This window comes from Vigna radiata, chromosome 8, assembly GCF_000741045.1.
Source record: "Vigna radiata var. radiata cultivar VC1973A chromosome 8, Vradiata_ver6, whole genome shotgun sequence".
NCBI classification, from domain to species: domain Eukaryota; kingdom Viridiplantae; phylum Streptophyta; class Magnoliopsida; order Fabales; family Fabaceae; genus Vigna; species Vigna radiata.
The window spans coordinates 30,782,884-30,923,453 of NC_028358.1; the positions used below are offsets into that span (position 1 = coordinate 30,782,884).

General features: G+C 32.2%; 17 protein-coding genes across 39 annotated transcripts; 7 read left to right on the forward strand and 10 right to left on the reverse strand.

Moving 5' to 3' along the window:
- Nucleotides 1-6,887: 6,887 nt before the first annotated feature.
- LOC106769874 lies at nt 6,888-12,553 on the reverse strand. The gene is made up of 3 exons (XM_014655661.2): nt 12,350-12,553; nt 12,078-12,226; nt 6,888-7,187 (listed from the first exon to the last, which is right to left on the reverse strand). Exons 1-3 carry the CDS (start codon nt 12,474-12,476, stop codon nt 7,110-7,112), a joined length of 354 nt encoding a protein of 117 aa, XP_014511147.1. The 5' UTR covers nt 12,477-12,553; the 3' UTR covers nt 6,888-7,109.
- A 2,369-nt stretch (nt 12,554-14,922) lies between these two features.
- LOC106771579 lies at nt 14,923-15,393 on the reverse strand. Its single transcript, XM_014657571.1, has one exon. It carries the CDS (start codon nt 15,338-15,340, stop codon nt 15,128-15,130), a length of 213 nt encoding a protein of 70 aa, XP_014513057.1. The 5' UTR covers nt 15,341-15,393; the 3' UTR covers nt 14,923-15,127.
- A 3,933-nt stretch (nt 15,394-19,326) lies between these two features.
- Nucleotides 19,327-24,172, forward strand: LOC106770823 (rhodanese-like domain-containing protein 6). Its single transcript, XM_014656638.2, has 8 exons — nt 19,327-19,609; nt 19,694-19,964; nt 20,087-20,267; nt 20,939-21,020; nt 21,328-21,410; nt 22,236-22,368; nt 22,912-23,065; nt 23,276-24,172. The coding sequence occupies exons 1-8, from the start codon at nt 19,448-19,450 to the stop codon at nt 24,025-24,027; spliced, it is 1,818 nt and encodes a 605-aa protein (XP_014512124.1). The 5' UTR covers nt 19,327-19,447; the 3' UTR covers nt 24,028-24,172.
- A 681-nt stretch (nt 24,173-24,853) lies between these two features.
- LOC106770929 (intermediate cleaving peptidase 55, mitochondrial) lies at nt 24,854-37,201 on the forward strand. Of its 2 annotated transcripts, none has more exons than XM_014656782.2 (14): nt 24,854-24,980; nt 25,368-25,457; nt 25,682-25,945; nt 26,428-26,520; nt 26,748-26,954; nt 27,093-27,196; nt 27,368-27,434; nt 27,507-27,614; nt 29,879-29,971; nt 31,445-31,535; nt 31,661-31,731; nt 33,604-33,659; nt 34,665-34,725; nt 36,505-37,201. In XM_014656782.2, the coding sequence occupies exons 1-14, from the start codon at nt 24,933-24,935 to the stop codon at nt 36,601-36,603; spliced, it is 1,452 nt and encodes a 483-aa protein (XP_014512268.1). In that variant the 5' UTR covers nt 24,854-24,932; the 3' UTR covers nt 36,604-37,201. The 2 variants fall into 2 exon arrangements, with proteins under 2 accessions (XP_014512268.1, XP_014512269.1); XM_014656783.2 differs by having other exon boundaries at nt 24,857-24,980; nt 25,380-25,457; nt 36,505-37,200.
- A 5,659-nt stretch (nt 37,202-42,860) lies between these two features.
- LOC106771214 lies at nt 42,861-43,687 on the forward strand. Its single transcript, XM_014657152.2, has one exon. The coding sequence runs from the start codon at nt 42,968-42,970 to the stop codon at nt 43,490-43,492; it is 525 nt and encodes a 174-aa protein (XP_014512638.1). The 5' UTR covers nt 42,861-42,967; the 3' UTR covers nt 43,493-43,687.
- A 1,562-nt stretch (nt 43,688-45,249) lies between these two features.
- Nucleotides 45,250-63,690, reverse strand: LOC106769609 (alkaline/neutral invertase A, mitochondrial). Of its 16 annotated transcripts, none has more exons than XM_022785096.1 (9): nt 62,754-63,687; nt 61,493-61,652; nt 61,119-61,330; nt 60,330-60,823; nt 60,064-60,112; nt 59,349-59,669; nt 51,010-51,450; nt 50,444-50,884; nt 45,250-45,476 (listed from the first exon to the last, which is right to left on the reverse strand). In XM_022785096.1, the coding sequence occupies exons 1-9, from the start codon at nt 63,447-63,449 to the stop codon at nt 45,462-45,464; spliced, it is 2,829 nt and encodes a 942-aa protein (XP_022640817.1). In that variant the 5' UTR covers nt 63,450-63,687; the 3' UTR covers nt 45,250-45,461. The 16 variants fall into 16 exon arrangements, 9 of the variants coding, with proteins under 9 accessions (XP_022640817.1, XP_022640818.1, XP_022640819.1 ...); XM_022785097.1 differs by lacking the exon at nt 45,250-45,476 and having other exon boundaries at nt 50,750-50,884; nt 51,010-51,100; nt 51,184-51,450; nt 62,754-63,689; XR_002669169.1 differs by lacking the exons at nt 45,250-45,476; nt 50,444-50,884 and adding exons at nt 53,797-54,054; nt 54,334-54,464 and having other exon boundaries at nt 51,010-51,110; nt 59,362-59,669; nt 62,754-63,690.
- A 7,806-nt stretch (nt 63,691-71,496) lies between these two features.
- Nucleotides 71,497-74,018, forward strand: LOC106770768 (60S ribosomal protein L5-2). Its single transcript, XM_014656564.2, has 9 exons — nt 71,497-71,610; nt 72,105-72,174; nt 72,263-72,354; nt 72,532-72,658; nt 72,738-72,817; nt 72,892-73,008; nt 73,085-73,219; nt 73,323-73,492; nt 73,697-74,018. Exons 1-9 carry the CDS (start codon nt 71,608-71,610, stop codon nt 73,803-73,805), a joined length of 903 nt encoding a protein of 300 aa, XP_014512050.1. The 5' UTR covers nt 71,497-71,607; the 3' UTR covers nt 73,806-74,018.
- A 3,883-nt stretch (nt 74,019-77,901) lies between these two features.
- On the reverse strand, nt 77,902-80,528 carry LOC106771216 (AP-3 complex subunit mu). Of its 3 annotated transcripts, XM_014657154.2 has the most exons (8): nt 80,330-80,527; nt 80,125-80,224; nt 79,936-80,046; nt 79,759-79,848; nt 79,411-79,658; nt 78,962-79,171; nt 78,569-78,776; nt 77,902-78,267 (listed from the first exon to the last, which is right to left on the reverse strand). In XM_014657154.2, the coding sequence occupies exons 1-8, from the start codon at nt 80,362-80,364 to the stop codon at nt 78,022-78,024; spliced, it is 1,248 nt and encodes a 415-aa protein (XP_014512640.1). In that variant the 5' UTR covers nt 80,365-80,527; the 3' UTR covers nt 77,902-78,021. The 3 variants fall into 3 exon arrangements, with proteins under 3 accessions (XP_014512640.1, XP_022640825.1, XP_022640826.1); XM_022785104.1 differs by lacking the exon at nt 78,962-79,171 and having other exon boundaries at nt 80,330-80,528; XM_022785105.1 differs by lacking the exon at nt 80,330-80,527 and having other exon boundaries at nt 79,936-80,003.
- A 737-nt stretch (nt 80,529-81,265) lies between these two features.
- LOC106772017 (Golgi apparatus membrane protein-like protein ECHIDNA) lies at nt 81,266-85,492 on the reverse strand. Its single transcript, XM_014658123.2, has 6 exons — nt 85,301-85,492; nt 84,961-85,017; nt 84,666-84,869; nt 84,456-84,515; nt 83,298-83,424; nt 81,266-81,587 (listed from the first exon to the last, which is right to left on the reverse strand). The coding sequence occupies exons 1-6, from the start codon at nt 85,313-85,315 to the stop codon at nt 81,499-81,501; spliced, it is 552 nt and encodes a 183-aa protein (XP_014513609.1). The 5' UTR covers nt 85,316-85,492; the 3' UTR covers nt 81,266-81,498.
- Nucleotides 85,493-88,645: 3,153 nt separating this feature from the next.
- On the forward strand, nt 88,646-90,189 carry LOC106772016 (galactinol synthase 2). Its single transcript, XM_014658121.2, has 4 exons — nt 88,646-89,071; nt 89,167-89,487; nt 89,577-89,711; nt 89,798-90,189. The coding sequence occupies exons 1-4, from the start codon at nt 88,739-88,741 to the stop codon at nt 89,978-89,980; spliced, it is 972 nt and encodes a 323-aa protein (XP_014513607.1). The 5' UTR covers nt 88,646-88,738; the 3' UTR covers nt 89,981-90,189.
- Nucleotides 90,190-90,544: 355 nt separating this feature from the next.
- On the forward strand, nt 90,545-93,148 carry LOC106772015 (ABC transporter I family member 20). Its single transcript, XM_014658120.2, has 7 exons — nt 90,545-91,005; nt 91,113-91,246; nt 91,464-91,583; nt 92,018-92,113; nt 92,198-92,350; nt 92,436-92,513; nt 92,758-93,148. The coding sequence occupies exons 1-7, from the start codon at nt 90,825-90,827 to the stop codon at nt 92,971-92,973; spliced, it is 978 nt and encodes a 325-aa protein (XP_014513606.1). The 5' UTR covers nt 90,545-90,824; the 3' UTR covers nt 92,974-93,148.
- Nucleotides 93,149-94,196: 1,048 nt separating this feature from the next.
- On the reverse strand, nt 94,197-97,605 carry LOC106772227 (ADP-ribosylation factor). 2 transcript variants are annotated; one of them, XM_014658476.2, is made up of 7 exons: nt 97,449-97,605; nt 96,735-96,892; nt 96,483-96,553; nt 95,281-95,400; nt 94,720-94,838; nt 94,530-94,611; nt 94,197-94,447 (listed from the first exon to the last, which is right to left on the reverse strand). In XM_014658476.2, exons 2-7 carry the CDS (start codon nt 96,880-96,882, stop codon nt 94,442-94,444), a joined length of 546 nt encoding a protein of 181 aa, XP_014513962.1. In that variant the 5' UTR covers nt 96,883-96,892; nt 97,449-97,605; the 3' UTR covers nt 94,197-94,441. The 2 variants fall into 2 exon arrangements, with proteins under 2 accessions (XP_014513962.1, XP_022640827.1); XM_022785106.1 differs by lacking the exon at nt 97,449-97,605 and adding an exon at nt 97,273-97,403.
- An 828-nt stretch (nt 97,606-98,433) lies between these two features.
- Nucleotides 98,434-100,402, reverse strand: LOC106770513 (WAT1-related protein At1g09380-like). Its single transcript, XM_014656318.2, has 7 exons — nt 100,191-100,402; nt 100,034-100,096; nt 99,742-99,858; nt 99,400-99,652; nt 99,131-99,289; nt 98,892-99,043; nt 98,434-98,796 (listed from the first exon to the last, which is right to left on the reverse strand). The coding sequence occupies exons 1-7, from the start codon at nt 100,364-100,366 to the stop codon at nt 98,577-98,579; spliced, it is 1,140 nt and encodes a 379-aa protein (XP_014511804.1). The 5' UTR covers nt 100,367-100,402; the 3' UTR covers nt 98,434-98,576.
- Nucleotides 100,403-104,546: 4,144 nt separating this feature from the next.
- On the reverse strand, nt 104,547-104,882 carry LOC111242287 (protein NIM1-INTERACTING 3-like). The gene has a single exon (XM_022784812.1). It carries the CDS (start codon nt 104,880-104,882, stop codon nt 104,547-104,549), a length of 336 nt encoding a protein of 111 aa, XP_022640533.1.
- An 8,190-nt stretch (nt 104,883-113,072) lies between these two features.
- LOC106772614 (pyrrolidone-carboxylate peptidase) lies at nt 113,073-116,469 on the forward strand. Of its 3 annotated transcripts, none has more exons than XM_014659131.2 (5): nt 113,073-113,223; nt 113,906-114,238; nt 115,230-115,334; nt 115,443-115,490; nt 115,869-116,469. In XM_014659131.2, exons 2-5 carry the CDS (start codon nt 113,963-113,965, stop codon nt 116,106-116,108), a joined length of 669 nt encoding a protein of 222 aa, XP_014514617.1. In that variant the 5' UTR covers nt 113,073-113,223; nt 113,906-113,962; the 3' UTR covers nt 116,109-116,469. The 3 variants fall into 3 exon arrangements, with proteins under 3 accessions (XP_014514617.1, XP_014514618.1, XP_022640829.1); XM_014659132.2 differs by lacking the exon at nt 113,073-113,223 and adding an exon at nt 113,375-113,669; XM_022785108.1 differs by lacking the exon at nt 113,073-113,223 and adding an exon at nt 113,375-113,664.
- A 10,701-nt stretch (nt 116,470-127,170) lies between these two features.
- On the reverse strand, nt 127,171-128,005 carry LOC106771502 (zinc finger CCCH domain-containing protein 3). The gene is made up of 3 exons (XM_014657495.2): nt 127,771-128,005; nt 127,615-127,699; nt 127,171-127,461 (listed from the first exon to the last, which is right to left on the reverse strand). Exons 1-3 carry the CDS (start codon nt 127,951-127,953, stop codon nt 127,364-127,366), a joined length of 366 nt encoding a protein of 121 aa, XP_014512981.1. The 5' UTR covers nt 127,954-128,005; the 3' UTR covers nt 127,171-127,363.
- Nucleotides 128,006-129,171: 1,166 nt separating this feature from the next.
- Nucleotides 129,172-133,363, reverse strand: LOC106772110 (shaggy-related protein kinase alpha). Of its 2 annotated transcripts, none has more exons than XM_014658284.2 (13): nt 133,243-133,363; nt 132,503-132,671; nt 132,304-132,396; nt 131,597-131,656; nt 131,219-131,491; nt 131,070-131,144; nt 130,854-130,910; nt 130,588-130,728; nt 130,460-130,510; nt 130,191-130,286; nt 129,988-130,071; nt 129,695-129,797; nt 129,172-129,585 (listed from the first exon to the last, which is right to left on the reverse strand). In XM_014658284.2, exons 2-13 carry the CDS (start codon nt 132,617-132,619, stop codon nt 129,503-129,505), a joined length of 1,233 nt encoding a protein of 410 aa, XP_014513770.1. In that variant the 5' UTR covers nt 132,620-132,671; nt 133,243-133,363; the 3' UTR covers nt 129,172-129,502. The 2 variants fall into 2 exon arrangements, with proteins under 2 accessions (XP_014513770.1, XP_014513769.1); XM_014658283.2 differs by lacking the exon at nt 133,243-133,363 and adding an exon at nt 132,982-133,236.
- Nucleotides 133,364-140,570: the final 7,207 nt, after the last annotated feature.

The following is a 140,570-nucleotide window of genomic DNA, read 5'->3' on the forward strand; positions in this document are numbered from 1 at the left end:
TTGCTGGCTATCTTAATGATAACTTTTCCCACCGACCTCCTAATGATGTGATTTATTTTTTATTAGAAACTAGACTCAAAAGGAATTATTAATATCGCGCTTCAGTTTATAATTAATACACAAACCACATAAATAAATAAACATTGGATATAATATTCATTACATATAAATCGTATGTAATTTAAATAAGAATTTGTATACATATATCATTGTTCTTATAAATTTGTACATATTACAATATAATATGTATACATATATACATATATCATTGTTGCTCTAAATACATATAAAATTTTTGCATATTTTTATTCAATCCTACAACAACCCATATAGAGCTAGCACTTCCAATATTCTAATGTTCTCGATGTTACATAGTTCTTTCTAATTTCACGCAGCTCCTCCTGAAACAAAATATATTTTACTTTAGATATAATTAACAACATCGTGAAATATTGCTAACAATGAAATTCATACTTACATTCGTATACTTTGGCATGCTCTTGCCGTTGGATTTGTCCTCTCCATCCCAAATTTTCATAACTTGATGACTCCATAATCATATCTTAAATAATATAACCAAAACATATATCACTTATCACAACAAAGAATAATGAAATAACCAAATATTTAAATCAAATGATTAAAACAACTTACATGTTCGGTTGGGATGGAATATTTGATTGTTGAACAGACAAAGGACCAATACTCCCTTCGGGTCTATCGTACAACATGCAAAAGAATTTGGCCATATTTTCACCCTACCAAAGAAGTTCATTAACCAGTTAAAAAAACATCATCACATCAAATAAACAAAATTATTCAAAAACATACAATGTGCTATCATACCACAAATTTGTCAATCTTTTTCCTATCTCTAACACTCTTGCACAAATTCATAATGTAAATCACTTCATTAACATAGCCTATAAAATTGCAAAATTATAAATTACAAAACTTCATGGGACTAATCATGCATCTTTTATATATTGAACGAAATAGATATAATTACAGTGTCCTGTTCTATAATTGTCCAATTAAAAAGTTAATACATTAATCAGTCCTTTTTTATTCTAAGAACTAATGCAAAAACAAAATTAGATCCCAAATCAAATTCACCTTTTATATATAAATGTACACTATTTTGATGATAATATCAAAATAATTATACTCACTTTTTTAGAAGTTGCAATGTTGGGTATAAATCTCGTAAAATCTTCACAACGTCTGAGTAGTGTACCACTCTTTCAACTAGTAAATATCTTCCATTAGCTGAAGCATTCTCATATGCTAGAATATAGGCAATTGCAACATCTCTCGCGTCCACCCATCTAAAACAATCATTTTTAAATGTTTCCGCACCCGTATCAAGGAGATGAAACCGTTTTTTCAATTGTCTAAGAATAGTACAGCAAAATAGCATAACATAGTTTGAGTTGAAAAATCATAAAATATCATTAACCCTCCTTCTCTTGTTCCATTTTAGTTGCTCTTTCATTATTTTATATTTCCTTTTCATTTTAATTGATTCATACAAGGTTTGAGTTCAAAAAAACTACATTGTGTAATCAAACTGCAGCCAAATAAAATAATAGAAATTTTAGAGCACAATGTAAACAGTAATTACCATTAACTAAATTTAAAACCATAGTGGCACTAGTGTTAAGCTCCGGTTGCAAGAGAGGTCCAATAACCAATGTCGGGTTCATTGAAACCATGTCAATATTGTTTTCTTTTACAAATTTCCAGGCAGCATCTTTGGCCAAAGTCTTTGAAAGGACATACCATAACTAAAACATAAATAGGAAATAGCAAAAAAGTGAGAAGAACAAGGTAACATAATATGCATGACAAATTATAACACTTTGTTGATATTTGAATGAATGTAAGTATTACAGTGCAGTACTTTTTGTGTAATGCATATAAAATAACAACTATTATATGAACATAATGAGACAAGCAGATTAAATTGTTTAGTAGTGTAGCTACACATGACAATAAGTCAAAAATGAGTGCATAATATCAAAATTACAACAAACCTAATTAATCATATGAAGCAAAATCTAGTCTGCAAATGGGATGAAGCTAAATAATTGTTGGTGTTTACTTGTATGCTTTATTTGAGAAACTTACTACTTTCCCTACAAGATTTTTGAGTTGTCGCTATCCACCTCTATTTTATATTTTAAACCATTGGCTATAACATCAAACTTAATAGGTAAAACATTAGCCATATTGTGAAAAGCTTTTTTGTGCTATTAGATGCTTTGGAAAGCAAAGAATAGAAGACATTACTGGAGAATACGTTACTCTTTCAACACTTCTACTTACCAAAAAAACCAAAACAAACACACATGACAACGGCGCAACAAACCCACACACAAGAGCTTTCACCAAAGCCAAAAACCGAGAGAGCGTAATGCTTTCACCAAACCCACAGACACAGAGACACCACTGCCTTTACCACTTCACAAATGAGCAACACAATGAAAGAGAAAGAGCAATGAGTCACAACACACAAATGAACGTCAGAGAAAGAGAGCGATGGCTTTAACACTTCGAAAGATAACAATGCTTTTACCTCGAGAGAGACACCGCTATGGCTTCAACGGAGAATGAGTGAGACAATGAAAGAGGGACCATCGTCAAGCAAGAGAGACCTTCACTGGAGAACTGTCAAGCGAGAGGGAGCACCGTCAACCGAGAGAGACACCTTCACCGGAGAATGATGGAGACAACGAAAGAGACAACACCCTAAACCCCATAAAACAGAGCACCAGACTATTGAAGCCAGAACCACTCCCACAAATGAAAATAAACCGCCAAATGAAATTTTGGTTTTTTGCTTTCCAAATTTGTCCTTGCCTCAAACTTTCTTCTCATTTTTTTTTTAATTAAAATGTCCCAATCACATTTTGACACCTGATTAGTGTCAAAATGGTGTCAAATTTCGGTGTTGAAATATCATTTTACAATTATATTAGACCACAATCAGTTATAATCAAAGACTTACGAAATTTATAAACATAAAAATAAGATAAAAAGATAAATAATTACATTTACTATATAAAGACTTGATTGTAATAATCGATTAAAAACCGACTTAAACGTTAGAACACCTTTAATACCTACAGTTCGAACTTAGACGGTAAAGAAAAGACAACAAACCCAAAAAATAAAAAATAAAGTTTAATTGTGAAAATATGTTTCTTAGTCCTACATACGAAAACACAACTATTAAAACAATTTATTATTTTTTAATCAAAATCCTTAAAATGTATTTCCCTGGCTGCTTATTATAATCACTCTTAACATTATATTTTCACGAGACTAGCGCAGATCTTTAAATTATATTTTAAGACGTTAAAATTTTCTTTTATAAATGTGTATAAATTTGAGGAGGTCAAATATTTAAAATTGAAAAAAAAAATTAATTTTGTTTGCGTAAAAGAAATTTGAGATGACCGAGTCAGACAATTAAACAAGTCAGAACAAAATATTATTATTATGTAGCAAAATATCATACTTCTATTAAAGAAAGTAGTGAAACATACTTTTTATTAAAAAATTAATTTTATAAAATGACATTTATACCTCTAAATTTGTCTTATTATCAATGGATGTGATATCTCAAATCGTTCTTATACTGGAATGAAATACTGTTTAGTTTTCACAAATTTTATATTTTAAAATTGTTATTTTAAAGATACCAAGGTTAAGTTTTGTAAAAATAAAATAGTCATTTTATTATTTATTCTTATTCTTATTTTTATTTTTAGAAAACAAACAATGAAAAAGAAAAGACTTCTCATTCCACTTCATCTTTCTCTGTTTAACCTGCTACCACAAATCGAAAGATAAGGTTAATGAAATTCCTTAAACAAGTCACATATTAAATTCCAATTTTTTTGGAATTTCTGTCTCTTCTGAGAATACTATTTAATTTTTATTTTTTATATGAGGGTGTCACTTTCTTTGAGAAATTGAGATGAAACTGTAATTGAATGTATATCTGGATCCATGTGCTACCAAATGACATCTCATAGTTGGATCAAAAGAAAGAACTTGCATTTTCCGAAATCCAGAAGCCAACAAAAATATAATAATTATATTACTTATTTTATTTTTATTCTTTTTATTTTTTTTATTTTTTTATTTCTGCCTTCGGTCTTATCGAAATCAAAGCAAATGGCCAAAAGAGAAAAGAAAAAACAACAATGACCCTTTCAATTCAACGCCCTAATAATTGAACCCATGTATGTGTCAGCTACTTTCTTCAGTTAACAAAGCACCAAATTCCATTTATTATAATTCTAAAAAGTGTACATAATTTCATAAAATATAAATATTTAAATATCTATATAAAATATCGGTTTAATCATTCAGTAATTTTTTTTTTAAATCTCAATTTTGTCCTATTTTTTTTTTAACTTACAATTGAGTTTTAACTTACAATTGAATTTTTATTGTGTAAATGTTGCAACAACTACGTCTTGTTGTTAAATTAGACTTAACAGTGTTATAATTAGGTAAGATAATGTTAGTTTTAATGACATTATATACCTAATCAACTAATGGGAGGAGTCATCTCATCAGATTTTGTCAACCTAATTATAACGTCGTTAAGTTCAATTTAACTGTAGGAATGTATTATTGCAATTTCCATGAAATAAAGACCTAATGAAGAAGTCAAAAAAAAAAAACAAAAACAAATTGAAAATTTTATCGAAAAAAGAAATTTCTTGAATGATTAAACCTAAAATATCTAATATATTTAACAATATAAAACTAAAAATTAGAAAAAAAAATCACATATTTTAAAAATATAAAACCACTCTAAAAGAATAAAAATAATATGATTTTATTGAGAAATTATTTTTAAGAAAATAAGTAATTTTTACATATTTGTTTTTTAATATCACTTCAAGAAAACAATTATAAATAAAAAAAAAATGTGTGTATATAAATTAATGTTATTTTTTATTTTATCTAATATAAAAGTTTGTTTATATTTTAACAGTCAGTTTAGATAGTAATAAGTAGTAGTTAAGGCGAAAGTTTGATTAGATAAAAATGATTAGATAGGAAGAAGAGTAAGAGAAGAATGGAAGTGAGAAACGACAACATGAGAATTACTTTTGAGTTGTCAGAGTCCAACAAAACAAAGAGTGGTCACATTGGATTGGGCCCAAAGCCCACTATCCGACAAAATGTGTGTCAAACAAACCACCTTCACCTATTTTCATTCAATGAACATCGTGCGCAGATGCCGTAACGCAAACTATTTATTTAATATAAATATATTTTATTTATTTACATTATTTTTCATATTTACATGATTGGGTTGCTTAGTTTTGGGACTCCAATATTTTAATAATTTTTTTCAACAACATTTTAATAATAAATTACGTGTCATTATTTTATTATTCTGTATATTTAAAACGGATCAATTACAAATTATAACATAGACTGTTATCAAAAAGTTACAAAAAAAACAATTGTTAAAAGAAAGTTTTCCTTAGTTTTGGTGGGTTGTGTGGTGGTTGAGGAAAAAGGCAAAAGAAAAAATATAGGGAAAGAAACAAAGGAGAAAGGGTTGTGGTACAAATACAACAACTACTATTTTGGGGAGTGGGCCCAAAGTGTCCCTTACCACACGTGGCCTCCCCTTCATGTTTAGGGTCCCCTCCCACACTCTTCTCCATCTATCATTAATACTTTTCGCAACAATTTTAGGATAAGATTTCCGAAACTCTTTATTAAACGTCAGTATGTATAGAAAAATGACAAAATTCAACCGAAAGATTTATACTCATGAAATGTATCAAATAAAATCTACCATTCCTCCTATATATCGTATATATTTACTTTTCTATCTCTTTGTGTAAAAATAAGTTCATTTTAAAGAGAATTGTCCCTAAAGTTACTAATTAAACATTTGTATGTGCCAGGTTTGTTTAACTTGAATATATTATAGTTATAACATAACAGACCGAATGAAGAAAACAAAGGAGCAAATAATAGAAAAACAGAAACACTCTCAATTGAGTTCAAAAGCCCAAACATTAAATAATGGATCAATGTATGTTAGAGCCCAAACATATGATATGACATCAATGATTACCATAAATTAGACAAAGAGTAAATAATTTATTTATTATTTGCGACCCATTCACTTTTTTTTTGTAATAAAATAAAAAAACATCACGCAATTTGATAGTTAATTGATTTTAAAAAACATTTGTAAAAACTTAAATGATAAAATAATAAAAGGAAATGTGTTGATAAAGGATAAAATTCATTAAAAAAAATAATGTACAATAAAAGAAAAATGTACAATATAGGTAACAAGTATTATTATATTTTATTTTTTGTACATTAAAAAATTACCATCTTATTGTAAAAACTTTTATTTCATTAATTTTGATTAAATTTAGTTAATTAAAATAATTAAATCCATATTAATCTTTAGAAATTAGTAATTATAACATATTTATTTAATATTAATATGCACTTAAGCTTATTATTTTATTTTAAAAATATATATTCAATTATCTCGACAATTAACATAGTTCAAATAAAATTAATAGAATTAAAATTTATCTAAGATGATTGTATATTTTTTTTCTCTAAAAACAAAGTATATTTATACTTGTACTAAATTGAATATCCTGATTAAAAATTCCTACTTTTATCAAGATCAACATAGTATTGAATCAATTGCTGACCAATTAATGTCAGACCGCAAAAGATTGCGATAGCATCTTTGGGTTTAGCCGCGGCTAGCTGAACTGAACTATATGAAAGCATGGCAAACTTCTAAGCCATCAATATTCTTTTGGCTAAAAACAAGAGGTGTATCACATAATATGCAATGATGTCACCGAGGATACGAAATAACAAACAACAACTGTAAATTAAGACAAGTCCATTGTACATAACTGGTGTAAATACCAAAATCTGTTCGCAAGAGATAAATGGGGTGAAAAGATCTGTGGTCTCTAAAGAAAGTGACATGATCTTTTCATGTAAAGTCGAGCATTTTCATTCTGCTGCTGCTAAACATTTGGAATATGACCTAACAAACTGTAACTGCTTACTACTTAGAACAATCAAGCTTTGATGGACTCAACACGTGGCCTCCATAATCCCAGCCTGTACTTGTGTGTGTATTTCAATATTAACTTTCTCTGAAAAGCAAAAACTAGTCGTTAGGAAGAGTTTGCAAGTTAACTGAAAAATGTCTTGTGGACAGATCAATTCATTGTATCTTAAAATCCATCTAGGTACGAAAAAAACCCAATTCTAACATAAGGTGAGGCCATTTCAATCCCAATCAGCAAGTTATGGGATGGAACCACTGACGTTGCAAAAGATGGATACGGTGACATCATGGACAGCTCTTACACAAGCCTTAGAATCTCAATTTGGCTCTTCACTCTTACACGATCTGACAATTTTTTACAACCAAGAGTAGCAAAGTTTTTGAAACTTTCGATTGAGAAGGCTCCAAGCTTTAAAGTGATGGTGGGTAACGGCAATTATATGCAAGCTGAAGGCCTGATTCAGCAACTAACAGTGCAGGCTCAGGGCAACAGTTTCACACTTCCAGTGTTTTTATTGCCAATAGGAGCTGGTCCTATAGTAGGGGCAAGTTGGCTAAAAGGTCAATTGGCTCTCACTTGACGGATTATGACTCATTACATATTAAGTTTTTACATGAAGGAAAATTCACCACATTGCACGGTGAATGTGATAATGGTCCTCAATTGCATAAGATAAGAAGAATGCTGAATAAAGAAGCTATTGCTGAAATTTATAGTATGCAGGTTGTTCGGGCAGATACTCAGTTTTTCCATCGTTGGACTTACCGGATGATATGGAACCAGAATTGGTCATTCGGTTACACACATATAGCCCGGTTTTCTCTAATACCTCTGGACTACCTCCTCGCAGATCTCATGAGCATTCAATTCCTTAGCTAGAAGGATCCAATCCAGTTAAACTAAAACCATACTGATATCCTCATAGTCAAAAAAAAGAAATTGAAAAATTGGTGGAGCATGCTTCCTGATGGTTTGATTCAGCCAATCACGAGTCCATTTTCTTCTCCAATTATTTTGATCAAGAAAGATGGGTCTTGGAGGATATGTAAGGACTATAGAGCCCTAAATGCCATTACAATTAAAGATAGTTTTCCTATTCTTATGGTGGATGAATTAATTGATGAATTGCATGGAACTTGCTATTTCTCAAAGATCAATTTACGATCTGGATATCACCAAATATTGTTAAATCCAGATGAAAGACACAAAACAGTCTTTAGAACTCACCATGGACTGTATGAATGGCTGGTGATGCCATTTAGTTTATCTAATGCGCTTGAAACCTTTCAGTGTTAATGAATCCGATTTTCAGTGGGTGTTTGAGGAGATTTTTATTGTTTTTTTCTTTATGACATATTAGTGTATAGCACTAATTGGAGGGATCATTTGCATCATTTGGAAATAGTGCTGAAAATTCTGAAACAGAATCAGCTCTTTGCTAAATTTTCCAAATGCATCTTTCGAGTTCAACATATTGGCTATCTTGGACATACATTGTCGGGTGCAAGAATAACCATGGATAATGAGAAACTAGAAGCTGTTATCAACTGGATTAAACCAATAACAGTCAAACAGTTAAGGGCATTTTTAGGCCTCACAGGCTTCTATAGACATTTTGTGAAGGGATATGCTCAGATTGCTGCACCACTCACTGACTTCTATAGATTCCAGTGGACTGCATTTGCGGACAAGGATTTTCAAGAATTAAAGTTAGCTCTTACCAGGTGTTTTGTTTTAGCCATTCCTAATTTTGCAGAACCATTTGTCTTAGAAATTAATGCTTCAGGTTCGGTAATTGGTGTGGTGCCAGAATAAACATCCTATTGTTTACTTTTCAAAAATGTTATCACCAAGGATGCAAAAGCAATCTGCTTATGTAAGAGAATTCTATTCCATCACAGAATCATTGTCCAAATTTAGGCATTATTTGTTGGGTCGCTGGTTCATTATTAAGACTGATAAAAGAAGTTTAAAGGAGCTTCTTGAGTAATGGCTTCAAACTCCAGAGCAGCAATAATGGCTCCCAAAGTCTTTGGGGTATGATTTTAGAATTGACTACTCTCCAGGCAAAGAAAATGTGCTAGCGGATGCTTTGTCCAGGAGTCTTCATATGACTTGGTTAGAACTAGTAAACAATTGGCTCCAAGCAATAGCGTTGGCAACGAAGAAGGATGAGAAATTGATGGAAATCTATAATGACTGTCTGAACAATGCAAGGAAAAGTGGAGAGTATTCATTACAGCAGAAGGTGCTTATATGGAAATGAAGGATTATGTTGCCCAGGGAGGACACTAATCAAATTGATTATCAGTGAATTTCAACACTCTAAAATTGGTGGTCATGCTGGTATTCACCAAACCATTGCTAGAATTAGTCCCCAATTTTTTTGGCACAAAATGCAGGAAGATATAAGAAGATTTGTCCAGGAATGTGCTATTTGCCAACAGGACAAAGTAACTCAGTCCTTGCCAGCGGGATTACTTCAACTATTCCCCATTCCCAATCTGATATGGGAGGATAATGCTATGGATTTCATCATCTCACGGCCTTTATCTCGTGGATACTCTAATATTATGGTGGTAGTTGATTGAGTATCAAAATTTGCTCATTTTATACCATTAAAGTGTGGATTCAATGGCAAAATTTTATTCAGAACATTGTTAAACTATATGGATTTCCAAAAGCTATTGTATCAAATCAGGATCAAGGCAAGAATTTGACAAAGACTTCAGCCTACCATCTACAATCCGATAACCAAACAGAGAATTTAAACAAAACCTTGGAAATGTATTTAAGATGTTTTGTATTTGATCATCCAAAAGATTGGCTAAACATGCTACCATGGACTCAGTATTAGTACAACTCTTCCTTCCATAACAGCATCGCCACGTCTCCTTATCAAGCATTTTGTGGGAAATTACCTCCATCTATATTCCACTATGAACTTAGTGATATGGATATACCTGATCTTAGAGAGCGCTTGAAAGCTAGAGATGCACTTTTAACTAAGTTGAAGACCAAATTACAACAATCTCAAAATTATATGAAATTGCAGGCTCATAAGAAAAGAAAGGATGTTCAATTGAATGTGGGGGATTTGGTATTGGTTAAATTACAACCATATAGACAACATTCGGTGGTCTTACAAAAAAATCAAAAATTGAGTTTGAGGTATTTTGGCCCATTTAAGATTTTCGAGAAGATTGCAAGTGTAGCAAAAATGCATGTAGTGTTCCTTATATCATTGTTGAATGAGTTCAAGGGTGATCCTACTCAACAATATTTCCCTCTACCACTGACAACTAATGAGTTTGGTCCAGTAATGTGCCCATAAAATATTATGGATACACGGGTCACCAACAGAGAAGGTAAAAAAATTTCGGAAGTCTTGGTACAATGGGATTCATTGTTAGACGGCGTTCCAAACGACGTGACTATGTGATGGAGAATTAGCATTGTGTGGTATGGGACTTTCTCTGTCTGATTTTCTCTGAAACATTCTTCCTCTCAGAATTCAGCTTTTCTGCTTGACCTCTTTTCTTACCTCGTCATATTCTGTTTAACAATTGTAAGAATGGGATGCTTGATGAGCTCACGTTCTCTTCGAGTTTAACGGATATAATTCTATGCATTGAGTTGTTTAACAGATATAATTCTGATTGCGTGTTAAATAAATTTTGGAACCGCTATTATTATGTTTTCATATTACTGTTACATTGTTTGATTCTGTAATTTTGAGTTTAATCCATTACATACATCAAACACCTCAGTGAACATAGAAAGATGCAGAAAATTGAATCACTCAACAATGTGTACATGTGACCCTTTTCAACTAGCATGTCAGAGCCAATCCAAGTGACAGAGTAGAAGGAAAAATCATACAAAAGGTAGTAGACATTGAGAGGAGAATAAATTGTCAAGGACAGGAAATCAGCAGGTTCAGAAGTCATACGGATTTTTCAAATCTGAAATTTATGTCAAATACCAGTTCTCTTAAAAGCATAAACCGTTGAATGACGGCTCAGCCTTTATTAATGTCTAACAAATTATGTTGTAGAACAAGGTGCACTATGTGCCCTATATAGATTCTAAAAAGCCCTTTGATAATCCTACAATCAAGGCCCTCAATTTGATAAATTTCACTAAACCATAGTTATTCGTCCTCATTTTAATGGACCATTTAATACAAGGGAGAGAACTGAAAGGAAAATGACATCTCCTGATATTGGAGGGGAGGAATGTTCAGCTCCTCATTTTCCCTTCCCTCAATTTCCCTCCAACCAAACAAAATGAAGAGTTACAATGCCAGTCATAAATTCAAATATTCAAACACAAATTTGCTTACAGAGTTAATGAAGAAACCAAGACACAATTCAACACAGATTGAACTAATAAAGCAAACAAGCCAATCCAGTGGCTTCATCAGGAGTTACTAAACACAAATCAAGCTGATGACACAGAACCCAAAAATCTTGAACTTGAGAAATTGAATTCCGTGTTACTAATTAGTTGTCTTACTAGATTGGTTGTAACTTGAGTACGTGTAAATAGTTGATGTGATCAATTAGTTCTTCAGTTAACTGCATTTATCTCTGTGTGTAGCTCAGCCTGTATTAGTTTGAGTTTAAATCTCACTTGTCAGTATTCACCAATCTCCCTTCATTGTTTCTATTACCAGTTTACGTAATGCGCACAAGGACTGACCTTGTTTGACATATGCACCTGCAACAGTGGCTAATCTCATTCTCCCTCTACACGTCTTCATCCAAATTCTACTTTTGGAGAATTGCCAATTTCATTACGACTAATAGGGAAACGAAAATACCCCAAATTTTATACAGAGTAGGCAGAAAAAAAAAAACACACTCTATTTACGAATTTGGCAAGAGTAATGAATTAATTTCACATATTAAGCCAAAGAAGCAGAAAGCAATCGTGAACGACCCCAAAGTGTTAGGAATAAGGAATACATACATGTTTGCAAGGAATACCGAGCTTCTTGAGCTTGAGGGTGCGAGTGACAAGAAGCTTCTGGAAATCTCCGATTTCGGATTCGAGCTTGGGAACGTGGGACTCAACCCCTTTCCCAATTCCGTTTAAAAACTCTAGTATTCCAACCTTCGCTGTATTCGTCAAAAATTAAAAAAAAAAAAAAAACATTAATAACTCGCTTACACATTAGGGCGTGCTTTTTTGTTTGTTGCTTAGTGATCAATGCAGCAAAAACGAAGATAGAGAGAGATTACCAACGTAGGGGGACGATTTAGAGAAGAATCTAGAAGAAGAACAAGGCATAGAGTGTGGAAGTGTTGAACTCAAATTAACACCTCCTTTGGTGATGATTCTCTGTATCTGCAACCATGCCATTCCCATTTTTCTCTTCAATGTTTCGCCAGACACTTCAGGTTCATACAGGGCTTCGGCTTCGGCTTCGGCTTTGGAGTTTCGGACTATGTTTATAGTCAACGACGTCGTTTAAGCAAGTGCATCAACGTTTACTGTGTCTTACTATACCGGCCCAAACATGGGGTTAGGCCCCCTTTTTCCTTTTCGGTCCTTTTCTTTATACAGCTCCGTAATTTCTAAACGCACCGCATAACTTATAAAATATGTTTTCCTTGGTGTTGACAATGTTTGTATCAAGGTCGTCAAGACAAAAATGAGTGTCATGTTTTTAATTTAACAAAAGTATAAATTTAATAATTTTTAATTTATTTTTCCACTCATAAATATATATATATGGGAATCGATTCCATCTCATCTAAATAGATTCTTAACCCTTAAAAATAATGTATCATAATCAAGGTGATTTTAATGAGGGTAATAAAGTAAAATTTTATATTTTACCTTTAAATCACCTCATTTCAAATAAGATAGGAAAAATAATGTATCTCACAAATCTGTTTCTTTTCTCGTCCTCAAATCATTGAAAGCAAACACGAATTAGTACTCTCAGTTATTGTGAAGAGTAAATCCACCCATTACAACACAGCATAACAGAGTTTCACATCCTTTTCAACATGTTTTATTTTTTTATCTTTTGGTTATAAATTTATTTGTCCATGTTTTTGTAATTGCATGGATTGATTGTCTTAATTTCTTAATTTATGATTTTTTTTTAGAAATATCACAATCTTTAATAAAAAAAATTAAATATTACATTATTTATAAAAATAGGAAAAAAGTTTAGTAAATTATTTTTAAAATATAATGTTTCTAATAATTTTTTTATATAGTATACAGTAGGGACTGGATAGCGCCGCAACACCGCGCGGCCTGCCGACATACCGGCGGACCGGTCACAGACTAATCTACCATTACATGACCGGAAGCTAGGAGCTAGGACTCACAGAGGGTTGCCACCTCTACGGCAACGGCGGCGGATGGACGATTGTGGCAGCCAAAAGACTGGTATATCATCACATGACCAGAAGCTAGGAGCTAGGGCTCACAGAGGGTTGCCACCTCCACAACGGCAATAGTGGACGAACGGTCACGGCATATCATGACGGTCCAGAGCAGCGTCCCACGAGTCATGGCATCGGACGATTGTTAGCATTGACCGGTCGTGTCCGCATGACTATTGGAGTCACTACAATGCCACAAACCAAGATGTCGGGAAAGAGATAACGGATTTTGGCCGTCCGGTAAAATCTGTGATGGATGTTAGAGAACAAGGCAATTAGAGCATGACAAAACATAATTAGAAGGATTGGGCCATAGATTGGGCCGTGATTAAGGATTAGGTAATACAAGTCAAAGGTGACAGGTAGTGGGTTACATTGAATCACATTTATTTCACTTCCCTCTATCTCTACCTTTTCATCTTATTGTTAATACTGACTTGAGCGTCGGAGTGCCGTTAACACGTACCCGGTCGGACCTAACTGAAGTAAACACCCATCAAAAAAGAACTTAAGAAAAGTAGGAGACCGGACGATTTACAGAGGAAAAATGTGAGGAAGACTTGGAGATACTCCAACATATAGTATATTTATTCGTACTATTTATTTAAATAATATTATTTATAATTCACAGTAAAAACTTGATCGAAAACCAATTTTTGTCACGTCACTAGAAAAAGTAAATCTGAATTATAGTTAAAGATCGAATTTTTACTTAATTCTCAATTTAAAAAAAATATGATTTTCTTTTCATACTATTATTTTTTATCAAATTTGTTTAAACCAGTAAATAATTAATATTGTTTAAATAATTAATATACCTTTTAATATGAATGAAATTATTAATTTATTTATCTATGATTTTTCTTATTATTTTAATAAATGATATTGTAATATCTACTTTAAATTTCAATTTAAATATTTAGAAACATCTTTTCTAATATGTATGTATACATAAATATAAATATATATTTACAATATTAACTCATATAATTAATCTAAATTCTAATTTTCAATTTTCAATTTTTATTATTATATAATTTTATCATTATTAAACAGTTTATACTATAATAAAATGTAGTTACCAAATTTTGTCTAAATATCTCCATTACGAGACTTTCAAATAGGTTTAGAATTTATAATATATATATATAAGTAGAAAAAAAAAATAAAAAGGAATATAAGTAGAAAAAATACTTTATTATACAGCTTTCCTTGCAAAAAAGTATAAACCAGAAATAAAAAGTCTGGTCTAATTATAGTATAAAGTCACATTTTCTTACACTTTATTATTAAATGAATAAGAACATACATATTTTTTTATTATTTATTTAAAAAATATATATATTTTTAAACACCACAAAACACAACATTGTTTTCTCAGTCAAGAAAGAAAAATGGGAAGATTCAGAGGATGAGCACAAATTAAACACCATTGATTTTCTCCTTTACTATTATAAACATAGCTCAGGAAGTCTGAGAACAGTACACACAACAGTAGCCAAAATTTCAACCTAGTTCAGTAGCCACTACAAAAATTTCTAAAAACCATAAATTCGCTGCTACGGCTAATTGAAAATGGTAAAGAAAGATCGAAGTCTAACGGATTGAGAGTTGAGATCAAATAGTGCAGCCATAGAACAAGAAAAAGAAACAGAGCATTGAAACGAGAGCCACCGATTCAAACGCAGTCACCACTCTCCACACCACCTCGTCCACAATTGACACGCTCATCATCCCCGACCACCTCAGCAACCTCAACGGCGACCACCGAGGAGTTATGTACGATGCCAATGTTCCTGGCCAGGACGACACCGTTGAGAGCTCCCACATCGTCTGACCAAATGTCGAATACCTCTCACCTTCTTGTGAAAAGGGTTGTGAAGGAGAACGGGTATTTATTGATTCCAAATATTAATCATGGTTAAAAGTTACTATAAATTTTGAAGATGAATTTCAGAGATTCACACTGTTCATTCTGAAAATGGATTAGTCAAGTAATTTTCATGAGTGGGAGTGGGACCTACAACTGTATGGGTTTCGGCATAAATTGCGGTTCGACAAATTGTGAGACAGTAACATTGTAACAAACTCCCAACAAAGTTTGCATCAAACCAAAATTAACAACACCTAATAAGACAAAATAATTGCAGTCTTCAAGCGGGAGAATTTTGAATTTAAACAATTTTGTTTTTGAATCCCGCCGCTATACTTTGTAGCTCCTTTTAAAAAGTATAGTTAATTGGATGATGAAAAACACAAACTACAGTATATGTAATAAGAAAAAAAAGGTTGAAAATATATAAAAAAATATTTCTACCTAATATTGGACTTAAAGTTACAATTGAATTCCCAACCTACATTATATATTAGGAAAAAATTAAATATTTCATATATAATACATGAATTATAATCATATATTTCTTAATTTTTTCTTTACCAAAAAAAATATTGTAAAAAAATTAAGTTTTATGTGATAAGAAAAATCCATCATGTTCTTTTCTAGTAAAATAAAAGTGTAATCATTCACATAGTCTATGTTTTTTTCTCAAATAGGTTTCTCATTTTTTTTGTCTTAACTGTGTTCCTATTTTTGAAAAATTTAAACAATTAGATCCTTATTGTTAGTTGTGTATTAACACAATTAAAGAGGTGTCATGTGTCAGCTTGGAATTTTTAAAATTTTTAAAATATTTTTATTTTTAAATTGCCACTTGTCAAACTGACATTGTGTCATGTGGTAATGACAGTATGATGTGGTACTAAAGGTGTCACGTGTTACTGTCAGGCCACATGTCATTACATTTGCCTTAATTTTGTTTTAGTAAAATAAAGGTGTAATCATTTAGATAGTCCCTGTTTTTTGTGAACTTTCTCAAATAGGTTCCGCACTTTCTTTTTGTCTCAATTGTGTCCTATTTTTGAAAAGAGGTGTCACCTCAAAATCTTCTTAATCTAGGAGGATTAAAAGTTGGGTAAAGTCTTTAAAATTAGTTAATTTGGAGTAAATCGCGTAATTCTGCATATTTTGGTTATGCAGATTATGCAGACTCGCTGAGCAAATGGATTCGTTCAGCGAATTGTTGTAGAGATAGGTCATTTGTTTGATGATTTTCGCTCAGCGAATGGTTGAGGTCTTTGAGCACTGTCAGTTTTATTCACTCAACGAATAGTCCAGGTTTTATTTTACTCTTTTCTTATGTGTTCTTGTTTGATTTGAATGATGTAGTCATTTATCTTGGATTATGTATGATACATGACGATGATGATTTGAAATAATGTGCGAGGTATGGATTTCAAGTACCATGTGATAAAGGAATTCCAAGCAGGAATATCCTAAGTTGGGTTTGTGGTGTTATGTATTGATGTAGGGGCTCCTGGATTGGGGAATGATCCTGACACTCTTAATAACCCCAACTCACGTAGAGATGGGTGATTATGTTGTGGAGAATAGCAAGAGGTCCTAGTCTATGGTCACTGGTTAGAGCCATAGATGTTTGACGGATTAACCTTGATGCATGATATTATTGGTGGTGGTTGAGGATATGATTATGGTTATTATTTTTGAGCTAGGTTGCTCCACCAAACACGGGTGCAGGTTCCCCATGAGTCTGATATCAATGCAATCTATCCGGATAGAGGTCAAGGGGTTTCAATTGGTGTGAAAAATTGTTATGTTGTTTGATTTATAACATGCATGTTTATTGATATTGTTTTAAATTAATATGTAAAATCTTTTGATACTTTAACTTACCCTTGCTTTTTTGTGGTATGTCTTTGTTTGTTGTTTCTCTTTTGCGATGATCACCTTAATGGTGTGAGCTTAGGGTTACAACTTTTCAGTTGACTCAGCGGGAGGTTGGGAGTGAAGCTTGCAGTGTGGATTGTACTTTTCAGTTCACAAATTTGTAGTTCTTGTCATATCATTATCTATGTAACGTTTATTTTAGTAGTTTTATACTACTAAATTGGGATGTTACAAGATGTAGATTATATATATATATATATATATATATATATATATATATATATATATATATATATATAAATATATGTATATGTATATGTATATGGATAATGATACTTTGATACTCAGTTTTGATAAACTTTTGACACTGAACACGTGTCGTTCTCTTATTGGTCCATGTGGTAAATGTTTAAAAAGATTGAAAATGAGGTGGAATTGAAGGACTGCAGGGATTTCAAGTAGCAAGCTTAATTTTGCGATTTCAGAAACAAAATATCAGTTAGGGTTGAAGAAAACCCTAGAGAGAAGAACACCCAGTAAAAATGCGTTGCAGAGAGCATAAACATCCTTTGACATAGTTTTATTCATTCTGCGAACTGGCGTCGTTTAGCGGAGCATATTATGATACTATTCCACTGTTTGGATGCAACGACCACCCAAAGCGTTGCCTTTCCGCCATTTTGCTGTTGTTGGACTGTTCCTTTGAAAAATCGTTTGTTGTTGATCAATGGATTTGAGTTGTTTTATGTCAAAACTTTATAAAAAATTAGTGTCAATGTATAATTAAATAAGGAAACAAAAATAGTCACTTATTAAAAAATAATTTTTTCTTTTTTTAATATAAATAAATCTTAAATATCTCTTCCAACATCATCTCATCTACTTTTCTTTAATAAAGTAATAGTTAATTTTATTTAACTTTTCCGACTTCAATAAATAGTCACTGAATATTTGACCTCTCAAGACACTTAGGGTGTGTTTAGTTGGGGGTGATGGGGGGAGAGTGATTGAGTGGATTTAAGGGGATTTGAGGGTGATTTTTTTTGTGTTTAGTTGAGTGGATTTCAAGGTAATTGAGAGTGAGTTTGGGGGTGAATTTTGTGAGAATTAGTGTAGGATTTGATTGATGTGACAGTTTAAAAAAATTTGTTTAATTGGTAAAATTTGAAGATTACCAAAATGTCCATAGGTGTTAAAGTAATATAAAATGATATTTGTTAATGTTATATTTAATTGTAAAAATGTTTATTAAGAGTTAAAAATTTAGAATAATTATTAAATATAATTTTAAAAATATTTAAATAACAAATTATAAAACATTCGTATATTTATTACAAATTTCCAAACAATAATTATAAACAAACAAATTATAAAATATTCTTAAAACATTGTTATATTCACAAACAAACAATAATTATAAAACAAATTATAAAACATTCTTTAAAACACGCGTATCCGGATACTGCATTTTGTGAATAAGAAAAAGTGTATCCAGATACAAGTGTATGGTAACCGGATACAAAACTTGGTGCTTTTTCATGGCTTGGTGTAACCGAATACAATTTGATTCTTCTTCGTCTTCTTCGTCACCACGAGCTCGCAGCCGACCATCTCCTTTCTTCGTCTTCCACGGTTCTTCATCTACCACACTGCAAATATGCAATAACCATATAGAATCAACAAAACAAATCTTCACTATTCCATGGCATGCCTGAATCAAGCACAGAACGTCAGGGATCTCAACTGTTGAAGGTTCGTGAATACACAGTAAAAACTGGTGCAAGTGGTGAGGGCAACCAAGAAATATTTAAAATGAAACAAGGGCATTTTAGACAAAGCCTGAATCATACCTCCAAATCTTTGCACATATGCGGATAAATGAACAGTGTGTTAATCTCGCAATTAACCGCAAATCATCGCTCGCCATTCAACAAAAGTGAACGCGTTTTCTTTAAAATCAATCGCTCGATAACTAGCTTGAACAGTGTGTCACCCTGAAGTGAACACACCCTAAGGGTGTAAGTTAGTCCGGTATAAAAAAAAAATTAATAAATTTATATTTTCACATAAGACATTTAAAAAAAAAAAAACAAAAGGATCTGGGGCAAACGGAGGAGCCAAGTACGCCGTTAAATTTCGCAACCCTGCACCCGCTGTGACAGAACCGGCGAGCATAAACCCTAAACCCTATCATGTCCGAAGACAAAGACAGGGAGCAGTACGGAGTGCTCCTTTATTACAATTACGCTGAAATTCCAGACCTCAATCACCTCCTCACCTTCTACAATTCCAACTGCTCCTCCCTCAACCTACGAGGTCGTGTTCGCCTTTCAACCCATGGTGTCAATGTCACTGTTAGTAATCATATATGCTATTCCTTTTTTTTTTTTCATTTCATCTTTCAATTCCTATCGCTACTCATTTCTTTTCTCGCACAGGTTGGTGGCAATTTGTCCTCTCTTGAGTCCCACATCGAAGCGCTCAAAGCCTACAACTCCTTGTTTCACCGTACTGATTTTAAGCTCGCCACTTGTCATCACCCACTTAACGACAAAGTTGCCCGGGAGTGTGGCTTCACTTCTCTCTCTATTCGGATTGTGGACGAACTTGTTACTCTTAGTTCTCATCCACTGTTAAAAGCGCCTGATATCTCCAATGCTGGAATGCATCTATCTGCACTTGACTTCCATTCTTCCCTTCACAATGCCTGTAAGTTTCTATAACTTCACACCATTCATTTATGCAGTTCCCCCCACCCCCGTTATGTATGGGGAATTGGTATTGGAACTTGAGTCTTGTATCATCATTTTGTGTAATCCATTGTTTTGTAGACAAGGAGAGTCCAGAAAATGGCCTTGTTTTACTTGATGCAAGGAATCTGTATGAAACAAGGATTGGGAAGTTTCACGTGCCAAATGTTGAGACTTTGGATCCACAAGTTAGGCAGTACAGTGATTTGTCCTCGTGGATAGATGATAATGGTGACCGGTTGAAAGGAAAAAATATTTTCATGTAAGTTTTCTTTTATGACATTTTGGGGGTGATTTAAATTATGAAGTATATGATAGATTATGAAGCTCCGGCTCAGGTAGACAGGGACACAAGGACAGACTGATGTCCAAAATGTATGACACGGTGATATTGCCGATATATATAATCAACACGACAAAAGTCTCTATTGAAAACTAATAGTTTATATTTTATACTATATAGGCAAATTGCTATAGTTTTCCTATAATAACAGCTCTCAATAGAATTCCTAAACAGGAAACATATATCTTAATAGTTTAAATAACTAGTTAAGTCTTAAGGACGCAAGCCTACAAAAGTGAGTCCTGCATTATTTCTAATATAATTTGTTTTCCTTTAATTTAATTTTTTACCTTTCCTTATGATAGTAGTGTCTAGTAAGTGCTTAGTCAAGATTGGTTCACTTTCTTTACTTGAAGCCATGTAAAGGTTTTCGAGCTGAAAAAAGTATTTTTTTAATGTGATATGGTTCAAGAGTTCCAGACATGTAACAAGTTTGTATGCAAAAAGTGTCATACACGGTGCTATTCTACAGAGGTGTTGGTGCTGCCTATCTGATCAGTCATTTGGGGGTGGTGTTTTCCATGTTGCGATCGTTTTGTGCTCGAGTAACTAGTAATTACTTATCATGTGGCTCCACTGATTGGTTGCAGGTATTGTACTGGCGGAATTCGGTGTGAGATGGCATCAGCATATATTAAGTCCAAAGGTGCCGGTTTTGAGAATGTGTTTCAGGTAAAAACCTGAATTTTCCTTTTTTGTACTCACTCTTTTTGAAAATAAAAGAAGAAATCTCGATAGTTATGCAATGGAAATGTATAATGTTAACAAGGTGTTCATATCGGCACAACTTATTGCCTTATAAAAGAGCCTATGTAGTCATAAGGTCCCTGGTATTAGTGTGTGTGATGGAATACCTACTTTGGGGCGTGGAAATATTGCGGTTGAGGAGTACCCTTTTATAAGAAGTTGCTGCAAACATGATCAAAAATAGCCTTAAGGCTGATTAACAATATTTCTTATGATTGTGTATTAACTGCAGTTATTTGGTGGCATACAACGGTATTTGGAGCAATTCCCAGATGGTGGTTTTTTCAAAGGAAAGAATTTTGTTTTTGACCACCGGTATGCCCCTTTTCAAAGGAATGAATTTGCATCGGTATCTTGTAATCTTGTAGTGATTGGGGTAGATATTTTGTTTTTGGAGTGATAAAGGCAAAGACCTGCAAATGTAATTTAAGCATTTGTGTGTGTGTTCCTTGATTTTAATTTTCCCATGTTTTAACTAGGAGTTACTTGGTGATTTTGCCCCCTCATTTCTCAGAAATTTGATTTTAAAGTTTTTGTTTTCTCTCTTCCTCACACTCTCTCAATGCTACCATTCTTATTTTTATCAGGTCACCATTAATCCCCCCTATCTTCATTCCTCTCATTTTCCAGTGTATTTAATCTGTGCTTATCTTAAATTTGATGGAATGACTTAATCTATTAATTTGTTTTTCTAGAAGTGCTATTTCCACTTTTGTGTATGGAATGGAGGGCAAGCTTTAGTATGCGCAATATGACTTTCATAATTACATGTATATTCTTTCCGAATTACGGCGTATGCTTTTAAATCTCAGTTTAAAGAACCTGGACAAGCTATCATGGTTTAATGCGTTCACTGCTCAGGTGTATTGTTCACATAGCTTGCTGCACATGCTGATAATCTAATTTAATATCTTTGCCTTTTAACTTTTGGGGTGGGGGTGGTTCACTTTTTCTTGTCTTCTGATGATAACATTTGTGGCTTCTAATGCATTATTGGTTTCGTTTATTACATATATTCATTCATTGAAAGTCAGCAAGTGTCTAGTAAAGAGTGGGGGTAATATTGAAAGCTGGTCAAAATCATAGGGGTAGTTTTGCAACAGTGCGTGAAACGAATCTTATTTTATTCATTGACTGTAGGATATCAGTTGGAAGTTCAGATGCTAATATTATTGGTACCTGCCTCATGTGTCAATGTTCGTTTGATGATTACACTTCTCGCTGCCGGTGTACTTATTGCAGAATGCTTGTTTTGGTGTGCCGTAGTTGCGAGGTATGATCTGATAATTTGTATTATTTATGCCTACATTATTTTGTTTGCAGTTTTGTGAATTTAACCATCTTGAAGGAGTTAGGGAGGAGAGGAGAAAAAGTAAAAGAAAAGAAAAGGAAGTATTTAATATCTCCTGATATTATATACTGAATCTAGCATTAGAGTTGCTTTTGGGCTGGTTTACTTGTAACTGGTTCTGGGTAATACAGATACTGTGACTTGATGTTGGTCAAGAGTTTAATTTTGTTACTGGTAAAAAGTTGGATATTTCCCAAATTAGGTTCAAGTTTTAATTGATTTTGTATTGCCCCAGCCCGGCTATTGCTGTGGTCATTGGGCCTCAAAATTCATCTTCCAGCGTGCTTGCACTTGAATAACATTTATGTGTCCTATATCTTGGATTAACTACTTTTCTTAATTGGTACTCCAGAAAATTTATTCCTTCTCCACCATCTTTAATTTCTCGAGTCTAATATTTTTTCTATTTCATTGCTGGGTTCTTCATTTTTCTTTCTTGCTTCTGATATCGTTGTGTTCCACCAGAGTGAATCTACCGTGTATGTTTGTGAGCTATGTCAGAAACAGGGCAAGCCCGAGTCAGCACAGTTAATTGAAATTGGAGAATCAAAAACATCATCGTCAGATGCCGAGTTCAACAACTTTTCTTCAGATTTGCCTCGAGTGCCCAGGGGAGACGGTAAGGTCTGTGATCCATATTGCTCGACAAATCTTTACGTTCACATGTGTTCCATAAAGTTTGTAGTTAACCGGTGTTTAATTTTACAATTGTCACTATAATGACTACTGAAAAAATTAAGTTTTTTTATTTGAAACTCTGGCAATTTAAATGCCCTTTGTAATTTACTATAAGCGTGCAATTCCTAACATCCTAATGATTAATGTTCAGATCCAAGGACCTCAAGAAAACTGAGAATCTTGTGCTTGCATGGGTTTCGGCAGAATGCATCCAGTTTCAAAGGCAGAACAGCATCATTAGCCAAGAAACTAAAGAAAATCACTGAATTTGTCTTTGTTGATGCTCCCCATGAATTGCCATTCATTTACCAAACCCCCATGTTTGAGTCAAATGAAAATTGTGCATCATCATCATTGCCATCTAGTCCTCCACCACCATTGGAGAATTGCAAGAAGAAGTTTGCATGGTTTGTGGCACCCAACTTTGATGGAAGCAGTGGTGTTGACTGGAAGGTAGCAGATGGCCCATTTGATCCACTTCAATACCAGCAGCAAACTGTTGGATATGATATTTCATTATCACACTTGAAGAATGTCTTTTCCCAGGAAGGACCATTTGATGGAATCTTGGGATTTTCACAGGGAGCAGCAATGGCTGCCTTAATCTCTGCACTACAAGAAGAGCTGAAAGGTGAAATGGACTTCAAATTTGTAGTCTTGTGCTCTGGCTTTGCTCTCCGGATGAAAGCCATGGAGCGTGGTCCTATCAAGTGTCCTTCTCTTCATATATTTGGTAATGAACATGGTAAAGACAGACAGATAGCTAACCAAACAAGCAAGGAACTTGCTTCTCTATATGAGGGTGATTGTTCTGCGATAGTTGAGCATGATAATGGTCATATAATTCCTACCCGGTCCCCTTACATTGATGAGATCAAGAATTTTCTTAATCGCTTTCTGTAGGAGATCAAACAAAAGTGATCTCAAGTTTTTGATACCATTCAAATCTACGTCGTTGTGATATCTTGTCTTTCTATGTACGGCCACAAAATTTGTACTATTCTCTATTATTATGCTATTGCCTCAATGGAACTAGCAAAATTGGACACGTCTTTTCGTTATATTTCGTGATTTATGTGAAAAGAAAATGTTAGGCCATCTCGAAAACATGCATTGGCAATGGTTTTTCATCAATGAAAATAAGAGGAAGTTTTGTTGATTTTTTCAATAATGATCTTAACATATTTCATTTGAAGTATTTAGTATTTACATTTTGGTAGGTTTCTGCGTATAGGCCAGAGCTGTGAATGAATTCCACTATGATGGATGAGCACAATACTTTATGTGCACTGAGTGTTGCTTCAATTAGAGTTGAAGCTTTAATTTTGTAATTCGAATTCACCTATTGTAAGTATGTTCATTGGACAAATCATTGAAACCATTTTTAGTTTTCATAATGCTTTTGGTCACCTATTATTTTCTTTGAAGAAACTATAATCAAAATTTTAAATAACAATGAACTCACTAATACCAAATCGTTTATTGGTGTTGTTTTTGTATCGAATAAATATAAATATTTATATTAATTTCCCAGCATATATTTTTTAATTATAAAAGACTGTATAAATGTTATTCAAAAGAGAGGGCATTCCAACGTTTTACAGCACAAATAATTTAGAGGGAAAATAAATTGAACATAATAATAATAATGATAATAATAATAATAATAATATATATATAATATAATAATAACAATAGTAAAACGATTGGGCGAGACAAATGAAGTGACTGTACTAACTTGTGAGGATTAACTCACTCTAAAACCCTTTAAACCTCTGCACTGTAGTGTATTGTTGAACACAAAGAAGATGCAGCGCGTCGTAAGAAAACTAACCAGCATAATTTCACACAGACAAGTATGTCTTCTTTCATAGCTTTCTGCAACCTCGTACTTCGTATTCATAGCATCCCAAACTGCTTGTCTGCTTAGTATGTTTTAATAAATGATTTTCTGATGCTACTGTGGTTTCGAACATGGGAATTTTGTTTTGTTTCTTCAAATTCTGTTACCCATTTTATCAAATGCTTGTAACTCTTGCTTTTCTGTTGGTCAATTCAATCTTCTCGCTCGGCAAATACTTTGACAATTCATACTCTCGGCCTTTAACCGGTTCTTCTCACCAGAAGCTATGCATGATTGATGATCTCATTTTTCTATTTTCTTTATTCTTATTTGTATGGGCAAATCTAGGGATTGTTCAAATAATTCATTTTGGTTATTCTGACTACTTGGCATTTGCAAGTTTCGCTCGCAGGTTGTAGGTTTTCGTTCCTATTGCACTGGCGGGGTTGTGTTTGATGTTGGACAGCCAACCTCCGCATCTCATCCCCAGGTTTATTGTATTTCCAGTTGTGTTTTTTAAAAGTTCAATAACAGAAGTAAAAAATATTGTGAAATGTAACCATAAATGTTCAGTGTCTATTGTGTGTTTGCCACATGCAAGCCAACTATTTTGAAGTAGGGCTTCCTTGCTGGGCACTATCGTGTAAAGCATTTAGCTAAAATGCTTGTTTGTTAAGACTACTTAGCATTTTTTTATGTTATGTTACATTGTAGCTACTAAAAGATGGGGAGCTCACACCGGGCATATCTACTGAGGAATACATCCTAAGAAGGAAAAAGTTGTTGGAACTTCTCCCAGAGAAGAGTTTGGCAATCATCGCTGCTGCCCCAGTAAAGATGATGACAGATGTTGTGCCTTATACATTTCGACAAGATGCTGATTACTTGTATATCACAGGCTGCCAACAGCCTGGTGGTGTGGCCATTTTGGGACACGACTTTGGTTTATGCATGTTCATGCCAGAAGCTAAGCCTTATGTGTGTCTGACATTATATCTTTCTGAAAATTGAACAATGTTTTGCAATAGGCATATGCCAGTGTAAAAAAAGATGTAATTAATTGACATAAATTTGTTATGGGTTTAATCTTCATGCTTTTTCAATGTAATGATTTTTACACAGTTAACCAATTAGAAATCTGTGACTTGTAAAGTAGTTATTACAAAGTTCAACTATTTTATCTTATAACAATCTGTGATTAGATGACTGTGTAAATTTCTTTTACACTGTCAGTTTATTTAAATTTAATTCAGTTATTTACTTACGTATAAAAGTATTCTTTTATATAAACATCTTATTATCAATATAAATCTATGATTTCAATTGTTTTTTCATGTTAGATTAACCATATGTTAATTTGGTCATTATGTGTGTGATTTTTGTTCTGACTTCTATGGAGTTTAGTTATAGAGAATTACGTAATCTCAAGTGAACGTTTTAAAAACTTAAAATGTGTGTAGGATGTTATTTGGCAAGGGCAGATAGCAGGAGTTGATGCAGCAGTAGATACATTCAAGGCTGATAAGGCATATCCAATGAGAAAATTACATGAGGTGAATTACTGGTATCAACTATCAAAAGCTTTTACTTCCATAGAAATTATATAGTAAACAATTTTTCCTTACGACTGAAATATTTCCATTGGTAAGCTTGCTGGAAGCTTGAAACCAATGTTATGACATCTTTCCATTCTAAAAAGTGCATTGTCATCTTCTGGGTTAAACTGTTACAACTGTTATTTATAATGATTTTTATTTAACATTTTATACTACTGATTCAGATCCTTCCCGATATGATAAAGGGATCATCAAAAGTGTTCCACAATGTCCAGACTGCAACTCCAGCATATATGGAAATGGAAGCATTAAAAAAACTAGCTTACTGTAACAATGTAATGGATCTAGCTGTTTACACCCATCAACTGCGATGGATAAAGTCACCAGCAGAGCTTAAGCTGATGAAGGAATCTGCATCCATTGCTTGTCAGGTACTTTCATCTCTAGTGCTATGGTAACTATTTGTTAACTAAATATTCCAAACTCCTATTGAGGCTGTTGCATGCACATTTGGTAATACCATTAGTAGGTCCTACATGTAGAATGATATCCATGTGATCTTTGAACAGGCTCTTTTGTTGACAATGCTACATTCAAAGACATACCCTTTTGAAGGTACCCTTGCAGCAAAGGTTGAATATGAATGCAAAATTAGAGGTGCCCAGCGGATGGGGTGAGGAGTTTTTTTATGTCTGAATACTTCATCTATTGCTGTTGATAATGTAAGAAGCTTCCACAAAAAAAATAAAAGTAAAGAAGTTCATTAATAGAAAAGAAAGTCAAGTTTAAGGATCATTTCATCCATAACTAATGATATAACCTTTTTTTTCTTTCTCTGTATCAGATTCAATCCTGTGGTTGGTGGTGGACCTAATGGAAGCATTATACATTATTCTAGGAATGATCAGAGAGTAAATTCATTTAATAAATGCCATCTCCTAGTAACTTTAGTTTCGTGTTTCTAATCTTTACTTGTTTGGCAGATTAAACAAGGGGATCTTGTTTTGATGGATATTGGATGTGAGTTACATGGTTATGCCAGTGATCTTACCAGGACATGGCCACCTTGTGGTAGCTTTTCTTCTGCCCAGGTTAGCATGATTGATGTCCGTTTAGCAATTCAATCTACTAATTGCAGGAGAGCTTAATAAGGAAGAGTTTATTAAGCTTATGTCTACACCACTTTCTTATTTTTCCTCTCATTTGATATCCAATTAATTGATCAATTAATAGCAATCTAGGACAATCAGACTTCATGTTCTCAACTTCCTGTTGCATACTTTATTACATGATGGCTGTATACTTAAGGTATTCTTGTTTGTAGACATATAACTCTTCTCATACACAATGCACTTGTTCTGGATCAAGTTTCTATGATGTTAAAATAACTTCCCTTTTGTTTCTTGTAATGAGCTTTTTTGGCCACATCTTGTGCTTGCTAAGTTTTCTACACTAGGCTGAGACTCTGCAACATTAAACTTCACCACATGAAATATTATGGCTTTTTTACTTCAAGAAAATGTTTTCTATTTCAATTTAAATCATTAAAATTGCTACTTTGTTTTGAACTTCATGTTTGTTTTCTGTATTCAAAGGTTTGTAAAGGAAATAAGGAAAATAATTTTGTTTGTTGTGAAAGATCTGTAAAGGAAACATTCGTTTTCACTGTTTCCTATACAAACCTTTAAAATGGAAAATATAACAAAAATAATATCATACGTAATCAAAAGTTAAAACAAAAAACGTTTTCTCAAACCAACATGACTTATTTTTCTTGCAATTTTGTGGAGGGAAGGGAGTTATTTATGAGATCGCCTTCTCAACAAATAATGGTAAGTGTAGGTGGTTATGATATTTGAATTTGCTTAAGCCTATAGTTATACTCTATACTTCCAGATTAAGGGAAGAAGCATTGCAGATTATAGTTACGCAAATGGCCTCATGGTGAAGGGTAAATACTTTAAAAGCACATAAAGTTGACCGCTAGTTGTTGGTGCTCCATGACATGAAACATAAGATGAGATATTGATCAGTTATTATAGCCACAATTGACGTTTTTGTACATAGAAATATAGTTAGTTGGTGAGAGGTACTTTGAATAATTTATTTATATCTGGTCATTCAATTAGGGATAGATTTGCCCTCTCCTCTTCCTTTTCTTCAAGGGATCTAATGGGCCTAAACCGTTGGGGACATAATTATGTAATACAAGTCGGATCTTTCTTTGCTTTTGGTATACTATGACATAAAAATGTTTGAAGCTTAGTTTTTTGTTGGAAATAACGGTTTATTTAGATAAAATATGTTTAGGATTTAAATATTGTTTCGAATAAAATATGTTTAGAATCTTCAAATTTAATATATTGTTTCTTTATTTAAGAGATACTGATTGTTATAAATAGATGAGCTGAGAATGTAATTGGTGGGATTGTTATAAAAAAAAAATTATTTTCTTGTTCATGCAAGTTAGAATGAGAACTCTTGATATTGGAATCTCTATTTTTTCTGCTACGCAAACAATGAGACAAGGATGCACTGTTGCTTGTGCGACCCCCATGTTGTGAGGCCAGTGGTGGGTTAGAACAGTGTGGTTCACGTCAGCAACCACTATGCTGACAATTGCATCGTTAGTGGAGCTTTCATAAGACATGAAAGAGTATCTTGCTCTAGTGCAAAAGCTAAATTTTGAACCCTGGTGCAAGAAATGTGTAAAGGGATCTAGTTGAAAATAATTCTTGATGACCATAAAATCAAGGTAGACATTCCTATACAGCTCTATCGTGACAAGTCAACCATGGGCATTGTCAATAATCTAGTACGTGACCAGGCAAAACATTGAAAATGACAAACACTTCATCAAAGATAATCTAGATAGAGCTTGAGGTTACAACCCATGTCCCTATAGGACTTAAGCTTAAGACACTAGATATTTTCACTAAAGGGCTTCCTTAGGAAAGATTTCAGGATCTTGTAGGTAAGTTGCGAATGATTGATATTTATTGACTAACTTGAGGGAAACTATTGTAAATAATGGTTTATGAAGATAAAATTATGTTTAAAATCTCCATATTGATTAAGATAAAATATGCTTAACATCTTTCTATATTTTAGAGAAATTGATTGTTGCAATAGAGGACCTCATAATGTATTTGGTATGGTCATCAATAAAATTATTTTCTTGTTTCCATGTGTAGTGAGTGTTTTGCTCCTTATCCATGCCTTGTGAAATCAGGACAAAATGAAACTCCTGTTCTCCATATTACTTTGTTCTTTTAATGTCAAAATCAACTTATTGCTTTGCTCTTTTATTCTTGCCACTTTTCATATAAATATCATGGTTTCTTCTATATTTCAGGAGGAGCTTTATGAGCTTATACTGGAAACGAATAAGCATTGTGTGGAACTTTGTAAGCCTGGTGCCAGTATTCGGCAAATACACAACCATTCGGTATCCCTTTTTCTTATCCCCTTTTCAATTTTCGAAAGATGCAATAAGGTCACTATCACTATAAACCCACCTAATAGCTTTAGTTTTTAGGAAATATAACTAAGTTTCCAAGAGTTTAATTCTTGCTTCCCTCATGCTTCTAAATAAAATTTGAATACCATTGCAAGTTTGGGTGGGCCTGTGATATTCCTTCCTTTCAACAAGAGGGATTGTGTCTAATAAATAATAATGCCGTTTTGGAGCCTTCACCTAATAAAATATTTCAGGAGAGTTGGTGATTGACAGAAATTTTAGTCAGCAATGTTTGTTATCTGTTACTCTTCTCTTTTCCAGTTCATGATAGGATTTAGAGGGAAGAGTATCCTTAGTTATTCTAATCTTAAAACTTTCTTAATGATCTGATTAGGATTATGCAGTACTTTGTCAAGTAATTGTTCAAAAGATTCAAAAGTATGAACTTATTTAGATTCAAGATATGTTTAACCACGTGTAGAATGTTATGTAATTAAATAAGATAATTTGTTTTAGATTTGTTTTTGGTGAACAATAAACAGCATTGTTTTAGCTAGTAACAACATGGAATTGCTTATTCAGATTAAACAAAATCCAGCCTTGTCCATTAATGGAAAAATTATCTTGTCTTAGCTAGTAACAACCTATATCAACATAGATATATTTGGTAATAATATAGGATGTCCGTCTGCATATTTTTACTTTTTAAATTTAACCACGAATGCAATAGCTTCTGTTCCAGCACAAACAAATACTAGAAGTCTAGAATTTGGTTTGCCTCAAAAGTTGGATGCTGCTGGCTTATTTTATGTGGGTAGTAAAGCATGGGATTCTCCAAATATCCCTTTCTATGTGAAGCTCATCAGTAAATCTTATTAGAACTTTCATTTGGTTTGCCTCAAAAGTTGGATGCTGCTGTCTTATTTTATGTGGGTAGTAAAACATGGGATTCTCCAAATATCCCTTTCTATGTGAAGCTCATCAGTAAATCTTATTAGAACTGTCATATGATATGATTAATTCTTATTTTATTCTATGACCAGTTTGGGAGATACCAAAGACAGAGCAGAGGGAATTTAATTATCTCTGGTTTCTGTTGTTGGCTTTTTGAAACTGTCCTATAATTCAGCTGTATTCTGGTTCAAGATTTCAAGTGGAGCTGAACTTATGTTGCCTTAGTTAATCTTCAATTTTTTTCTTTTAAGTGTTCATTTTGCATTAACACCTAACTCTCCACCAAAAAACCTTTCAATATTTGCTTTGCACCTGACGAACATCGTCTTATAACCAGTACCAGTAATTAGTGTGTGCTAGTGGCCTGAGTATCTTCTTCACAAACCCATCGTTATTTTTTGATTGTCATCTTACTTTTAAATTTTTCACTTTTGAATGTTTTACTATTGTTCATTTCAACTAGCTGAAGTTATACAAAGTGTAATCTGAAATGATCTGGTTGCATAGGTTGAAATGCTGCAGAAAGGACTCAAAGAGCTTGGGATTTTGAGAGGTGTTGGAAGCAGTTCCTACCATAAGCTTAACCCAACTTCTATAGGTAGCTATGTGCTCAAATCTGCTTGCTGACAAAGTGTGCAATATGTAGCCATGAGAAAAGTAATTGTCTTGTAGATTCGTAAGACTGCTGATATATATCTAATCACACTTTATTGGTCCATCCAGGTCACTATCTAGGGATGGACATCCATGATTGTTCAATGGTCAGCTTTGACTGTCCTCTGAAGCCAGGTGTTGTAAGTAGTTTCCCTGACAAAGCAAATTTTTTCCATCTCCACTAACCACTGACAGATAATATTTAATAATCACTTGTCACATGTGGTCAGTGGAAATATCTTTGCCTTATTCCTCTAAAATTATAATCAATTATTGTTACATATATACGGAGAAATTGATTTAGAATATGGAGAAATTGAAATATAGATAATTTAAAAAATTTAAATACTCATTCATGGAGCAATAATGTCTTTCTTCATGGAGACTTAGAGGAGGAAATTTACATGGAGCAACTTTGTGAATTGCGCCAATCTCTCTATCTCTCTATGATCTTGAACAATCACCAAATGCTTTGTCTAGAAAATTCATCCATTTTACAGCACTTTGGATTTAGTGAAATAGATTATTTAGTCTTTTATTGTCATACCTCCATGGAGTAATGTGTGTACTTAATCGTTTATATTGATGATATAGTCATTTCAGGGAATGATGCTACTAAAACTTTTAAGCTAGAGAAACATTTATGCAATAACTTTTGGACCAAAGATCTTAGATGTCTCAAATACTTCAGTATTGAAGTGATCTGATCAAAGGAAAGTATTGTGATTTCTCAACAAAAATTGATGGTAGAATAGTTGAGCTCTTCTCATACCCAAGAGGATATAAAAGACTCGTTGGGAAATTTATTCATGCCACTGTCAGTTGACCTAACTTGTCTTTTGCATTTGTATTAAATACTAAATTTATGTAGGCTCTTCATCTAGACCTGTGGATCGTTGTCATTCACATCCTCAGATACCTCAAAAAGGCTCCATGACAAGGATTGTTTAGGGAAATAATCAAATGACTAGTTATTGTAATGCTGATTGGTTAGGATCTCCAATAGATAAGCAATCCACTAGTGGATATTTTGATTTCATTGGAGGAAGTATTGTTTCTTGGAAAAACAAGAAACAAAATGTGGATTCTTGATCTACTTACGAAGCTAAGTATAAGGCTATGTCATCACTCACTTATGGGCCTCTGTGGATTAAACAATTCCTTCAAGAGCTAAAATTTTGTGAAATGCAACAAATGAGCATGTACTGTTGTGATAAACAAACAACTACTCACACTGCAACCAATCCTATTTTTCGTGAGAGAACCAATATAGACATTTATTGTTATTTTGTTTGAGAGAACTTATTATCAAAAAAAATTTGCACAAAACTCCAATAATCAACTTGTAGATATTTTGAATAAGTTTTGAGAGGACCTCAAATTAAATTTATTTATTCCTAGTTTGGTACATACAATCTGTATGTTTGTGTTTAAGGGGGACTGTCATACTTGTTTAATTTATTTGAATGGATTAACTTGTTAGAATAGGTTAACTTATCATTGTATTACTTATCTGATCTGTGTAGGTTGATCATTTCATTACTTTTCTGGGTATCTTTGATGTATGAATTCTATTAATTAATGAATTAGTTATAAGAGATGATGTAGTTGCTTCATATTTCTCTCTCAAGTGTATACGTGCTCTCAGCTAACTGATATCAGAAGAACTCTGCTGCATAAAAATATTTTTAAGCTAGTGCTAACTGAATTGATTTTTAAAATTTACAGCCTAGGGCTCTTCGTCGATATTTTTCAACACATATTTTGTTATATTACTACATAACAATTTCTGGCTCAGATAACAAATATAACCTTTTTGGGCTGGGGATTAAGTGGTGAACTGAAGCAGGTGAATCCTGCCACTTAATTTTAACCCTCTATGAGCAAGATGACCTCTTTTTGGAGTTTTGATTGCCTGCTTATGGGGACATATGCTTCAGAGTTGCACTATTTACCCATATTAGCTGACAGCCTGTTCTTTTTTATAATTTGTGTGGTGTGTCTGTGTACAGGTAATAACTATTGAACCAGGAGTGTACATCCCGTCTTCTTTTAATGGTCCGGAGAGGTAATTATTAAGGTTGATTAAATAGCTGCTTTTTACAAACTGTTTTTTTCAAATTGATGATTTCTGATTGCTTACTCGTCTAAGGAGACTTTCTGGTTTACCAGCTAAATCTACTACAGAATGCTATTTCATAGGAGTTCGTTTGCCTTGACTAGCTCCACGAATTTACCCTTCATTTCTCCTTCCAAGAATCTGGTTTCGTATACCAGTTTATTAAAACTTGAATTGAGTATCCTCATTAAATAATTTCCAAGGATGATTTAGCACCAATTACCCTGTTTTCTCATAATCTTCTCAATCCCTAAGGTCTTATTTTGGAATTTTGCAATGATACTATTCATTCACTGTCTAGGGTGTTCTTATACCATCAGAAAAAGGAAATAGCCATTCCCTCCAAAATAGGAATGTATTTCGTTCCATCAAGATTTACTGCAATACCTCTATACACCATGTCTTCCCTAAAAATGAGAAAAATCACTTTCTACCAGTAGCTACACCATCAGGGTCCCCACCTTCAACCCCCAACTACCACTGCACCAACTCCATCTCGTTATAAATAACGTTTTGTTATACTCTTATTTATAGGACTGGAATGGAATAGTCATTTAGTCATATACACCTGGCTGTCGAAATGGCTATTCCACTCTCGTCTGCAGTCGTATTCAGTGGGGCCCGAGGTTCGTAAGATGTATATTTCCTAAATTATTCAAGCCATTAAGAGACATGTGTCCGTGTTTGTTGCTCAAATTTTTCATATGTGAATTAAGAATCTTACTTTAGTTAATCTGTTTCAATCGTTGTACCAATTGGACATTTGGACAAGCATGATATGGATTTTATTCCTCCCACCTGTATTCTACTTGTTATGTCTTTTTTGGTCAATCGCTGCCTTGTTCACAATTGTTCACGTATATTCCGTATGAAAATTTAAGATGGTTTCACTCTTGACATTAAATGTTTGTCTCCTGCGCAATATAATAAATTTTGGAAGAGGTCCAATTGCAGGTATCGAGGCATTGGGATACGGATTGAGGATGAGGTTCTCATCACAGAAACTGGTTATGAGGTATTTTCTCTTCAAGTTTTGCAGTTGAATGTTGAAACTAGTATGTAAAATGGGGTAGCTAGGTGATCTGCTAATTGTGCTTCTCTTGAGCGTTAGAATGATGAATGAAAGATGCAAGAGGTTGTAATAGATGAGTTCAAGTAAATACTTTATCCTTAAAAGACAAACAGGTAAGCACTCCATTTGAGTTTCACAATGCCCTCCTTCACATATTATCTAATATGCCCCTTTTTTATGTTATGACCTCTCCAAGCTGACTTCACTCCATAAATAAATGGGGACATATTGGCTAATAATGTGTTGTGGTGCCTAAAAAACTCGAATGGAGGCTCAGTGGTAAAAACTCCCGCATATGAAACTTAAAAGCTGACAAAAACGGATGATGATTCTTTACACAGCATCATCATCCATACTTGTCAAAGCTGCATGGAAAAATGGAGAGAAATAGCTTGAAATGTTTTTGTTAAAAAGAAATACACAAGTCGTAAAAGTAAAAACAGAGAACTGAATGAAAACAGATTAAAAATAATAAGTTGAATCTTACTAACTTTTAAATTATACGTTCAATTTAATTTCATCTTCTCTTTCCGCTTCCATTTCTTTTTTCCTACCAAACATAGCATTAATAATTTTGTGGTAGGCGCAGCTATAGTACGGTTTTTTTGTTACCCTTGATGAGTTGTCAAGAATTTTAGGGATTGCTGCTTCTCACAAGTTGATCTCTCTGAAATCCATATATTTATTAGTGGTAGTAGAATTTCTTAGTCACGCAGTCGTCTTATACAGTGTCATTACATGAGTAATCAATCAGTTAGTTGTGAGCCATAGTTGTCAAATCACAAACCAATAAATTGAAGGATATTTTTACGTTATAAACTAATCAACGTCATTAATCTCCATCAATTATCATCTAATCAATCAGAATCAAGTCGTTAGAATATTTACAAACTTGGATGTGCTAGGTTTATTTCAACAAGTTCAATTCGATTTATACATCCCTCCCCTGAAGCAAACGTTATTTTGAAATTCCTAGTTTGTCTTCATAATATTTTATTAATGGAAAAGGTCTAATCTTCTTAGTTAAAAAAGAGGTGTGTGTGTCTCCATATATATATATATATATATATATATATATATATATATATATATATATATATATATATATATATATATATATTCTACCAGTATCAAAATAAACCAGCAAGCATTATATCAGACAAAACTTTAAAAGTAAATAAAGCGAGACATGATTAATGCATACTTTTTTTTTTCCTTTTACACATGCCTTAATAGGTTTTATCATTAGACTTGTGAGTGAAAAAACATCTATATAGAAAGGTCAATTGTTTCAATAGATTTCAATATTTAAAGGGATTAGTCCTTAACTTTGGGTTGAAAGATCTTAGACAGAAAGTTCTTAGATTTAGTTTCATTCTCTTGGGTGTTTTGCTGTGATTTTCTCTGAGCAACGCTTGCACTGTACTATTCTTCTTACACCTCATATATGAACACTTTATTTCATGTTAAGAATACATTGAAAATCACGGTGGAGTTTTACTTCTCAAGTAATATCTTGCCACATTAAAATTTTGTGTGTGATCATGTTAATAGTGGGAATTATCTTATCACATTAGTTAACTTAATGTTAGACAAGTAAAGCAAGTAAGACAGAACATTTAATTTATGTTTTTCTGCAAAATCTACAGATGATTTATCCTGCATAGATACTAGTGACAGTTAATCAGTAACTGATATTTAAGTTGTTGGAAAACTACACAGGTCCTGACAGCATCAATCCCAAAAGAAGTGAAGCATATTGAGTCCTTGCTAAACAATTTCTGCCATGGAATGGGAACGCTGGACAGCCAAAACAACTGAAGAGGTTAACCCAACTGATATATTCCTGTGCCAGCAGTTGCAGACAACAACCAGAACAGTGAATCCTTGAGACGTGCATGCCATTGTTTGGAGCAGTAACTAAATTTTTATCCTTTATTTTGGTCTCCTGCATATTTTTTCAACCTGTGAAACATGTACTCTATAATCTTGACGAGGATCACGAGGTGGTCGAGGGTGGGGATATGCTATTTATGGTGTTAGTGTTAGGATTTAGATGATAAAAGATAAATTAGAGAAAGAAATGGATAACCATACATTTTATCTGATTTGATTGAAGAGCAAAATGAGAAGAAAATAGAAAAAATAATTGTTTTCTATATTTTCTTTGGTATAAATTTCAAAACTTTGTCTATTCATGCTTTCTATCTTTGCAACTGAACGGAACTTTAATTGATTATTGTTCCATTTCCTTGATCCAATTTACTGCTCATTCCTGTTCTGTTCTTTACTTCATAGTTGTAAATGATTGATGATTGAGATTTCAAGAAGTGACCGACTGCAGATAAATTGTTCAGTGCTGTTGGAATGTAAACTGTTGAAAAGTTGAAAAGGACTGTACTCATTGCATTATTCTATTTGATTGACTCGTTTTGTATGTGGTTTAATAATTACTCTTCTTCTTTTTTTAATTCTTATTGATGTAATTGAACCAAAGCAATATTTTCAAGTAAAATGAACTTTTGCAATAATTTTATGAATATTTGGTTATTAGTTAATTTTTCACTGTTAATTAAAGTATTATTAAATTTGGGTGTTGTTACTTTGTTATCCAGATGATTATATATAAGTAATATATAAATTTAATAAACATGATTAAGTAAAAACAAATTTTGAATAAGTTTTTTAATATCAGATGAAATTTAAGTTTAAGTTAGCATTATATAACTAAATAATGAGGAATTTTAATAGAGATGGAGGATAGTCGCAATCCTTCCAAGCTGGTAGTGAGGTCGAAAGCTTTGAATTATTTTTACTTTTAAGATTAGAGACAAAAATAAAAAATGATAAAGAACTGTGCAATTCACGAATATGAAAGGTGGTAAAGACGTTCAACAGACTTTAGGTATCTGGAACATGAAACTACAGACAACTTCATATCAAATCACATGTTAAACTTAACAAAATTAATTAAGATTAACTTTCATACAGTTTTAAGAAACTGCAAATTGTAACTCTAAGTCAATACCACATAACTCACTAAGATAAAGTGTGTTTCCAGTTATATTTAATATATTAATTTGATCATATATTTATAATAGTTATGCATCTAATAAAGGGAAATAGACAATATCATTTGTTTTGATTGTGTTTGGAATTATTAAAAATATTATAATGAAATTAACAATGTTAAATTTTATGTTTAGAGGTGAATTTTTTTTTTTAAAAGCCATTGATAAATAATTACTGACTCCATTTTCTGAAGTTTTTTTTTTGTTTAAGGTTCTTTTAGAGAAATCAATAATTTCAATAAATTCTCTTAACTTTAAAAAAGTTATAAACTTTATGTTTTACCCTTTTTATGATTTTATATTATAATAAATACATATAAGTAAATTAATTAATAATTAAATAAAAACAAGGGTATAAATAGCAAAAAAGGTCATTAATATTGTGTTGAATCTCGAGAAAAAGTAAAAAAAAATTAAGAAAACATAACACCTAAAAAACAAAATACAACGTATTACATTTCACAAATTTCTTCAATCAAGTTAAGTAAAAGACTTTAAAACATTAAGGTTGTTCTATGGAGTATTTAACCTATAACCTTATATTTTTATTCTATACTATTGTAATATCTATTTTAATAGTATATAACTATTAAAAGAGACATTACATATTCAATATAAAAGAATATGTTACAAAGAGTAATATTATACAATAAATATTATAAATAAGTTATATAAATAAAGAGTAATATTATACAAAGTGAAAAGTATAATAAAAAATAAGAAATTAAATTGTTTAACTTTAAGTTTTAGCACCACTCCCAACCTCTATTAGATTTAATGAAACATCTTCATCTGCTTACACCATTAAGATGATCATTGCAAATAAAAAAGAATCAAACAAATATGAAAGGGTAAGCTAATGTACCACAAAGTTAATCATACAACATTTATAGAGATATTAGCACATATAACATTCACATCAATAAATCTTACCACACACAATCATTCATACTAGACTTGACCATCTTGATACATGTATTGATATCAGGCTTTAGCGAATTATGCATTTGTGGTGGCCTCTACTACTCTACAGAGTCATTACCAATGAGTTTCACCCTACCACACACAAGGTTAGTTTGTTAACGCCTTTGGCCAAGGTAAAGTCTTTAGATTAGAACATCATACTCCTTTCATCACATACCCCCTTCTCTACTTGAGTTTGGATGGTTATTAAAGCATCGACATAACTCCCAATACGGAATTCATACATCAATACATACACTATTATAACACCACAATATAATCTCCTTAAGATGTCCGTGGAATTACACTGGCACATATACCATGTTCATTATGATCATATTTTCATTCATGAATAAACACCATGCATGCTTAGACATACAACAAGTACATTTATAATTTCATTTCAATTAGCTGTGGTAGTCCACTTCAAAAATATCAAAGGATCAAAAAATCACAATAACACATTTGCGCTTAAAGTGACGCTCAACGCAAGACCTCCTGTAAAAGAGAGTGCTCAATGATAGTCCTAACACTCAATGCCAAACCTTTCGCAAAAGGTTTGTGCTCAACGACGGTCTTGGTGTCCAACGCCATTCTTCCCAAAAAACGTCTCGCTCAACGACACCATTTTATTGCTTAGTGGCCTACAATTAAAATGGTTCCAAACCTACAGTGAAATGTGGCGCTCAGTGGTGTCCTACTACCACTCAACGCCATACCATTCACAAAATGGTCGTTCAACAGTAAAAATGGACGTTTAATGAGCTGAAGCAAAAATGCTTCCATACTTGAACAACCAAGCTTGTGCTCAATGTCATACCAAAAAACAACCAACTCAATTATGTGATCTAGGAACCTGGTGACATGTTCAGATGATCAAATTGGTATTATGACTTAGTGCTTGGTTCAAAAATAGTTTTCAATGTCGAAGTGCATACCAACTTGCTCAAATGGTCAGATCCCCAATTCCTCAACTAAACACCAATTCAAAAAAATTACAAGCAACACACAACCAATGCAACATATTCAAATTATTCAACAATTCAACCAACAATAACGAAAATCAATCAACCACGAATAGATCAAACATGCAATTCAACAATTCAAACATTTAAAATTTTAAAACAAGATAAATTAGCTTCCCTTACTTAGAGGATGACCAAACATCTCTAGAGATCCTATGACAACTCCAAAAGTACAAGAACCTCAATATGCTCCTACGAAATCACGATCAGGATACATGGTTAGGATTAGTAATCAATAGAGACTCTTAAAGATGACTCAGACATCACATATAACCCTATATAGTTCACATGTAAAGAAAAACAAAACATAGCAAAAGGAGTAACACAAAATCAACTTATTCTATCTGACAAACAGATGGAAGTGGAGAGTTCGTATCAAAAATCACTCTGCTGGTCTTTAATCTTCAAACCGACAAGCAAAGAAAAAAAAAACCCTTAAAAGAGAAATCAAAGAATTTTAAAAAATTAATTTCTAAAAAGATAGTATATTTTAAAATAATAAAATTAATTCATAACAAACTATTTATATTAAAATATTTTAATATTAAAATAATTGAGTCTTACCACTTTTAAATGTCTATCACTTTTAAAATATCGTAATCTTTACTAGCTATAAACCATGAACCTTTTTATATAGTTTTTACATTATGTTGATAGTTGATGATGTTCTTACTTGTCTTTATGCTAAGGAATGAGTATTCGTGAAAACATAGTTGTCTAAAAACCGCAAGAGATATTTATTTTCTTTTTGTGAAAATGTTTTAAGTTTCTATCTTATGGGCCAAACTTGTCCATCTACTTTCATTTTCAATAATGCGCAGCGCAACCTAAAGAGCTGTTTCAATTCTTCTTCTTTTGTTTTTTTATCTTCTGTTTTAACTTCAAAATTACATAAAAGGAAAAATCAAAGTACTTTAAGATTAACTTTTAACAAAGTTATCCTCTTTAATAACTTTGTAATTGATAATTGTTACTTTAATCGTTTTATACTTAACAAAACAAATTTAACATATAATATATTTTTGCGTAACCATTAAAATAGTCAGAAGAATTTTCACCGATAGTTACTTTGCAATAACTTCTTTTTTATTTCGGTCAATTTTATTTATCTTTTGAAATTGATTTTTATAAGAAGGACAATTTCAATTTTTTGTTCTAGGAAAAAAAAAGTATAGAAAAGTTCTGAAAAAAATATTCTTAGCCATTAAGGATACTAGTTAACATTTTTGTTAAAATAAAATAAAATATAATATAATTAAAAAAGTAAGAACTATATATTAGGTGATCTTGGAGTTCATAAAATTTATATTCATTGGATTGGTAAGAAATGATTAGGTGAGCTTCCCAACTGTTCTATTACACCTCATTGCTTTCTCTCGTCACTCATTATTACGCATTAAATTTTCAACCATATCAAAATGTTTAGTACTGTGCTTTTCAAGAAATTTGGACATTTCTTTTAAAAAAGTACCGTTACAGGCCACCAGAGATATTGGTGCAAAAACACACTAAAATATTATTTTTTATGTGTGTCAAAGAATAAAAAATAAAGAAAAGTAATGTGAAATGAACATTAAAAAAAATTATGTATTTGAAAGAATTATTTTTCTATTTTCTTCTGCCATAATTTACTTAACTTTAAAGAAGAAAGAGCTTAAATTACCTCATGGTCGTCTGAAAGACTTAAAAACTAAATTTTCGGGAAAAGTTAAAAAAAGTGAAAACAAAATATTAGGAAATATTGGAGATAAAAGAATTGAACTTTTGAGAAGAACATCTAGAAAACTCCACAAGAAAGTAACAATTGACTATAAATGTCTAGTAGTATTTCTAAGAGAGAATTATATAAACAAAGTATCATAAGAAGACCTAAGTACATCATGCTTACTAGTAGTAAACAAACACATATAATCATACTTTAATGCTCAGTATTTATGAAATAAGACATATGTATGAAAAAAAGTCTGCGAACATATTTACAGGTAAAATCTGTGGCGAATAGTTATTATCTACAAATATTTACTACCAGTGGATAATGGATAATGGATATTTTAATATCCGTTTCTAAATAGGTCGAGTACGAGTAATATATTACTTAACCCGTAGTTATCCATAAAAAATAATAAAAAAAATAATAATTTATATATATATTTAATTAAATTTAATTAAAAATAAAATTAAATTATATTTTATTAAATTAAATTTAATTAAAATTAAATTTTAATTTATATTTAATTTAATTTATATTATATATATTTTTTATAATTTTATTTTAAAATGTATAAAATATATATTTTTTATTTTTTAAGGATACCTGTGATTTAAAAATATTCAGTCACTGCCCAACCGACTCATTCTCATCCCTAATATACATATGTCTGTATGGTATGGAACCTCTTCTCAAGCTCAAGCAAACATAAATAAAGTAACCATCTTGTCACATTTTACTGTCGATTATTATTATTAATGTTGAATCAGACATCCTTACATCTTGTCAAATATATATATATATATATATTTGCATACAATTAAGATGGTTGGTTATGATATCATCGGCTTCATTAAAGGGTAAGTAAAATTAGAATTTTAGTTGGTTGCAACCGGCAATAGCATGCATTTACCCAGTCACCAAATCTCAACCGTCACCAGAGACAATCGAACAACTGGTATTAAATCAGATTGAGAACAGAACACACATTTATAACACAATCCGTCCAATCTTTATCAGACAGGAGTAAAGTTTTGTTACATGAATGCTGTTATTTCCGACCATTTTGAATACATTTCCTAATACTCTGTAACAGTGAGAAAGAAAAGTACACCTTTTGATTGAAAATTTTACTGCAATTTGAATACTCTTTTAATACAGCTTCAGCCATATATTAACAACATGCAGATATATGCATTTAAGACACACGTTTTTGCTCACCAACTACCTTAATACTGAGTGCTACAAAACAAATAACATACTACAAAATTTAAAGTGAGTATGGGGGGCACATTGGCATTTGTTGAAGTTTATGGGAGATACAAGGGCAAAGAGATGCCACTTTAGCTATATATATCAACCCCACCTTCATCATTCACCATCACATACCGATCATAGTATCAGAAAAATAAGAGAAAATGAGTCAAGTTTCTGCAGAGATTAAGGCCAAATCTGAGGTGTATCATGGAGATGAACTGTGCCAAGAAAAGACCAAGTTGCTGCTGAAGGAGGTAGGGCTACCCAATGGGCTTTTGCCCTTGAAAGACATTGAAGAGTGTGGGTACGAGAAGGAAAGTGGGTTTGTGTGGCTGAAGCAGAAGAAGAGCATAAACCACAAGTTTGAGAAGATTGGGAAGCTAGTGTCCTATGCAACTGAGATCACAGCCTATGTTGAGGTTGGTAAGATAAAGAAGCTCACTGGTGTGAAGGCCAAGGAACTCTTGGTTTGGGTGACACTTTGTGAGATCTTTGTTGATGATCCACCCACTGGGAAGATCACCTTCAAGACCCCTTCATCGTTGTTCAGGACATTCCCTGTCTCAGCTTTTGTGATTGAGGAACCAGTTAAGGAACTCAAGAATAAAGAAGAAAACGAAGAAAAAGAAGAAGAGAAGCAAGTCAAACAAGTTGCTAATGCTGCTGTTGAAGTTCAAGAAGTTTGATTCTTCTTTTTCTCACTCTTATATTATAATAAGTTCATTATATTCTATAGGTTTCATGTCTCAGTTGTACTACAGCTACAGCTATATCTAGCTAACTATGTATCAGCTATATTGGCATCTAAGCTATCTACACTTTGAAAGAGAAAACGATGCTTAAGTTATAAATTTCTATTACTATTAAAATCTGTTCTCTTATCTTTCTAATATGATTTCACATTTTCTTAATTAAGTGAAATTGATCCTCAATTTCCCTTTTTGTGTACTTATCGATGTTTTTAAGGATTTTCTTCAATTTGAAAAATTTATTAACGACTGATTAACAACTGATTTTCTTTATTTTAAATAGTATCAGAATTTGATTTTGGTACATCATTATCCTATCAATTAATTAAAAATTATTGTCAATCTAGTTGGATGGTAAAGTGGTCCTTCTCTATACCTATTTTCGTTAAAAAATTAATTAAAAACTATCTTTATTGACTTTTTAAATAGTTTCTTTTCAAAATTAAATAATATTTAATTATATGACCATTAATTAAAGAAAGAGATAAAAACATTTGAACCCTTTACCCTTATTTTTCTTAAAAATGAAAAACTAGAAAAAGAAACCACTAACAAGATAACAGTATGGCAGAAAACTAAAGATTAAGGATCATCCGCAGTTGAAAAGAAACTGCAGGATAATGAGTCTTAAATCTAAGGGTGAACAGTTTTTAACTTACTATTTATTTATAATTTAAACTATAAGTTTATAATGATTGGGACTCATTTAGATAAGGTTTAATGTCTAGATAGGTGCTTATTTTTGTCCAAAATTTTAAATAGGTCTCTTTCTTTTTTGACGTCTCAATTAAGTTTTTATTTTCTTAAAACTGAATCAAATAGGGTCTTTCCGTCAAATTGAGATGACGTCGTTAAGAAGGGTATGTTGATCGTGTAGTTTTATATTACGTGACATTGAAAATGAAACTGAATTGTATTTTTTTAATTTTTGAATTAAAAATGAAGTATACTCTGTGTATTTCATTTTTTAATTCAAAAATTAAAAAAAATACAATTTAATCACGTTTTTAATGTCACGTAATAAAAAACTACAAAGTATACCCTTCTTAACGACGTCATCTCAATTTGACTAAAAGACCCTATTTGATTCAATTTTACAAAATTAAGGACTCAATTGAGACGCCGAAAAAGAAAAAGACCTATTTGAGATCTTAGGTGAAAATAGAAACTATTGAGACATTAAACATTTAGATAATGTTTCAGCAGCAAAGAATCTGAACTGAGCAAGTAATGTACATACAAGTTTCCTTACTCTTTTGCTTATCTTTATTTTGGGTATAATTAAGTAATCAATTTTAAATATTTAGGAAGATGTTTAACATCAACGTAATTAAAAGAAGCATTAGGCCCTACAAACCTACACTTATCAAGTTTTAATTGCCAAACTAAACCAACATTAATGCGTGCGTGAAAAGGAAAGTCGCGCTAAAGCAACACATTGAACTTTTCTAGTTTACAGGAGTGAAAAGCTATAGCGTGCTGCTCTTCACATCGTTGATTCGAACTAAATACTCACAATACACGACACATAATACTAATAATTATAAGAATACTAATAGCATTTTTTTAGTAAAACATTTTTCTTGTTATGGCTTATCTGTTATTCAATGCAATCCATGATATTTGTCATTAGTAAAACATTATTCGTGTTGCACGTAGCAAATCATATGACAGAAAAGGACTGCACACAAGCAAAAATTGCAATATCGAGAGAATTATGTACTTGCTATACCAGAAAATGTCAAAGGTCAATGTCTAAAGCAAAACTACATAATCAGAATCTAAAGTGATCATTAGCATATCCGGTGAGATGAGTTCGAGTTTGGATCCAAACAAACTGGTAAGCCCTGACGAGTAACTGAACCGAATCCGGGTTTTTTCTTCTACCTCTTGTTATCTTCAGCGTTCACAACTTCATCGCCTGAAATTTTTTAATCAAAAGCATTGAAAGCTAGTAATCATCTAAAGATTATTTTTTGCATGAGTTAGTGTTATATGATTCAATAACTTGAAATTCAACGGTATATCAATTACTCGTCTTAATCAACTACAACAAGTGAGTTACAACTCAATCAAATACATATTATTAGTTTGATATTGCAGAGAAGTCTATTAAAAAAAGACTTTCAAATCAAGAGATCACTCTCCTCCTAAACTGAGTTCTTTTTGGCAAAGGCATATATATCATTGCTGGAATAATTAAGTCTATTTATTTAGTGAAGTCAAAAGGATTAAAGTAGGGAGTAGTAGTGTATGAAACCACTTGTCATGGTTTCAACACGAGGAAGAGAAAGATGTGACACTAGAAGAGAGGACGTGGAGGTCGAGGATGACCTCGGTGCATATACAATAAAAAGATCGATCACACCCAAGAAAATTGATACTCCTTGCATGGTTTTCCTTCTAAAATCAATGTCTCCAAAAGGTTGAAATTTCCAACTCCAAGTTCACTAAGAACGAATATCAAGAGTTGGTTAAAGTCTAACAGCTTGACACAAATATCTCAAACTCCAAATACATCAACACTTTACATTTCTCAATCCATAATCCATAGAAGGTCAAAATTCATGATAATTAACTCAAGTGCTTTTGATCACATAGTTGGTAATACCTCTCTGTTCTTAAAATCTCCTTTCAAGAAAAAACATAATTTCATAACCCTTGTAAATGTTCTAAAACTTCCTCAACGGGAGTTGGTCAAGTCTCCCTGTCTCTTTCCCTAAATCTAAAGAAGAATATGAAGCTGAAAAGTTATACCATTTTGGATCTTGTCCACATGTGTCCTATGTTGTTGCTCTTGGTCCTAAAATGTTTACATGATCAGTTTGACCATCCTCATTTGTCAAAATTTTAAAAAAAAATGTTTCCTGAACTTAGTAGTTTCCAAATCTTAGAATATGAGTCATGTCAACTAGAGAAACATGTTAGATCTACCTTTCCTAAAAAATCTCAATCAAAATGTCATCTCATCTTATGATTTTAGGCATTTTATTACATTCATTAATGAATATTTGAGATGTACTTGGGTTTATCTTATGAAAGACCATTCTAAATTGTTACCCATCTTCATATCTTCATATCTTTTCTGAATGTGATCAAGAATCAATTCGATCAAGTAATCAAAATCTTAAGAAATGACAGTGCCAAAGTAATCAATCCACTTGTCTTTATACACCACAACAAAATGGTATAATAGAAAGAAGAAATAGACACTTCGTTGAAACTGCTCGTACCCTTGTTCTTGGTGCCTATATTCCCATCCATCATTGGGGGAATGTCATCTTAACTGCATGATTTCTCATTGACAAGATGCCATCCTCCTCTTTCAATCATAAGGTTCTATCCTCCATTCTATTTCCAAATAATCCTCTCTTTCACATTTCTCCTCAAGTTTCTGATTGTGTATGTTTTGTTTGTGACATGTCTCCAAGGTTAGACAAGCTTTCAGCTTACCTATTAAATGTGCCTTCTTGGATTATTCACAACCTCAAAAAAGGTACCAGTGTTACTTTCCTGAAACCAAGAAATACTACATGTCTATCAATGTTACATTCTTTGAATAAACTCCTTACTTTTCTCTATTTGTTCAACATGTTCATGTTGTGTGGTAGGCCCTTCCTATTCAATGGTTGAATCCAAATTTCCAATATTTATGTCAATCCAAGTCTTGATCAAAGTCCTCTTAAACCATCATCTCCACATATTGATATCCACATAGGACCTTGATGAATAGTCTAATTCTCTAAGAAAATGGTGAATCCCCTAGTTCAGATTATTCTCGCTCGTTACTTAATACCACAACTCTTGGTGATGATGATCTAGGTTAACTCATTTCTCTCTGAAAAAGTACTCGTTCAACTCGAAATCCACATCCCATTATAATTTTCTTAGCTATCAGAAATTATTGCCTTCCTATTGTGCTCTTTTATCCTTGGTGTCTTTTATGGTTATATCCAAAAATGTGAATGAAAAAACACTTGATCATCCTTGATGGCAACAAGCCATAATTTCAAAAATACAAGCTCTTGACCATAATAATATTTGGGAGCTCATACCCCTTCTATTGGGCAAAAAGGCAGTTGATTGTTGATGAGTGTGCAATTAAAGTCGGTCATGATGGAGAAGTTGATCAGTTCAAAACCAATTAGTTGCAAAAGGGTACACTCAATTTATGGCATTGGTTATTGTGACACTTTCTCTCTTGTGGCCAAAATGACTACTATTCGTCTCTTATTTGCAATAGCAACAATTCGTCATTGGTCACTTTATCAATTGGATATAAAAAACACCTTCCTCCATGATGATCATTAGGAAGAAGTTTATATGAAGCAACCTCTTGAGTTTGTTGCTCAGGGGAAGTTTCGTATAGTATGCAAATTGCATCATGCTTTATATGGCCTCAAGAAATCACCACGTGCTTGGTTTGAAAAATTCAACTCCATTGGTCAAAAATCTAGGCTAAGTAGTGAAGCAGATCATTTGGTCTTTTACTATCATACATCTCTTAGGAAATGTGTTTACTTAACAATATATGTTAATGATATAGTCATTACAAGAAATGATACTATTGTAAACATTTTCAAACCAAAGATCTTGGAAGCCTCAAATACTTTTTGGGCATTGAAATAGCTCAGTCAAAATATGGAGTTGTAATCTCTCAAAGGAACATGTATGATTGATTGTAGACTAGTACACAGTCCTACGAACCCAAATAAAAAATTAGAGATAGAAGAAGACGAATTATTCTTCGATCCAAAAAAATATAGGAGGTTGGTTGAAAAACTGATTTATCTCACTATTAAGGCGTGATCTATCTTTTGCAGTTGGAGTGGTTAGTCAATTCATGCAGGCTCCATATGTTAGCCATTGGAGTGCTATCATTTGCATTCTAAGGTACTTTAAAAAGGCCCCCGAGCAAAGGTTGTTATATGAAGATAGAAGAAGAATTTCGAACTTTGAATACTGAGATGCAGATTGGGCAGGTTTGCCTATTGATAGATGGTCTACTAAGGGATATTGTATTTTTCTTGGAGGAAACATTATTTTATAGAAAAGTAAGAAATATTATTTTTTAGAAAAGTAATAAACATAATGTAGTGGCCTGAATATAGGGCAATGACGTCACTAATGTGTGAACTTATATGGGTGAAACAATTCCTTCAAGAGCTTAACTTCTATGACATCCAAGATGTATTGCAATAATCAAGTTGCTCTCTACATTGCATCAAATCCAATGTTTCATGAGAAAACTAAACATATAGAAATTGATTGTCATTTTGTTCGCAAAAAGTTGTTGACAAAAGAAATATGTACTGAGTTTGTTGGATCAAATGACAACTCGCTGATGTCTTGACCAAACCCTTAAGGGGATGTATGCTTCAACTTGAAGGAGAGTGTTGGAATAATTATTAAGTCTATTTATGTTAGTGAAGTTGGAAGGACTAAAGTAGGGAGTAATGTGTGGGTTATCTCTATTTATGGTACCTAGTAGTCTAGGAGAGTCTCCATCTCCCTACTATATTAACTCTTTATCAATATAAATAGTAGAACAAGAGAAGGATCCATTAAGTCCTCTAAAACCATATTTCTCTATTTTTAATCTCAAGTATCATCTTAATTTTAGCGAATTGAGATTAGAATGGATGAATAATTAAAGAAAAAACACCTTCAGTCTAGAACAACCTTGATCACTATGTTAAGGTAAAATAGTGATCAACAACGTTAATAATCTACTACTAAAAAGTCATGAGGAATATATTAATTCTACTGATATCACATATCAGTATAACCAAACATTCCTTTTGGTATCACAACCAATACATCGCTGCCAAACAAAGATTACTTACCATACCTCAAAAGTTTTTGTTTCACTCTACTTGTTTATTAGATATGCAGGTACCCTTTTTACTCATTATTGTTTTATGACATCCCTGAACCCATTGTCTCAGGTCACAACATGATTCATCCGATGTGGATGCAAACCTAAGCTGACAGCCACAGGTTCAGATTAAATTTTGGAGCAAGTTTATTGATCTTGCAAAGAACAATATACATGCGTCTTTGGATGAGGTTGATGGGAAACTAAGCCGACTATCATCAACGTAGAGTAAATTTGGAACAAGTTTGGATATTGTTCCTTTAAAGAACAATATAGCAGCTGACCCCAAAACATTATAGTAGGATAGCATATAGCAGCAATTCTAAAAAAAAAAATAGCTTATGCCAGCATAGTATATACGTATGAATGCTCAAAAATGATCAAGGCTAATCAAAGTGTGACATTCAAATTTAATATAGAAAGGCACAGGTGGATTAAACACATAAAATATAAAAAAACTACGTTACCCTAGTGCCAGAAGGCCCCAAAAAACTTACAATTAAATATAACTACAAAATTCAAGTACAAGTTTTCAAATGGGAATCATCAATCATCATCTTCTAATTTCAAGTCTCTATCATTTTCACTATTTTTTCAAGTTTAGAAATTGAAATCCCAATAATTGTCTCACTACACCTCTAATGTGGCACTATTTAATATCTTGATTCCGACCTACTAAACCTAGTCACTGAGTTATTTATGTTGGTAATCATCCTAACATGATTAAATGCAAATTTTCCAGATAAAACCATCAAATTAGATGACAATGAACATTCATATGCTGAATTTTCACATGTGAATTTAACATGAGAATATACTTTTTCAATCAAGATATATAACTGGTGCCTACCTCTCCTAGCCTTCAGAAGTAATGAAATCTAACATAAAGATTTACTAGAGACTGAAATGAATGTCAAACTACTTTTTACTATAAGCTGTCATGTGAAATTCTTAAAAAAAGTCACAACATGCATGCATGATCACAGAGTTTCAGCAAATACCGTATATACCTTAGAAGGCATAACCCATTTTCCATGAATCCAGTCCTGATGCAGCCTCAAATGAGAGTGATGAAACTCTAGTTCCTCATTAGAAGACCTGAAGTAAATCACATACTTGGAGTCAGCAAGAACTTTTGAAATCACACCCACCCACCAACCGTCATTGTACAGGGCATCGACTTCGTCAAGAAGCTTGAATTGACCGTCAGCATTATTGTTGGGCGGAGGAGGCCTTATGTGAAAGACATCAATCTCTTCTCTCAAAAGATTAGAATCATCATCGGCTAACAGAGTCTGGTACTCAACAACGAACTTGTCATTTCCCTTTATCTCAACAATAGTGGCTTCAAACCAAGCTCCACTGAACCCATCTTCATCACTGCTAACCTCGACTGTAGCTCCTTGGACAAATTCATCTGGTTTTGCAGCTTCATTAGATTCATCATTTTTCTGTAATTAACAACACTGTCGTCATAACATTAAACTATAACCAAATTAGGCCTACTCACTCCAATAGTTTAAAATTTTCAGATTATGGCCCGGAATATATAAATAAAATTAAAAGATGAATATGCCTGCTGGAGTGGTGGGACCCATTTGTGATCGAACCATTCTCGGTGGATTCTGAGTTGTTCTTTGGAAAACACTAATTGCTCCTTGGACGCCCTGAAATACACTGCAAATTTGTCATTCTCTAATTCCTCAGTTATAAAGCCCTCCCACCAACCGTCATTGTAGAATGCGTCAACCTCATCCCCAAATTTGAATATTTGGCCTGTCTCCGGTGGGAGAATGGGCCGCAGTTGACGTATATGCAAGATTTCCCTTAAATTCTTTGAGCTTTTATCGTCTGCCATCAGGTTGTGGTACTCTACCAGAAACCTGTCAGAAGCAAGATGGCGGATGATGGTGCCAGAAAACCAGGAGCCACGGAAGCCTTCATCCTCAGAGCTAACTTCCACCACAGTACCGGGTTTGAAAAAAGCAGCAGAGGCCGAGGCACCTTCGGTTTTAGGCTTCGGCGCCATTGTACTCTTGGTTTAGGGTTTGTATAAGTCGCGGAAATTTAAACGGAACGGAATAAGAGAGAAAGTCTTTTATATATGCAGTTGGCGGGAATGTGAAGATACTAGTCTCTTCTTGAGCAGGCTTCACATTCCAATGCACTGTTAATTATTCTTCAGCAGCATATATTTAATTATCGGAATACTTTTTCTTTTGTTACAACTCAGCTAAGAAAAATTTATAATAAGTATAAAAAGGTACAAAATATGTAAAAAAAAAAAAGGGTTTCCTACAAATTGTTTGATGAAATCTTGAGAAATTTGGGTGGAGAAAATCAATATCAATCTCTTTCAATTGTAAATTAAAGAAAGGAAAAAAAAAATAACAATTAAGGCCATAAAAATAATCCCACAATTTGGGAAACATAAATATAGCATTGGGAAGAAACAATTAAGCACAATGGTAATGCAAGTTCAGTATGGACTATTTATGGTTTGCTTTGGAGTTAATAAAATAAATAAATTGGAGTTGATATAGAGCTGAGACACAAATCATTCCAATGTTTAAAGAATATTTAAGAAATGATAGGATCTTTATATTTGTTAAGGTTTGATTGTATGAAAATATTTAAAAGTATATTTAAGAAATATTTTTTTGTAAATATAAATTTAGAAAAAAAAATATATAATATAATGTGCAAGATCGTTCAACCAGATTACTAAGATTTTGTTAAAATAAACTTGTTAAAAGTTATAGTTTTATTAGAATTATTGAGAGTGTAGGATAAAATTTAACTAAACAACTTATTTTTTAATAATTAAAACAATTAAGATGAAAAAAAAAATTATATTAAAACAACTTCTTTCTTATAAACAAGTATGTTGTTATTTTTCTGAGTTACTTTTTTTCTATGTAATTTCTTTTGTAGGTTTTAGGCTTTTGAAATAAAATATAAAAAAACACTTATTTTAAATATAACCCAATAAATTATTTATTTAAAATTTAAACAAGATATAGAATTATTTTATTAATTTTGAGTTCCAACATTTTACCAAAAACATATTTAATACTTTCTTATCTTTCTTCTAACAGCAGTTTGAACCCTTTTTTAACTAAAAAAATTAATTTTATATTCTCAATAAAATATTAGATTAATAGAAAAGAAAATTATAGTAAAACCAACTATTAAAAATGTACACATGACTGATCAACAAAGATAAATAAATTATATGATTGTAATGCTTTGTAACAAAATTTAATATAACAATAACAGCAAAACAGTTTAAATAGGTTTACTTGTTAGGGTTAAAATGTTTTTTTAATCATATAAAGTTTGATTGTTTTTACCACTTTTGTAAAAGTTTTGTAACGATCCAACAACAAAACTGCAGACCTAGTCTCAGATCAATCCAACTCCTTTTAAGTCACTTTTATTTTTAACACTTCACTTCAGTTTTTCAAGCTAGAAAAATCAGTCTAGTTGTGGCTTCAGCAGCATAAATATTTTATATCAAGGCATAAGTTCCTTATAACCTGCTAATTTGGTCACACTGAGTTCATTTTGCAATTTATAAGCCTCTCACATAGACCCATCTGCCTCAAATTGTATGTTCTCAATTAGTTTGTTTCACTTTTTCAGAACTATAAGATAACAGTTAGTCATTAATCTAAAATGTCGCAGACTTTCACCCACTAGTCCAGCATGGCTACAAGCAATTGTGATAAACAGCATCCTATCTGGTTTAATATCTGATCCTACAATTTCATTGAAAAGTTCAACTGCTTTTCAACCATATCCATGATCCCCATGGCCACTCACCATTGAAGTCCAAGAGACCAAATTTATGCTTTACATTTGTTAAATATTTCTTGTGAATCAACTGTATTTCCACACTTGGCATACATATAAGTTAGAGCATTGGATATTTCCAAGTTGTTATCAAGGCCTGTATGAACTATTACAATGTGAAGCTGTTGGCCACAAGATAGAACTGCTAAGTTAGTACATGCATCTACCTCACTAGTAAAGGAGAAACAATCTTGACTATATAAATCCAGCTATCAAAGCATTCAATGTGATGATGTCTTTCCAGTCATTTCAGATAATAATTGGTTTGCCTCTGAAAACATAATGACACTATGTGCAGCATGGAATTCATAACAGAAAGGTTGGACTCAACTCCATACTTGCCCTAAAAACCAAAACCAATAAAGGCACAAGTGGCGGGATTGAGAAGTTAAATCCTTCCTCCTGTTTGTCAACAAGAAATTGTGCTGTGCTAATTTAGAAAACTAATAAATAAAACAATTAAGTAAAAATAGATGACTTAGACAAGAAGAATTAAGAAAAAGCATACCAGAAACATTTGACAGAAAATTCTAAGACCATCGCATGCTTCTGCTCTGAGTGTATCCAATGGTCAAAGTAGTCCGACAGTCATAAGTTTGGTTGTGATAACCTCAAAAACCATTTTTGTGTCATCCATGGCATCCAGCAAGTGGCATACATGTCTATGAGTGCATTGTCAGCATATATGGATCATCCTAGGACACCAATCTTGATGGCCAAAGTATGAGCTAATTGACCACACAAAGAGCTTTCAAACCCTGCATGACTTCAAAATAGCAGATATGGTGAACTCAATGGGCTAAGACCCATCTCCGAACATTTGAAGAAAGACACTCCATGCATGCTTATAGTGGTTGCACAAGTTGTTTCCAGTGATGATGGCATTTATGTGACCACATTTCTATGGGGCATTTCTTCAAACAAAACACATGCCTCTTTAATTGAGCTCTTATCAAGAAGAATATTAAAATATCATTGGCTAAATGGTTAAATCCTAAGGGGCAAACAGTTCATCCAATCGGATGCTATGAAGATAGCTTTTTACCACCAAGGTTGAATTGAAAATGAGGACTGTAACTTCTCAGTAAACACCATCTTCCAAAAATGTCCATGCAACCAACTCTCTTATTTGTGTCACAATGATACCATGATACAGGTTTGGGGATGGATACAGACCTTGAAATTTCAAAAACACATGTTCTGAATAAGCTCATGTAATTGAGAACTCTTCTGGCAACTAGCATAATTGGCCTTTTATGAACTTGGCCTGAAGTCCGGAACATAAATATATACATGTTAGGAAATTTGAATAGTCATTAATCAGTTAGGACTAGGCTTCAGTAAGTCAATAGTGAAGGATTAACTCTGAGGTGTTAGTTGGTCAGTTTTGCTATATAAGGCAACTCTTACCTTATGTGAAGACATGTAATTGAATTATCTCATATTCTTGTATTATAACTTTCGAAATAGTTTCTTTACGTGGTTCCCCATTGTCCTCAAGCCTTAACAGTCCATTCACAGTATCAGCTATGCAGAGGGTATCCATAATGCAGTGACAATTAAAGATTTGGAAGAACACGTGTACAAGATTAGAATCGCTTTTCCTAGAGCTTGTGGGTTCAATGAAAAAAACCTTGGGTGATTCTTTTAAAGATCAAATTCAAGAATTGGTCAGGCAAAATTTTGATGATGTTTGCGGCAATTCCAGTGGAGTTAATTCTAGAGGTGAGAACCATCATTCTTCATATTGTTGTGGAACAAGATTGGCAAGAATCAATTTCCCTCCTTTTCCTGGATAAGCTATCCATCAAGGAAATTTCAATGCGAAAACTACTTCTTAAATGATAATACGCCTGACAATGTTCGAGTCAAACTTGCAATTGTCATATGGGGGACACGCTTTGTAATGGCATATGGCTTTGGTCAGGTTAGCACATTATTCTACAATGATTTCTTGAACCTAATATACAAGATTACTCATTAGCAGTTTGGACAAGTTTGTGATGAACCTATAGCTGAGTTGATGAGGTTCTTTGTGGCAGAAGAAATTTGTGTCTGAGTACACGAGGACTTTGATTCAACCGTGATGAGACGGAATCTTAGTGAGGACTATATGTTGAGTTGCTTTTTAGGGGATTTAAAGAAATAAATCCACATGTTGGTTAGGATATTTCAGCCTACTGCAGTGAGACGAGCCTTTACCTTGGCAAGAATGTATGAACCAGCCAATTCCCCTTCTATTCAATCCGTTGTGCTACCTAAGCCTCAGAAAGGAATCTCAGATCTAAACTTGTCGCCTAGATTAATCCTACTAAGACTGCTCCTAACTTTGGTTATGGTTCTAATATGGGAACTAGTCCTAAGGTCAGAAATAACAGGAGTTTAACCCCTATTTATATAAGTGAAAGAAGAGCAAAAAACCTATGTTATTTATGTTGAGATAAACTTAAATTTTAATGATTTATTAATAATTTTGTTTGAATCTTATTTTATTAGTTTGGGTATAGTAATATTTAGTTTGATTTTGATAAAGATAAAACAGAGATAGATAGTTATAATTTTTCATTTATACAGTATTATTTTATTTTGTTAGATATAAGATAGAGATAGATTAAGTAATTGTTTTTATTTTAAGTGAGTTAATATTTTGTTTTTTAGTTTTTATTATTTATATTTTGTCTAAGGTCTTATTTGTACCTATTTAAAAGTTACCAAGATTCTATGAAAATAACCATAGTGAATTGAAGAGTCCATTTATTTGTGTGAGTCGTGTTTATTAAGTATAATTTATGTGATGTGCTATATTCGCAAGAGCATAGTTTGACACATAAAAAGATTTAGGTGGATGTTTTGGAGGTTCAGGGAAAGGAGGACTTATGTGAATAGGTAGACCCTGTTGGTAGTTCTTTTAATTGCTCTGATCAGAACTCTCCTCAAATATCATGAATGTGTTGACCGGTGTGGTAAATTTCAGAATCATGTGAATCACATGATACAAGCAAAAGAAGCCTCTAAACATCTTGATTGACAGTGGATCCACACACAATTTTCTGGATGTTGACATGGCTCAGAAATTGGGGTGACAAATCAAGGAACCTCAGACATGCTTGTAACCCCACTTGGCTGTTGTGATTTGGTGTTAGGGATAGAGTGGCTAATTACATTGGGTGACATAATTCGAAATTTTGACAAGATACCATGGAATCCATAATCAAATAATAGTGGCAAGTCTACCAAGGCTCAACAATTCAATAAAGCCTTAGCGGCAGGGGAGCACATTTCAGTTCTACAACTCTATTCATTCAAAATAGTACCTGTCTTTTTACTAGTTCAGTGATTTCGGTGGGTGAAAAAGATGGATCATGTAGATTTTGTATTGATTACAAGGAACTTAATAAGAACACTTTGAAGAATAAGTTTTCCTTACTAGATGATTTGTTAGATGAGTTTCCTGGATCTTCAATCTTATCCAAGATTGACCTTCGGTCTGGTTATAACCAAGTGAAGATGGATCCCTTGGATGTGTACAAGATAGCTTTTAGGACTCATAGGGATACTATGAGCATGTAGTGACGCCATTTGGATTGTGCAGTTACATGGCATTCCTCCCTTGGATTGTGTGGTTATATGGCATTCCTACATCTATTGTTAGTGATAGGAATCCTATATTTCTGAGTTTGTTTTGGAAAGAATTATTTCGACTTCGAGGCACCAAGTTGTTGATGAGTACAGTCTATCATCCGAAGACAGATGGTCAATCAACGAATGTTGGAGACTTACTTAAGATGTTTCAGTTCAGAGCAACCAAAGGGCTGGGTGGTTGTCCTTCCTTGGACTGAATACTAGTATAACACTAGTTTTCAAGGATCTACTAGGTGTACACCTTTTGAAATTGTTTATGGTCATGCTCCTCCGGCTATCACTTGTTTTGTTCCTGGGGAAACTGCTGTTGAAGTTGCGGCACAGGATCTTATGACTAGAGATGAAGCTCTTCTCCAATTGAAATATCATCTAGGAAGGGCACAAGAGTATAGTCTGCCAACAAGAAGTGAAGATCGTCTTTGGTCAAGGTTGGGGATTGGGTCTTTTTGAAAATCCGTCCCTATACGTAATTATCTATGCCAACTAGGCTACATCCCAAGCTTGCACCCCAATATTATTGTCCTTTTTTGGTGCTTAAACAGGTGGGTCCCGTCGTTTTTCGCCTTCAGTTGCTAGAGACAACTTGGATTAATCCTGCTTTTCATGTCTCCCGACTTAAGCTGGCTATTGGCACTCATCCAATCGATCAGAACCTTCCAACTGAACTTCACATGCCAGAACTCAGTTGTTTTTCCTTTAAAGTCTTGGATCGTAGGGTGTAGCAGTATCATAGTATCTCGGTTCCTCAGCTCCTTATTCAGTGGCAAACAGAAGGACCTGAAGTTGTTACATGGGAAGATGAAGGAACCATTTGTGATCAATATCCAGATTTCCACCTTGAGGACAAGGTTGTTATGAATCTGGGGAGTATTGATAAGCCTTTTAAAGTGTATGTCAGGAAAAAAGTTAAAAATTATAAGTTATTAAACAGTTGTTAGGGGGACGGTTTATGGGTGGTTAGAGGGAGTGATTTCATTTAGTATGGTTGTCTTTTAAGGGGGGAAATGGTTCCTCCTGCAGGGCTGGTTTTTTATTGTTGTTTTAGAACAGGTGCTATCATGTGTGAACGGAACTCTTCCCTTGGAGGCTGTTGAATGTTTTTAGACTTGTAATCCAGTAAATCTATCTATGTAATTGTTGGATGTTTAATTTGAGTGTTACTGTAGGATTGTTCCTATAATATGAATTCTTGATCTCAAGAATTCCTAACACTATGTGAAGCTACATCCTTATAGACAGGCATCAATGGCATTCAGGGACAATTCTAAACTGAGTCCTAAATATTTTAGCCTCTTACTGCATTGGTAGTGTAGCCTACAGGCTTGTCTCTGAACTTAAGAAACATGGGGCAACTTGGCTACTGCCACTTATCTTTACCAGGAAGAAATATTTTTGCGGAAAAGGAGCCTGAACGTATCGTATGATAGCTAGAAGAAGAGGCATGCCTGTTACTAAAGGCCTTGTGAAATGGAAAAACCAGCTTCTAGAAGATGCAACTTGGAAATACTACTACGGTTTGAAAAAGAAATACCTAACCTTCCATCCTTGAGGTCAAGGATTCTTTCAAGGGAAGGGCATGTTAGGAAATTTGTATAGCCATTAGTCGGTTAGGACTAGGCTGCAGTAAGTCAATAGTAAGGGGTTAACTCTGGTATGAGTTAGTTGATCAGTTTTGCTATATAAGCAACTCTGACCTTATGTGAAGACATGCAATTGACTTTTCTCATATTCTTGTATTCTTCTTCTCAATTCAATATGGCTTTCAAAACTGTTCCTGTATGTGGTTCCCTATTGTTTCTCAAGTTCTTCGGATATTGCACTCCTAGAGATTTTATTTTATTTTTTTTAACAAAAAATAACTACTGAAATTATCACTCGATAAGTTTCTGAACTTCTTTCACAATGTCTATTATGTTCTAGTCAAGGGGTATAATTATAATTTACCTTGTAATGCGTCCTTTTAAACTAAACTGTGAATCATTAATCTTGCTAGTGTTACAGCCACTGTTCTCTGCAAACATCCTATACGGCAACCTTGACTATATGATTAGTAATGTCCTTTAATCTTAAGACCAGTGATGAGAAAGTGAAGTCAAACACGCACCAGAGCAAGGTAAAACATTTGTATTGGGAGATAAAGAAACTCTTACAAAATGCTGAAAAGGAGCGACTGTATAGTGTGAAATAAATCAATGTGAATATTAGTTCATATACAACAAGAGGACGTACTTGTAACCTTCTATTTCCTCATTGTTAAAATAAAGTAAGAATTGCCATCTAGAACAAAGGAACGCCTTCTTAACAATAATTATACCAATGCAGAATATGTTAACCTTCCTATGTAACTTTTACTATAAGCATATACCAATGATCCCCTGAACTCTATGAATTTCAGACAACACTAAGTTTTCATCATACAAGAATCTGAGACCTGGCAGCACCACGGGAACATCTTTTCCTGCCATTCTTGCTAAGTCCACAAACACATATGTCTAGAAGCTCATAATCCTCCTCCCAAAATAACCTGGATGCCGTCTCAGGATCTTTCAAAAGCATCTTGGATGTAAGGAAACCAGCTATGGTCCATGTTTGATACATCCGGGCTTGTTTTCCGATAAATTTTCCAGTGCGTGTATCATAGTATTCGGGCCAAGAATCAACTGGCAGTCTTTTCTCAGCCAAAGCAACTGCTTTCTGGGCAAGTTCAGTCCTCCCCATTTTGATGCATGCCAGCGTGAACTGAATATGAGATGAGGTACAAGGGAATATATCAGAAATTAAAGCAACAGTTCATGACTTGACAGTTGACATGCAAGGTCCCAGCAACAAAACTGGAAAATAATTTTGTTTGATTTATAAAATCTTTTGCTCTCAATTAACAAACCGAGGAAATAATCTCTCTGGATATTTTTCCCTTACTTCAGGTTCTGCAGTGTATGATTTTAATTTCCACTTTACCGCATTATAGTAGAATGAGTTTCTATTGGTGACCTGGTATGTATTCCTGCCATGCTTATTATTATTACCCATTGAGTTCAAAGGTTTAGGTGGTAAGACACAGGCCAAAGAGAATAGCCAACAACGAGTCTTAGCTTTCCTTAAAATACACCCATTGCCATCAGGAAAAATTTACCTGCCACAGAAGGGTTGGCCAAGATCCACCATTGTGATATGACCAAGGGCTGCAAAAGTTAAGCACGGTGTTTAGGTTAAGATGCACACAGTACAAGCAATTCTGATTACAAAGACTAAGAAATAATAAAAATGGAATTCGCAATTCTGAATACAAAGACTAACAAATAATGAAAATGGAATTCAACAAATGTACTTCATATTAAAAAAGAATCAAAACTCTCAGGTCTGCAAACAACAAAAAGGAAAATTATGGTATGAACTCACGTATTCTTTGGGTCAGAGCCAGTAGTTATGCGCCACTCTTCATTATCCAAGGCAGGATAACATATCTTAAGAGGCATATGGCCCACAAGATCATCCCATTTTGCTTCTATCAGATTTAATGTAGCCTGGTTCTGTCTTGGGGTGCCCAATGACGATACGATGGACCAAAGATTTCCAAGTGTGAAAAACCTGAAGTCCATGTGAGCTGGCTGCAAATTCCCAATCAGATATCCACCTTCTTCTGGAATCCAATCCATTAACCACGGTGGAATTTGCTCTGGATAGATGTTGAATTTATTGATGGCATCCATGGAGTACTCTTCTGTTTTATACCTGTATATTTCATTCATCTTTTTCATGTCCACCCAATAGTATTCTCTAATGTGGAATGACAAAGCGCTGAGCCGGTTGTTAATAGCTCTAATAAGATTATCAGTTCCCTCAGTTACAACAAGCATCTCACGTGAGCAGCGAAGAGCTGAGTAAAATAATGCCTGAAAAGTAAAACTGCCACAGCTAAATGGAAGGATAATATGTGAAAAAGTAGAAGTACATTGCAGAAATCACGTTGCCTGAATTCAGAGTTTTATCTTTATTTAGCAGACAGATTAATGTGAGCTGAAGCATATGCACTAAAATAATATATATCAATGGAACGGGAGCATAAAATGATAGATGCATTGACTTGGGCAATTTCAAATGTGTAATACAGAGCATTGTTCAATTTTTAACAGAACAGACACAAAGAACAGCAGAAGAATGAAAAAGTATATAGCATGTCAAACTTACTTGGATCTCAAGGGGGTGACCATGAATCCCCATCCTCCTGTCTATCATGCAAGAACCATCAGTGACTAGGAGCGAAGGAAACATATCGAAACCATCTGTTAAACACAAGTTAAGGATCATTTTTAAGCCTGTTTGAACATCAGCCCTTTCTTGCAAGCTGCAATCTCCTGTGAGCTTCCCGTAAGCCCGCAAGAGGATGATCCACCACAATCCTATCGAGAAAACAAAAACAGAATTAATAAATGAAAGTTCTTTTCCATACTACTCAAATAATATTTTCCAGAGTTCTCATTGAGTATGTACAACTCTAGCAATTTTCAACATATTCCTCTATGGGAAGTATTTAAGAAACTGCTAAATAATCAACTGCTCACCTGAATCTACAGGTGCAACGCGACCAATAGCTGATTCCCCGAAATCAGGATCTAAAACTTCTTCACGTTTATCTTCGTCCAGAGCTACAGTTCTAACTTTGAAACTTGCAGGCATCAGGCCCTGCCCTGGACTGTAGCAGTCCACTGTTTTCTCCCAACTCTTTTAACAAAAATGTATAATATTAACAATCAGTTCTCAAAAAAATTTTAAACACTATATGAATCTTGCTACAAAAAAATCACTTTCTTTCAGGATCAATCAATTACAGACAAAACACTGAACTGTAAAATATATTCATCCAAAAAGGAGTGCTAGCAACACAACACGGACATTACATCACGTATAATAAAAAAAAAAGTGTGTATATATATATATATATATATATATATATATATATATATATATATATATTGAAAATCATTATAAATTATCTATTTAAAATTATCTTTAACAAGATTAGCAAAATATAACAATTTAAATATATTCTTACCAAATACAAATTGAATCTAATCCATTTATCTAAAATAAATAAAAAGTAAAAGAGGATCAAATTCATTTAGGACATTTTATCATCTTCTTCATCGTCTAATTGAAAAAGAAAGACACTCTACTCGGAATTGACAACTTCAACAATTTTCATATTATATAAAGAAATAAGAAGAAAATAAATAAAAACATTATAAATAATGCATATATATAATTCAAAACATTCTTGATTATATGTGATTTCTGGCCTATTTCCATGAGCATAATAGAAACTTACATAATATTCTGAGTTATCATAGAATACAGTGTGAGTCTTCAAAACATTCTTGATTATATGTGATTTCTGGCCTATTTCCATGAGCATAATAGAAACTTACATAATATTCTGAGTTATCATAGAATACAGTGTGAGTCTTCAAAACATTCTTGATTATATGTGATTTCTGGCCTATTTCCATGAGCATAATAGAAACTTACATAATATTCTGAGTTATCATAGAATACAGTGTGTATCTGCCCTTACTAAGGTTGTTTTAGTACTATGTCTGCCAGAAACACAAACAAACGTTTGTTTAATTTGACAATCCTTTTCATAGCTAGCAACTAGCTTTTTCTATAACATTTTCCACTATTATCAGAGTTTATTAAAAACTACTAAATCATTAAAATCATTTTGTGTTGTCCACAGTTCTTATTCTTCCTACATAGAAGTTATTCAAGTGATGAAGCCCGTGATTGAATCATTAGGTGTCTGACTTTAAAAGGGTAGATTACCTGCAACTGCAATGTGTGAAGAAGAAAGTTCTTGACAATCTCACTTTCTCCTCTAAGCAAGAAAGCAAGTGCTGATGGGATAAAATCCCTGAGAAAGACCTGATCATAATTCAAGGGTAGCTTGTCACCAGGATCATTTGCCGCCACAGTTCCCACAGGGTTGCCACAATAAGTCACAACGGCTCCCTGCAACAACTTCCATGCTTGTTTTTCCACGTCTGACTCCTCCCATTTACTCTTCCCCACACTCGCATTCACTTCACCACCTAAATTTCTCTCGTCTGTAACATCCTCGTGAGAACTTTCCACCACCAAGGGCTTCACGTTATTCATGCCACCCTGTACGTAAATCCTCTCAAAATTGTTGTCATGGCCACGGCTCTCCACAGAGGTTGAGCAATTTCGAACCTTGAAGGTAGATACGTCCCTGTTGGACGTGATTAAAATAAAGGGCATTGTTAAAGGGGCGAAATTCGAATAGGGCAAGCCTAAAACTTTCTGCGTAATACCCTTTATGCGATGCATTTGCAAAGGCTGGTGATGATTGAAACGGGGTCTCGGGGAATTGCCAGCAATAGGAGGAGCATGACCTGAATTTGCAGGTGTAGACAGAAAAGGCGATGAGTTCCGAGAACTGATGAGAATCCTGCGAATGGATTTCATGGCCCGGTTGCGAATAAGGGCAATTGTGTTCATCGTTACAAAGAAATAAGAACGGCAACAGAGACCAAAACTAAGGAAATTTGTACGAGAAATATGTTAAAGACGATGTTATTGGCATTGGGGAATGAGAAATTTGATGTTTGTAAGAATGAATGAGAAAGTTTAGGTTGAGTGGCTATGGCATCATGGCATGTGGGCTGAAGGCGGTGCTGTTGCCGGCGGGGACAATATCCTTCGACACCTTTTCGATTTAAAACGTGAGTGGGTTATCCAAATATTAGTTTTAAAATATTTTAATATGGCTTAACTATTAATTTGATATCTACACCTGTCTGCACTTCAATGTTTTGATCTTTATCACCTCCCTCAAAATTTAAATATATTTTTGTAATATCACTACACTTTTTTCTAACATAATAAATTTCACACAGATTTCTTCCCATGGAAAAATAAGAAAAACATCAATTTTGTCAAACTCATGCAATCTTACTTGTTTCTGGAACATATAATTATTCTCCTAAAATGGTAAAATAAAAGAATTATCAATATCACTACTAAAAAGAATAGTTTGAGTTTTGTTAGCGAAAATAAAATAAATAAATAAAGGTCTTACAAAAAAAAACAAAATTTCCTAAAAAATTATTAAACTAATGATTACAAATAAAATCCTTACAATTTTAATTACATTATTTTCTTTTTCTCTTTGTTGGTAATAATATGACCGTCAATTACAGACTCAACTGGACTGAACGTGTCCAACACGATTTATCACTGTGTAAATGTCTCCAAATATTTAATATTTATATAAAAGAAATATATGCTTTTAGATTTGTATTAGGCAAAAATAATTTTGGAATCTCTCATCAGAATTTTTGAAAAAACAATTTAGTCTATATATAAAAAGAATAAATTAGATTTAAATATATAAGAATCCATTTGTATATTATTGTTATTTATTTATTAATAAGTTTCAAATAACAGAAAATATGGTCAGACTCAAAAAATTACATAAGTTTATAAACATTGAAATTAAATAATTTATGTTTTTTTTTTTTATTTCAGACACTGAATTTAGAAATAGTGTTCATCACCGATGAATGTAAGAAAATCAAACTAGTGTAGAAGATTAACCGAGGAAAACAAAACATTATGGCAGAATCGGTTTACAACGTCATCTATTAGACGTTAGTTACATGGAGAAACAACGTAAATTATTGACTGGTGACAATTGCGTAAATAAGTAAAGTCTAGAGATATTTGTTAGGCGGGAGGCCGACGTCTATGATACTATAAACATCGATGCCCCTAGACACTGACGTTTATATGTCTCACAGGTAAATGAAAAGTTATTTCTTTCGGTCATATAGATGTCGGTGCCCCGTAAACCCGACATCTATAGTCGGACAGCTAGGTGGAAATTTAATTTTTTGCGCCATCTAGACATTTGATCCCGCCACCTGACGTCTATATGCAATTATAGACGTCGGCGCCTACCCGACGTTTATAGTCTGACAGGTAGGTGAAAATTTAATTTTTTCCGCTATTTAGACATCTGATCCCCGCCACCTAACTTCTATATGTGATTATAGACATCAGGGCCCTCATACCCGACGTTTATAGTCTGACCAGGTATGTGAAAAGTCATTTGTTTCCGCTCACTAGACGTCTCGTCCTGCCCAGCTGACGTCTATATATAACAAAAATATTAATTTTTAAATGGAATGGACATACATTAGTGAGGCGCCCAACGTATATGCACTTATAGACGTCAGTTTTGTGGGCAACGGACGTCTAATTTCTTGTTAAATGGTGCGAACCAGCAGTTTGATCTTCTTCCTTCGCCTTTTCTCTCCGCTACACTACATTTCCAGGTACGTTTGATGTCCCTGAACCACTTAAAGTTGTTTTTACTCTGTTTAAAGTAATCTTTGATGTATTATATTTCATTTGAACCGATTAAAATGAGTTTTTGTTGTGTTTTGGTGCGGTTTTTCTTGTGTCTTTGGGTAGCGTTGTGCACCTTCTTCCTTTGCCAGTTTCCTCCTAAGAAAAACTTACGTTCTTTGCATCTCTTATGGCATTCCAACATGAAGTCGAACCCTTGTACTTGCATGGTGTCATTCCCACTGCCAATGAAAAAGAAAACGGTGAGAATACGATGTCATCGTATTCTCAACATATTCTTTTTCATTGGCGGTCAGAGTGGACCTAGGCAACGACCCAGGTTCGTCTTTGGGTTGAAATGTCATAGGAAGTGCAAAAGACGCAATTTTTTCTTACGAGGAAACTAGCAAGGGAAGGAGATGCTACTATGTTACCCAAAGACATGAGGAAAACTGCATCAAAATACAACGAACACTTCATACACGTCGGTTAATGTACTGACCGACCTATATGATGGCTTTATAGACGTCTTACGTGTTAGTTAACTGGCGTCTATAGTGTTCTTATACATCGGTTAGTGCAATTTCTGATGTCTTTATAGACGTCACACGTTTCATTAAATAGACGTCTTTTGCGACGTCGCACCTGCAAAAATCCGACGTCCCATTAACGTCACCCGTAAAGATGTCGGTTCGGAAGGTGACGTGAAAAATCCAAAATAACTGACGTTTAAAGCTCTTTTTGTACCAATAAAACTAGTTAGAAAGATAGTTATAGAATTTTAGAAAAATGTATTAATGATATAAGATTTTTTTGGTTTTCGTTCACCATGCAAACTTTTGGATTATGTTGGATAATATGATTTTTTGTAATATGAATATTATGAATGAAAATGTTTGAGATTAAAATTGTCTATATGATAGTTTTTTTATACTTTTTCTGATTTTAGGAAAAACAAATTAAATAAATAATGCAGTTTAAATAAATAATGAAATTATAAAAATAATTAATTGAATTTTATAAAATAATTTTACATTCAATTACGACCGTTCAAGACGTTGTATTTTATTTCAATACAGTAAAAAAATAATAGTGTTTTTAGATTTCACTTTTCTTATTAAAAATTTCTTAAAATAAATAAATTAGGGTAATTTTAAGTGTGATTATTTATGCTATCTTACATTAAATGAATAATGTATATAATATTTGCATGGAAAACGCTTTGACACACTTTTGAAAAAGCCATGTGGTAGTTGTCTGTTGGCTCAATTTGAAAAAAAATTCAATATTCAATTAACCAAAAGAGGTATTATGGAAAGAGAAAAATACGAAATTTCTTTTCACGTTTTTCCTATTCTTTTTTCATTTGCAGTTTGGCTCTCTCATCTCTCTTGTTTTCTCATCTCTCTCGTCTTTTTGTGAAACCCTAAAGTCTTGGTCCATCTTCATCTCCATCGTTCCTCTTGGTCGGTCTCCCACCTCTGTTATACTCTTTGTTTGTGGTACGACCCAAAAACACCTTGTTGTGCAGCATTGAAGTCATCTTGGACGTCCTTATCCACCATTGGTATTGTGCCTTCTCGATGTCACTTGTTTTATGGTTTTCATGTGTTGCGCGAACCCTAACCATCTTCTCGAGCATTGGCGTTTTCGTGATGGGCGAACCCTAACCTTCGTGTTCACCATTTTTCCATTGTGCCTTTTTGTCGCAAGCCACCCATAATTGAAGTTTTATCCAAGGTTGGTAGCACTATTGAGTGGATCCTGGACAATGAGAACATTAGAAGAATGGAAGCGCCAACGGAATATGGATTGTTACAGGATTAGTTTCATTTGTAGAGATTTTGTTTGTATTAAGACGAAGATGAATTTTTTGCTTTGTAACAAACAATGATATTTATGTACAAATTGTCATTGCAATAAGATGATAGCTTTCATGATTACTTAATGTGCAATTTCATTTAATTTACGTTGTGCATATTTTGATGATAAAGTAATGCTAAATATTAATAAGTTTTTGACATGAATCCAATGATTTACAATTGATTTTGGTGTTTAGGTGTGAGTAGATTGTGGGAAGTCATGTTTTGGAACTCCGTTATGGAGGAAAGAAACAATGTTTGTGAGATTACTAACTTAAGTGAAGTCTTGAAACTTGTGAGGCCAAAAACGCACTGGTAATCGAATAGAACTGCCTTGTAAACGATTACACGTGGAAAATCTTGGTTTTGTACATAAACTTGTACTCTAAGAGCCAGTTGTACTAACCTAGGTGACCATTATCAATATTTATAACTTTTTAACACAAATCCAATGGTTTTCACTTGATTTTGGTGTTGAAGTGTGAGTAAAGGCTGGGAAGTGATGTTTGGGCACTCCATCATGGAGGAAAGAAATAATGTTTGTGATATTACCAACTTAGGTGAAGACCTGGAAGTTGTGCAACAAAAAATACACGATTAATCGATTACAACGGGGTCGTAAACAATTACCTGAGTAAATTATGGGTTGATAGTAATTTGAAAGGTTTTTGAGTCTGGATTCCAACAAAATAAGAATCAACTCATTTGGAGTTCAGTGGAGAAAGTTATGAGCAAAACAACCAGCAAAGGTCAAAGTTGGGAGAAATATATAAAATGTTAACTTTAAGGAATAAAGTGTACCTACTTAGATGTCCAAAAGTTATAAATTAGTAGTCATTGGAAAGCTTTTTGAGTCTAGTTTATAATATAAAAAGAATCACACCATTTGGAGGTCGATGGGAAAAGTTATCATTAAAATAGCCAACAAAGGTCAAAGTTGACAACATGTTAACTTGGTCATGACACCAACATTGGGTCTTTCCTCCATCAAAGACTGCCCAAAACCCAGTTTTCAGGCTTTATTCACACTTAAACATTAAAAAGAACTCTCATCCATTCAAGAAATATGAATAAAAAATTGTTTCTCATCTCGAACATGGGGTGCCCAAACTTGATTTCCCACACTAAAATCACACTTAAACAACAAAATCACACATAAATCATTACATTTATGCAAAAGAATACAAAAATTTAGACTATGACCCCCTGGGTTACCAAAACTGGCTCCCGTAGTACAAATTTCTGTACAAATCCAGGATTTTGTTCGTGTAATCGTTTACCAAAGTCTTGTAAACGATTACAATTTGTTTTTTGCTCCAGACCTTGCAGGACTTCAACTAACTTGTTCAAATGAAAAATATTGTTTCTTATCTCGAACATGGGGTGCCCAAACTTGATTTCCCATACTAAAATCACACTTAAGCAACAAAATCACACAAAAACCGTTGCATTTATGCAAAAAAATACAAAAATTTATATTATGGTCCCCTAGGTTACCAGAACATGCTCCTACAGTACAACTTTCTGTAAAAATCCAAGATTTTGTTCGCTTAATCGTTTACCAAGGTCTTGTAAACGATTACATGTTTGTTTTTTGCTCAATACCTTGCAGGACTTCAACTAACTTGTTCAAATGAAAAAAAAATGTTTCTTATCTCGAACATGGAGTGTCCAAACTTGATTTCCCACACTAAAATCACACTTAAACAACAAAAATCACACAAAAGCCATTGCATTTATGCAAAAAATACAAAAATTTAGACTATGGTCCCCTCGGTTACCAGAACTGGCTCCTCTTATGGTACAACTTTTTGTACAAATCCAAGATTTTGTTCGTGTAATCGTTTACCAAGGTCTTGTAAACGATTACAACTTTGGTTTTTGCTCCAGACCTTGTAGGACTTCAACTAACTTGTTCAAATGAAAAAAAATGTTTCTTATCTCGAACATGGGATGCCCAAACCTGATTTCTCACACTAAAATCACACTTAGAAAAACATTGTTTTTGGGAGATTAACTGCATCTAGTACAGTGGCCTAAAAATTATGGGTTCAAAGTCATTTGAAAGCTCTTTGAGTCTAGATTCGAACAAAACAATAATCAACTCATTTGAAGTTTGGTGAAGAAAGTTATGAGCAAAACAATCAGCAGAGGTCAAAGGTGACAGGAATGTGTAAAATGTTAACTTTAAGGAATTAACTGCACCTACTCAAATGTTCAAAAATAAAAAATCAGTAGTCATTGGAAAGAGTTTTGAGTCCATTTTCTAATAAAAAAAAGAATCACATCATTTGGAAGTCTGTGGGAGAACAATAATTAACGGAAGCAAAGATGCATCTTTTATAACATTGAACATAATTTGGTACATTACATTTATTTGTTCATCTATGTACAATGTTGTATGACTTTCAATGACAAATCAATACAAAAATCACTCATGTCGGATTCTAAGCGCTCTATTTCCAGTGTATGAAGTCTTAAGCGCTCTACTCTTGTAATGTTTTCATGATCCACTAAAGCACGCATAAAATTTTCTCTGCGGTTTCTTTTTTGTATGTTTTTTGGTGTTGGTTGGTCCTCCTTATTATCTCCTCCTTCTTATCCTCTCTAACTTTAGTAGCCGGCGTCTTCACAAAAAAAAAGTTTCTTTGCTTGAAGTACCAACATCATCATCAACCTGAAATTTAACAACATATATCATAATATACAACCATTCATATTCTCATCAAAGATCACCGAATATATCATAACATACAAAACTCAAACAACAAATCACATGCCAATCGAAAATGCAATAAAAAAAATTGAAAACCCAAATACAAATCGAAAATGCAATCAATAAAATGGATAAACCCATTTATCTTGTTCGAAGGACCATGGTCATTAGACATTGACATTGCACACAACACTGTCAACAAAAAAAAGGACCTTGAATAAAGCTTCGAGGACGAAAATGGAGGGAGAACAAAAACGAAAAGAGAGAGAACGAAAACTAAAGAGAGGGAGAACGAGTGAAATATGAGAGAATGGAGAGAGGTGAAATAGAGACATGTATAGAATCCAAAATTTTTTAATCCTTCCTCAATAGTGATGTCAGATTTTAAGTTTCTTTTCTTTCTTTTTTTTTTTAAATCAATGACATGGTGACATGTGACGTTGTTAAAAGTGTGTTAAATTTTTATTGTTAAAATATCGAGACCGTATTTGCATATAGATGGTTGCACAAGGGAAGTGGTGAATAGGGGAACAAACACAGGACTCATTGCTTTATATTAAAAATTCTTTCTTTGTTGCTTGATCATGCTTAATGGTGAATTTCCAAGTGATATTTGTGTCATATATAGAGTTATGAAATAGATTTAATATATTGGAAGCTCAATGATAAGTATAGCACGTGGTGCTGCAAACAATACTGGTATTCTAGGTTTTCTATACAATTTATTTATAATTTCGTCTATTATTAAATTAAAAATATTATTTATAATATCTATACAATTAAACATATTTTTTAAATCATAACTTTATATTAATTAAATTACTTTAATATTTTTGAATAATAAAATAATAACCCTAACATATTTGATTATATATATAACCTAAAAATTTTAACATCTTAAAGCTTAAATCTTATTATAAATAACAATTAATCAGGTCAAATATAAATAATGTCCATCTATTATTTTTCGTCCAAAAAATTTGTTTTGGTACCTACCACATTATTTATCATATATCTATTAAGAAATATTGTAGTAATTTTATACATGTAAATATTGATGGATACACACAAATACTTTTATATTTTATTTTATTGTAATTTTTAAATAAAATAAAATGAAAAATTAATTTTAAAAATATAATTTAAATCAAATTACTTATTAAAATATTAATGTAATGTGAATTTAAATGAATTACACTAAAATATACATTTAATAAAAAAATTTCATTTTAATAACTTTCATACAAACCTAAATAAAAAAATATATATTAAGTCAAATTTTAAACAATATTTCAGTAACTAATATGTCTTTCACCAATAAATTTACTTTTAAATTTAACAATAATTATAATCTAAAAGTATACGTGAAGGATTCTCTAGGGAAGTATCCTTAGTCATATCTACCCGTACAAGATGCTTGGTAAAAAAAACCACGAGTGCAAAAAGAAATTCCTCGTGTGTTGTTTTTGAAACAATGAAGTTAAAATCCACATGGGATATTTATGTTTTTCAGTGTGAGAAGGGTATATGTAGAAAATATGGTGCAGGATTTCAAACAGGAGGTTAGTCCAAAAGAATAAACCCATTTGGGCCTACAAAACCCTAAGCCCACAACAAACCAGTCTACCCAAAACTCAACGTCTTTATAACCAAAAAACATTGGCAAACCCTAATTTGCTTTCACTCTTCCATCAGCCACAGTCGGGGGAAGAGACCGAGCTTCACAGCAATGGTGCGTATTGGATCCTTCTTCTTTCATCTCCTCAGATGCCTTGTTATTCGTGCGGAATTTGAACTTCAGTTATACATGTTTTAGTTTGTGTTATACTTTTGTTTGTTATAGAGTAAGGGTTTTGGGTAGTTATAGTAATATTACCCTGAATAAGAAGAACTTTCTGTAGTTTTGAATCTAGTTTTGGCATCTAATCTTGGCATCAGTCCCAGAAAAAGACTTCAAAGAAGTAGGTCGTGGAACTGAGTTCCGCTAAACGCATCTTGCTTTCAAAAGTGTCTAATTCAATGAATGTGTTTACGCCGTCTCTTTTAAGTTTTCAATCATGATGGGGTTTTGCATCTTGTTCCATTGTTTTCTTATTTTGTTCCGTGTTTTTATGCTTTTGGTAACATATAACGGATCCGTTTCAAACAAAGCTTTGCTAAGTATGTGAATTATCCCATGTATCTTTTCTGACATAACTTGTTTCGAAATTTGTGTGTATGAGAAAGGCGTTTGTTAAGGCTCAGAAATCAAGGGCCTACTTCAAGAGATATCAAGTGAAGTTTAAAAGAAGAAGAGGTGTGTTGTCTGTTTAGTTTCTTTGTGTTTAATGTTGAAATTGTTTCTTCAATACATATTTTTATAATTGTAATTTTAATTATCGCAGAGGGGAAAACCGATTACCGAGCCAGGATTCGGTTGATTAACCAGGATAAGAACAAATACAACACTCCAAAATATCGCTTTGTGGTTCGATTTGTATCCTACTTTTATTTTTTTTATGTTATGACGAAATGGTTTTACGTGTTTAGAATTCATTGATCGTCCTATTTTTATGTTGAGACATATTTGGGACTGTCATGTGAATAAGTGAAGTTATTTTACCGGTATATGTCCTGTTATGTGTATGTGTACAAACCTTGACCTTCTTATTAGACCAACAAGGACGTCATCGCTCAAATAACATCTGCTAGCATTGCTGGCGATATTGTCCTCGCTGCAGCATATGCACATGAGCTGCCACGCTATGGTCTTGAAGTAGGCCTTACAAATTATGCTGCAGGTATTTTCCGCGAGAGTTTATCTCCCTAACCCTCTTATTGTTTTGTGTCTATATCTCACCCTTTTGGGTCTGTGACCAGCTTATTGCACTGGACTCTTATTGGCTCGTCGAGTACTTAAAAAGCTTGAGATGGACGAGGAGTATGAAGGAAATGTTGAGGTATAGGAGTTTGCTATGATCTGTGTTTATATTTGTTTTTACATCTTATTCAGCTGATTTGTTTCACTTTTTAGGCCACTGGAGAGGATTATTCTGTTGAACCCGCTGATACCAGGAGACCATTCCGTGCTCTCCTTGATGTTGGTCTTATCAGGACTACAACGGGAAATCGTGTCTTTGGTGCCCTTAAGGTGATCTATATGCAATGCTACTTGGTTTGTTTCTGATTTATTAGTTGATTAATTGGATAATTGTAATCGTTAACAGGGAGCTTTGGATGGTGGTTTGGATATTCCTCACAGTGACAAAAGGTTTGCTGGATTTGATAAGGATAAGAAGGAGCTTGATGCTGATGTTCACCGCAAATATGTCTTTGGTGGACATGTTGCTTCTTATATGAAGGTATGGACAGATTTTATTTAGCATCGTGCTGTTGGAATATTTTGGAGCATTATTGTGACTTTTCAAAGGATAAGCTAGGCAAACCATTTTATTTTTTTTGCAGAGCCTGATTGAAGACGAGCCAGAAAAATACCAGACACACTTCAGTGAGTATATCAAGCGCGGAATAGAGCCTGATGGTCTGGAGGAGCTCTACAAGAAAGTTCATGCTGCCATCCGTGCAGATCCTACTTTCAAGAAATCTGAGAAAGAACCACCAAAGGAGCACAAGAGGTAAATTAAATCACTCTACACTTAAGATGGAAATAATTTTTGAGAATGCTTATACATTCTGCAAAAAATAGTCTCAATTTTTTGGATTTGCACAAGTTTCAGGATTATGCATGTTTTTAATCTAGTTTGTGCTCATTATTTGGTTTGACATTTTTAATGTCTGGTTTGGAGAATGTTTCTGAAAGTGTTTCCATCTTTGCGTAGGTACAACCTGAAGAAGCTTACTTATGAAGAGAGAAAGGCCAAGTTGGTTGCACGCTTGCAGGCTCTGAACTCTGCTGCTGATGTCGATGAAGATGAAGACGATGAGTGAAACTTTATCATGGGTGCGGTCTAATTGCTGCATTAATAGGAGGTGTTTAATTTGCATCTGGATCACAATTTTGGGATACTTTTGGAGTGGAGTTATATTTATTTTTGTCTTAACATTTAATTTTAATGGATTATCGAAGGTATTTTCTTTAGTATCATAATCAGCTGTTTACAACGAATAATCATTAATAAATATTGATAGTAACGAAGGTAACATTTAATTTTAATGGATTGTCGAAGGTATTTTCTTTAGTAGCATAATCAGCTGTTTACAACGAATAGGAAAATCATTAATAACTATTGATAGTAACGAAGATAAATCTTAAGAAAAAAATTACGTAATTTTAAGATGTTTTAATTATTTTGTTAATCACTATTGGAATATAGAGTTATTTGGTTATTCTTTTAATTACCAAGGAAATATAGTTTTAATATCAGATGAAATGTCGTGGTAAAGATTACGCTCTTATCTTTGTAATTGTAGTCAATTTTTCACCTTGAAATCAACTTATTCATTATGTGTATGTTTCCATAATTTGAAATAAATGCCTTTTAAAATTTCCTTTCCAACTTAGTTTGGGTAACCATAATGAATACATGTTTTCATAATTTGTAGAAATTACCTTTACATCAACATTAAATATTACTTAAATAGATTAAATATACATCAATTTATTGTTTTGGGAAATCAACAGAATACTCGAGGAGAAGACTTATCATCAATGGCATTCATTAAAAGGTTTTGAGGGCATTAACGGGTTGCTGATATATCTTCTTCATCTTATACTCTGATAACATCCAATCATGCAAACATGTCATATGATGGAGAGAAGAGGCATCTGAATATTTCAATGCCCTCGCATAGTTAAAGGCACAACAGAGAAGCATGCAAAGAACATTTATCAACAATTAATACCTTGTCCCCAGCGACAAGTATAACTAGTTGGTCATCTTTTGCAGGCTTCTTGCTACCCGAAACAGGAGCTTCAAGGAAGTAAACCACACACAAGGATAAATAGAACGAAACTTACATTTAAACGTTCTACAGCAATAATCTGCAAATAATGTAATATATTGCATTCCCATTCATATTTATCTTAACATCAACTGGGTATACCAACCTCAGATATTTTGGAAGATGTATCAGCATCAACAGTTGACAAGTCAATGTAACCTTTTCCATAAATATGATGAAGAACACCATCTTTATCAAACACAACCTAGAAAGTCAAATAAGAGCTAAAAAGAAGTTACTAGTCAAAATAATATTCATAACAACTGACCGATAAAGCGGCAGAAGGATCAGATAACATTGCAATTGTATACTTGCATTTCTTGACTACAGTTGCTGGCGGTTCTCCAACAGAAGCACCATATTGCACAGGTTTTTCACACTACAGTCGTAAGTTGCTAAGTCAACACATATATTGAGAGCTCTATAGTTAGTAAACACTGTAATTTGCTCACTACAAAGTATATCTAAACTGAAACTCATGTCCGAAGGTAAACTTAGGAATCCAATACAAGAATTTAAAATTGATATTGCACAAGCCTTCATAACAAAAAATGGATATGCTGTAATATCAACAGTCGATTTTGTAGATTACTTAACCCTTATTTTAGAGAGTCAAATCCAGATTTTTTTCATTAATAACACAAATTACTTTTTTAATTTTACATATAATATACACAGTTTATTATATTTACCTATAGCACAATTTTTATTAAGTTTAGAGATTCACAGAATTCAATTTCTGAAAAATCGAATTTTTAATATCTTTCAAAATATTTTTATAAAAATTAAAATTCGAAATTTGTTTGTCAGAAAAACGAACTCCTTGAAGGTTTTTAACTTACACATATTTATTTTTATTTTTTACTTTCAAACCTTCTCCACTTTTTTTTTTTCACTTTTTCTGTTCTCTCTTTTCTTTTGAACTAGCAGCTGTATTTCTTTTTTTCTTTCTTTGTTAAGTTCTTCTTCTTTTATGTTCTTGTGGCACTCTATCACTGCAAATTCCAGGTAGTATTATAGTTTTGATTAGATTTGCATGAAAACAATAAAGTTTATTTTTAGCCATTGTTGTTGAATGGGTTTGGAAAACCACGAAAGATTTCAATGGTTTTTGAAATTCGGTGAACAATTTTAATTTTTTTTAATTATTGAAAATCATTGATTTGGAAAACTCGTTTTCGATGAACAAATTTTTTTATTTAATAATTGAAAACCATGAATCAATTGAATGAGTTTGAAAAACCATTGAAGGATTCAATGATTTTTGAAATCCAGTGAACAATTTTATTTTATTTTTAATTATTCAGAAATTTAGAAAACCCTTGAAGGTTTCAATGATTTTGAAAACCCGATGAACAATTTTTTTTTTAATTATTGAAAACCATGAAGCAATTGAATGATTTTTTTTTAATTTTTATTAATTTATGATGTTTATTTATCTATATTGTTGTTTTTGAAGTTTATGAAAAAAAAAACTTGTTTTGTTGCATTTGAAAAAGATAGTAAATTAATTATTATTTTTTAATTTAATTTAGTAAAAAGAAAAATTAGGAAACAATATACTAAAAATAAATTAGAAGATATATTTTCTCTCTCAAGGAAGATAGTATTTATAATATTCTAATATTCTGAAAAGGTGTAATATTCTAAAAAGAAAAATAAGAAAACAATATATTTCTTATATAGTATTCCAGTTAACCTATAGAATTTTCCTAATTGGACAAAAAAAATTTGTAGGGTCTAATAATTTATTAACTAAACAAGTTTTCTTTTTTCCATAATCTTTAAAAACAATATAAATAAATAAACATCATAAATTAATAAAAATTAAAAAAAAATTCATTCAACTTTCAATAATTAAAAAAAAAATTGTTCACCAGATTTCTAAAACTATTAAAACCTTCAAGAATTATCTAAACTTTTCAATAATTAAAAATAAAATAAAATTCTTCACCGGATTTCAAAAATCATTCAATCCTTCTATTGTTTTTCAAACCCATCCAACTGATTCATGATTTTCAATAATTAAATAAAAAAATTGTTCTCAGAAAAGGTTTTCGAAATTTATGATTTTTAATAATAAAAAAAAAATTGTTCACTGGGTTTCAAAACTTCCATGTTTTTTCAAATCCATTCAAAGACTAAGCTTCACTAATCAAAATTGAAATAGTATTTAGGATTTACGGTAATTGAGTGCTACAAGGAAAAAGAAGAACAAGAAGAACTTAATAAAGGTGAAGAAAAGGAAAAAAAGAAAAAGAAGATAAGACTGCTAGGTCAAGAGAAAAGATAGACCAGAAAAAGGGGAAAAGGTTTAAAAATAAAAATTAAAAATAAATATCTATAAGTTACTCGTTTTTCTGATAAACGAATTTCGAATTTAATTTTTATAAAAATATTTTAAAAGATATTAAAAATGTAGTTTCCAATAAATCGAATCTATTAAAAATTGTGCTAAATAAATATAATAAATAATATGCTGTATGTGAAATTAGAAAAGCAATATGTCTTATTAATGAAAAAAATGGCCAAATCCATGTCATAAAGTGTTAAACAGAATACACATATATAAATTTGGCTAAGCTGCATTCCAAAATGCCAGGACCAATACCTCAGCTCATAACTTTCTGTGCAACTCGAAGTATGGTTAATGACATATGAGAAGAAACTATGCTAGGGATCCCCATATTAACATTACACACACACACAAAAATGCACAAACTTATATTAACCATAACAGTCAACCAGTATTATGGAAAGAAATCATCATAAGAACACAAACGTAACAGTAAAGAAAAAACTGAAACTTCAAAAGTTAGTGGAATGTGTATTGAGACCTTTGAGAGGGTTATTCCAAACAGTGACTTTCAAGCCATGGCGTAATAATAAGATGAGATGTTAAAAAATATTATCAAATAAATGTATAAAATTTATGTATCAGAGTATTATTTTTTAATAAATAAATAATAAATCAATTGAAAAAAAAGTCATGTATCAACATGTTTGTCAAAATAAACTGTATCAAAATATTTTGTTGAAAAGTAATATCATTTGTAAACAACACGTTTGTGTAGTCACCTTGTTTGTCGAAATATACTGTATCAAAACATTGTGTACTTACTTTACAAAAGAAACCTCCTAATGTTATACAGGCAATAACTTCATATCCACACTATACAAATGACTTATGGTAGATCATAAATTATGATCTTACATCAAATTGACCTGCCCGAGTAAGAGCTCTAAAACCTTTGTAAAATCGGTATGGTGCATTCTTCAGATCCAGTTTATCTATTTGCAGACCAGAGAAGGCGACACCCATAATCCTAAAACCCACTTGAAATGAGGGGAAGACATGAAGACGCTCCAAACCAGTTTCAATCACCAATAATCCAGACATGGAAGGGGCTTTATCTTTTGGAATCCGACCAATGGACCATATGCATGTCTGATATGATATAAAGAAAGAAGAAAACAAGAGTTGTTATGATAGTATAACAATTTACATTGTCAATCAGTCTGAAATCATCACTTTTAAACTAGTTATTGTAAAAATCATTGCAATCACCAATGGATTTGTAATTGAATATACTATCTATAATGATGTTGCAAAAATGGACCCGAAGCTTGTCTTTAATGATTTCAATTACTCTCAAGTTTCACAGTGGATAATTAAATGTCAATATGAAACACTGATGCTCACTACTCACTATTCACTAGAGACATGATGCCAGCGAAATTTGAAGTACCTTTTTAGCAAGGATGTTCACTGTTCCATGATTTGAAGTCAGATCAGCTGACAAGATGAAAGGAGGGAGCTGAAACTGAACAGTAACCGAGTCGATTGTCTTTCCAGGATCATTTCTTATTCCAACCAATACACTAAGACGGCATGTCCCACCATCAGATATTAACTGCGGCTTTACATATATTGGGGTGCTCTTCAACTTTCTTACCCTGAAAAGTGAAGTGCTTGAATTATTGAAAGAACACTATGTGGGAATACAAATATTGTAATTTAACATTCATTACAACTTTTTCCTAAAAGATTTTGGTTCTTGATAAACGCAGCCAAGAGAAACAAAGCTCACACATGCTAGTTTCAAATTTTGATCCAGGCAACACACGAGGGGATTTTGCACCTGTAATTCATAAGCTTAAATTGTCCATCAGGAGGCACAAAAGAAAGAATTTGATGAGACTCCCAAGGCCGAAAACGAACACACGGATGGAACCTGACATCATCTAGGATGGAAGGATTTGTAAATGAAAGGGTCAAATCAGGAAAACCTGAGATACGGGAATTTACTTGAACTTCACCATAGATCTCACATTTCAACAAACCTCCATCCCTGAATGAATAAAGAACTTTAGCTGTGACTGCTAAGAAATAATGAAATTCTCCAAAAGATAAAAACTACAAAAGAGCGATCTGAACATGATCTGCAATATTTTTTACAAAAAAGGTTCCTCCAAGTTCTGACTTCGAAGAGTTAGACCACAATATCCAAAAAGTAAAAAAAAACCGTTAATATTATCAATATCAAAGTGCAATTTTAAGAAGTGATAAAGAAGAATGTGTATAACAGACCTGTTAATAATCGCATCCATTTCTTCAACAAGGTCAACATATACTTCATTGTTGGAGTACTTTGGCTCTGCTATTCTCCAGGGAATACAAGATGCAGTAGCCCTCGGAAGGGTATCACTCACATTTGAATTGCTACCAGTCACAATACTCAAAGCTTTGTTAACCACATTTGGCGGATTGATAATCTCTCGCAGGATACTAGGTTCTGTAGTTAAGGGGAAGCCGTTGTCTATCATCTCATCCAACAACTAAAAGAATAAGGCAAAGTAAACTGGTCGGTTTGCATCTAATAAACAGAGACCAATTGATAAAGCTATGTCAGTAGAGATTAGTACTCAAGACAAGTACCTCGTACACAATGACAAAGTTGTCTTTAATTATGTCTTCGTTTAAGGCCCCAAAATAATCATTGAGAACATCAGCGGCCCTACAAAGGAACTAAAACTGACATAGTTAAGGGCAAAATCATTAAGTAAACAGAGTAGCATTCATTCGGCTTCATATTCTGAATAGCAAAAAACATACCTCAATGGCCATCAAGGGTGGCATTTCAATTTGCGTGCACCCCAAAAAAGTGATTCCATCGCGAAAAACTTGGAAAATGTAATGCGAGTGAGAGGTGATCACTGGTTGATGCTAAAAGTAAAATAGTTGAATGAATAGCGCAAATAAATAAGGTCAATGAAGTTCAAAAATCTGAAAGAAGAAGAAAACCTTGAAGGAGTCGCCAAACGAAACGGCTTGTTCCCAGAACCAGGCACAAATGGAGCGATCGACGCAGTGCCCCGAAAGCTGTTTCTCTAGCACTACCTCTCTTCACATGGAATCAAATTCAAATTGCAATAAAATTTAAGTGAATTTGGAGCAAGTAGAGCAGATTTAAAATAAAATGAAGATTATGAAGTTTGATTTATCTTACCCGGCATCTGAGAGGAGAAATATGCACTGCAGCATCACTGTCGTTCTCTGGAATAAACCCAAAATCGGAAGCAGAATTTGTAGTGAAGATAAGAAAAAGTTTGCTTTTGCTGTGAAACTATAAACAATTCGTCAGCTTTGCAATGATTCCAAGTTCCGACCAGAGAGAAGCTGGCAAACTTTCCTGCTGACAAGGATATCCAATAAACTATTATCTTAATTTAATCTTAAGTGAAGATTAAATACAAATAATTTTATATCTGACTTTTAAATAATTATTACAAAACTCTGTCACAACATTGCTGTAATTTATTTCACGCAGTCAAATGTTGATTTAATCTCAAAAGTTGAAAGTATTTAACTATATAATTTACTTTTATGTTTATTAATTTTTTGAATTATGAATGATTAATTTTTTTTATATCAATTCTGTTTTGGATATATTAAGAATTAATTCATGGTAGTTTTATAATTTGATCAAAGAAATAATTTGTTATAAATTGATATATTCATGATTAACAAAATGATATTAACACACTTTTAAACACTAAATAAAAATATATATTAATTTTGTGATGAGGGAAATTGGGAAGGCTGCAGTTGAATTATGAAATGAACTTCGCCAAATAATTATTAGTGTGTTACATAAAAGAAACAGAAGAAAATTAAACGAAAAAGGAAGAAAAAGAAGGAATTTATACTATTTCGTAAAATAGATTTTAAGATCGAAGGTTCTGCAACAAATAAATTCTACAGTATCGGAGATAACTCTGTTTTTCTTGTCCTGTATTGAAGTGGTTAAAAACAGTTAGAATTTATACCTGTAGACAGGAAAAAATGATTAAAATTAAATCATAAATTTTATGCAAGTTCTGCATATATTCTGTTCAGTGAAACTGTGGCCGTCGTCATTTATAATTATTATCATTCATTTCCATGAGTCAATATCCTGATTTTATATGCCGTAAAGATTTTTTTTGCAGTCAATATTGAATATCCTTCAATGGAAAAAGAATACAAGAAAAAACATGATTTACGCCTAAAAATAACTGTTTCGCTATTCGATCATAAAAGTCTCATTCAAGCCATTTAATATAAAAAGTACAAAATTTTGCACGTGCTGTATAATCATGTACATCTCAATTCAACTTGTATTTCCATCTTTCACAATCAGACGACACTGAATGCTGACTGTAGGGTTGATGAGAACCGAGAGGCAATTGTCTGAGAGGCAAATTGTTGTATCTGCTTCTTGGCATCTGAAATAAAACCAATAAGCTCACCATTGCAAGTTTTTAGCCATTTATTTCGAGTATAAAGATAAATCCATCCAAGTTTGATATGAAAGGAACACACACAAGGGCATAGCTAGCGTAAAACCACTCTTGAGATGAGTAAAACTAGACTTATAGAGAACTCCTTAGGCGTGTATGCTTCACAAACATCCCAATCATTCAGAATGAAACATGCCTCCGTGATAACATCAATTAAACCTCATGGAATGCAGAAAATATTGATACAATAGATAAATACAAGACCCAGAGCTCCCAGCCTGATAAAAAGAGGGTGCTAGTACAAAGGAATCGTTCCTTTTCACAAACTACGTACAAAATCATTCCAAAACATAGACCAAAGATTACCATATATTGAAGATCAGGTTTTCCCAGCAAGAGATAAGCGTAGCCTAGTGAGTTCTATAGGCAAAGAGCATGAAAACATTGCTTCCATGTTATTCAACTCCAACTAAACCCTCTTCTATTGGGGTTAGATATAATCACCAAACTCTCTTGTATATGTTGACTATATCTATGTGCAATGTTATATTACTCTTATCCATTGATGTTTACTCTTAATGCTTATTGTTTAGTGTGGCCTACTCAATCATAAAATAGTTGTAAAAGGTTCGAAAACTCTTATAAGTTCTTGACCTAAGATAAAACAATCAATGAATCATTTGTCTAGGAAAGAGAATGACTTATTGATCATCTTCAAATCCTTGAACACAATGCGTGTTGATTTTATTAATTTGACAAGGATTTGTAATTCAATTTGCTCTAAGAGATTGGAGTATACTTAGCGTTTGCTTTAAGAAATTGGAGAATAACTTTTCATGATAAGGATTGATGTCAAGGAAGAAGAGGAAACTCTTTATTTTTGAGCTTAATGAATCAGGAGAGTGAGGTGTGAAGTCTATCCCAAGAATATCAATCATATATTTCTATCTGACTAGCTTTCTCATTTAAAAAAATATCAAAAACACTGTAGTGTTTAATTTTTACTATTTTTTAAGTTATTGCTATTTAGTCTCACTTCATGCTTGATCGTTTATTTATGCCTAGTAGGATCAGATTTAGTATAATTCTCAGTATTACATCGAGTCCACGTGGATTCAACACTTTCACTTTTAAAACTACTAATGCTAATGGTGCGCTTGACAGAAAGTCAATAGTAATATATTCCAATTGTTGTGAATGTAGAATGAGACTAAGAGCACCCTACATAAGTTTATATCAGCATCCAAACCATTTTTCATACTGAACATCATATCCAACCCTGGGGAATTATGATTCAGATATTAAAAAGGTCATGTTGATTCATAACGAAGCCCTTTCACCAACAGGGAATTGAAAAAAAGATCATACACTGGCAGTTCACAAATAAGAGGTGGACTCTAAACATGAATTATCTATTAGTGATCATCCTAATATGTCAACAACCTTAAAGGAAGTAGGAGAGTGCAGCAAATTAGAGTTCACATTTTTAGAAATGAGATGAGAAAAGGGCACTTCAAGATTTAGTTTCAATAACTTCATGATGAGATACATGTATAGTATATATCATAAACAATAAAAATTACTTGTATCTTATTATATTATATGAAGATGATTCCTCCATTCCAAATCAATTTTTGAATATTAGGAGAGTGGAAAACATACACTTTTAAGAATACTACCAGTAAACTTACTAACCTTTTTTGCATTTGGTAAAACCAACAATATTTGCAATGCTGAGGGTCAGACAAACTCCAACAACAAGGAGATAATCAGCTTGAAGCCTTATGAGCGAGAATATTGCCAGAAGAATCCATGCAATAGCCTGTATAAAAATACAAATAAAAAACATCAATTCTTATGTTGATCAACATTATGATTTTATCTTCTCGGAGGGGGATTGTATCAAAATTACAAGCAATTTTGTTAATGACAGATCATGGTTTATGGAAACAGGTCAAAACAGCCGATAAAAAACTGCTAGAATAGAAAACTAAACAATCGAACATAAAACCAACGTGTTAAAGAACAATGCACAAAACAAATACTCAATTCATAAACTTCAGACATAGAGCACTGGAACCTAAATAAATACTTAGGAAAAAAATGGAGTGCAGAATAAATACAAAAAAGACAACCGAAGGAACAGGAAAGAAAAAGAAACAGTGTCTAGCTAGAGAAGGTAAGGATATGGAAGTGACAAAAAAAGGGGTCAGGGAGCATAAAAAACAAAAACAGGGAGGAAACTGTGGGAAATAGAGTCTAGGCTGGCAGAGGTGGACGAGGAAAGAATGAGAATGTGAAGTGAGTGCTGAAAATGAAAACTGAGGAGAAAGATACAGGTTTCCTGAAGATTGTGCAACACAGTTACACTAGAACTTATGGATCATGGGTATATCCATGAATATGGGTCTAACATGTCAGGTTAGAGTTGCCCCATTTTTTTCCTGGGAATTTTCCACCATAACTGTTTTGGCTCTATGGCGCGGTGACTGTGATATTCACCATAGCACAACCACAAATCTGCCGCACCATATGGCATCTTCTTGAAAGTTGGTCATGCCATCCCATCATCACATCAGAACCACCTTTCAGACGCAATGACCCCAAGCACTAACACACCATGCCATGTTAATTCCTAGAGTTTCTCTCCATCTGACGGGTACTAACCTATTTAGCATACTATTTAATCCTAACCAACACATGCACCATGTGAATGAATCTGATCAGCAATATTATTACATAAAGCCCCCATTATCAAAAACTGCCAACGCCCACATTTTGACTGTAATTGTAACAATCCGAGAGAAAACTGGGAATGCCATTGCATACGGGAATCAATCTATATTTACTTACCGTAAGGTACAAGGTCCACCAGAAAAGCCAAGAATCTTTCTTGTTCATCCGAGACAATGACTGCAGGGGCAAAATCAACGTGTAAGGTGCAACCAAGTATCTATAAAGAATTAAGCGCTCGTTCTTTTGCTATGTTCCGATTCAGCAGAAACAGTATATGACAGAGATATCATTTAAAAAATGCCACTAATCTGAAGAAGGACTACCTACCTCTTGGTCAAGACACTCAAATTTCCACACACTCTCACCCAGATCATTGATTTCATTCCACCATCTCAAACCAACTAAAATTCGCCCACTCACATTCTTGACTACCCAAAAGTCAAGGGCAGCAAGAAGGACAGTCACCACAAAAATGATGACAAAGTTATCGATAAAGAGGGCCGAGAGAATATAAAATGCCAAGGCTGCGGCCTGCAAGATACAGAGAAAAACTTATGCCTTAATGAAATGAACATGGCTTGCATAAAAATACATATTAAAGTGCACAGTTGGATAAACAAACCTTGAAGAGGACATGAAAGAAGCAAGTCCTGGGATTAGCGTAGTTTTCACCCACAGGCTGCACACAGCAAAATTTATATAATCAATTAAATCTGGAAAGAATCAATCATAAAACCTATCCATTTTCAGTGTCCAGCGCAACAAGTGAAAAATCGAGCAGAAAATCGAAGACATTGTAAATCATCAGAGGAAATTAAGCATGTATGTTATTTGGTTAGATAATCTCGGCGACAAAAATGAAATAAACTTTATTTCAAGAAACGCACGGAAATTGAATGAAAGAACTTGGATAACACCAGATCTAGGAATTGCGAAGAAATGTAGAAAGGTGTTTGACTAACCTGGTTGGGATCCATGTGTACAGATGAGAGAGAATGAACAAAGCTTGCAAGTATAGAGAGTCTTGAGAACTATAGCATACCAGATCTCATACCCTCCAACGAATTTCGGACCAAAATTTGTTTGCAAAACACTTAAATAAATATTTATATTTTTGGAGAGCAAGAACTTCTTTATTTCTACGAACTGCAAAGGTACAACAAAAACGTTTTGTGCTGGAAAGGAATTTTAATCGGGCTAAAGATAAATGTTCATTGGGCTTTTTTAAGGAAATGAAAGGGTAATTGCTTCTTACACCCTATCATTTTTCTTTACCGCCATCAAACATGTGAAGTATCACAAATGACCTTTCTACCTTTTTTTACTTTACCGTAATTTTTCTCTCTTTTTACCTTATCCTAATTTTGAATTTATTTTTCAAAACATACGTAAACTACTTACAGATTTATTAATCCAAGAATATTAATTTCAACATTCTAAAATAAATTTCCTCACCTCCACAATCATTCCCGATGACATTTTCAATAATTATATTTCCAGATTTCGATTTCATGTAAGCATTTAACCATCATATCATACTAAAAAGCAAGAACCTTCTCCAACGATGAAACACTGATCCTTCCTTCTTTACTGTCTCCTTCACTGAGACAGATTTTAAATATAAGTCTGCAGGCTAAAATGGGAATTAAATAAAATGGTGGGGTGCAGGAAGAAAATAATAAAGTGTAAGAAGCAATTGCCCAATAAAAGTGTAAAACGAAAAGACTCTGGGTCGGATTAGGCTTTACATCAGTTACAAATTCGTCTATTCGTCCAGCCCAGTACAATAAAAATAAAAGGGCTTCTTCCTGCACCTTCAAGATTTATTCATGCATTTCTAAATTTTCTCTGTTTATCACTACCCCATTCCTATACTGGTTTTCTTCTTGTTCCTTTCTTCCTCAATAAATCATCGATTATAAATCATACTAATTTGATTATTTTTTAAGTGGAACATAATGGATAATTTTTTTAATAAAATTGAAATACTAATTGATACGCACCGGATTTTGAAATTATATTTCACTTTCGGAATGATCAAATTAGATATTACTAGATAAATATAATAATAGATAATAGTATTTAATTTTAATTACTGTTCTATTAAATTGTGCTATTGATATTTATTATTAATTTGAAAGTAGATAAATTAATATTAATAAGAAAATATAACATTATATCACAAATCAAATTATTTATTTAAATAATACAATTTGTTTTTGCTAATAAATTTGGTTATAATAAATAAAAATAGTAAAAATTGATATATTATTACTACAATCATTAATGAGAAATTATATCATTAATATTATTATACTATTAGTTATCATATCATTAATATTAATAATAAATCATCTGTGAATTAAAACACCTTAATATATCATTTATTATTACTAATTTTTGAAATCTGTAAGAGTGTTGATTGGATTGTAAAATTTGAGAGAAATAAATACTGAATATCAAAATTTAAATCCAATATCAAAATTTTAAAACAATAAATATCACGTTTCGAAATCCTGAACCAAATTTTAAAATTCCTAAATCATACTTCCAAATTTTGAGTTGTTAAATGGGATTTCAAAATTCAATGATTTTATAAATTAAATTTTAAAATTTAGTAAATTTTCTAAATTAAATTTTAAAATTCAATACATGTAAAAGAAAGATCAGAAAAGGAAAAAAACACATAAAAACTTCAGGGTGCATAATATGAAGGACACTATTTTGATAAATAATAATAATTTCTTTGTTTTATATATATATATATATATATATATATATATATATATATATATATATATATATATATATATATATATATTCAGACCAATACGTTTTGAAGTATTATAAAATATTAAATATACATCCTAAACATCATTGTGCATAGATTTAAAGTTCCTAAGAGCACTTCACTTAAAACAGTTAAAATCATGTGCATGATGGAAGTGAAAATTTGGTGTTAGAATTTCAGTAGCATCTTTTTTACAATGATAAAAAAGCAATACAAATATTCTTATTGTACGCTATCAATCAAAACTCTTCTTAAAATAAACAAAAGACCCAAAGAAAAGAAAGAAAAAGAATCTAGAATTTCAGAGAATATTCTTATGGAGGATGTTTCCTAGGTGTTGAGTTTCTTCTTGTCAAACCTTCTATCCTAAGTTAAGATGGTCGGCGTTTGAAAAGAAGATCAAAGCATTATCCTAAAAATATAAAATTACGTTTACTCTTTGACTATTCTTCATCTTATTATTACATGGACTAGTGTCGTGTTTTTTAAATTTCTTTTAGTAACCTTACTATATTCTATTAATTAATAAATAAAAGTAATTAGATTTGGTCCACCAACTGACAAAACCAGAAAACGATTGTGATAGGAAGTTAAACCAACTACCATATCTGGCTCTCTCTCCACCTTACACCACCACCTTCTTCACACGCAAAGGATTTCATGGATCCCACAAAATTATACACAATTCCCAACAATACCTCGTTCAATGCCACGTGTCCTTATAATAGTCCGTGTGGCAGTCGGTGAATGGTATCCACTGTTTGGGGGCGGTGGCAGTTAAGCTCTTAACGGATATTCTATCTCCTTTATACATGGCTATATATCTTTCTATCAACATGTCTTCTCAGTTTAACTTTTCCTAATTTTTTGGATGTCGGTTTTTTCTTTTCAAATTTTCCCATCTTGCATGTGTCCATTTCAACGCTATTACTCCATATTTTCCTCAGAAAATAACAATTCTGTCTCACATGTTAAAAAATCATAACGGTGTGTTTCCTCTACTAGAAATCCAAGATTCTCACTCATGTTCCTAAATTATAACAATTTTTGATTCAGGTCGTTTTATTAATTTCCACTCAGATACTATATTGTACAAAAAATCAACTATGATTTGCTTGTAATGACATAAGAGTCAACTTGTAAATTGTTGGCTACATTAATGTCAGGATTCTATTGATCAGCTAATAAAACACGCAATGTTCTATATTATAGGTCGTTATCAAATATTTATCACAATTACATTCATCTTGAAATAATGCTAATGCTAGAATGCTCATAAGTACATAAAACTGATAATGTATATTAATTTATAATTTCTTTAATTGATTAATTCGAGAAAAGACCATATCTATAACGCGCTGATCAGTGGAATAATAAATTAATTAATCAACGAAAGATATCCGTGATACATCTTTCACCGTGCAATTCCAGAACGATCTCTTAACTGTTGGATTAATGGTTAGTTAATGACGATAGTACCCTTGGAAGATCTATATAAAGAATTGCGCAACTCCCGACCAACACAACAACAAACCAAGATCTTCCTAGCGACTTTCCAGTGTCTGTCTAAAAAACCCTTCAAGCAAGTAAAACTACTCACTGAGAGATAATGGCCCCTGTCATGACCACCATGGAAGCCAACCTCACCAAAGCGGAAGCTAAAACCGCCAAAGGTGCTGACTGTGCCTACGTGACCTTTCTTGCCGGAAATGGTGACTATGTAAAAGGTGTGGTTGGGTTGGCGAAAGGTCTGAGGAAGGTGAAGAGCATGTACCCTCTGGTGGTAGCAGTGCTACCGGACGTTCCCGAAGAGCACCGCAACATTCTCATCAACCAAGGCTGCATTGTTAGAGAGATTGAGCCCGTGTACCCTCCAAAAAACCAAACCCAGTTTGCCATGGCATATTATGTCATCAACTACTCCAAGCTAAGAATTTGGGAGGTAAACACATAACTATAGTTCATGTTTTAACGTTTATTCTTTTTCCATTTTCTTAGAGTATTAATGTGTTGTTTTTTTTCTGCAAAATGTTTCAGTTCGTGGAATACTCTAAGATGATTTACCTAGACGGTGATATTCAAGTGTTTGACAACATCGACCANTTGTTCGACTTTCCTGATAACTACTTCTATGCGGTGATGGACTGTTTCTGTGAGGCCACCTGGGCCCACACTCCGCAGTATGGGATCGGGTACTGCCAGCAGTGCCCCGACAAGGTTCAGTGGCCCACTAAACTTGGGCCGAAGCCTCCTCTCTATTTCAATGCTGGGATGTTTGTTTACCAGCCCAATCTGGCTACCTACAAGGACCTTCTTCAAACAGTNCAAGTTACCAAGCCCACTTCCTTTGCTGAACAGGTACTAATTGCTGATACAACAAACATGTTAGTATGAAACTAAGAGATGACAGAAATAATATAGTTATGATTTTGTTTATTGTGTTGCAGGATTTTCTGAACATGTACTTCAAGGATAAGTATAGGCCAATTCCTAACGTGTACAATCTTGTGCTGGCCATGTTATGGCGTCACCCTGAGAATGTTGAGCTTGAAAAAGTTAAAGTGGTTCACTACTGTGCTGCGGTGAGGATTGAATTCTGAATGAAATGAAAGTGGAATGTAGAATAGTGATATAATGTTTATTTAATTTGGTTGCATTGGTGTGACAGGGATCAAAGCCTTGGAGGTACAGTGGGAAAGAGGAGAATATGCAGAGAGAAGATATAAAGATGTTAGTGAAGAAATGGTGGGATATATACGAGGATGAGACTTTGGATTATAACTATTCACTCACTGAAGCGCTTTTGGAGGGTGGCGAACTCAATTACGTTCCAGCTCCATCTGCTGCTTAAAGTGCTTTTTCTTGTCTTTGGAAGTCTCACCAAGTTCATGTACTATATATAAGACTCGTAGATCATTAAGTTTTATGGATTTGTAGTTGAGAGGACCCTTTTTTTTGTGTCCTCTTTCATATATTTTTATTTTTTTCAACTCTGCCATTGTAACCAGATTGGTATGACAGGATTTTACATTATATGATGCAAATGCATTTCTTCGTATACACGACATTGATCCTTAAATTTTATTGCATAAGGTGAACCATTCTTTGAAAAAAATGATCTAATATTATATTAGTTTTTAAACATCGCAACTTGATTGTAAAATTATTCTATAAACATATCAATAAGATGTAATTGTGTGTAACTATAAATTTATTTTGAAGTGGGAGTGCTCTATAACTATACAATTATCATAGAATATATAAGATATAACTCTTTATTTTCTTTCAAAGGAACAATCTTTTTCTTAAGGAATGGCTCTGTGGTGTCAGAAAATGTATAAAATGATGAAAACATAATTCCTCAAATAATATTTTTTAGAATTTTGATTAATATGACTGTTAAATTAATTTTAAAAAATTAATCCTTACAGTGTTTGAGAAAAGTTAGTAAAAAGAAGTGAAGTAGATCCACCGTTTTCATTAAATATTCGAGTTTTCCATTTTTGATGGTCGTTTGGGTTGGTGGCGGAGACGAACGCGAGTGTCTGAGAAGAAGCCACGCAACCCCTTTTCCTTTCCCTCAAAGCCACCAAACACCACTTCATGAATCAATTTATTCGCCAATCAAAAGCTCACAAGCATAAGCAGAAGCAGAGACACTCAGATACGTTTCGCTGTTAAACGTTGAAATCAAAATGGCCGGTAATGGGACCCATTCAGATTCAAAAGCTGCAACAATTGTCATTAAAGATCTCAAATTTACATACCCCGGCATCGACGGCCACCCGCCGCCCGGTTCCTTGCCGCTCATTCAAAACTTTTCTCTCACTCTCGGTTCCGGCGACCGCTCCCTTCTCGTCGGTTCCAACGGCGCCGGTACTCTCTCTCTCTCTCTCTCTCTCTCTCTCTCTTTGAATCTTGGGGATATGCAATTGGCCTTTTTTTGTATTCAATTGTAAGTTTATTGGTTTTGCGACTTATAGGGAAAACCACGATCCTGAAGATACTAGGAGGGAAGCACTTGGTGGAACCTGACATGGTTCGCGTGCTTGGAAGATCAGCTTTTCACGACACCACTTTGGTGTCTTCTGGTGATCTCTGTTATCTCGGTGGCGAGGTTCGTTCCTGTTTTCATTTTACTTTTACCTTCAACTCTACTGCTTCTGTTCATGTAACTAATAACTAGTGTTCATTTTGGTTATTACAAACTAGTTAAATGCTTAACTCCCCAGTTACACTTTAGGACTGTCGGGAATTAATACTGCGATCTGCGTTTTTATTTTATTTCTTGTATGTATGGAACTTTTTTAATTGTTTGAAATTGATTCCATCAGTGGAGGCGAGATGTTGCTTTTGCGGGTTTTGATGTGCCAATACAGATGGACGTTTCTGCTGAAAAAATGATATTTGGTGTGGCTGGGATTGATCCTCAAAGAAGAGCGGAGCTCATCAAGGTTGGATGAATCTTTTCCTATTATTTCCTCTTTTTTCCATTGCTTTATTTATTGATTATGTTTTAACTATTTGTTCATTTCTCTGTGTGGTTAATATTAACTTATGTATTTCATGTTGATAAAATGTAAGTAACTCATTGTGATGGAAAACATAAAAACCTAAATGCGTTTTGTATGGTACCTGATTCTATATCCATCAATTTAATATCATTATTTGATTCCATGAACACTGAGCTTGGTACTTGACTAGGTTCTGTTTATTCATAAACTAAGATTAGCTTATACTTAGTTAACCTGTAGAAATTCTTTCATTTTTCTCTTCTTTTAAGTGTTTATGCAGATATTTATCGGAATATGTTCTAAAACCAAGTTGTTACTTTCTCTTCATGTTCATGTTTTTTGTTTATATATAGTTTTACTGTTCAACTGGGTAGGTATTGGACATTGATCTTTCCTGGAGATTGCATAAAGTATCTGATGGTCAAAGAAGAAGAGTACAGATTTGTATGGGTCTTCTCAAACCGTTCAAGGTATGTTCATCTTTTGCTTGATCTATCAAAAAGTCAGTTTAGCCTCATTACACAAATGTACAAGCTTGTTCCTTGTTTATATAGGTTCTTCTTCTTGATGAGATAACTGTTGACCTTGATGTTCTAGCAAGAGCTGACCTTCTTAGATTTCTAAGAAAGGAATGTGAAGAGAGGGGTGCCACCATTATCTATGCAACACATATATTTGACGGTCTTGAGGATTGGCCTACACATATTGTACGTCTGGGCTATTTCTGAACTCTTTTTGTGTCAGTTTTAGCATAATCTAATCCTACACCATTCTTAATGTTCTTTTTATCAGGTGTATGTAGCCCATGGAAAGCTGCAACTAGCAATGCCTATGGAGAAAGTCAAAGAAATTAGCAAATTGTCACTAATGGTTAGTGTTTTGTACATAATCTTAAGACTTGAATGAGTTATTGATCGATTATTTATTTGTTGGACGTAGTGTGAGCCTATGCCAAAGCAAATAGCAATTAGGCCATTGTAAAACTTGTGAAGACCCCAAACATGGATAACTCATAACATATTATTGTTATGTGTGGTAATGTTAGATTGTAACGCAGAAATAACGTGCTGTGCATCTTGAGTATATGCAAAAGTAATTGGTGTTGAATATGCAGAGAACAGTAGAAAGTTGGCTGCGGAAGGAACGAGATGAAGATAGAAGGAAAAGAAAAGAAAGAAAAGCAGCTGGGCTTCCTGAATTTGGAAAGCAAATTGAGGGAAGCCGTGTAACAGGGGCAACTAATAATGGTTGGGCAGCAGGACGATTAAATTCCACCGTTGCTGGTGAGGAAAACTTCATCTTCAGCTCTAATCGAGTACTGAGGCAGTAGATAAATTTCAGAACAAAATTTCTTCTTCAGTGCCTTCTGGCATATATGATGAGTTGTTGTTATATAGTAAGCATAACATGTGAGGTAATATATATATGTCTCATGTGGCCTTAGTATTTGCAAATTTGTGCCCGATATATGAGAATAAAGAAAATAACGTCGTTAAATTCTCGTTGCCATTAATTTCCTGTTCTTTTCATTAAGTTGGAGTCTTTGACTGTAAATCCAGATATCAGAGAATTCCACTTCCACGAAAAATAAGCTACCAAAAGAATATGTAATTCTCCACATTCCTTGTTTTCAAAAGATAACAAAGAAGGAAACGCTTTATTTATCGTACGAATTAAAATACACTAAAATCGTATATCCGTTCCCCATGTCTTCAATTGAATCTTCTGATGTCTGTGAAAGACATATGGGGTTCCCAATTTCTACGTAATATAGACTTTGCTATGCATTGCAACCGCACCAAGTTCTATAACTCAGTTCCACTCATGAAATATTAATAAATTAGTAAATTAACTTACTAAAAAATATTTTACGTTTTAATTTATTTCATATATTTATTATAATACAGTTAAAATAAATTGATTTAATTCATTATTTTATAATAATATAATCAAAGTATTTATTTATTTTATTAAACATTATTATAAAAACGACAATAATCAAATATTAAATTACCAATCACTTAATAAATAAATAAATTAAATATTCAAATTATTTAAAAATTATTGTATCAATCACTTAACAAATAAATAAATATAAACTAAATATTCAAACTATTCAAATATTATTGTATAATATTCTAATATTTAAAAATATCAAATTATTAATCTACATAATTAAAAATAAGAAATAATAATTAATTATAATAAAAAAATTGGTAAAAAATTATTGTTTAACCGTTAACTGAGTCAATCAACCCGAATCTATTTAACCTCCTAGTTAAGTGAATTAGGTTTAATTTGATTCACATTTAAAATCCTAAATTTTTTCCAATCCAATCGGTTCAAAAATGTAGTGAGCAAAATTGACTAATAACCCTAGGCTCATGACTCAAGTAATTTAATTACTTTTGTAAAAAAGAAAAACAGTACCACTATTGAAAAGTACCAACGTTTCCGCATAATGAAAATCATATACCAAGTATAACTTGTTCATTGTACATCGGAACAACAAGTAGTCGAGGCTTAAAATGAAATGGATGAGATTATGCAGAATTCTAAGAAAAGCATGACCACTGCATGTATAGTTTGTAATTCATTAATATTATTAATTGTTTAGAAATTCTACAGGAACAAATACGATTGCTATGATAATATAGTATCAAAAACCTAAATAAAGACAAAAAGAACATAATAAGGAGTTGAAAAAGACTTTAATGCTTTAAGAGAACATCAACCGATCAACTTCAAAATATAATTCGTAAAGCCGAGCAAGATAGCAGCGTTCCCCAAAAATGTCCCTAAGCCTGATCCAGAAAAGTAAACAGAAATCAACTACAGTTATACAGGTCAAGCATCGAACGCAAGAGATGAAGAATCTAAGCGTACCTTGTTAGCTATATTGTTGGAGAGCCAGTCCAGACCTTCATAGAGCCCTTCCCCAGAGGTGGCACATGTGCTCTGGATATACCTGTGATGAACAAGAAAAACAAAACACCCAACACCAAAATTCAATTATCATAAGTAATCGATAAAGATGGCAGTAGGCGGCAGACATAACAGAGATGCATTTGAATACCAGTGGCGTTGACGAAGAGAATGAAGACCAAGCTTGTCTGTGATTTCTGCAGCATTCATAGCATTTGGAAGATCTTGTTTGTTGGCAAATACAAGGAGAACTGCATCTCTCAACTCATCCTATCAATTAACCAAGTAGACAACTAAATTTTCTACCCACAATGTAAATCTTAAATGCAGCAGTTTCACTATCAACACTCGACCAATCGAGAAAGGCTACAACCAGAAGATTATCAATAAAAAGAGAATAACCAATGCCATGTATGTAGTTGACAGAATAAGAGAAGTTTCAAAATTAAAATCCAATATTATTTAAAACAACTGAACATGCAAGACATTTCAATCACGGTGATGCCGTGCACATTAATTTACACTCATCTTGCTCTTAGTTTAATCCATTTACCTCATAACTAATGTCATGTATGTAGTTGACAGAATAAGAGAAGTATCAAAATTAAAATCCAAAATTATTTAAAACAACTGAACATGTAAGACATTTCAATCACGGTGATGTCGTCCATATTAATTTACACACATCTTGCTCTTATTTTAATCCATTTACCTCATTCAGCATCCGGTGGAGCTCATCTCTAGCTTCAACAACACGGTCACGATCATTGCTATCCACAACAAAGATAAGTCCCTGAGTGTTTTGGAAGTAGTGTCTCCATAAAGGACGAATCTGTGAGAGCACCGTACAAAAGACCATTAATGTTAACATGCAAGAAAACTTTAGAAGCTAACCTAATAGACCTTGTATTGTATGTACTCTAATAACGGTACAAAAACCATAGAAACCATCAAAAAAAATTTCAAAAGTAAACAGGAAGTCGGTAAAAATTTTGCTACCACACGCAGAGTACAAAAATTTTAGTCAATCTAAAGCACATATTAGAATATATTTGGTAAATACTTCCAAAGTAAGAAAAATGGACAATGAAGAACGTTCTTAACAAAAATGCATTGAAAAATACTGGGAAGATAACTCGACACAGACAGTCCATAGGTAAATGCAACTCTTCAATGAACATATATATACATATATGTGTGTGTGTTTTGACATCTAAACTATAAGTCACAATATGTTCAGGAAAAACTTGAAAACATCGATGGCTCAATACGTAGTTTATACTTGTGTTGTGTGTTAATGAGAGAAACTCCGCTAGGCACAGGACCATCAATAAGCATATTTTCATCAAAACCTATAAATTTGAAGCAGCAAAATCTAGAATAAATAGTGAAAGATAGCATATGTCTACAAATAAGGAAACATAAAGCCTTGTATATGTTCATTTGCAGTGGTGGAGCATCTTTAGGGAGAGGGGTGGCAGTTGCGCCCCAAATTTTTTATCTTTCTTGTATTGGTTATAAATCTTATATCGCAATCAAAGCTCGAAGCTTTTTAACCACAACTACATAGAAGCCTTCATTAAGCTCCTGTCCACATCAAACTTTTGGGTGATTTTCTGAAATGCTCCATCACTGCTTATATGAATTCTATTTAATTATTTTTAAGAGGTAAGTCACAGCACAACGCTATAATTTTCCCTAATATGGTTCAAATAAACCTTGTAACGAGATTTATGTAGTTTACGTTGATAGTCAAAAAGTATGTTTAACAAAGAAAGCAGTTACTGCCACATGTTCACATCTGTTGTCTTAGGTTCAGAGTGCTTTATCAACAAAGAAAAGGAATAGGAAATAATAATAAACGATTCCTCCAAAACCTTAACAGATCTTAATACAGATATGCAGGCAACGGACCTTGTCTTGGCCACCCACATCCCATACAGTAAAGCTAATATTTTTATACTCCACGGTCTCCACATTAAATCCTGTATAACAACAAACATCAGCATCAATTGGCATTCCTTTTTCAACAAACAAAAGATGTACACAAGAGAAGTTGGATGGTAAGTTGAATCAGATCATAAAAGCACCAGAACTTCTAAAACTTAGGAGAATCGCAACATAAGCAAAAATTGAAGCATGTAAAAGACAAATTCAGGAGAATACCAATTGTGGGAATGGTTGTCACAATCTCTCCCAGCTTGAGCTTGTACAATATGGTTGTCTTACCAGCAGCGTCGAGACCTACCATGAGAATACGCATCTCTTTCTTCGCAAAGAGCCGGCTAAAAAGCTTGGTGAAAGACAACCCCATTTTGCTTCAACTGGATGCAGATATTCATGGGAAGGCACATGTCAACAAAATCAGATAGTCGCAGTCAAATCTCATATTTTAAGAATCAATGTACACGAGAACTATTAACCTTAATTTTCCAAATTCAGACAGAAATACGAAAAAAAAAAAAACGCTACACGCAAGTGATATCCCATAAATTTTTGAAAAATAAAGAGGTGGTGTCAAGTGTTAATTTATTTCGCTAAATCTATCAAGCAAATAGAATAACATAATTCGGTTCGAGGTCAGATGAACAATCTGTTAAACACAAATACGAAAGAAAGTTTTGAAATGAAATTATTCGATTTCTTCATGGAGCATCATAAGACAGGAAATGCGAAAGCTAAGATCTCCCTAATTGAGAAAAACCTGCTTGATTTTGTAATTGAAAATGAGAAACTGTTTTGCTTGCAACAGATCTGCTACCATAACACGTAACAAGATGGCAAGGATTTCAATCCAGAACTTGAACAAAAGGTAATCAGATCTAGAGCAAGCGAGAAGCAAAAATGAATCAATCACAGTCCAAAAGAGAAGAATCTTACAGAGAGAGGACTTAGGAGTTGTAGAAGAAGAAGAGGCAGATAATTGAGACGATTAGAGAAATGGAGAGGGTAGATCCAAGAAGAAGCTCCCTCCAAATCGAATCCAGACGGTGGTGGTGAAGGGAATGATGCTTCTGACGTTTAATATTATTGAGTTATTTTAGTATAAAAAATTATTATTTAATATAATAAAAGAGAAATACTATTCTATATTTAATACAGTAGTTAATTATTTATACATGGTCGTATACTATTAGATTGTAGTACATTTTAATTAAATTTATTTCATGTAATATAAATCTTAAAATTCATTCATCAAATGATACATGTGTTGTAATAGAGTATTTAAGAGGAAATTTATTTATGTAAAATATTTTAAAACTAGCTTATCAATATAAAATATTTAAAATATTAAATTTAGATTAGAAATTAAAAGAAAATGTTAAATTCATGAGACTGATTAAAGTAATTTGATTATTTAATACCATAGAATTAAAAAACTTTATTTTATGTCTCTTGAACTTTCTTTTATAATACAATTGTCCTCTTTTATTACTGATATCGTTGTGCGAACCTAAAAATTGATACCATTTGTGTGAACGAGAATAAAAGAATCAATATTTAAAGACATGAATACAAAGTTTTATGTTAAAACCGACTTAGACTATAAAGAATGAAGTTGGAAGTTATTTACATAGAACAAAATGTAATAATGTGATAGCTATAAAGTTTATTGGTTGAGCTTTTGTTTTCATTCATAGTCTAAATCTTTTATATTAACATTTATAGCTATAAGTTTATTGATATGATTAACTTTTAGGTTAAATATGATTTTGAAGTAAGGATGCCGTTTATTAAAAAAAGAAAAAAGAATTATGAATGAGTACGAGGAAACTAATAATGATACACTAGAAATAAAAGAAAGTTTATATGGAATTCTTCTACTTTAAAACTCATAATCTATAGTAACTTGTACAATCATGTTTCCTAAATGTGAAAGAGACCTTCAACCTTGTTGTTAGATAAAGGTAATAAATTGAAATGTGTAGGAGCAATTTTCGATCTAGACTTTAAAATCTGACATTTCAAACTGCACTATACTATAGAAACGTCTTTGTCTTCATGCACCTAATCTGTGCCTGTCACCTTCTCTTTCCTTTTATCATCTTCTTCATGATGCTTTCCGTTACCGTTGAAAGGATTATAGGGTTGCAATTCCAGGTCTTTCGCATCATCCTCCATTGCCTCCTCCGTCATCTCATCAACACCGTCATTCTCATCCACATCTTTGTTCTTTCCCAACAACACAAAATACAGTCCAAACACTATCACCAGAGACCCTATGGCACTGAACATGACCAAAAACCTTTGATTAGGAACAAAGAAATCAAAATTGAAAAACCCAAAATGTTCAATTTTTATTGAAGTCCGTGAATTTCGTACGTGCCAATGTATAGTTTTTCGTGCAGTAGTGCCCAGCTAACAACAGCAATGATGACAAGCTGCAAAGGGGAGAACACAGACGCATAGAGAGGACCTTTCTTCTCGATAGACCACGAGAGGAGAAAATACGTTAGCCCAGTTGAAATAGTTCCCTTGAAACCGACGTTGTAAAATGCAATAATTAGCGAAATGAATAACCCAATTCATCATAGAAAATGGAAACTATATAATATATATACCGCATAAAGTGCAGAGGTAAGTCTTATTGTACTCTGCAGTGACCAAGCTGATGCCTGGTGTTCAACAGACAAGGCAATGGCCACACACTGAATGCTTGCCATCAAACACATGTAGAAACTGCTGGTAAAAGGAACTGGGTAGCTCTTGCTTATATTTGCCTGAACAAACAAACAAAACAAGTGTATGTGTATGTACACTTAACTTAGTAGCTTTTTTTAAGATGTAGTGTTTGTTTAGTTTAATGTAACTTAGTTTATATGATGCTTACTTGAATTATGAACCATACTGCCCAAACAAGAGCGCTACAAATTACAGCAACAGGACCCAGAAGCAAGTTTGTTTCACCGTGAGAAGAGGCTCTTCTCTCCATTTTCTCAGCATATTTCCATTGAATTTTTGACTCACCTAGACCAAGGAGTTTTCCATGGTAAAATGATAGAACCACTGCTCCACCCACACTAAGGATTGTCCCAAACACCTTCGCTACCCCAGCCTTGGTCTTGATCCTCAAACACTCTTGTCTGCTCATAAAAACATTAATTATTACAACATGAATTTCTGCACTGCAAACAAAATATTGGGGTGGTTTGCTTGCTTGCTTGATACTTACCCGAAGAGAACTGCAAGAACGAAAGTGAATGCTGGGAGCAAGTTGCTTAGTGCACATGCAATTGTAGCGGTTGAATATTTAAGACCCAGGAAATATAGCATCTGATTTCCTGTAATTCTGCATTCGAGGAAGTCAAACTAATAATTACTGAACAATTAGAATGAGTGAAACACTAAATCAATAAACAAAATAAGAGATTTTGTATCGATTAGTATGTTACATATATAGCATAAGAAGAAAGTGCAAGTTGAGGACGTTAAAAGGTAGCAGCAACAGACCAGATTAAACATACCCTGTTAAGGAAGATAATAATATCTGCAACGCAATTCGCTTCGTCATTGGGGGAGCCGTATTCCTATTGAAAGGAAACAAAAATAATAGGTGTTAATGTGAAAGTAAAAGTGTTTTAAGGGAGGTAATTAATTAGTGTATGATATAATGTGTATTACCGTTCAAAGCAATAAGCAAAAGGAGCTAAGGAGAAAGTGGCAAAAATTTGACGATAAGCAACAAGGACAAGAGGGTGCATGCCAGATTCTATGGCAAGCTTTGAGGAAATATTCATTCCTGCATAACTCAATTGTACAACAATCATGGCCAAGAGTGGAATAACGCTACCACCCATTCTCTCTTCAAAGGTTCTTCTTCGGAATTTGGCCAGAGTTTTTTCAAAGGATGAGAAATGAAATGTTGCAGAGTATGAGAAATATATATATATATATATATATATATATATATATATATATATATATATATATGTCTCTCTATTTAAATATATACACAAGAAACACCAATAAGTATAGGATATCGTGAATAGCATTAGCGTCATAAAAAAGTCGCAGGTGTTCTAATATAAAAAGTGAAATAAGAAACGTAAACACTGCTAAATTACTTAACATTCTTAACAAAATACGATAAACAAATGCATGGCTTGTGAAATCGAATTGTAGCTATATCAACTTCTTATCTATTTCAAGTATATGCGAAATATTACTTTTACAACTTTTATTTTAACACGTGCAATCTTTCTTTTACTTTTACTTTTAGGACAATCTCAATGCACCTTAAGGAAAACTCGTTTGGTACGTATCTCTCTGGTGTTACTTTTGGCGTAAATAGCTTGTTGTAAACGTGCTTATACCGACAATACTATAACGTTTCAGTTTTACTCAAACCTTCAAGTTATTTTGAGTCCAAAGAAATTTGATAAAAATTATTATTATTTATTTTTTATGTTTAAAACAATTGAGGTTTTTAAAAGCTAAAAATTAACTCTCCTTTTTTTTCCAGCATTATTAAGGGTATTTTTACGGTGCATAATTTGTCTTTCTCAACTTATATTTTCACTCAAACAAACTTTTTAATTTTAATTTTATTTATTTCTTTTTTATTTCAATTTGAATTAACCAAAATATATGGATTGTGCTTATGATCAACGATTTTCTTTCATCTTTATGGATGACGTATTTTTCCCTTGCAAGTTACACCCACAAAAGACCAGGACAAGGTGGGTCTTTCCTAAAGCTAAAGCTTAAATATGTTTCCTATTCTTTTCTCTTGTCGTTTGACATAAAAAAAAAAGAGATGGTCAATGTTACCTTCGTATTCGGACAGTGTTTCCTTTTTTTTTTAATATGTAGTAAGATTTTCAATAATTGAAGATTGAATTTGATTTTTTTAACAAAAATTATACATATAACTAAAAATTGAAGCCTAAGTATATTATAAAAATTATAAATCATTTCGTATTTTGAGACCTTTACTGTTCTACCCATCCAAATTATCATATGTTGAAAAGTCCTTAATTATACAAAATAACATGACATATAATTTAAAAGTGGAGTATGTGTACTTGCCAAATACATCAATCTCTTCATTCCAGAACATTTTCAAATCTTTAACTAGTAGACTTAAATAAAAATGAATGTTGTTTTTTTATTGTCGTGGACGAGAAACCATTAAAAATAACATTGTATATTTACGTTTCATACACAATCATGGAAGTAAGTTGTAGATCACCAACAAGACAGGTCACGAACTACATTTACTACTCAAGTTATCATATGGGTTCATTCCATATGTATCAAGTCCAAGCCTAATATTTATTGGATCATTACCAAAATATGGAAACATCGAATCTATTTCTTGCCATTGACTATAATTAGCTAGATGGCTTAGATGACCATATTTTTTACTTTCATCTACATGTTATTTAATAAGTTTTGCATCTTTCACATTAACAAATAATCTTTTAAACCTTAGAACTATAGGAAAATATCATAACATCTTTGATGGAACACCCTTCCTAGCATCATATTCGAAGTCACAATCTTTTTTTCTTATATCTTGATAACTCACAATATGGACATTGATGTAACTTTTCAAATTCTTTCCTATACAATACACAATCGTTTGGACATGCATGAATATTTTTGTATTTCATACCTGTCAAACACAATTTCTTCTTTGCATCATAATTAGATGTTAGTATCGTAACTAGACTCGTCTTATTAATGTGTGAAATGATTTGTATTGTGTTTTTGACAATATTTGTTTAGTGATTATACGAAGAACCTATAAATAACCAAATTTTAGATGTGTTTATATACTTTTTTTTATATAAATATGAATAAAAACCTATAAATTTACAAAAGCAAATTTGAAATGGTTATTCAATTATCAATGTTTTTTAACTAAAAATTTATTTTTGTCATCTAATTCAAAAAGAAAATGTAGGCAAAAACCACTAACAATGAAAATGAAGATATTATTATTAAAATTGGAATTACATATTAAAAATAAAATTTAGAAATATTTCTTAATATGGATATATACTTAGGTTAATTTGTAAGTTGGTTTTTGGTATAAGAGTGCATCCCACTAACTTTTCCCTTTTTTTTTCTCAAGGGGTTGTTTTTCCGTATGAATGCATAATCAATCCCTGGTTGAGTCACTTTGTTAACTTGGCCTTTTAATATGTTGTTGATTTGGCTGGGAAAAGAAAAATCTTGTTATGTGTTTATTATTCTAGACTTAGGTTTTTTCTTTGGCAATCATATAAAAAATGTAAATTTTAAATATGTTTTTTATTCTTTTAATTTATTTCTGTAAGATAGTAAGAAAAACAGATTTAAGGATGGGTAAAATCTAATACCAATAATTAAAATTTGTTAATAAGTTAAAGTTAATTAAAATTTATCGATAATAATTTATTAAAAAATATTTGCTAGTAATTATCAATAAATTTTAATTATTAATAATTATTTATTGATAAATATTATAATTTAATATTTTTATTTTCTTTTCTTTTTTTTTATTTTTCTTTGTTTCCTTTCTTTTGTTATTATCATAATCAAGTTTATATATATATATATATATATATATATATATATATATATATATATATATATATATATATATATATATATATATATATATATATTATGAACTTTTATTCTCCTCTTCTTTCTCTTTATCCCTTTTCATCACATCATTACCAACTTCACCTTCACCATTACCTTTAAAAGTGTAGTTATCTTCTTTTCTTTTGGTTTCTGATGTTTTTCTTGCTTATTTTCATTAATTTATATCTGATATATCTTCTTTTTTTTTAAATAAGATAGAAAAATTAACATTCATTTTATAATAAATTTATAAACGACTTAGTTGATAAGTTTTAAAAAATTAAATTATCAATAAATTTATTGTCAAATTTAAAATATATATAAACTAATATATTTATAAACAAATTTTTTACAACATCCATTTTATTGAAGAAATTATCTATTTATAATAAATATTATAAATTATGGAGAAATAGTATTAATAAATAATATGAATGGATCTATTATTAACAAACATTTTTTGTTAATAATAAAAATCTTAATTTAACAACAAATATCACTAAAAAATATTTTAATTAATAATTAAAATATAAAAATAAATCACTAAAATCCTTCAATAATATACAATTCTTTAATTAGTAATTTAGTTCTTTATCAAAAAAAAAAAATCAACACTTTTATTATATTTAACTAGTATTTATTATTATATCTACACGTTTTTTTTCATTATGTATGAAAATGATGTATCAAATAATATGGGACATTAATGCATTATTTGACATCTATATGTTAACATGACCTTGTAACCTGTATCTTGATTGTATGTGTCTGTGAGAAAAAGTATCATTATTGATTAAATTTTCCAATTTACTTTCCTTCCACTTACACATTTGTGAATTTCCCCCCTCTCTCCTCCCTTATTATTGCGTGGTTGTGACTTATTTCTTGTTGGCATGGGAAATTGGTTCGGTGAGACTGATGGTGCTCTCTCTCCCAACATGGTAACTTAAACAAAAATAATGATTATTACTCGACAAACCTAAAATTTTTAAGTTCATTTGATATTATTTTTATTTATTTTTTTCTTTCTTTCTTTTAAAAATTACAAAATTTTTATTTTTTAATCATTTTATCCTTGTATTATATATTAAATGAATGTAAAAGTTTGTTATAGTATTATTACTCTTGGACAAAACAAATTGTGCCAAATCATTACAATGACATTTTATGAAATCTGTAAAAACCATATTTTAATTGATTATCGATCTTACAATCCAAAACATATAATATAAAGAAACGATAAAAATGTTTCAGAGAAAAAGTAATTAACATACGTAACAAAATTAACACTATAAAATATGTATATATATTGATTGAGGAAATACAGGGAAAATTGAAGGAAGAAAGCAATTTGGTGGTGTTGAAGGCAATCCGTTACAGTAGAGACGTTATTGGTGTTAATTATAGAGAAAGAGTTAGGTCTAAATCACGGGTTGATTTGTTGTTATTTCCATTTTGATTGTGTGAGTGTGGCTCTGTGGTTGGTTCTGCTGATTCTTTGTGCGGAGGATCTTGCTCGGTCTCTTTCCCTGAACGATCTGGTGTATTTTTAAAGTTAATCTTCATCAATTCCTGATCATGCATGAAATCTTCTGCTTCAAAACTGGGTTTCCAAACATTCTTTGCCTTTTGTTCTTCCTTCTGTTTTGATAACTGATCCAGTGCATCTTTCGTGCTCTTAATCAGTGCAAAGAACTTCTCCATCTGCTCCTCTTCACTCTCTTCCTCCCACGCCATTTTCCTCTTCCTTCTTCCTCCTTCCATTCTGCTCTCTTCCAATCACTCCTAACCTTCTTAAAGCAAAATCCAGATGTGTATAATTCACTCACCTACTGTTGTTCCCTTTTCCTTACTTCACGCCTCTGTAATTGTTGCTGACATCAATCACCAAAAAGGAAAAACATTAAAACAGACTGAATCCAAATTAAATTTAACATACAGTGAAAGTAAATTTAATATATTACCTGCCATAGCTAACCATGCAAAGGATCTCTCACCACTTCAATTCACCAAACCCTACCTTGAATGCCTAAGAGGGGTAATTAAAGACCTTCTTCTTTTGTTTTTCTCAATGGTTTTAACTTGAGGACACCACCGAGGGTACAATGGTTGTTAGATGGAGCCCAAGGTTACCTTCTAAACCTATTCTATTTTTCTCATTTTATAATTAAAATTTGATAATTGAAAAAAAAAAGAGTCTTTTTAATTTGTAATTTCTAATTGTGGAAAAATACTTTTTAAAAATTAAAATATGGTGTCCTTCCTTTTGAGCTTAGAGTGGAAATGGTTGTGCATGATGTGGGAATGGAGGAGGGTTGCTTTTATGAGAAGAGGAATAATATTTATAGGTGGACCCTAAGAGAAAATAAAATATCACACAAGGTAAATTAATTCGTGTGTCTCAACATGGAAGTAACACGTCTCTGTCTTCATTATATTCAGTGATTTTAAAAAATAAAAATAAAAATCTGAAGGCATCTTTGCATGTGTTTGTGCACCAAAACATTATATATATATATTTTTAAAACCCCTATACGAAGGGTTGCAAAACAAAAACATAAAAACAAATTAAAAGAAATCCAAATCAAATAGGCCCAAAACATGATCGAGTAAAATGTTATCAATTCTTTGAGAGAAAACGTTGTCTTCGTACGGATTTTGTAAAAATATATGCAATTTGATGATGTCTTTTGATGGGAATGAGTTTGATGATGTTTTTTCCAACTTCTTCAGAACCATAATGGAGGTCAATTTCCAAATGTTTTCTTCGCTTAAGTATCTAAGTAATTTTAGTTGTAACAGATGCAAGATATCTCTACTCAGCTTTAGTTGAAGATTTGCTAATTCTTGGTTGCTTATTTGCTTTCCATGAAATTAATCAACTGCCAAAAAATGTAAAACTAAGTAGCAAGTTTCCTATTCTCAAGACATGAACTCCAATCAGCATTTATTTATGTATTAAGGAATCTATAAAGTAAGAAAGTAAGGTTTATACTTAGATATGTACTTTAAAAAAATTAGACATTAATAAATGGTTCGACCTTTGATAACAAATAAAATTATATATTTAACAAATACAAATCTTATTAGGATAGGTTCTAATTTATGTCTTTGATATCATGTTAAGAAGTAAACTTTAAGTATAACTCAATCCATAAATCAACTTGAAAGGTAAAGTTTACACTCACATATATACTATAAATTGGTTTTATTTCTAATCGATGTGAGATTAGACAACATATTTGAATAAAAGACTTTGACCAACAATATGCTCTAAGTATCTAAAAAGAAAATATGCAACATTCATATGTTTAGAACATGGATTAGATACAAATTGACTTAATTTATGAATAATATAACAAATATTGGGTCTGGATATAGTTAAATAAAGTAATTTATTATGAAACATCTATAAATACTTAAATAATCACCTGAATTACAATAAAGCTTAACATTGGGCATCATGGGAATTTAAGACGGTTTACAATTCATCATGGCACAATTAGAAAGAATGGACAAGACATAATATCTTTAACACAAAAATACTATAGTTGGATCAAGAAAGCTCAAGGCTAAAAAAACTTGAGATTACTAAGATCTTTTAATTTGAAATGATTATTCAACGTAAGAGTACTAGAATTAAGATAGTTGAATTAGGACTAGCAAGCATAATGTCATCAACATAAACCAAAATATGTATAAAATTAGAAGTAGAACTTTTAGTGAAACAAGCTAGCCATAGGTACAAGCTCAACAAGAGACAAGCAACAAGCACAGTAGGAGAAAAGCTCCACATGAGAAACGTGGAGACAAGCTTGGAAGGAGAGAACCTCAGTAAACTCGTTAAGAGGCAACTACACATATATCCAACATAAGCTCAGCTCACAAGAATTTTTTTCTTTTTTACACATAGGTCTATTTACAGTTTACTTATTTCCAAATTTTGTTTCTTTCTATGTGAAGATGCAAATGTTTTTCTCATATGTTCTTGTCAAATTTTTATTGTTTTCTTTCAATTTTGTTAACCAGCGTACATATCTCTACATGTGCAATCTCTTTGGAACATATATCTACAATTTTTTTCACAACATTAATGTATCTCAATCAACATGGAGAAAGCTTTTGCATTTCTTGTAAAAGATCTTTAATTTAACCAGACCAACCCAACAGTCATCTAAACCATACCAACTAGATTGACAATCATTTAGACTAGACTAGACTAACCCGACAGTAGACCACACTAGATCAGCCCGACAGTCATCTAGACTATTTCATAATAGCTCGACAATCATGACATTAACAATCTGACAATCCTCCAAAATAGACTCGACCAATCCGACATAGATCTAGATCAGACTAATCCAACAATAATCTAGACCATATCAACCAACCCAACAATCATCTCGACCAAACAAACTAGGACAACAAAACAAAATTAATGATATTAAATTTAATAGCAGAAAAAAAAAATCAAAATTGGAAGGTTAATCCACCATCCCTAATAAAGATGGGTTGTAACCTGATTTCAATTGTTTTTATAGAAACAAAATTCAATTGGTCTTAAAAACGAATCTAATACGTTGCATGGGTCAAAATTATAATGATATACACATCTTTGAATTTTTAGTGTAAAGCTGGTATGATTATTTGAAAATTCTACTATCATATTCATATATTAAAATTACTCAATAAACTTTAACTCTTTCAACATCGTTATATATATTTTTTATCACATTAATCTTTTCTAGATGATACATTGGCTTGAGAATTATATTTCTCCATTTATTAATCTCCTCTATTTCATATTTTCCTCTTTATTAAAAAAGTATTATATAGTTCTATTGCCATTGAATATAAAGAAAAAGAGTCGATGTGGAAATTTTCACTCCCACTTAAAATTAATCTTCTTCTACCTTGACTGTCTCTAATTTTTTATCCTATATAATAAGTTGAACAAATAATGAAGTGAGTTACTTTTTTCTAAAATAAAATCTATATTTTAGGTTAAAGAAAGTTTTTTTAACTTACAAAAAATGGTGTTTATAGCCTTTTTTTTTTTTTTAATTTCACTCAAAGGAGAAGAATTTATTCAAGTGAAAATTATTCTGCAATGATGTCCTATTTTATGGTAGCCCACTCTACGAAGATGAGAAGGTGTTATTATCCTTTTGGTTATCTTAACGGAAAGAAAAAAGTTATTCGACACTAATAACTATTATACGATTATTTTTTATAAAGATAAAATGATTCTAACAAAAGTAATTTTTTATATTTTTAAAAAAAAGGTGAAAGATAATAAAAGATAATATAAAATTATATATATAAAAAAAAATTGTACCAAAGGACCATTGTCTAAGATTTTTTTTTTCACTTATTTTTTTATATTAGGACTTCTTTACTTTTATACAATTTATAGATTCTGGCCAACTAGGTTCACATTTTGGTTATATAATAATGTTTTATTATATAATGTTTTAACTTACAAAGAATTAAAGGATTAAAATTATAATAATGTTTTAACTTTATTATTTATAAGTTCACTTCTCCATTTAAAAAATATTGTATTAACTTTAAGAAAAGGGGAAGATTACTGTGTCCAATTGCACAAAAGGTCAATTATAAAGTCAACAACGTTTAATAATTTGATTAGTGTGATTGGAAAACCCTTTCTCTTTACACACAAGAGTCTCTCTTGGTACCTTATCATTTTATCTATCTATGTTATTGACATTAAGATATAATCTGAATGCATTATTGTGTAAATGCTTGATCAATATAATTAGTTACTAATTAGGATATTCTAGCTTTTTTATTGAATAAAAACCTCTCATACACAAACATGGGACCCATTGGAAATGAATGAGTGATCATATTTGTCAGTTTCTGAAGTGTATTTGGTAACAATTATTTTTTATTAAAATAAGTTTTTTTATGTGTTTGTCTAACATGTCTATTTTAAAATTAATTATGTTTTAGTTTATTTTAACAGACAAAATTTATATTTTTAATATTTAAAATTTAACAAACTACCCACCGATATAAAATAAAAGAAGTTAGATATTTTAGGAAGTAATATTTTAGAATTATATTATTGAAAAAGAGAATTACTTGAATAAAAAAATTGAATATTACTCAATAATGCGATATTGGAGTAATATCAGTCTGTCACTGAACGATATGATAAATAATTAGAAGAAAATGTATTTTGGGGCAACTTTCGGTCATAGCCGAATCAGATTGGGCAGTTTGGGCTGGCCTAATCCTTTGGCCCAAAATTCAAACAAGTACTTCATATAAACTCATAATAAATAATTCAATATTTTCATTGATTATTTGTATACATAATACATGATACAGTTCAACAATATTTTTAATAATAATAATTGTACCTACTCAAACCAAACAAGTGTTGAAAGTCATTTTTAGTACATTAGAAAACATAAAGCTTGGATGACGTCCGCCAAACCGATTACTATAATAAGTTTTTATTATTTTATTTATATTGTTATTATTTCACCATCTTATCATTATATATTAAATATCAATATACTTTATGAGTGTATTGAATTATATATATATATATATATATATATATATATATATATATATATATATTCATATTTCATAGGAACAACTTTTACTTGTCACTGAATATTTTACACATTCATATAGTCTATATTTTTTTACTTATTGACTTAGTTATCAATGGATTTTTTGTAGATTAATTTTCCCTCTAATCTCTTTTGGAATTTGGTCTCTTTCCGTTGAGTTAGACAACACTCCAATCTTTAGGGTTAATTCACTTTGAAAACCCTCGTCAAAATCCGATTAGAACAATAATAATAATTAGCGCAACGACTAACTTAGAAAAAAAAAGTGCTATAAGATATAATGTAGATTTTGAGAAGAGTCTAGTGATGAAAATAGAATCCTCATATTTCTGTTTTTCTTATTTCTTTTCAAAATCTTCGTCTATTCATTTTTTTTAAATTAAACTTGTATTTTACAATTATTATTATTTAAAAAATTAGTTACTCTGTGTACTTACGAAGCAAAAGTTATTATTGAAAATAAGTTTCACGGACTTCTTCATTATTCTTTTCGCCAATTAGTTTTTCTTTGTCATTCTCTTGATATTTGTCTTTTATGGATAGATGATGTATCTACAAAAAACATTTTGACTCCTAAGTTAATAGGATGCGTTAGATAACAATTGATGTTGTAAAAATGAACATGTCCTATTTACCTTAATGGGTGTCCTGTTTATATAATAATTATTATGGGTTTTTGGGTCCTCACCTATGTTAGCATAGGGGACCCATTGACCCATTTACCCTCATGAGTCAGTTGTTTGATTCAAAATATACTAAATTGAAGATTAACATGTCATTAGAGTATGACACACCAGTTTATGGTTGGGCAGAAATAGACCGGCTTGTGGACGAATAGAAACATGTCGGGCTTGTAATCAGGTAAGAATTGGTTGATTTGTGGTTTGGTAGCATCAGACCCTCTACAATACACTAGCCCTTCGAGTGTTCTCATGATGGGAAGACGTGTGAAAAACTTTAGTAAATTTAGTAAAATAGTTGTAGTTGGTAATCAATTGACTTATGAAGCATGATATCATTCGCTCCACTGGTTTGTTGCTTCTTCTCCTATGTCTTAATTGTGGAGGCGAGTCTGGCAATGTACGCGATGGTCTATCTGTTCTACAACGTTGGTTTGTTGATATGGTTTGCGATAGCAGCCCAGGTGTGGCGACAAAGTTTCTTCCTCATTGCGAATTGCCTAATGACTTGCTTTGTCATGTTGATTCTTCTTTTCACTAGAGATAGGCGTTCTGGTTTGATTTGGGTTTCAAATTTGGTTAGCAACTCACGGTGGGACTCGTGGTGGGTCTAGTGGGGTCAATGCACTGTTTCATTTATGGTGGTTGGTTGACACAAGGGGGAAGGGGGCTTACAATGTGGATTACGAGAAAAGGTCATCTCAACAAGCTTTCAATAAAACCTTTCCTTCAACTCTTTATCCTATTGGGTTGCTTGTGTCTACAAGTGGTTTGCCATGATGGTTACTAGAGTGTTCGCAAAGGGTTATGCAATGGCTCATAGTGTGGTTCCGGCCTCATTTGCAAAAATGTGGTTCTGGTCACATTTACCACCAAAGATGGCACTCCTGATGGCTCTAAGGCATGATCCAATCTGGTTGGATTTGCCATGGAGAGTGATAAGGTCTTCTTAAGGGCTCGTGTTTGTGCGCAGGGGTGATCTCTATAACCTAAGCGAATGTGGGCGCTTTTATGCTCGTGACCGACTATGAGGATCGCCATGGTCATATGACCCACATGATTTGAATGATTCCAAAAAGTGGTAGTGGACTATATTTGCAGCGATGAGTCGGTCTGGCGATGCCTCTTTAATCTTTCTTCTTGATCAAGGAGTAACGCTTCTATTTCTTCACAGAATATCTCTCGGTTCCATAATGGACACCAATTGTACTTATGGAACCAGGTGTCCCTTGTGAAGATGAGCTCCATAGACTTCTTCAATCTTCCCTCCGTCAACTGATTTTTTTTTTCGCCCTCCTCTCATCTTCCATGGATGGATGGTGTGCATGCAAAAAACATTTTGATGGCTTAGTTAGTAGGGATTTTTCATATATCAATTGATGTTGTAAAAAGAAACATGTGCTATTCACCTCGGTAAGTATACTATTTATAGAATACTCATGAGTTTGTAGATCCTCACCTATATAAGTATAAGTAAAACTAGTGATTCATTTACTTCATAAATTAGTTGTATAATTAAGAATATGTTAAATTAGAGAATAACATATCACTAAAGTATGACAAACTAGTTCATAATTGGATAAAAAAAATCGACTTATAACTCTAAAAATTAATCGATTTATGTTGAAGTAACATCAATCGCCTACAATATACTTTATATTTAGACAATATAATTTAATTTGTTAAAAGCTTATATATTTTTTAAAAAATTATCTATAAGATTGTTGGATTGATTACGTTACTTTTTGACTTAATTAATTAATAAAATGGAGATACCTTTTTATTGGTTTATTTCAAAGGAAAAGGACGCAGAAGAGTTTGTTGGTTTAAAAAAAATTAAAGTGAAGGCTTTTTAATATTCTTATGCTTAATTATGTAGTGAGCAATGATGGGCATGCCGTGAAGTTTTGAAATGCTAGAAAAAAAAAAGGAATAAAAGAATCCTTACTTTCTTTTTCAAACTATCATTTTTTCAATATTTTAATGAAAATCAAAGCAAAAAAAAAAATTCAAGAATGGACGGCGGAATGGTCATTGATGTGTTTGAGTACAAAAATAATGCCACCATCAAATTTAATCACTTTTTTTTTAATGATTGGGTAACTAACAAGTTTTTCCTACAATTGTCAAATCATGTAAGAATAAAAGAAAAATGCATTAATTTTTTTGTCAAAAGTAAATATTTACCAAACAATGATGAAATTCTAGGACAGTCAAAAAAGTATTTTAGTCTGTCATTATGAGTTAATTATTTAATTTGTCAATCAAACGTAACTCACTTATCAATAAGTCTAAACTAATTTATCATACTAGAGAATTAGTGTCGTTTACAGTAACAACGTTATTTCCAATTTCAGTATAACTTTACACAAATTAAAGCATAAAAACTTTGTGAAGTAACATTCAATCTTATGTTAACGCCTCTAGACATAATTAAAAATTGCGTTGATTAGGTAAAAATAAGTTGATTTATTAATGAAGATAATAATGATAAAAAAGACTTATAATAATAACAATAATTATAGTAATAATAGAGCAGTAGGAGGTGGCATGATATGAACAAGATAACAATCCATTACATTACAGTACGACGTTAATGCTTTGTTGTTTGAAAGTGACTCCCACGTATCCTTTATTATTATATACATATTCTCTTCCTTCTCTCTCTTTTTCTCTAAATAAATCTAATCGGAATCTTCACCAGTTAATCAGAGCTTTCAGTAGATAAGACTCGTGGATCTGTCATCTCTTTTATTGAACCTTCAATATTGTTATTTTTCATTCCTGGTAAGAGAAAACACTCTCTCTTTCTCTCTTTCTCACTTTCTCTCAAACGATTAATCTTAATTATCTTCTTTTCTGATTCATTATTTGGCTTTGCGATAATCAGTAATCAGTTTGGTTTTCATGTACAGTGTTTTGGTCTAAGGTTCCTTTTTGAGGGGTGTACTGTAATTCGGCCACAACATAGCCATGTGCTCAGTTCTCAAGACTATAAATTTCTCTGAAAAATCTTGAAAAAAAAAACAAAAACCCATAGATGTGTGTCTCCTCGTCTCTGTCCTTATTGTCCTTCTGTTGACATTCAATTATCCTTCTTCTTGTCAATCTTGAAATCTTTTGATTTGCCTGCAAGATTATTTCAAGACCCTTTCTTGCTGCCACCTTGCCTCCTCAAATTAGGATAACTGCCCTTGCCAAATTAGCGGCTTTTTTGGGTTTGGTTACGTGGGGTGCTCTTTTCACCTTCTCCAATTTGTTTTCCTTCCAAAAAGCTCTGAAATTTGATTATTATTATTATTATTATTTTCAATTCATCGAAATAATTCTGGGTTGAAATAAAGTTTGATAAGGGCTTATGTGGTTTAGGATTGTGAGATGAATTATGTTTAGTATGTGATCCACCTGATAGGAAACCATTTCAGTTTTTGTTCCTTTATCACTCAATTTTTCTTATCGTTTAATGCAGGTATTGAGGAATAGTTTGTCCTTGAAGCTTTGAATATTGACAGACCATCATCAGCAGATGGGGTCTGAAGGTTCTCCAGCAGCTGTAACAACAACAGTTCATGTAACAGGTTTCAAGAAATTCCATGGGGTTTCAGAGAATCCAACGGAGACAATTGTGAATAATTTGATGGAGTATTTAAAGAAGAAGGGTTTGCCAAAAGGGTTAGTTATTGGGAGCTGCAGCATTCTTGAGACTGCGGGTGAAAGAGTACTCGATCGCCTCAATAATACATTGCAGTCTGCCATTACTTCCAAGGAGTCTGAATCTCCAAGTTCCAACAGAATTATCTGGGTGAGTTACCCATCTACTTGTTATGCAGGTTCTCAGTTTATGTTCTCTTGTTAATTTTTTTATCAAGTTATTGGTTATAATATCAGATCAAGATTGTTACCTCTCCATGAATTTACAGCTGAATTATTTAAAAAACCAAAAGTGAGACAATATCATTAAAACGGTGGCAATCAAGGATCCATTTAAGTAAAATTTACCATAAACATTTATAGCAGAAAAACCAAAAAATAATAACAGTGAAGTTAGTTAGTCTTTTTTTCATTTAACTTTTCCAAAGGGTAATGTGAAGAGCTTTCTCTTCTTCACCTGCCTAAACCAGTTGCAGTTTGCAGTGACCGTGGACAAATGTATTTTTTTTCTTAATATCTCAATAAGCAATGCAGAATGTAAACCATGGCAAGGGTAGTCTGTCCCTTCCGTTTTAAAGCTATTATACAATTATTGGTATCTTAATATTTAAAGCAGCTGGATCTATATTCAGATAGATTCAACAATTAGGATTTGGCTCCATTAAAGCGAGCAAAGTTAAAATAAGTAGTCTTTGTTGTTGATATCGATGCAAAAGAAAGTTAATGGCTGGTATTTCATTGCATTCATGTTACATATGTACAATTATTACCAGTCTTGATATTTATCTTCAACTTTTGAAATTATTTTAACATCTAAAGTGAACAAGATACTTTAGTCGTCAGATTCAGACAATTAAGGTTTAGGAGAGATAATCACTCGACTATGAACTGAAAGTTTTTTGGAAAATTTGGATTAGAACTGGACTGAAACTGAAACCCCTATCGGACTTCTTTCTCAGTACCTTAACTGTAATACTAAGGCCGAACTAGAAGGAGTGGATAGATAACTCTGAGGTTTTTTTATTCAATTGACGAGTTGGAATCATTCATCTATCTTAAATCTGTAGTCATTGGATTACATTTTCTTTCATTTCAGCATTCATAATCTTATGCTTTGGCTGTTTCTAATTTTTTTCATTTAGCTGCATTTTGGGGTTAATAGTGGCGCAACAAGGTTTGCTATAGAGCGTCAAGCTGTCAATGAGGCTACATTCCGCTGCCCTGATGAAACGCAATGGAAGCCCCTGGTTAGATTGGATTCACTTTAATAAATTTGTTATAAACTACCTTTCACCAAACCTGGTTTTAAGAACTATGTCATCCTTTAGTGAAATTTCCACAATTCTATGTTGCAGAAAGAGCCTGTTGTTTCTTCAGATGGTCCAATTACACGAATACGGAAGGTAAATTGGATTGCTTATTTCTTTTAAGGTGCTATTTTTTGTTGAATTATTTTAAAGAAGGTCCATTTTATACCATACAAATATTTTAAGGTGCTGTTTTTTGTTGAATTATTTTGATGGCCCTAAAGCTGTAGCTTACATACACCATATTTGATATCATTTAGCAGGCTTTTGTACTGTAATTTGGGGATATAGCTCTAGACCCTTTATGTTCTTCATTTATCAAAACTTAAAAGTAAGGAGTTACAGAAAAAAGTTTTTGGTTTAGCAGTCTGCCTCTTGATGAAGACATAGAATCAAAGTACAATGCTTGGGTACAAAAAACATGATGAGTTAGCATAATTATTATCTGATATTGTGTCCTAACTGTTTATGCAGACTACTCTTCCCGTGGAGGAATTAACCAAAATCCTGACAAGTAAGGGTTATAATGTAATGACATCCGATGATGCGGGCAGGTTTGTGTGCAACTATGTTTACTATCATTCCCTTCGCTTTTCGGAGCAGAACGGGATCAAATCTCTTTTTGTGCACGTGCCACTCTTCTCTACAATCAATGAAGAGACCCAAATGCAATTTGCTGCTTCCTTGCTAGGGGTACTTGCTTCATCATGCTAGAAACATTCTCAGATGTAAATGTTCTGGTGTTACCTGGCTTGTGAAAGTAGATGAGTGTACTTTGAATAAGATGATATTAAGAGATATTGTTTTGAGATGGAAAATGGTTTATTGCAAATGGCATGTGTAGCAGAGGTGTTTGCTTTATCAGTGAATGTTTATGATTAAAGGCTTCGGCAAATTGTCAAAACATGTTGTTGACATCTTCGGTGCACATTGTGAATATTTGTTCCTTTGTCCATAATGCTCTGCTCTTATTTTTCATTGTAACTTGCATGAATGAATTGTATGAGGCACACCTCTGAGTAAAACTGAAATGTAATAATTCAGAGGTTTTTTCAGTTTAGATGTCCTGACAATATATTCAGCCTACGTGAGATAATTAAATTGGAATTGCATATAACTTGCATGTTGATTATGATATTTTAGGGGGAAAAATATCATTCAACTACACAATAGTCTTATCTAAATAAGGACAACTAATTTTTTTGAGAACGAGATGACGAATAGAGAAGGGAAGCATATTGAGTGGTTTATACTCATGAACAAATTTTACTTCCTCATTCTCTTTAGTTAGAATAGTAGATTTCAAAATTGACTATTTTAAATATTTTATTTTAATTATTTTGAATATATTTATCAATTGTAAAATCATCTAGATGCCACCAACCAGAGTTTTCAACATAATTATTAACTGATGTAAAAATAAAAAAACTATATCTTTTATATCAATTGATTCATCAATCGATGAAATGACATTTAAAACAAATAAGAATATTTCTACATCATTTGTATAAAATGAACCAAAATGATATCTTTTATATCAGTTGCAAATGCAATGAATCTAATATCATATTTTCTATATTGAGTGATATAATACTTTTTATATCAGTTGCAAATGCAATGAATCTAATATGATATTTTCTATATTGAGTGATATAATACTTTTTACATTGATTATAAACTTGACTAATGTAGAATGTGTTTCTTCAAACTTGATTTGTTTATTTTGTATCAACCTTGCAAAATTACAATAAAATTCACAACTACACAATGTAACTGAATTCTTTTCTTTTAAACTAAATTCTAACTAGTGATGTTTATATATATATATATATATATATATATATATATATATATATATATATATTGTTTCGGTTGGATTATTCTAAAGGTCGTTGTCCTTCCTTGATTTCTATATTTTTAATAGGATAGATCCAGGTTGTTTGAACGTCAATAGTATATTTATAATGCTTATGATATTGAAACAATAAGTCTTGTGGTAGTCATTAATCATTAAGTCAGACAAACAAATTCAATAATACATGTTAATAGATGTTAATTGTCCACTAATACAATATTCTCGTGCAATATGACTTGTCAATCACTTATAAATAGCGTATATTTGCATTTAATATGACCATTAAACATATTAATTGATCATTAATGATATTCACCTTTCCTAATTAGTGTTTGTGTGACAGCGGTCAGTTGCTTGTTTTAGCTTCGGATGTCTTCCTACTACATCATGATGGTAAATGAAAACAAATGGTAGTATCATGATGAATGAAAACATTTAGTAGTGTGGATACACCATAAAAAAGAAATGAGCAAAGAAATAAGGGAAAAATAAAGAGAAAATGAATAGTCTATCTAATACAAAAAGTGAGGAGAAAAATAAAGGAAGAATAAAGAGAAAATGAATAGTCCATGTAATAAAAAAAGTGAGGAGAAAAGATGTTAATGTGTCATAATTTAATAATATCCTACATTTGTTTCATTAACTTATGTAGAAGTAGGAAGTAATATCTATTTTTCACATTGTAGGTGATATGAAACCAAATAGAATGCAAGTATTTAAAGATTTGAATTAATTAAAAACAAAATTAAAAATTAGAAGTAAAATAGAAAAAAAATTGGATAAAGAAAGGTATAAAAACCAAGTTTGATAATTCTAGAGATGATTGTGATAAGAATTAGAAAATTCTTGATAAAAAGAGTGTCCTCATCCATATTAAATTCCAAAAGGTTTATAAATACAAACTAAGTTATAGATCTTGCCTCATTTGCATATAAATAAAATAAAATTACAATTTCTAAATTCCAAAAAAATATAATTTGTCCTAGTAGTCATCTAAATAGTCCTAGGCTCAAATCCTAACTATAATCATAATATTAATATTTCTTATTTTAATACTCGAACCATATAATACATGTAATTAGCGTTTCTTCAAGATGTAAGATCTTCAACTCGACCTCCAAAAGATGAGTCACCTTGTGTTGCAATGTTCTTGGGTTTTTTTAAGCCTTCCTCTTGTTATGTTGTCTTCATGATTCTTTTCATGTTTTTGGGCTTTGATGTCCACATCATATTCTCCCTCTTGATATAGATTTGAATTCATTTCCAAAGCTTCACCATTTGCATTAAAAGGAAATAAATCATATATGTTAAAAGCTATGATGCACAGACATGACATGTATTTGATATGTCAATACGTTTATTTTGAAAATAATAGAATACGATACATGGTATATATATTGAAAAACGTACAAAAGTTCTTAAAAAATGATAAATATATGATTGTTATTGTGTAAATCTAAATTAAAATCATATGTATTAAACATAGTGAAAATAAAAAATTAGAAATTATTTTCATCATAAAACTATTATTGTTTTATAGCTTATACTTCATTAATAAGTATCGGTAAAGTATCCAACAAGGGTATGTGTCAGATAAGGATACGTAACCCAAATTAAACTCTTTCACGTGTTTACATTTCACACTTGTGTTTTACACAATAAGTTTTTTTATAAAAATTCTCACACTGCCTTTTACCACTTGTTCTCTAACTCAAGGTTCTTCAAACATCAACTAATCAATAATCAATAATCAAGAATTGATGTCACGAGTAGTAATCACAAAGCTTAAAATAAAATTTTAACATCAATAAAAGAAGTAAGAAAGAACAATTTCATTACCAATAAACAAGAAAGACAATCACAAAATGTATAAAAAAATAATAGATGACACACTTAAAATTAGGAATTTTAACAAACAAGTGATGTATTGTTATAATCTTCTTCTTATCTTTTTTTCTCCTTTCTTTTTGTTTTTGTTTTAAATATATGAATAGTACCAAAGAGTAGGTGACCATTGCATAACCATTTAGAGTAGTGCAAAACAAACAATGCAAAACAATATGTGAATAGTAAAAAAAAATGTAAAGATAAAATATTTAAGGATTCAAATCAATTAAGAATGAAAATTTGGAAATTGAAAATAAAGAAAACTTGGATAAAGGGAAGGTGACACAAACTAAGGTTTGATGAACGAAGGATGATCACTATAAGAATTGGAGAATTCTTAATAAAATCAAAAGATGTTGGAAAAATTCTAGTAGAAATTACCTCACAATTATTTTGAATAAAAAAGTGTTTTGATCCATTCAAAAGATTTATAAATACAAATTAAGTTGTAAGTTTTGCCTCATTTGCAAGTAAAAAGAAAATTACAATTCCTAAATTTCAAGAAAAGATAATTTGTCTCAGTAGTTGTTGACACATTTTAAATGGTCTTGTGTTCAAATCTTGACTATAACCATAATGTTAATATTTTTATTTTAATACTCTAATTATGTAAAACATATAATAAGCTTAATTTTTTGAGTGTGTGTGATCTTCAAAGGCTTCCAAAAGATGAGTTATCTTGTGTAATGTTTCTTGAATCTTTCTAAGTATTCCTTTTGTCATGGGTCCACGTAAACCTTGAATTGGATCATGGTCCTTGTCATGTTCTTGAACTTTGATATCACATCAATATCGAAGTTAGTTAATATAGAAAGTAAATATTAAATCAATTCTCAATACACACAAAGGATGAATGACTAATGTGTAGAATATTTACAAAATTCTAACCTAGTCAATTTTTACATTGATTTCTCTTAAACTAATGCTAATGAGATGGTGTAAAATAATTTTATTTACATTATTAGTTGTGTAAAATTTTTCACTGAATAATCATTCAAACAAAATATAAATATAAGTTTAATACAATATTAAATTGGAATCAAATCAAACCAATATTTTACATATATTTGAGTTTTTTTTTCACTCTATTATTTTTTACAACTAAAATTGTTAAACATTTAATAATAATAAAATTTAAGTAGATATTTATGAATTATTTGGGGATGATTTGTGTTATTTTTATAATTTCAAATTACCTTGTATTTAAGATAAATTACATAACCTTATAATTAAAAATTAAAATAAATATATTTATATATGTTTTTAAAAATATAAATATATTGTAAATACAATTCAATCAAATTATAAAACAAATATTCTATATAATTTCTATTTTTTTAATTAATCATAAACATAAAACGTTATATTTAAATATAATACGCGGTTTAATTGAGTTGTTGAATTTTAATCCAAGATCTAAACTTACTTAAATTTAAGAAAAAATGTATTATAAAAATAAATAAAAAATAATTTTGATCAAATCTTTTAATAAGATTTTTGAACTTAAATTATTTTAGTTTTGAACACTTACATTTAAGTGTTTTTACTTTTTTTTTTTCTCTTAGTTATTGTCACTACTTTTCTTCTTTAATAATAATGGTATGAAACAAAAATTATATTATCTTAAAATTATTATTATTATTATTATTATTATTATATATATATATATATATATATATATATATATATATATATAAACATCGAATGTTTATTAAAAAAAAATAATGGAAAAGGAAGAAGTACGTGTTAAGGACTTGTGAGCACGCTGTCACCTCTTCGATTCAAACACATCTTGAAGTAATAAATTGAAAATTGATTGTCCGTCATCATTATTATTAATTTATCTATCTATATCTATAAATAAATAAATACATTTTTTTACACAACTTTTATTTTTATAAATAATTATTAACTATTTTTTTAAAAGTAATTACTATTTTGAAATATTTTATATAAAATTATCAATGATTTATCTGTTTTCTTTCTTTGTTATATTTATAATTTCTACAAATAACATTCAACTATTTTTTATTATTCTTACTGATTTTCTCTTATATATTAACTTAACTAATTCATATTATATTAAGGTATAATACTTGTTTTAAATTAAAGAATTCAGTTGTATACTTATACCACCTAATGATAGGATGAGACTATAAATGGAATGGCGGTTACACTATTACTTTCTCTAACAAGATTCAGATAATGGATTGGTTAGATTGAACATAAAATATATATTTAGAAAGTAATTTTTTTTTTCATTAAAAAATATAAAATTGCTTATTTTTAAAAGACTTAATACCTCCATTGGTCCTCGTATTTGTTTGTCAATTTCAGTTTCGTCCTTAAGTTTTAAACTGTCTCAATTAGGTCATATTTTTTGTAAAAATACACACATTGTACCTCATCCGTTAAGTGCTACCAGACGGCGTTAATATTAGCTGAGCTGTAATTATTTTTATTATTGTAATTAAATTCAAAGAGTGACGTGTTTCCATCTTAGTTCCACCTCAGACGTGTGAGAAACATCTGAAACCATATCTTCTCCTCCCTCTCCCTCTCTATGCGCCCTCCTCCCTGTCGCTACTTTACCGGTGCCACCATCAACAACCACCACCGTCCAACAAAAAAACTAAATATTAAAAAATTTTCCCCTCTCTTCTGCAACATCATGTGGCCCAAGAGAGAGATTAAGCCTATATTTAACCAGTATGTGAATAAACATCTTCATGAAAAGATGCTTTTTACAAGAATCATGATTAGGATATCTGAAATTTCTCGAACACACTCTCAAGCCTAACGAATCTATCACTTCAGTTTGGGATAACCCTTGGATTTATCTCCTTTCTCTGCCACCACGGCTACTTCTACCGCCGCCGCCAAACGAGGAGGGTTCAGGCGTGGAGAGGTCTTCAAGTCCAACCTCTGTCTTGGTTGGGTAAAGGTCCGATCTTTTGACGCTGCAATTTGGTCTGGGTGTTGCTCATTGACGAGGGTCTCTGTTGTGTGGAGTTGAACAGAGAAGAAAGAGAAAGAAGGTGAAGTGGGGTTTTGCTCTCGAGTTAAAGTTTGTTGCAAAGGATTTTGGGGTTTGAAGGAGATGATTAGTGAAGGGATGAAGAGATATGCAATAAGTAACACCAGATTTCGAATAGGGAAAAAGGAGCGTTTGCAATATCACTTATAGTGGTTTCTTTTCCATTCACGTGTGAAGGAGTTTTCTCATCAAACAAATGGGCGGCATCTCAAAGTCGCCGACATTGGCGTCTCAAAGTCGGGTCTCCAAGGCTCGACGACAGGGCTCCTGACAAAGCAATCGGTCCACAGCGCGTCGCGATCCTCTGATCATGCTTATTTCTTTTCAGAATATATCTTTCTCCCGATTCTTCGAAATTTTCAACCAGGCTGTTGTGGCTTCACTTGCTTCTGATCTAAATGTATGGAATGCAGTCATGGAAAATCCTGTTGTCTACAGGTTCTTCCAATCACAATAGACAGGTAATCCTAATTCCAATTTGATGTAGTTATTTTGTAGGATAAAACGTAATAAACCAAATAAAACTTGAAACTGAATTTTTTTCTAATAAAATCAGAACTTTTGGGAATGAATCCTATCATCTTTAATTTTTACATAACCATATAATGTGAAAATTGTGTCTATATCTCTCTCTTTCAAGTTATAAACTTAGGCCATATTTCAATTTAAAATTTAACTATACACGGGATTAAGAAGTGAAAACAATAAACAAGTTTAAATTTATATGATCATGTGAATACTAAAAGTGGTGGGATCTATTCTTATGAGCTGGATGTTAATGAAAACTTTGTTGCAGTGTCTGATTCTGGAGTAGTGGAAACTACTGAGAAAATGGAAAAGTTATCAACTTTTTCTTCTGAAGGAGTGAAACACTTGAAAAGATGGAAGCCATGGCCGAGTCTGACTCGGGAAGCATGTTTTTGGATTTCATTGGTTTTCTGCAGAACTTAAAGCTTACTGTTACTGAATTAGTAAGTAGTGTGTCTAGTTTCTTTCAAAACATATTCCCGTCACCTGATTCTTCTAAGGAGGCCATTGGGGTTGATTCTGAGTATGGGAAATTGGGTGAAAGAATCTCAATCCCTTACGGTGGAGGGCGATGAAGACGATGGAGGAATCCCACTCCTTTAACATTTTCAATTAAAAAAAAATCCACGTAATATAATATTGCTACGTCAGCGTTTTAAGTCTGCATCACGTCAGGTAAATTTAACGTCGTCTGCTAGCACTTAACGGATGGGATACAATGTGTGCATTTTTACAAAAATTGTGACCAAATTGAGACTGTTTAAAACTTGAGGACCAAACTGAGATTGACAGACAAATATGAGGACCAACAGAGGTATTAAGCCTTTTTAAAACAAACAAATTATGAAAATCAACAATGTGAAATAAAAAGACTACTGTTTCAACTGATATCACGTACAACTCAAATGTTGATTATAAACAGTGGCGAAATTATGACAGGAAGAAACCTTGGTCTCAATTTTTTTTTATTTATATAAATTGATATATGTAGTGTACGATGGGGGTGATCGGTAGGTTTGCATGGGGAAAGGGAGGTGGACGATCAGGAGAAGGCAGGGTGAATGGATAATAGTTATCGTAGGAACCGATCAAGAGGGCTTGAGAGTTGATCGGCATGGTTGATAGGCTGGTCGGGTGATCTGCGAGGAAGTGAGTCTAGGATAAAGGTGGGTCTGATTGGCGGGGCGAATTCTGCAGGCACGACAACAGCGGTTACAACTGGGGAGCGAATCTTGCGGGATTACGGATAAGCAGTTACAAGTAGTTAATGCTCATTACTTGACTTGGATGCCTATAAAGTGTAGAGATGCTAGTCCAGGTATTTCACTTTTTACCTAATTATTCTTACATTGAGATTAGTGTGACTTTGCTAACTTGAGTGTCAGAGTACTAACATGCAGGTCGCACCCGATCAGGCGTAGGAGTGAAGGTAACCGAAGCAGTTCATCAGAGTCGTTTGGCTTGTGCTCGGTCTTGAGTCCCAATCCGAAACAATATATAATTTAAAATATCTTTTAAAATTTTAATGTATTTTTAATATATTTTATATATTTGGCATCTGAAAAGCTTTTATGATTAGAAACTCTACAATAACAACAAATTGAATGACATATGATTTTGATACGGTTTGATTATAAAAAACTGTTGAAAGTTGAATTGAGGATTGAGAATTGAGAACATTTGGTCTTGTTTCTATTTAAAAGCTCGTCGTATTTAAGTGTGAAACATAAACATGGCTAATTGTAATCTGTCTACACTTTCTCATTAAACGCAAGGTGATGGAAACTCACATAAAATAGGTTGACAATAGTGTCCATATGCTCCACAATGCCTGTTTTCCATAAATATCTTGAAAAGTAGTTAATAGAATTATAGTTGGAAATGACAGAATTGTAATAGTTGACATCATTTGTGTTTTTAATGACTCAGAGCTGGTGATATTATTTTAAGCTTTTCTGTGTGGACACTTTGACACAAACATCAATTCGGAACTGGATTTAAGGACTGTTCTTGGTTTTAAGTTCTTGTAATATTCAACAATAACACAAAGAGCTTCAATATGTGATTAGACATGCAAACCGAACAAAAACTTTGCTTGCACATTCAGAGAACTTTACAGACCACTGGTATTTTCATATAAGGTTGTTATCTTTGATTATGTATATTGGTTATGGATTTGCAGGAGACTCTTATTGATTATGATATTTATCTTTACATGAGGGCTTTCTAAGTTAAAAGTTCGTGTTTCATATGCTCTTCTTCATTTGGTTTTTTTGTGATCTACTTTTTGTTGGTACTCATCACATATTCTTACAAGTTGAAATATAAAAATTATTTCATTCCTCATTGCTTTGTTATTGACTTATTATTATTTTCCCTTCAATATTTTATATGTAGGTGTTTAGAATGAAGAACAACATGACTATGACTATAAAGATGGATCGATGTCCTTATTCATGGATATGATGATGAAGAAGAACATGAAGTGTCATAGGATGAAAAAATTAGTGATGCTACTAAACCTTCTTAAGTTCAACCTCTAACACGGAGAAGATACCATTTAATATGTACCTTCCTTGTGAGTTTGTAATTTTGACAAATGGTAAAGAACCAGAGTTTTATTACAAAAACATGTAAATAGATGAAGAAATTATTACACAAGTTTGGTTTTGTTAAAGAAAATATATCTATACAAGTAGATAATCAAAGTGTTATTCATCAATGAAAAGTTTGAACTTTCATTCAATATTTAAACATATTGATATGAAGTATCATATAAGATACTTTAGATCTTAAGTTGTTAAAGTTAGCAAGCACTTATATTAATGATAATGATGGTGATGTGTTAATGAAGTCAACAATATGAGGAAATTTGAAATTTGATAATATTGTTGTTTTGGCAACCGTGATAAGAAATTTTTTGGATTTTTGTACTCCTTTTTATATGGAGAATATGCTCAAATATTTAAAGTTTGTGTATCTCACTTATTTAAGTGAAGGGCAGGCTAATTTGTATTTGTTTTTTTTTTGTGTGTGTGTTTTTTATTCTATCCGTTTCTAGTTTGATTCATTCTTCTATCACAAATGTTGAATAGAGTCCATATAATGATCGAAAGGAGTTGAGGGTACTCTGGTCGCATGGTGTGTGCTTTAATGTTATTTCTTTTTCCCCCAAACCATAATTCGTTTGCCTAAATAGTGTTCCAATACATAAGAAGCATTTTATTCTATATTTTGTATGCTCTTGATTACACATCCATTCTATTCTAAGACGCATTTTTCCATTTTTAATGATGAAAAGGAAACCTCAAAATGGAAAGCAGAAGGCTAAAATCATAGTTGAGGACCCTTCTCTGGATGCAGATACTAGCTTATGCAAATTATTCAAATTTTTCATCACTAAATTAATCGTAATAAGTAATAACTTTTGTAAAATAACTTACTCGACATCATTCATTTTCACCTCAATTTGGACAGGCAGGGAAAAAGTAAACTAATCTTCCTAGTTGGTGGCTTACACAAACAGTTTCATGATTTGCTGTTATCGAAAAAGCTTAAAAGTTACATGATCATATAATGCTTCATTCACATAATTGTTTCGCATCACTGTAAATTCATAAATTCTTCTGAGAGCGTTTCAGTCCCAAACCAAACGTTTTGTTACTATTGTTTTAGGAATCGGTCATATACAGCAAAGCTGAATGATGGGGTTATTAACATTAGACACCAATATTGGCTTGGGGATGGATCAACTCCGCCGCCAACTAATTGTTCCGTGTCAAGGTTTTAACATGGGGATAGGTCAACTACGTCACCAACCAATCGTTTCATGAAAGTCTTGAATTGGGAATGGGTCAACTTTGTCGCCAATCAATTTTAACACTACTAAAAAAACTGCTAACAAACGTTACCAATGCAATTACAATTGTGATTCTGCAACTATGATGAAAATCCTAAAAATCTTGACAATCAAGATCACATTCAATAACCTACCTTTTCAAAACCTTGTTTTGGGTATTAGAGAACTCATTCTGTGGAGCTATTAATACCCAATTTTTCAATAGATGTGTCCTTGTGGGCTGACAACATTTGGTGCCCACTCTATTAATCAAAACTACTGTTTATAATTTATGAATTTGACATAATTTCCACCAAAAGTTTTCCAGGCAGGCAGCCGTGTGAATAACCAATTTGTTCTTTAAATGAGTTGCTATTAATTTAGTTCTTGAAGGAAGCATAAAGATGATTTAGTCCTAACAAATTTTACGACTGCATCTTCCTATTAAGTTTCGTAAGATTGTTTTATTATTAAAATGTAATTTGAAAGATTAATTAGACATAAATCAGAAGTATTTTGTCCTCAAGCTAAAATATTTAGATAATAATGAGGTGGAGAATGTTTACAAATGAAGAAGCTGGCATGCCTTTAACTTGGTAATGTGCCAAAGCAAAATCAGCAGTCCACTATCAAATTATATTATATTAGTATTGATTGAACATTAAGATAGATTTGGATAGCGTTTGATACATGAAAACTCCAAATAAGGTGTGGCGTTATGTGATGGGAGATAAAAAGTTAAATAATGATATAATAATAATTAAAAAAAAAAAAAAGATTGAACAGAGTTCTTCGCTACACACAGAGACTCAATAGCTACAAATCTATCCCCAATCCACAAAGGGGAGATGGGGATATCCAGCCTCCGGCGGAGGCTGCAACGACGGGGGCAAATTTCCCAATGACACTCCTACCACATTCCCTGCATGCAGAATTGCACATATATATAATATTTGTTTATCATTAAACTAGATATTCGTAAACTTAGTTGTAGTTGTTATGTTTGGCTAACTTTCGTATAGGAGACGAATTGAAGAACTGAAGGGCAGAAAATGAAAAACGATTGGTTAATTACCTGGTGAGGGGATTGGAGCGTGCTGTGTAGTATTGCTGGGAGTGGGATGAAGGTACTTGCAAGAGTGGCCGTAACGGCAAAAACCCTAAAATAGAGAGAGTGAATGAGAAATGAAAATTGAAAAAGGAAAAGAAGTGGTAACGTAAGGAAACGTACCGTGTTGAGGAAGTGAAAGCAAAGGGGAGGATTAGGGATTTGTTGGTGGTGTTGATTGAAGGAATCGTACCAGCGAGCTTTGGCTTGGAGGTGTTGAATACCATTAACGTGTCGTTTCCGATCAGCTGGTGTGTCTTGGAATTGCTTGTCACAGTAGTCGCAGTAATATTTCCTTGCTGGCATCTTCACCCTCACACTCACTCATCTACCACCTTCGCTTTCACTCTAAAATTAACTAACAAATTTCTATTATTTTATTATAAGCCATCAAATAGATAACTTAAATTTCACGGAAACTTCTCCATATCTCTACGTCTTGGCCACCGACTTTTAATATTTTCTAATTATATATTAACTACAAATGTAATAAATTATTTATATTTATTAACGAAACACATTATATTTTATATATCTTTTTGGAGAAAATGATAGCTAGGTGTTGGAATTTCTATTAACAATATAATGTATTATTTACTAATATTTATCGAAAAACATTTTTTACTGGTTATATCAGCCAACTTATAATTTATCTTATCAAAATATTTAAATTTATGTTTAATGAAAAACACGGAACAAAATTATTTAATTAAACACTTGTTTAAATAATAAAATGTTTAGCAAGTGATTTATAAATATTTCATTGCACTTTCTATTGATTGAAAATTGAGTTTTTAATAAAATAACCAAGGAATCTGAATAATAAAATAAAAACCTCTAATTAGAGTTACATAAAGAGTAAATACTATTTCGCTTGACTTCATATTAAAAAAAGAACGGGAAACATATGATTACAATGAAAAAATGATTCTATCTATAAAATAAAAACTTACTTTTACTTTTACATGATTGTAGAGAAAAAAATAAGATGTAAGAAAATAGTGGTCAATAGTCATCCCATATGCTAAGAAAGAAACCAACGACAGAAAGAACCAAATTGACGTTAGACCCCTAAATCAAAGTAGCTGATGAATACTGAGATTCAAAGTTGTTAAAGAATACATATTAACATGAAAATGCCTCATGGAAAATATAGCCTCCGTTGACGAAGATATTCTTGACGTAGGGAAAGAGAGAATAAAACAACAAAGCAAAAGCAAATTGTGACTTACCAGAACGCGCTTGTATATATTCTTTGTACATATGGCAAGGGACACATCCAAATTCTTTTTTCAGTGTCCGCATCAGTCCACTCAGACACCTCAGCCTCGAATAGAAAATAAACAAAGAGCCAGTCTTCTATTCTAACTGTTTGATTAAACTATGAGAAATATCGCTTTCACTTACTACGATTAATATTTGTCAATCGAGCCAATTCATTGAAGACAGGCCCGAGACTTCGTCCCATGTCGTTCGGCCACAGACTACCTAAAGAATGGAAAATAAACAATGCACAGACAGACAAGACCACTACAACTTCCAACCACCACGCTAAGCATTAACTAAATTAAACAACCCATCATTGTCTCAACAAATACAAATACTGATGCCACATTTAGATAATTGCAGACATTTGTCTTCTATTGTATGTTACAATCTGCTGTGATACAGGAAACAGGGTATTCTGCATACCCTTCGGGGGTTGGGTAATAAGGAGTAGCATGTATCTCTAGATCTGCTTTTACAGGGCAACCGAATACAATAAAGATACCAACAAATATCATATCATATCATCAAATAGAAGAAAGCGCAGCATTCTCATACGGAAACAACACTTTAAGTTCTGTTACACTTTTCACAAGCCAAGAAACGGGCATTGCTTCCTCGCATGTTCTGGAACCAATTTCACCAAAATCTCAGCTGGGACTCCTTTCAGTTCTGGTACACATGCACAGATAACATACAAAAATTCAGCAAAAAACTATTTAATGAAAAGAAAAGACGAGCGCAGTCACAAACACAATAGCCTATTTCAAAACCAACATACCGTGAGATTTAAAATTAAATAGTGGTGGAAGGAATCGGCCATTTGGCAAGCGAGTGTTTGGATCACGAAGCTCATCAAAGAAAGGATGCGTCAGAGCATCTAACTGAACCACATAAAGCAAAATATCAAATTACAGACATTATCAGAAGATGAAAAACAGTCATTGAATAAATAGATTTGAAAACATAAAAATTGCCAAACAGAATCTTGCAAAACTATTATCTGAAAGAGGGAACCAATGATATATTTTTCCTACGGTGAGATACTAAACGTTTGACAGGTCAGATACTCACAGCTGTGCACCGCAAGTTAGGGGAGTATTGTAGTAGTCTTGATACCAGATCAACAGCCTCTGGAGGCATGCGCTTGTGGAAGATCTAGTAGAAGAAAAACATCAAATATATGTTAGTACAGTGTTCAATAAAGATTTTTAAATGCGTTAATATTATGAGCTCAAGAATAAAGCATGAAATGCTATTAAATATATTTGGGATACCTTGTGCCATGGATGTGCTTTAATCTGTGGGAATTTAAATTCCGTATAGTTAGGGTTCATGCATTTAATCTCTTCCCTTGTTGGAGTGCCGAGAACCTATCAACACAAACAAAAAATGGTATCATTCACATGCCTCTAATGGATCAAATCATCAAATAGGCCATTTCAATATTAAAAAACTACAGAAAAATGAGATTGACAGTTCAAAACATTTGCAAATAAAAAACATGTACAACAGTAGTGAAACAAGTTAAACATCAGAAGATTACCTTTATAATCTCAACAAGCTGATCAACTCCACTCTCACCAGGGAACAAAGGCTGTAAAAAGAAAATATTGATTTTAGTTAAATATGCTAAACCACAAAAGTAAAAGAGATCACGCAACAGCCACCAACCTGTCCAAGCAGCAGCTCAGCTAAGACACATCCAACAGACCAGATGTCGATGGCTGTAGTATATTCAGTTGCTCCAAATATAAGCTCAGGTGCTCTGTAATATCTAGAACATATGTATGATATATTTGGTTCGCCTTTTACCTGTCAAAGTCCAAACCAAGTAAGGAAAAATAAAGCTGACAATCTAGCTCAGGAAAAAAGAAGTTTAAATGAAAAGAAATTATTTGAGGAAGAAGCAGAAAAGCAGAGACATATATGTAACATACCAAAACCTTTGCACTTCCAAAGTCACATAATTTAACCTGGTGTGTGTGTGGATTGACCTGCACAGAAAAACATCCAATTAGTATCTTCCACCAAACAGTCCAATCACCACAGTTTCAATTGGTCATTTCCTATCTTTTAGCCACCCTAAACACAACCATAGATGTGAAGCATGAGAACACATAAAATCCAAATAAGTAACCAAACAAAGGCCATACCAATAGATTTTGAGGCTTGATATCCCGATGGCAGACTCCAATGCAACGATGAATATAAGATAATGCCCTAAAGATCTACAATATATCAAAAGTACTGTTAAAGCCTGAACATAGATGAAAGCTGAATTCGGGAAGGGCAACAAACATACCTGGTATGTATAGAGTTTCACATATATCAGAGGCATCCTTTGGTTCAACTTGTTGTAATGTTTGATCACACGATTAACTGTTTCAGGAACATACTCAAGTACCAAATTAAGGTAGAGTTCATCCTTTTCAGTTGTTGAAAAGAAACAGTGCTTCAAAGAGACAACATTTGGGTGGTCAAGAAGGCGCATTGTTTGCAGCTCCCGGTTCTTGTACCTCTTGTCTTGAAGAACCTTTTTGATAGCCACGGTTTCACCAGTTTCCAAGCACTTAGCCTATAATCATACACAAGGTCAGAACTAAGGGAACAATTATCTTCAATTGAGTTAAAAGGGCTAAAGAAACGCATTTCATTTAGTCAACTACAAACGTGATTTTACCTGGAAGACAACACCAAACGATCCATGACCTACAACACGTTCTGCCATGTAGCTTATAGTCTGAAATATTAACAAGGTATAAATTTATGTTGAAGTAATAAACATATATAGAAAAAAGTGGCGAGGAGTACAGTAGAATGTTAAATAGAACATCACAAACTACATCGGGGCACTATCATCCTATCCAATAATACCATGAGATTCATCAATCAGAAACCAATTGGCAAGGATAATCGCCAATCAAAAGAAGCGACAAAATACGTCACAGCAAGGAGTTATGCAAGACACCGTAAAAAGGTGCACCACAAGATCACGGCATTCTCATTCTATCCAATAACATCGTGAGCTTCATGAAACCAGACAGCAAAGATATCAACAACCAGATAAGACACGACAAAACAAGTTGCACACAGCAAGAAGTTATGGGAATGGACATAAAAGGATCATAGTCAGCAAGCAGTGACTCGGCATCATAGCCAAATTTTGCGAATTAGTTTTTCATTTTTTGACTTCAAGGACAAACACAATCATTCTCAATTCAAATACCAATATTCTAAATCACAGCAGCTATAGAAGTTGAGAAAACATTTGCACAAATAATATATGAAACTGGAGCATTGATTGTTTACAGCCTATCATGGTAAACACAGCAAGTGAGATGACACGTACACGTTTAACAGACGGTAGAAAAATTGAGAGAACTATACCTGCTTCGGCTGACCATTTCTACCACCAATGGTAGTCACAATGATATGTCCGGTCTCCGTTCCATTGCCATCAACAACAGTGGCTTCCATTTCCTACAAGATGAAGAAAATTGAAAGTAACTTAGCTTGAAATTCAAAATCAACCACAAAGACATTCCTGAAATAAAGCTAAAATAAGAAAAAGTGCAAATATTCATACTCTATCATCCCTAATTTTCATATCGTTCATCTCCTCCGGCAACCTATCAACACCTGCTGCTCCATGCCCAGTGGCTTCTCTTAAACCCGAAGTTGGCGCCACACCAACGGAAGTCATCTTCACTGAATCCCTTTCTCCGTTAAGTTCTGCTCAAAAACCACTCATACACCTGCCAGAAAGAACAATCCCACCATAATTAAAAAAAATGGAAAACTTTTTTTCTTTAATTTAAGCATTAAAACTGGAGTCAACAGACATAATAAAAACTGAACCAAATAGGAAAGTAGCACCGTTCGAAAACGAATTAAAGAAACAAAAAACGCAAATCCCTTTTGTCCATAAATAAATACCCATTATGTGAAAAAGGAAAACATTAAAGCAACATAAAACTCCATCAATATTACAGAACGCCACAAATCCATCCGAAAACTCCAACAGAAACAGAAACAGACAACAACAAAAAAAATCCCTAAACAAACCTAAACCGAAGATCCCCGCAACTGAAGGCGAAACAACACGATCCGACCAAACAAAACAAAATTAACAAACGCAGAGCGTTCAAAAGACAGGAAAAGCAAAAAGAAAAACAGCGATGTCGGAGAAAAGACAAGTTCGACGGAAGAGGAAGAAAATGAAGAGGAGAAAATAGAGAGATAAGGAATCTAGAGTTTGGAATGGAAAAGAAGGAGGCGAAAAGGGCGGTTAGAAGGAAGAGAGGGTTAGATCCATGAGAGGCATACCCATGGCGTGTTTGGATTTGTGTGAGTAACAGTTGTTCTCTGCTTTTTTGTGTGGTGTGCTATAATGCGCTGGTGACAGTCAAAGAAGAAAACCAACCCATTCTAACTATTTATTTATTTATTATTAATTAAATAATTAATTAAATAATTAAATAATTGTGTATTTTGGAGTAAATAAAATATAGAAAAATGTAACCTAGTTTTCCCATCACTTTTGACCGTTCAAACTTCAAAGTTCAAACTCACTGTATTGAAATGGTAACAACTATTAATTGGCCACCGCGGCATCTGTGTTTTAGGCGCCTTCTTTAGTGCCCTCGTTTTTTTTATAGTTCCAAAAATCATATATATTTATAATATTTACAACTGCACGTGAAAAATTACAAACAAATGAATAGACACTTTAATAATTTATATTATTATTTTCTTCTCAAATTAGTATTTTAAATAAATCAGTGAACTCATAATTTGGTTTAGGATATATATATATATATGTGGACAAAATTTACAGTAATACATTCTTCATATTTTTTAATGTAATTTTTTAAGTCTTCATAAATTTAGTTAATAATTAAAGTGATTAGATAAAGCCTAATTAATTTTGTTTATTTCCTATTGACATGTATTTTGATGTTTTAAACATGATCAGCATTGAATAAGATGAATGTAATAAATAAATAAAGATATGGGTTCCTTTCATAATAAAATAGTGTGAGAGTTTTAACTGAATAAAGATTAATAGTTTATTTAGTTTTTAACTTTTAAAATAATAATCACCATAAGTAAAATGGGTTAATGAAATTAATAGAACAATCAAATAGTGTTTACAACGAATTAATTTGATCTCTAAAATTAAATGGCAAGTTATATTAATATTAAGAGTTAGATTATTCTCTAAAGTAATTAATCTCTCAAAATTAATAAAAATCATAAAATAATAAATTATGAGTAATTTATTTCCTTATTATTAACTGCTGCTTTTCAAAATATTAAATTAAGGTAATAAATTTATAAGTACTTTTTTTGTTCTTTTAAAAGAAAAATACTTTTGAATAAATAGTAACTTATTAACGGTTTTGCATGTTTAAATAAATTTATTTAAAAATTCAAAAGAAGAAAGATAGAATATTGTTGTTTATTACCAATTTGAATTGCTAATAATCATAATACGTTGTGTAATGTTTTCAGGGTTAAATATGTTTTTAGTCTTTAAAGTATCAATGATTTTTTATTTTAGTCCCTATTTAGAATATTGATGACATTTCATCCTCATGTAACTTTAGTCTTTAAAAATGGGCGTCGTTAAGTTTTTGCTGATGTGACTAACGGCACTTTCAGGTATTCACTGTGCACTGTCTCCTTTTTCTGAAACACGACATCTTTGACTTTTAAATGTTTGATTTTTGGCTTGTGAAAGGTTACACGTCACAGTTTTTTTTCTCCAAAATAAAGTTTGGTGAAGATGAAGGTTTTTCGACAAGCTCTGCGGTGTCAGGGAGGATCGACGGGAAACAAGTTTAGGATGTCACTGGGTCTGCCGGTGACGGCAACGGTGAACTATGCCGACAACAAGAACCTCTACATCATATCAGTGAAGGGGATCAAGGGGAGGTTGAACCGGTTGCCTTCAGCAAACTCACCGAAACCCTCGTCACCGTCACCATGGAACACAGAATGTTGGAACTTAGCCTCGGATCGGCCAAGGATATGAAAAAAGTGAATTTCTTTTCCAGGATGGACGTGTATGTCATCGTTTCGCTCTCCGACGTTCTTCCTTGGCGTGGCCAAGCTCACCGCTTGCAGCCATTTGTTTGCCTATTCAATTATGCTCCACGTCATCATCGTAACGGTGAACGCCATGGGTAATCCAAACTTCACATTGTCCCCTGCATCGTAGTACCCTCCAACTAGATCCACCCGCAATTTCACCACAACAGTTGCAGAAACAATAAAAACCAGAACTTTCCAAAAAAAATTTGAAAACCAAGATAAAAAGGATTGAGTTTTTAATGCTTTGAAGTTATTCTGCTAGCTTTGCCATCTTGCAAACTATAATGTGTTCCCCATGTGACTCTCTGATTGTGGGGAAGGTAGCCAGATCTCTGAGCCTCAAAGAAGAGAAGGCTCTTGCTGAGAGCTTGACCATAGTCATGGCCAACAGAGGTAAAAGGAGGGGCCAGAATAAAAAGGAAAAGGAATGTGCAGACAAACTTCTCCACGTGGGAGTGAAAAGGAAATGACAATGTGGGTGAGTGGAAGTCGCGGGCTCCTTGAATGCCTTGTCGGTGGAGGAGTCACAGCCGGAGAAATCGCCAAAGTCATTGATGTTAAAAATGCTACGTGGCAGACGGTGCACAATGAAGCTGGAAGAAGACCTGGAAGTGTCGTTAACCACATCAGCAAAAACTTAACGCCGTCCATTTTTAAGGACTAAAGTTACATGTTTCAATACTAAGAGGATGAAATGCCATCAATATTCTGAAGAGAGACTAAAACCAAAATTCACTTATACTTGAGAGACTAAAAACATATTTAACGCATGTTTTTATTTTGTTTTTATATCTTACAATAATTTCCTAAACATAAAAACGTTATGAATAATAATCAACTTATACATGTCTCATTATCATATTGTTATATAAATAAAAATTATTAAAATATCAGTAAAATTGAAAAAATATCACCATGATAGTATCTAAATAGGACAAGTATTAAATTTATATCCTTATAAATATTTTTTTTGGAAAATACTTTATTTGAAAAAAAAAACATATAATGCATACATGATTTCTATTATTCTTTTACTTTTGGAACTTTTAAAAATTACGAGAAAATTATTTAAATGCAGCGGCATATTCAAAATTCGGAATTAATGTGGATAATTTAGTTAAAAGTAATTATTATTACTATAGAGTAGTAGAAACATATACATTTATCTTTTTTTTTATAAATAATAAAAAATTATTATATAATTTCTTATCAGAGGCAACTAATTAAATTTAAAAATATATTACAATAATAATATAATAAAATACACTAATAAATAATAAAATTATATATATATATATAAGATTTAATTATAAAGAAAATAAAATTGTACTTTTATTTATATTTTTATCACACTCAATCAAAATCAAAAACAATTTAAATATTATATCTTCATTCGAACTTTATGAGATACTTTTTAAAAATAAAACTACGATGAAAATTCACGATTCAAAGTTAGTACGATGCTAATAATGTCACTTGACATCTATCTTAGATTGATAAAGATATTCTGATACAAACCATTAGTTTCTTAATCCTTCCATTAGAAATGACTAATCATTCTTTTTTTCGATTGAAATTTATGATCATATCACATTTTAAAACATATAATGTCTTAAATGTATAAAGATAAATCTTGATGATATTATTCGACAAAGTTGGAATTAGAACAATTTATAATTTTGTACCAAAATTTTTAAAATATTGGTAAGTTTTATTTGAATTTATTATATTTCATCACCTAAGAGAATGCTATTAAAGTTTTACTTTGAGAATTTCGTATTAATTTATAAAGTGAAACGTCCAATTTAACTTTACCTTCAGAAATTGACATTTAAAATGGAAAAGTTCATATAATTTTGACTCTTTAACTTCAATTAAAATTTAAGATTTTGTTTGTTAAAATGAAAACCTAATTGAATGTGATAAAATTAATTTATAAAAACTGATTCAGTTGTAATTGACTTTATAGAACTTGCAATAGTTATGATATATTTTAAAATTATACATTAGAATATGCATTTGAAACATGTAATTAGAGAGTTTTATAATCTTGAATGAAACATCAAATTAAGTTTGTTCTTAGAATATTGAGATTTGAAATATAAAAAATTATATGTTTTGAAGAAAAGGTAAAATAAAAGTGAAAAGGAGCATTGGTGTGTTATGTAGTTGTTGTAGGTCTAGGGGGGCGGTGCTGCATGTCTGAATCATGACCACTTATTGGGCGGTTATAATAGTCAAATAATCCATTAATTATATTTTTGTACACATAAATCTCTTCTTCTTCTTCATCAGAGTCAACAACTAATTTTTCTCAAAACTGAAGCAATTAATTATTCATGCAGAAGAATGCTCCATCTAACTACTGTCTCACCTTTTTCAAAACTGTCCATACATAGAAAAAAAGAAAAACTTAAAGATCATTTAATCAGTATATAGTTAACTTTTTGTTTATTGATAGTATAATTTTGGTTAAGGTACATTTAATGTTGGACAGTGATTCCAACAACATTAATTTGAAAAGAGGATAAATGACAACAGAAAAATCAAAGAANAGAAAGAGTCAAAGGGAGATTAGGCACCTCTTTTGAGTGGTTTGTCCAAGATTTACCAAAAGACAGAGCAGCTAATAAATGAGCTGACTTATTTGCCTAATTGCATATCAACCTGCATGAATCATGTGCAAACTTTAAATATGCTTCAAAACTTCTTTATATAGTCCATCACTGCCACATGCTCATCCAAACATACTGTTAAAACCAATTATGCAGACTTAAAACCAATATCTAAGGGAAAATAAATAATATATATATATATATATATATATATATATATATATATATATATATATATATATATACCAACAACACAACAAAGACTCCAAATTCTGTCTGTTCCTTTGGAAAACATGTTGCATGCATAGGTTATAAAACATAGTACAGTCTGCTGTTAACTATTGACCTAAAGTGTTGTAAATACTGTTAGTAGGGTAATGCTAATGTTGTTTGAGGCTGATAGTCATATATTATTAAAAGAGAGTTAATTAAGTTTTATTCACATGCATTGTAAACATTTTATGTTATTTTTGAATAATTATCATATTGGGTGACAAATAGAAAATGGGATGGTTGTAATGCTTAGTATAAGTGGATTCATGCAGTTAAGAAACAGATATTTAGATAGGTTATGTGTAAAATTTGAAAATGTTGAGTGAACACATTAATTCTAATCAATGGATGGAAAGATTATGGAAACTTTATAAAACAAAGAATAATAATACTATGACAACATTTTAATATTATCTATGTGTCATTATGTGATTAGTCCAAAATTATTCTATAATCAATAATAATAATAATAAACACCATCATGGACCAATCATAGAATGATACGTAAATGGTGTTAAAATGTTATAAAAAAAATGTTGTCAAAGTATCTATAAAATAATAAAAATAATGATGATATAATTGATAAAATAATATTATAAAAATAATTGTTAATAACATACTGTAAAAAAAATATTAAATAATAATTAAATTTATAAACCAAAATAATTAGTCATTATATTAACTATATTAGACACCATTTTATTAAAAATATAAAAATTATTAGTGTATAAAATAATCATCCCCTCACTCTGTACATATATATATTTCGAGCATGATGCTAGACATTAATGGGTAGTCCGATAATAGACCGGTAAAGGGTAAAACAATATGTCCAACAAACAACAAAATATCACTAGGATAAACTCTATTCATAGTTATGATACCATGTTAAGAAGTGGATTTTAAACCCAACTCAACCTCACAAAACCGGCTTGTAAGATGAGGTTTGCATCTACTTATATATTTGATGAAACTTCCAACAATTATTAATAAAAAATATAATTAATTAATAAATTAGAATTTAAATTAATCTATAACAATAGTTATTAACGTTTTAACTAACTATTATTATTAATTCTATATTCGTCTTTACTTTTAATACTTTAATAATCAATGTTAAAGATTATCTGGACTTCAATTCACAAGTTAATTATAACTTTTTATTAATAATAAATATTATTTTAAATATTAATCATTTTTAATTTATAAAATGATATATAATTATGTTCATAAAACAATATATGATTTATATAGTGATTTATTAATTATTATTTTTTCTAAATTTAGTTATTATTTAATAATTATTTAGATTAAAGATAGAACTGTCAAAACGAGTAACCCGGTTCGACCCGGCCCGGCCCACCACGGGTTGGTCACTTAGTGAGTCAACCAAACCCGACTCATTTATTAGCGAACTATAAAAATTCGAATCCAGCCCGACCCACCACGGGTTGGCTCACTGGCCCACTTAATTACATTTTTTTAAATAAAATAAATTACAATTTTTTTTATAATTCAAATCTAAACAAATTTCACTCTCAAATTTCACTTCGATGTTTAATTAATTTTAAAAATAGGGAACTTAAAAAAAAATTTCAAGCAAAAAAAATAATAAATATTTTTTTATAAAATTAAAATTAAATTTTAATAAAATAAAATTAGGTAGTGGGTCGGTGGGTCAACCCAGCTCACCACGGGTTTAACCCGCATGAGTTGGATTGAAATCTGACCCACATAAAAAAAATACAATTTTTTTAAACTCAATCCGGCCCGAACCCGTGGTGGACCGAATTGACGCGTAGATTGTGACTCATTTTGACAGCTCGTCTTGATCAAAATGTACAATAAGTTGGCTGTTACGTATAACTCCGTTGTTTAAAGAAAATTACTTTCTTAAAGTAAAATATTGAGTTAAAGGTTTGTTTTAAAGAACAACTTACATGAAGTTACCATTTCATTTCATAAAAAGAAAATAGAATTGGTAATTTAATATTACATGCTCTTAAACAAGTTTTTTCTGAGTATTTTTGGATAAAAATAAATAAAAAATGAGCGAGTTTCTTTACAAAATAAAATTAATTTATGTATAAATTGAATAAAAAGTTTAGAAAAATTATATGAACTTTTTGAATGCATTAACTAATTTTATGTTGGAAAAAACTAACTTAATTATTCTTATCCCAAGTCAATTAGCACTTGAATAAATATCCTTAAAAGACAATATTGATAATTGACTAACCATTGCTTTAATCAAACTCTTACTAATTTATTCTCAGTGTTTTATATTAAAGTATGTAGTCATTAATGGGCAATTAAAATTTTGAATACTAAGTAAGTTTCCTTAATGGACAATATTTAGATAATAATTTATAATAACATATGTCTATTGATTACACTTGGTCATTATCTTTGCAATTTAATCCAATTTTGGAGTTGAGAAATTCAATATGCAAATATTGAATCAAGAAAAAGTCCATATTAACACATTCTTGGATTCGTAATGCATTAATTAATTGTGGAAGTAGAGATGTGGTGTCATTGCCTCCACAAATAATGTGTATAATGTGCTTGACACTAGTAGTTTATATTTTTTTTCATTAAGTTTATTGTTTGGTTTAACAAAATAAAATATTTAATAATTAAATTTCTCTCATTAATTTATAACGTTTG

Bases quoted from the DNA above. Each gene is read 5' to 3' on its own strand.
- LOC106770823 (XM_014656638.2), top strand. From the start codon at position 19,448: ATGTCCGAAGACAAAGACAGGGAGCAGTACGGAGTGCTCCTTTATTAC. The intron at 19,610-19,693 runs GTTAGTAATCAT...TTTCTCGCACAG, and splicing joins CCCATGGTGTCAATGTCACT to GTTGGTGGCAATTTGTCCTC. The intron at 21,411-22,235 runs GTATGCCCCTTT...CATTGACTGTAG, and splicing joins AATTTTGTTTTTGACCACCG to GATATCAGTTGGAAGTTCAG.
- LOC106769874 (XM_014655661.2), bottom strand. From the start codon at position 12,476: ATGGGAATGGCATGGTTGCAGATACAGAGAATCATCACCAAAGGAGGT. The intron at 12,227-12,349 runs GTAATCTCTCTC...TGACGAATACAG, and splicing joins TAAATCGTCCCCCTACGTTG to CGAAGGTTGGAATACTAGAG. The intron at 7,188-12,077 runs GTATGTATTCCT...TTTGCTTTTCAG, and splicing joins TCGGTATTCCTTGCAAACAT to AGAAAGTTAATATTGAAATA.
- LOC106770768 (XM_014656564.2), top strand. The intron at 72,175-72,262 runs GTGTGTTGTCTG...TAATTATCGCAG, and splicing joins GAAGTTTAAAAGAAGAAGAG to AGGGGAAAACCGATTACCGA. The intron at 73,220-73,322 runs GTATGGACAGAT...TTTTTTTTGCAG, and splicing joins ATGTTGCTTCTTATATGAAG to AGCCTGATTGAAGACGAGCC.
- LOC106771579 (XM_014657571.1), bottom strand. From the start codon at position 15,340: ATGTGGGAGCTCTCAACGGTGTCGTCCTGGCCAGGAACATTGGCATCG.
- LOC106771214 (XM_014657152.2), top strand. From the start codon at position 42,968: ATGAGTCAAGTTTCTGCAGAGATTAAGGCCAAATCTGAGGTGTATCAT.
- LOC106771216 (XM_014657154.2), bottom strand. From the start codon at position 80,364: ATGCTGCAGTGCATATTTCTCCTCTCAGATGCCGG. The intron at 80,047-80,124 runs GTTTTCTTCTTC...TTTTACTTTTAG, and splicing joins CGTTTGGCGACTCCTTCAAG to CATCAACCAGTGATCACCTC. The intron at 78,777-78,961 runs GTGCAAAATCCC...TTCACTTTTCAG, and splicing joins TTTAAGCTTATGAATTACAG to GGTAAGAAAGTTGAAGAGCA.
- LOC106772110 (XM_014658284.2), bottom strand. From the start codon at position 132,619: ATGACTTCCGTTGGTGTGGCGCCAACTTCGGGTTTAAGAGAAGCCACT. The intron at 131,657-132,303 runs GTATAGTTCTCT...TTAATATTTCAG, and splicing joins GAAATGGTCAGCCGAAGCAG to ACTATAAGCTACATGGCAGA. The intron at 130,072-130,190 runs GTATCCCAAATA...TTCTTCTACTAG, and splicing joins AAGCACATCCATGGCACAAG to ATCTTCCACAAGCGCATGCC.
- LOC106772227 (XM_014658476.2), bottom strand. From the start codon at position 96,882: ATGGGGTTGTCTTTCACCAAGCTTTTTAGCCGGCTCTTTGCGAAGAAA. The intron at 95,401-96,482 runs GTCCGTTGCCTG...GTGCTCTCACAG, and splicing joins ATGTGGGTGGCCAAGACAAG to ATTCGTCCTTTATGGAGACA. The intron at 94,839-95,280 runs GTAAATGGATTA...GTTAATTGATAG, and splicing joins TCCACCGGATGCTGAATGAG to GATGAGTTGAGAGATGCAGT.
- LOC111242287 (XM_022784812.1), bottom strand. From the start codon at position 104,882: ATGGCGTGGGAGGAAGAGAGTGAAGAGGAGCAGATGGAGAAGTTCTTT.
- LOC106769609 (XM_022785096.1), bottom strand. From the start codon at position 63,449: ATGAACACAATTGCCCTTATTCGCAACCGGGCCATGAAATCCATTCGC. The intron at 61,331-61,492 runs GTGAGCAGTTGA...TTTTCTCGATAG, and splicing joins CGTTGCACCTGTAGATTCAG to GATTGTGGTGGATCATCCTC. The intron at 51,451-59,348 runs GTATGATGAAAA...ATGGCGCCGAAG, and splicing joins CTGCCAGGTCTCAGATTCTT to CCTAAAACCGAAGGTGCCTC.
- LOC106772015 (XM_014658120.2), top strand. From the start codon at position 90,825: ATGGCCGGTAATGGGACCCATTCAGATTCAAAAGCTGCAACAATTGTC. The intron at 91,006-91,112 runs GTACTCTCTCTC...TGCGACTTATAG, and splicing joins CGTCGGTTCCAACGGCGCCG to GGAAAACCACGATCCTGAAG. The intron at 92,514-92,757 runs GTTAGTGTTTTG...TTGAATATGCAG, and splicing joins TTAGCAAATTGTCACTAATG to AGAACAGTAGAAAGTTGGCT.
- LOC106772017 (XM_014658123.2), bottom strand. The intron at 84,870-84,960 runs GTTTGTTTATCC...TGTATCTTGCAG, and splicing joins TCTTTCATGTCCTCTTCAAG to GCCGCAGCCTTGGCATTTTA. The intron at 81,588-83,297 runs GTTAGTAAGTTT...GTTTTATTTCAG, and splicing joins TTTTACCAAATGCAAAAAAG to ATGCCAAGAAGCAGATACAA.
- LOC106772614 (XM_014659131.2), top strand. From the start codon at position 113,963: ATGGGGTCTGAAGGTTCTCCAGCAGCTGTAACAACAACAGTTCATGTA. The intron at 115,335-115,442 runs GTTAGATTGGAT...TCTATGTTGCAG, and splicing joins AAACGCAATGGAAGCCCCTG to AAAGAGCCTGTTGTTTCTTC. The intron at 115,491-115,868 runs GTAAATTGGATT...CTGTTTATGCAG, and splicing joins CAATTACACGAATACGGAAG to ACTACTCTTCCCGTGGAGGA.
- LOC106770929 (XM_014656782.2), top strand. From the start codon at position 24,933: ATGCAGCGCGTCGTAAGAAAACTAACCAGCATAATTTCACACAGACAA. The intron at 27,197-27,367 runs GTGAGGAGTTTT...TCTCTGTATCAG, and splicing joins AGAGGTGCCCAGCGGATGGG to ATTCAATCCTGTGGTTGGTG. The intron at 27,615-29,878 runs GTTAGCATGATT...TCTATATTTCAG, and splicing joins GTAGCTTTTCTTCTGCCCAG to GAGGAGCTTTATGAGCTTAT.
- LOC106771502 (XM_014657495.2), bottom strand. From the start codon at position 127,953: ATGCCAGCAAGGAAATATTACTGCGACTACTGTGACAAGCAATTCCAA. The intron at 127,700-127,770 runs GTACGTTTCCTT...TCTCTATTTTAG, and splicing joins GCTTTCACTTCCTCAACACG to GGTTTTTGCCGTTACGGCCA. The intron at 127,462-127,614 runs GTAATTAACCAA...TTCTGCATGCAG, and splicing joins CGCTCCAATCCCCTCACCAG to GGAATGTGGTAGGAGTGTCA.
- LOC106770513 (XM_014656318.2), bottom strand. From the start codon at position 100,366: ATGGGTGGTAGCGTTATTCCACTCTTGGCCATGATTGTTGTACAATTG. The intron at 100,097-100,190 runs GTAATACACATT...TCCTTTCAATAG, and splicing joins TTTGCTTATTGCTTTGAACG to GAATACGGCTCCCCCAATGA. The intron at 99,290-99,399 runs GTAAGCATCATA...TTGTTTGTTCAG, and splicing joins CAGTATGGTTCATAATTCAA to GCAAATATAAGCAAGAGCTA.